At 39.7% G+C, this 144,179-nt stretch overlaps 5 protein-coding genes, 1 long non-coding RNA gene and 1 other non-coding gene across 8 annotated transcripts in view; 2 read left to right on the top strand and 5 right to left on the bottom strand.

Annotated features, from left to right (window-relative positions):
* adcy2a (adenylate cyclase 2a) overlaps positions 1–13,475 on the bottom strand; it is a 75,036-nt gene extending 61,561 nt beyond the window's left edge. Inside the window, exons 1-3 of the mRNA XM_056379908.1 lie at positions 13,265–13,475; positions 4,470–5,135; positions 124–321 (exon numbers count right to left, since the gene is read on the bottom strand). Of these exons, the coding sequence (XP_056235883.1) occupies positions 124–321; positions 4,470–5,009 (738 nt within the window). The 5' untranslated portion in view covers positions 5,010–5,135; positions 13,265–13,475. The remainder of the gene's footprint in view (positions 1–123; positions 322–4,469; positions 5,136–13,264) is intronic.
* Positions 13,476–27,262: 13,787 nt separating this feature from the next.
* Positions 27,263–32,121, bottom strand: LOC130172868 (uncharacterized). Its single transcript, XR_008828342.1, has 5 exons — positions 31,816–32,121; positions 30,465–30,597; positions 30,260–30,346; positions 29,749–29,945; positions 27,263–29,289 (listed from the first exon to the last, which is right to left on the bottom strand). It is a non-coding gene; the product is annotated as an uncharacterized LOC130172868 (long non-coding RNA).
* Positions 32,122–32,218: 97 nt separating this feature from the next.
* On the top strand, positions 32,219–35,498 carry LOC130172867 (integrin beta-1-like). Its single transcript, XM_056381817.1, has 7 exons — positions 32,219–32,358; positions 32,923–33,210; positions 33,439–33,649; positions 33,755–33,884; positions 34,078–34,384; positions 34,501–34,736; positions 35,153–35,498. The coding sequence occupies exons 2-6, from the start codon at positions 32,936–32,938 to the stop codon at positions 34,697–34,699; spliced, it is 1,122 nt and encodes a 373-aa protein (XP_056237792.1). The 5' UTR covers positions 32,219–32,358; positions 32,923–32,935; the 3' UTR covers positions 34,700–34,736; positions 35,153–35,498.
* A 3,656-nt stretch (positions 35,499–39,154) lies between these two features.
* On the bottom strand, positions 39,155–50,050 carry LOC130172407 (terminal nucleotidyltransferase 4A-like). 2 transcript variants are annotated; one of them, XM_056381132.1, is made up of 12 exons: positions 49,148–50,050; positions 48,575–48,698; positions 46,376–46,422; positions 45,430–45,550; positions 45,148–45,255; positions 44,933–45,061; positions 43,440–43,653; positions 42,754–42,880; positions 42,529–42,632; positions 42,141–42,325; positions 41,846–41,983; positions 39,155–41,535 (listed from the first exon to the last, which is right to left on the bottom strand). In XM_056381132.1, the coding sequence occupies exons 1-12, from the start codon at positions 49,843–49,845 to the stop codon at positions 41,143–41,145; spliced, it is 2,388 nt and encodes a 795-aa protein (XP_056237107.1). In that variant the 5' UTR covers positions 49,846–50,050; the 3' UTR covers positions 39,155–41,142. The 2 variants fall into 2 exon arrangements, with proteins under 2 accessions (XP_056237107.1, XP_056237106.1); XM_056381131.1 differs by having other exon boundaries at positions 39,155–41,589; positions 49,148–50,039.
* Positions 50,051–50,647: 597 nt separating this feature from the next.
* On the bottom strand, positions 50,648–60,605 carry ice1 (KIAA0947-like (H. sapiens)). The gene is made up of 20 exons (XM_056381130.1): positions 60,401–60,605; positions 60,152–60,210; positions 59,020–59,131; positions 58,851–58,927; positions 58,720–58,757; positions 58,474–58,556; positions 58,225–58,301; positions 57,963–58,000; positions 57,737–57,819; positions 57,606–57,642; positions 57,216–57,272; positions 56,947–57,045; positions 56,462–56,832; positions 53,572–56,088; positions 53,022–53,184; positions 52,712–52,872; positions 52,266–52,456; positions 51,993–52,093; positions 51,798–51,896; positions 50,648–51,467 (listed from the first exon to the last, which is right to left on the bottom strand). The coding sequence occupies exons 1-20, from the start codon at positions 60,488–60,490 to the stop codon at positions 51,286–51,288; spliced, it is 4,635 nt and encodes a 1,544-aa protein (XP_056237105.1). The 5' UTR covers positions 60,491–60,605; the 3' UTR covers positions 50,648–51,285.
* A 620-nt stretch (positions 60,606–61,225) lies between these two features.
* On the top strand, positions 61,226–61,297 carry trnae-cuc (transfer RNA glutamic acid (anticodon CUC)). The gene has a single exon. It is a non-coding gene; the product is annotated as a tRNA-Glu (tRNA).
* A 3,707-nt stretch (positions 61,298–65,004) lies between these two features.
* LOC130171659 (A disintegrin and metalloproteinase with thrombospondin motifs 16) lies at positions 65,005–120,589 on the bottom strand. The gene is made up of 24 exons (XM_056379732.1): positions 120,256–120,589; positions 120,005–120,095; positions 116,148–116,506; positions 104,186–104,642; positions 101,636–101,838; positions 99,541–99,624; positions 97,998–98,157; positions 96,033–96,138; positions 95,527–95,664; positions 91,890–92,043; positions 89,001–89,096; positions 85,756–85,904; positions 83,663–83,835; positions 83,370–83,500; positions 82,899–83,022; positions 82,447–82,691; positions 82,120–82,255; positions 80,215–80,341; positions 68,917–69,121; positions 67,667–67,861; positions 67,463–67,519; positions 66,966–67,181; positions 66,630–66,777; positions 65,005–66,489 (listed from the first exon to the last, which is right to left on the bottom strand). Exons 1-24 carry the CDS (start codon positions 120,337–120,339, stop codon positions 66,374–66,376), a joined length of 3,954 nt encoding a protein of 1,317 aa, XP_056235707.1. The 5' UTR covers positions 120,340–120,589; the 3' UTR covers positions 65,005–66,373.
* Between the last annotated feature and the right edge of the window lie 23,590 nt (positions 120,590–144,179).

The following is a 144,179-nucleotide window of genomic DNA, read 5'->3' as shown; positions in this document are numbered from 1 at the left end:
TAAGCCACTAAATTTCTCACAAAGCTATCCAATAAAACAGGGGAAGCCAATCAAATAAAACATAATGTGCCACATCTTTGTCTACAACAAATGAATTCACCACAGAGTACATCTGTCTCTTACCTGATCCCATGGACAGATGATCCCACCAGAAAACATAAAAAGGTAACCCATAGCAACCAAGCAGGCCCAGATGACCAGAGAGAAAATGCGTAGAAGCTTCTTGAAGATGGACTCAATGCAGACAAGTACAAACACAGCCAGGAAGATAGCCAGCGCCGTGGGCACAGTGATTACAAAGGCCACATGGTCCTCAACGTTCTGAAAAAGAACAGAATACAAAAAGTAGAGCATAAGAGAGAGACAGTGAAACACATGAACAATTTCAGAGAGAGGGAAAGAGATATGAAATTTATAAGAGAAAAGAGGAATAATTAGAGAGAAAACTAAGTTTGCCTGAAAGAGATAAAGAAAAGAATAACACATAGAAGACAGATTCTTCTCAAGGGGGCATGAAACAGCCTGTTATAAAAAAGCCACTCCCCTAGTTCTGTCTTTTCTCTTCAGTGTCGTGAAAATACAAACAAGCAAGGCAGACAGGTGACACACCCAGAGAACCTTTTTTAACACAACAAGGTGTCACTATAATAACCTTCTTTTGCTAGATGTAACCTGAGAGCGATAAGTTGAAACAAATGCCCTTTAGCTCTGTACGTCTTTCAGTGGCTTTAACTTTCTGGTTGAGCTACAAGAAAATGAATACAGACTATGAAATACCATATATAAAATACAAAATATAAAGGAGGGTCAAAAGGTAAAAGTCAACATGAGAATATTTCAGGTTTACGTACTAAAAATCAGGGTTTTTAATCAACTTAGGCCTGCCAGGAGTTTGGGGCAGCTCAGTTTGAAACCTAAATAGATTGGTTTAACCACCAGAGACATCTGGTTAAAATGCTCAACCACCCAGCCTCAGGTCGACAAAGCACAGCCGATGAGCACCTGTCCTTCCCGTCACAGAGCGTGCTGCGAGCATGCATGTTCTGGGAATGGACTTATTTCACCAACCTCAGTACAAGTAGTTAGTATAAAGCTGTGGGCAGCTTTTCCAGTCATCCTAGGAAAGAAAAAATACCACCCATCCTGTTGATGTCCATTATCTGTGAGTGAAGTATTCACTTGATCTGACAGTGCACGCTGTAGCACAGCTCCTAGACGACTGAATGCAACTGATTATCTCTAGAGAGTTAGTTTGGTGGGAATATGACTGAAAATACAGATAAATCAAAAGGGTGCGAAACTCAAAATACAGTAAAAAGGTAAGAATAGGATGATAGAATTAATGTAAATGAGGAATCATATTTAAATGATTTAAATTATGAATTCTTTATACCTTAGACTCAGATATCCTACTAAACAAATCTGTCACTTTGGAAGTCCATACACAGCATCGTTTTCTTTTTGTAGAATACTTTGTGGTATATTTTGAAATATTGATTTTCATGGCTCAGAAGAGGCACATTTTATATGCTTTCTCTATTCTTATGAATTGCACTCTCGTTTGTACCTTAGTTAGAATCATTTTTTAACAGGGTCTAAAATAAAAACATACAAATGATTGCGCACCACAACATGTAAAATCATCAAGTATAAACCAGGATATTATAGTCAAACAGTTAAAATTATTTAAATATGGTTTATGTACAAACCAAGGATCATATCCTCTCTTCAATAGACTGCTGTAAAAGTGAAAAAAACCTTTACACTGAACTGAGAACATTTTATGTAGTGAGGAAAAAAGCCTAAAAAGCCCCCAGTGTTAACCAGTAGCAAAGTTGAAGCCACATTCATAATGGATTTGTTGCTGCCTTTCTGAAACACACTTAGATCTGAAAGTTCTAATAAAAATTTCAGGAGTTTCTTAAAGGTGGATGTAGGAGGATAGCACATTGAAATGAGTCGTTTCTGCTGCTTGCCATTGCCAGGCATCATGCCATCAATGCTTTTCCAGGGGTGTGACAGGGGATGGAAAAGGGTCAGGATATAAACACGTAGTGCAGATGTGTCACATCCTCATTACCACATAAGAATGTGTAGTCAGGGAAATATGTAAAACACACTGACATCAACAATCAAACTTAGAATTCAACCCCAAATAGTCTTGTGTTTTATTGTTCAGAATGCCCATTCCAGCTTTAATTTACTTTATATCAGGGCTGGTAATTTGCTGACTCCCGCTCATTAAAAATGACCTTACTTCACAGGGATGCCATTTCCCTATCCATGGAGACAGAGCTTTGTCTGGTTTCCCCTTAATTTTTGATCTTTAAAAGCTCCAAATATCCACAGTGTAAATTATACCACATTAAAATGCATTATCATTCATGCTTTAAAATTTAATAATTTGTAAGTCTATTCATTGCAGGCAGTATTCACTAAAAACATTATTTATCAATTCCATCATTTGTTCAGACATGTCCAAACCAGCTACCTGGTCTTTGGCCAGCCTATCTCATAGTGCTTCTCTTTGCACTTCTCCCAATCTTCTCTATCTCTCCCTTTCTCTTTCTGTAGCCCCCCACCCCCACCCCCACCGTCCCTCAATCTCGTTCTCATGCACACAGTCAATGCACTGGGACAGGAGAGGATGTGTGTGCCTGCAGAGAGCCACAGAGAGTTTGTCTCGCCCAGAGCAGGGCTCCAAAACAGCACAGGATTTAGGTCAGCCAGCAAGCAGAATGAAGGGATGATAGGACACAAATAAAAGAGACAGACAGATATATTAGGAGGTGAGAGATGACACACGCATGAGAATGGAGTAAAATAGAGGATCATGGAGAAAAAAAACAAAACAAGGAAACTGGAAAGGTCATGCCTATACAGCACAGAGAGCAAATAGAGGATGTAGGACAGGCAGACTGAGCAGTGGCCGGGGAAAGACATTTACTGAAATGCTTTTTTATTGTGACCCCATTAAAATACTGCAACCAAAAAGTGTAAAATTATATTTTAGAACTGATTGTAGGGAAATACTTTCAAAACTTGAAATGTCAAAGTCTGTCTTTTTGGTTCAAGAGCATCTATGTCTCAAACACTACATAATGTTTTAGTTGCTGGTTAAATTATACCCTAACATCTTATCACAGCCTTAACGCAAATTCAGCCAGCTGGATCATATAGTAAATCCAAAATGAAATTATAATTGATGGGTACAAACACCAGCTGTGGCTAATGTAATGACTCAAAAGAATGATAAATAGAGAAAACGTTGCCAGATTTAATATGATTCTTCCAAAGCCTGTTGTCTCTTCTAATCTTTTTGATAAGGGATTTCATTTGTTGACTAATTAGGCATTTAGTGATTGTGTTTTGTCTTGAATGATTGTTTTGATTGCACGGAAATGGAATGGCTGGCTCTCCAATCACTGATGTTACTCATCATCTAAACAACTTTTCCATGCAAGATAACTTAAGTATTCTGTTTTCATTCAGTTTTGTAGGTTTTGCTGCAATACATAAATGTTCCTATTAATTAATCACATTCTGATGAGTATTGTGGGATGCAGTGTGATGATTTGTGCCCGTTAGTGTTCTCTCTGTCTCACTCCGTCTCTTTCAGTGGGTTTTAGACTAAACCCTTCTTAATAGCAGACTCAGCAGACACGGAATGGGAGAGGCATTCTCTTAATGCAAAAATGTAATTAAGTTCTTACAAGGCTATATTAGAACATCCTTTAAAAATCAACCATTAGATTGTGTTATTATATCATCAATGTTTAGATACATATAATCAGATAGGTTGTCGATAGTAAAATCCTTATCAGACAAAATGCTTATTTACAAAATTTTTAACTCAGAATGTCTTTTTATTTTACAGAGTACCTTGAATTCACTGCATTGAATTTTTCAGGCTTTTAAAGCAAAGATAATCCTGTCAAAATAGTGACAGAGGGAAACAGATCTCCTTTCTGTAGTTCAGTCAACCATGAGCTCAGACAATAACTAAGCCCCTTATTCCCCCCTCACTTTTATCTCACCCTTCTCTTCACATTAGTGCTGCGATGAGGACAGCATGCTGTGAGAGTGTGCATGCATATAGGTGTTGCACAAGCACGTTTTTATGTGTGAGTCTATGAGAGAGGGGAGCCCATGTATTGACAAGGCAGTGGCTTGAGTGTGTCTGTGTCTGAGCGTACATATATGTAGAATGTGTGAGAGCCTGCAGTGTGTGTGTTTGTGTGTGTGTGCGCGCACCCACGTGCCTACATATTCCTGTCCACGCTGTTTACAGAGCTTACATTTGATGTGAATTTTTCTACACATATCGTTGCAGACACACAACACGTGTCGGCATGCAATATATCTTGCTGGAGTATAATGCCATATGTTTGTATGGTCTTGGATGTTTTTTGTACTTCTTTAATTTGCATAATGCATGTGTGTGTGCATATTGTGAATGAGCAGCTTACCAGTCCTGAAGCAAAGAAGACAGTCAGCAGAGCCAGGCAGGCTCCCATCACTATGAGGAGCAGAAACACAATCAGTGGATGCTGCTGGCTCATACAATAGTAGGACTCATACAGCCAGTCCGGGGACCTGTTCCTCTTCTCTTGACCTCCTCCTCCTCCCTTATCCCCTTCACCAGACTCCCCTGCCCGGTCCAGGAGATAACGCTTCCTCCTTATTGCCTCTTGCCACATGGATCTTGGAGTCGAAAAGGAGGAAGAGGAGGGAGGGAAACCAGAGGAGGTGGTCACTGCTGAGGTATTAGTAGTTTCCACCACAGATGAGGAGCAGTTGCTCTGTTCCACTCTCCTGCTGTTGTTGTTCCTGTTGGGGACCCTAGTGTGAGAGCTCCTGATGTCCAGCGTATCCTTTGGTTCTTCCTCCACCTCCTCTCTGAAGTCCTTCAGGCGGAGACAACTGAAAGCTGAGGCTGAGTCTGAGTCAGAGGCAGCATGTGCTGGCCGGAGAGGTGGCAAGAACACACCAAGGGTAGAGCGCAGCATCCTCCTCTTTCTCCTCCTGCCAACATGTTGAAGCGGGAAATGAAGGGGAGTGCAGAGACTGAGTGCTCTTTAGAGTGAGAGAGAAAAGTGGGAGGGAAGTGAAGGGAAAAGGGGAGGGAGCGAGGGCTAAGGGGGAGGGGAGGAAGAAAAAGAAGGTGCAGCAGCAGGGAGAAGTCAGCGAGTATGAGAAAAAAATAAAAGTGGAGAAATTACTGGACTGACATTTAGGCAGTATGCATTATGTGATATTAATGCCATGTAATTATTTGACCTGAGAAACTGTAACACAGAGGTTAGGGAAAAAAACAGTGATTGAGCTTGAGCTCAATCACAGCACTCAAGTTTGCATCTCAATCTCAGAGAAGATGATTTTAAGAACTGAGAAACTACATCACACGTTTTTCAATCATCCGATTCCCTCCCTCCTGCTCTCTCCCCAACAGTTGGATTGTAATCTGCCTGAAGATTTGTCAAAATAGCTATGACAACTTGAAGGTGAACTGGTAGCAGATGTACAAAAAGAGAGCTACAGCACTGAACAATGGCCACAAGTTCTTTTGCAGAACATTATGTCACAGTGAAGTTGACCTTTGACCAACTGGATATAAAATGTTAACACTTAATTTTATTCTTATATATATTTGAGTTAAGTCATAATTAATCTATACATTTGTGAGTTATGGCCAAAACATTGCAACCTTGACCTTTGACCACCAAAATCTAAGCAGTTCATCCTTGAGTCAAAGTGGATATTTGCGCCAAATTTGACGAAGTTCCATCAAGACGTTACTGAGATATCACATCCACGAGAATGTGACTTACAGACGGACAACTAGACAACCCGAAGACAATATGGCTGCAACCGGCGCAGAGGCATAAAAAAGGGACACAGACATTGGATTTGCTCAAATATTGTATGCACACACCTGAAAACACAAACACACACACATACATGAACTACCTCATTTAGGTGCTGAGTTTATGTTGCTGAAAAATTACCGATAAGTCCACAAAGCAATATATTATAATTGTGCAAATTAATATCGATAAAGAATATTTAAAGGCTTGTTAGAGTTGTCACTTGTGTGTTTGAGCTCCTTCTAGGCCAGTACATTTATTTTGCAACCTTCATTAATGTAATTAAGTGGGTGGACAGTCACTTACATGCTGTCAACACAGATCCATTGTCTGTGTTTGTACCAGGATGAGGGGCAGAGCATGTGTTTGTTCTGTTATGCTATTGCAATGCCACCTTGGCATCAGCTGGCTCTCCTATCCTATTAAATATCCCATAAATTTTATCCCATAATTCTTTAAGGTCTGTGACTACTTCCAAAACATTATTCAAATAACTAAAATTTAGCCACTGTCTTCAAATTAGTATAGGTCAAAAGTACAAATCTTTGTTGTCAGATTCTACTAGGGATTAGTAACCTATAACTGGTTCCTCATGGGATCCAGTTCCAAGGAGGTAAAATAACCAGATTCCGTAGGAAATGAATCCTTTATTTTATCTTGTATTCACATTCTCTGTTCAGTTGGTCTATTTTGCCTCTTTAGGACACTGCGGGCACCAGCTTATATGTTCCACAGTCAATAAAACTGCAAAATGTAATATAACATGTTATGGTAAGAAAGGATTTTTGATAACTTCAGATTCTATGACCTGAAGCAGTGCAACAACAAGTTCCCCTTCAGGTAATGTTGAGTGCATTGTGCACAGAAAACATCAGTTTATTTATTGATATTCACTGGATGAAGTAGAATTAATATTATTTTGGCTGTGTTGTTTTTGGCTGGACCACAACAACCCTAAAAATGCAAATGTCTATCAGACTGAGTGATCAAGTTACACCATTGGTCGGCTGCTCGACTCTTGGAGTTTCCCCATTGGTCTGTAGTCTTTCAAAATGATTTGGCATGAAGGAGCAGTATTAAAAACATGGTACCTTTGTCACTAGATTAACCGAATTTGCAGTCCCCTTTAATTACTTAGCTGGACCACAGCAGCAGGGCAAGCCCTATAATAATGACTGTCCATGAATGACTGACAGACTCAGTCACTCACTGACTGAGTGATAGAGTTGACTGATCATAGTTCCACCATTGGTTAGCCAAATGCCTCGTGACTGAGTTGGAGTTTTTGCATTGGCCAATGCTCTTCCAAAATGAATTGGTGCAAACAGTTTCGATTAGCTCGTATAGCAACAAATCTAGCGACTTTTTGGCCACACCTAGGCTACTTAGAAGAGACTTGCCATTACTACCCTCTCTGTGTCTACTTTGTTCAGTGAGCAGCAGAAAGGCTGAGCAGCAGCTTCTTATCCATACAGAGGAAGTGCATTGTGTGAGAGAAAAAACAAGACTAGGTCAAAACCTAGTATATGGCTAGACCGTCTATGGTCAAATCCTGATTTTATAACTGCGACATCGTCTGGCAAAATCACCAAACACATAAATTAGAGAATGAGATGCAGCAAAGGGCCACAGGCCAGAGTCAAACGTGAGTCGCTGGGGCAAGGACTAAGCCCAAATGGCACGCATTCCACCAGTTGAACCATGGGGGCACCCACCCCAAGATAGACTATATTTCTTATTTTGTCTCTCACACAGCTCACAGCCTCCATCTGGGATCCACAATAGTTTAGCCTTTATTTACTTCCAGCTCATTGAAGCCTCATTACTGATGACTTCTCTCCCTTTCCCTCCCTCTCTCAGCTCTGTGTGTCTTATGTTTACATTTAGTTATTCCCCTGCCTCCTTTAGTAACAATGATAGTAGTTTAATTGAGATGAGGCTCAGTGTATTGGAACTTGTATTGGAAAATCACAGTCTTTGACTTTAATTTATGTGTATGGTGATTTTGTCAGACAATGTCATGGTTATAAAATCAGGATTTCAGCAGTAGAGCTGCAGCTTGGAAATGGGCTTGGAAGTTGACTTGCAGTCTTAATGGGCCACGTTTCAGTCACTATTTCAAGCTTGTTCTGTTGCCTGACAACATAAACAGAAAAACGTGTAAACAGGAACAACTTTAGTGGGATTTCGGCTGTATTAAAATACTTTATATGAGCACAGAGAGCAGGAGAGCAGCAAACAGAAGGGCTGAAACAGGCTGACACTAGGCAGAACGCAAATACGACACAGTCCAGCCATATACTGGTTTTTGACCTTGTCTCTTGTCTTGTTACTTAAGCTTCTAGGTCTTCGGTAGCTGCAGCATAGACCACAGTGAGGAGCAAATGCAGCAAAAGGTAACCTGAGTGAAGAAAGAGTTAATGAATGTCACAGAGCAGTGAGGAAATATGTGGTCAAAGCCCTACAACCCTTCAGCACAACAGAATGTCCGTGGTGTAGTTCCTATTAGTGTTTTTTAAGGTATAAAAAGAGGATAGATTCTTAAATATGAGGTGATATCTTTTGTAACATAAAACAATTTGTTTTGTTACTGCGCTGAGCAAAAACAGAATAGTATTTCTTTTACTACTTAAAAAAATATAAGGGATTTGAAAGGATGCACACTTGATAGAATGCCATCAACCCCCATCCTTAAATTCTACAATCCTTTGAAGGCTACCACCCTGATGAAAGCAAGACAGCTGAAAACAATTGAAACTGGAGAAAAATGAATGGATGCAAAATTAACTTCTTTCACCTACACTGAATTAAGATGGTGGCCGAAGTCCACCACACAAGCCTTTGAGTGGCAAAATCTCTTCTGTTCACTGCAGATCTGTAAAAACCTCCATCTCAATCAATTAACTATTTGTTATCTCAATGCATTCTGTTGTAATTATCTTGTTATCTTTCACAGTCTGTATTGGCCTTATCTGGACTTATCTATATCCTTTTCTCTATTCCTGCAAAGAACCAATTTCCCCAAAGGGATCATTAAAGCTTCATCTAATATGATTTAATTAGTATGAGCATTCATTTTGTAGATTTTATGACCAATTTAGAAATGAAGACAAATGTTTTCCAAAATCAAAGCTCTGTATTATGTGTCCATCAGAGTAGGAAGGTAAAGTGTAACACAGCAAATAGCTTTGAAAACAGCTATTCTTTCTGAGCAGGGTATGTTCAACATTATGTGAGTGGTAATGATGAAGTTAAAAGAAAAATCTACCCTATCTACCCTTTCCTGGACCATGTTGTTTCTCTCTTTCTCTCATCTTCATCACCCCTCGCACATCATTGTGCCCTCTCTTTCACCTACTTATCTTTCTCCCATGCCTTTACTTCCTATTTCACCCTCACATATTTCCCCACTCATTTTCCTGTGATTTTCCACCAATATCCTTCCTCTGCTCTTGAATTGCAGTCCTCAGGTTCCCACTCTGATCCTCACACCCTTCATCCTGTCCCCACCCTCTAAAATGTAACCTTTCACTTTCTCTCCTTCAAAAACCTTTTTGCTACACTCAGGCCTTCAACATCTGCCTCCATTTCCTGAACCTCAACGACTGGGTCCCTTACCTCATCCAGTATTTTCCCCTTACACCATTTTCCATTCCAGGCCCTCAGGTTTCTTTTCCCACATGTCTTTCATTTTCCCTCCCCCCTTCCACCCTCCCTCCCTACTGGCAAGCTCATTCCATCTCGACCTACTTCCTCCTCCTTTACTCCACCGTCGTGCACCCTTCTCTTCTTTTTCACATCTTCTCCCTGTGCCTAAACATTGTTGATAAGGTTTGATGCAGTCATGTGCTATAGGTGATGAGCTCAACTTAAATTGAAAAAAATGAGTTTCTCTAATTAGTTTTGTACCTTTGCAGAAAAACAGTGTTTCAGGACTAAGGTGCATAATTGCAGAATTGTCTTACAACCATTGCATAAATACACATAAATGTGTATACTGACTCAGCAAGAGCTCATTCCCTGTATTGCAAAACTAAAAATAATGACTACATTAAAAAAGTCTGACCAATATGGTTCATCCTGACATTGCTGGGAAACAATTCATCCAGTCTAATAATCCACCACAATACAGAGACAGTTACCATCTTAATTTAGCAGAGTTTTTATTTACCTTGTGAATCTGTGTGCATGTGTTTATCATTGCAGCATGGGGTGCTGGAGACATCTATGGTGGATGTCCACACACGTATGCATAAATGTGCATGCAAAAAAAAAAAAAAAAGCACCATAACCGTGGCTGTCTGCCTAATGACTTCTTGTGTGGGCCAGGGCCACTGCACTGAATGCACTGCATGACAGACAAAAGTCAAACGTCACTTACACTGATTGAAAATTAAATGTAAGTCAAGCTGTAAGTAAATAATTCAACAACAACCATGTGGTAATGACAGCAGAGAGTTTACAACTCAAATCAGCCACAGAGAAATGAAGAAAGATTGCACTAAAAAGCACTGTTATATTCTTCAGAATTTAGTCAGTAGATGGCAAAGCTGTAGAACCAAGATAAAGTTGTATGTAAGCTAATAAGCCTACCATTTCAGCCCTAGCAACCTGAGGGCACATCTTGAAAATATGCACCCCAATGAGCACCTATTCAAGTAGTTATGTCTTTATTGCCAAACAGCTTCCAGTTGTCAATACAACACCGAAAGCTGATCACTACCCCTTTGCTGTAAAGCAGGTAAGGTAAACTAATCAGAGAATAAAAGGATGCAGAAAATTCAGTTGCCACTGATTCACCTCATCCTCCTACATTGTGGGAAAGAAGAGGCTACAGAGGTACTTAAATTTCAGACAAATTTAGGATAGAAGCAGGATACTGTGCAAGGTCACTGTATTAGAGAGCAAATGATATATTGACAGGCAAATTTTATTGGATGGCTTAAGCTAATTGCAGATATGTCAGTATCTGCATTTATAACATCCATTGACTAACAAGAAATTAAAATAATGGGAAGTCAAAAATAAATGCTTGAACTATTAGTGTCACTATTGTGAAAATTGTGCACCAGAGAGCCATTGGCAACATACTAATCCCTGCAAGTTCAAACGCATCACAGCTCAGAATGGAGCTGGCATTCATGAATCTTTTTCTTCATTGTAAACGGCTCATTTTCTTGTGTAGTAAATGTGTTGCATTATGGGCTGTCGGTAGCTTTAACAGCACATTTTCATAATCAACAATAACCCCCTTAGCTAATGTCTTACCATCACACTTCAAAACAGCTCACTTACTGGTAATATTAGATGCATCATTAGATCAGCAGAGAAACACTAGAAATAGACATATGCACAGTGAGACATGTTAATGACAGCAGATGCTGATTCAGACATTCCCCATGCCCCCCTTCCCACTTTGTCTTGTTTCTGCTTGTTAAAGATGCCATATTTTTATACAGGAACATATATACTGTTCTTTTTTGTCCACAAAAACATAACACATACATATCTTGATCAGAATACAATAATTAAATATAAGTGAATCCAATCAAAAATCTTTGTTACGTTTTCCTGAGGAACTGATATATTGTTATCAGACTTTTTAAAACCCTCAAATACGTAAATCTGCATCTGCCATAAAAATGCTCCACACTGTATTTCTCTCTTTAGCAGTTGTTTTCGTCACTGTCAGGACAATTTGTCTGCATTCTCTGCAGGGGACTCTCCACTTCAAGGAACCCCTTTAGCACCAACATGTGATCCAGTTATAATAGTTCTCTCATCACCAAGCAGCTAAGGGGGACATTTCCTCTACCAAGGAAAACCTCTCAACCCAGCAATTGTTTATGGAGAGGGGGTACAGTCAGAATGATTGAAAAGTTTCCTACATGAATTAATTGCCCTGAACGTATCCAAGTGCTAATCCCAATAAGAGCTGCTAGTAGTGGTAGCCCTCGTTTTCTTACTTTACATAAGACACACATTTCCTTGCACTACTTTTATGGTTACAGTGACATATGCTGTTGCTGTTGAATAACCAGCTTTAAGGACTGTATTTCCTTGGTCTCATTGGACTCACTCAATATTAGCAAAAACTAGAACAGTAAGACCCAGGCTAGAAATTACTCTGATTTTCCAACTGATGCACAATTTAGATGTTATTTCTTTGATAGCCAGAGAAGTCTTGAGAATATTTATCATTTGTTTTTCTTTTCAGTCCCAGACAATACTTATTGATAAGTATCTATTGGACTCCATTGGATTCTATTGGATCCTACAGGAAAGGAATTATGGAACAGCAGGGATTTGTTTTAACTAACTACTAGTTCAAACATAAGTGTTGTGCTATCTGATGTCAGAAACATGCATCCTTTAAAATACTATTGGTGCCTTGAGAAGCCTTGCTTAAAAACAAAAGGTACTTTAAAAACAAAGTCTGTCACCAAATTAGTGAGGACCCGTTTCTGCTACCAACAGAGGCAGACCACCTCAAGCTATGACAGTTAGCATGGTGTTATCTGTGAATGCCAACTGAGCAGTAAAATTCTTTAAAAAAGAATTTAATTGTGCATCACAATTCTTGGAAACCTGCAACTGCATCAAAGTGCCTTATTGTCATGTGACCCTGACAGTGGTAATGGAAATTGTCAAAAATATGTAACACTAGAGAACTCCAGCATATCTCATTCACATCATATTTTTCATGTTGCAGTCTGCTGATAAATATACAAATTTAGCTGTTTCTAATGGCCCTGCCTTCTAAGAGCTAACATAGCGAGACACATAAATATAGATTTTATCTATGTTTAAAGGAATTAAAACATTAGAAAAATAAAATAAAACAACAAACTGAGGTCTATTATGAAGAAAGCTACAATTTTTTATGACTAAGTCTTATTTGGTCAACTTGCTTACTTGTCATGGAGTGCGCAGGGTTTCCAGTCAACGAAACCAAGCTACATTGTAAGAAAATTGAAACACACAACGTATGTCAAAGTATCTAGCTAGATATATTTTGGGGGCTGAGCCGCTTTTGAGGCCCCAAATTTAGAAGAAGAATACATGTCACTACATTTATTGCAGCATTCAAATAACCAACTCCCAAAAGTAACAGAACCCCATAGCACACGCATTTCTCCTTTCCTAAACAATAAAACCTGTCTGTCTGTTCAACTGCCTAAGTTCTGCACGCCCCAAGCCCGGAAGTAATTTTCAACATTGACAGGTGCTAACACTTAATTAAAAGGCTGTCCCATCACACAGTCCATCACAAAAATAACAAGAATACTCGTGGGTTTTTAGTCTGAACATAAAACATTTCCCTTCAAGTCAAAATAAAATCCCACATCGTAACATCATTCTTCTTAAGGTATTTCTAACGGAGTAAATCATCTTACCTCCACGAAGGTCGACTCCGTGTGGCTTTTTCCCTTTATCATGCAAAACCGGAAAGCATGAAGAGCTGCGCCGGAGCTAACAAACGTTAGCTTTCGGTCTAGTAAGTCTCTCACTGTGCTAACTTCACAACAATGGCTGACACAAACTTTTAAGAACAATGCACGTTTTTCCGGCAAATGCTTTTAGATTTAATACACCGACAATACCGTCTCCAAATTTAACTTTGAGTTTTTCTTAACTGATGGCAAATTTATACTTGAAAACCCGGATTTTAACCACAACTTATCTTCTCTGTCTTTTCTTGTCAGCGGACGTATTTAAAGAGCTGTCCAACAGAGTGCGCGTGCCCCAGACAAAAGGCAGTGATTGGCTGACCTCTGAACTATCTGAACAACTTAAAACGTTTTTTCACTTTTTCATGACATGATAATTTTATCACGTTTAGGCAAACATATAGAAAAATAACATTCGGGGGGTTAGTAATAGCCTATATTTGTATTTACCAATAATTGTAAAGCATGTGACAGGGCAGTAAATTAATTATTATATCCAGCATACAGGTTTTATTGAAATGAGGATTTACCAAATTGTGTGAATTGTTTGGACTATCAAGCACAATATGTTAGCCTATTACTGGTTAGACATAAAAATATCCATTATAATTGTTGTCCAATTCCCTGGATCTCAGACACATTTCCACAACTTATACAAGCATAAATTTCCAAAATGTTATTTTGGAGATTGGACTCACTTGTTCTCTGAAGTATTTAATCCTATTAATCTAATGCATCTCATTCATATTCCACAACATACTATGGTCTACAGAGCCTTATCTCATTCTCTTTCTGGCTGTCTCCAATTCTCATCTGGCATAACCTAGATCTGGAGATAGACTTGGATATTTTCAGTCACTACAATATATAATTTTAACCCTTCATTATCTGTGCATACCCACTGAAGTGTATTATTTTAACCTGTCTTTGTGTCTTTCTGAGAAAACTAACGGCATGGTTGTTTTAACCTCCATTGTCTCTGGGCAGAAATTTAATTGATTACTGTGTTTTAACCTATTATTTTTTATATATAATTAATTGTTTGAAAACATCATTACACATAACAGCAAGGATGAAATGAGGGGAGAGTTACAATGGATACTGCAATTATCTAAATTTTTATGTGTAATCAAAAAGCTCTTGTTTAATTGGGTCCTTTGGATTCAGGTCAACTGGAAACTGCAAAACGCCAGTATGTGACACTTGCACTTGCACATATATAGGAGCCATAAGCCTAACGATGGACTCATTGACATCCCTCTTTACACCACAGACAACAAAGCTGATTTCCTGAAAGATTCAAACCAACTAGGTGCTTTGTTTTGTCTCATTGGTAAAAGCTTCCTGAATGAGAGAAGAGAAGAAAAGAGAAGAGGGGACTTCTAATTTGCATGTAACATCTCAATTATATTTCATTTACTATGCAAATGATATGCAAGGTGCAAATATTTCAAGTCAGAGCAGAGGGAAGAAAGATTTTTTTCCTGCTGCCATAATTTTCACACTGCTTCTCTTTGAAAATGACTTAAATTATTCACAGCTTCTTCATGGCGTCACAGGGGTGAAAATAAGTTCTTCATTCCCAGTTCTGAGCATGTTACATATTCTGCCTCAACCTCGATCAACCTTTTATTCTCTAATTTACCCTTAACAATTAATCAGGGGCTCAATTTTCCTCAACTTCACTCCCCTTAGAATTTTGATTACAGAACCCTGTGGCAAGTTAAACCTTAGCATTGACATTAATCATAAAATACAACAATAATGAATATGAGAAAAAATGAAAGTAAATGCATTAAATTTAAAAGAAATGAGTAGGGGAATGCATGTGCTTTACTGCTTTTGTCATTCTTTGAATTGGGAGGACAGTAATGTGACAGTCTGAAATATCTGCTCCATTGTGTGTGTGTGTGTGTGTGTGTGTGTGTGTGTGTGTGTGTGTGTGTGTGTGTGTGTGTGTGTGTGTGTGTGTGTGTGTGTGACTTGACAGAATGAGAACAACTGGAGTGTGGTCATGGGACTTACCTTTTTCTTTCACTCCCATCATCTTCTTTTCTCTGCATTACATTGCCCAAAGGGAGAGGCAATCATCTGCTGACCTTTACAGTATTTTCCAGCTAACCCACTATTTTGTACTACTTCTCTCCCTCCTTTGTTGCAAACTCTTCTTTAACTTCTAGTATCTGTCCTCTTTCTCTTGACACCTTCTCACCTTCTCACCTTTCTCTCCCTGCCTCTTAATTTCATCACTCTCCCTGTCCATCTCCTTTTCTAATTTTCACTTATGTAACCCCCTTCGGTCACAGGCTGCATAGAAATGCAGGTGCATCGACCTTGTAGCCTGAAAATGAGTACCAGTGGGAGCAACTTTTGAGGTGGTGGTGTTTTATGAGTTTTGGTTGGCCCTAATGCCTATTTGTTATGGAACTGGAGTGTATTGTTTAACAAAAATGGCACTTTAAAAAAAAAAAACCATTTACTTATTTACTTACTTTTTACAAAGTTTTTAAATGGAGGACAAGTGTTTTATCAGTTACTGCAATAAGTCAGAAATGACACATTTTGGACGCAAGTTATGATATAGGTGTATCATAATGTGAAAAGGATAGCAAATACAGATAATGAAATTTTTAAATTAAAGTTTTATTTGAGTTTATTTGAGTTTAGTTGAGTTGAGGTATACCTAATGTGCAGATCCATCCAACTGTACCACTTAATTTCCACTGAGTGGTTTTAATATTGTACTGTCACTTGTTTCTACTTTTGGGTGCCAAGGCTCAGGGCAGTGGCTGCAGTAACACTGTACGCTTGTGTGAGTGTGGCTTCCAAAATTCGTGTAGCAATGGCAAAGCAATGACCCCAAACCTAATGGCACTGTGCTTGTGTGTGTGTGTGTGTGTGTGGTGTGTGTGTGTGTGCGGTGCCTTTCGTTTTTTTTAAAACTTACATGCATACACATATCCATGTACAGTATGTGTGTGCATATGTCTGCTGTGTATCTGTACATATGCCACCTACTGTATGTATTAAATGAAAAAGTGTTAGTGATTTCTCTTCAGTGTTATCTCCATTAAGTCGTTTCGCAGAATTCCTTTATAATTTGTATGAATATCTGTTTTTCTGCCCTGACAGTGATGGTTTTAGAAGACTGGATTATTTCTCTCTAACAGCATTGTCTAAGAGATGCTTATCAATGCACACATACAATATACCTCTCACCTCGTTACCTTGGCAACGTTTATTTATAGTATTTAATGTTGTTGCTTCATGACCGTCTTGGAAGGCAAGAAACATGTGCAGGAATAGGAAATCAAATGTCAGGTGTTCTTGTTTGGGTATACATAAAATCAATGAGCATGACTGAAGGACAGGAGGTATGGTGGGAAATGGACAAGACCTCATGAGAATCCCAGCAGTATAGAAATCACATCTATTTTTAAGGATAGGCCAGTAACACTCAGTAGGTCAAAAACATTGTGTCTTGTTGTCTTTGTGTCATTTAAAAAAAAATTACTATTCAACTTGAGATTCAAGTTTTATCCAAGTTACCAAAATATCCAGACAGTGCCTTCTGGCATGAAAGGAAAAAAAAATCCTCTCAAGTAGGCTTCTTCTCTCATAAATGCATCCTCTTGAGGATCTCACTTGTCAAGAATCCAGTACATCAATGTTAAATATGGAGATAAAAAAAAAAGACAGGCACTCCTCATTACAGAAACATTTCGTTATTTGCACAGACTAAATGTAAAAATGTAAAGTTTCCTACAGTGTAGGAAGTTTATAGATACAGGTGCATTCAACTGAGTAGCCAATTAGATAAAAAGAACATCTGACTTTTGGCCTGCTTATAGACTGGAGACAGAGGATGGACAATGTAAAGAAAAACAATTTCAATTTCTATCTAAAACTATATGTACTGTTCAAGGCTCCAGTGCAGTGTGGGCTTTTTAACAGGTTGTGTATCCCTGAACCGGCTGGGATAAAGAGTCTTTTGAAATGTGTGCCTGAACCCCATACCCTACAGACTATTCTGAAGCTGTGCAATCTCCCTTCACTGAGTTACATTATAGTCATGTTTGAATTGTAAAATAGTTTCAACATCAAAACCATTAGAGTGGTTAATAGGGAAATGTAAATCAAAAGTGTCTTCCATTAGCAGTATTTTCCACATTAAATCTACAATGGGGGTTGAAGAAAATGTCAACGCAGTGATAATGCCTTCAGCCTCATTTAATAGGCCCAATTTGAAAGTTGCAGAACAAATTGTATGTTAATTAATTCATACTTCAGGTCTACATTTTTTTTATCAGTATCCTGTCTACCTTTTCTTTTTCCATTGATTGATTTTGGGTAGAGCGGCTGCCCCTTTGCGTCAAAAAGAGCCAGTTGAGGTGATTCAGGCATCTGGTTAGGATACCTCCTGGGCCTTCCATAGGAAGTCTTCCTGGCACATCCAACTGGTAAGAGGCCTCAGGGTGGACCCAGAACACGCTGGAGAGATTATATATCTCATCTGGCCTGGGAACGCCTCGGGATCCCCCAGGAAGAGCTGGAAAACGTTGCTAGGGAGAGGGATGTCTTGACTACCTTGGCCATGGCGACCCAACCTCGGATAAGCTGAAGAAAATGGATGGATGGATGGATGGATGGATGGATGGATGGATTTCTTCTTCCACTTGGGGGAAATGCAGCATGGTGTAAATGCCACATTGACATGTCATACATACAGTCTGATACTCACTCTCCTTTTAGTTCTGTTTTTGTCTCCACCAACTCCTGAGAAAAATATCAGGCTGTGTAGCTTTTAAGTGTAGGTAGGTCCTTGAGAGTGAAATATACAACAACTTCTTTCACATTACACATACTCACTTGATAGATTGTTATTTTAAAGATATTAATTAGATAAGCCTTAGAGACTGTACCATTTCATTAAACATTACAATATGATGTTGTATGACATAATATGATGACGGTTGTGACCCAGTGACTCTGCAGCAAATCATTTTTTATTTGCTAACTTACAGTCAGGGATCAATTAATCAGCAAGACTGCAGTAGAAAAAGACCATTGAAAAGGGTCTTCATGAAACCTCTTTCATCATATTTCTACATTAGTAAAGAGTATAGAGTGAATGACCTTCAAAATGGCGCATTAACCAGATTCAAACCCACAGAGGAGCAAACACTTGGTACAATAATCTCGCTAAGCCTCTGAGCTTCATTGTCCAGATGTCCTCTTCATGGAGAATAAACTTGAATACTATAAATTAGCGGGTGTGCTCAGCTCAGTTCACTTGAAGGGCTCACATATCTTCGTCTCAGCCTTCATTCTTATCAACCTTCTGTAGGAGGACACTGCTCAGACAAGTACGATTAAACAAAAGACACCATTACTCTGCCAGTCCCAACTCCAACACATGAACTATTGCCATGCTGTGAGCTTTTCTTTGACTTTCATGGTTGAGTGATGTTCAGTGCCACAGATGAGCTGTAGAGTAGTATGTTGTGTTGCCCACTGCTGATTTCCAGAAAAGCGTACAGATATTAAATGCAGTTATTGTACATCCAGACACAAGAAAGTTTCATCAAAAAAGGAGTTCATCCTTTGTGAGTCATCATGTGGTATCTGGTGAAAGCAAATTGAAATACAAGCAAGGAGTTTATTGTATATCACATAGGATTGTTAAATTAGCAACATGTACGGCACTGGCATTTAGAAGTCAAGATTATTACCTTCCCCACATATAAATATTTTGCCAGTTGTCAAGCAACACAGAAATTATACATTATGTTTGGAGGACTTGAAATTCATACATGGCACATTTATTTCTTGTGCTGTCTTCATATCACAAGATTGACAGTAGCGGGCTTTGGCATATCAAGAAGAATACTGTAGGCAAAGCCAATTCATTTGTATTGTATATTTCAAACATAGCATTACAGTGTTTTTTTTACATTATATAAGTCTACAAAATCAAAATTGAATAAAATTAATTAAACCTCATAATGGTATCCAAAAGAATGATACAATAGAAAGATGCATGTTTTCAGTTTGGTTACAGTTCAGTAGCCCCAAATTTAATAAAAATACAAGAAAATACAAGGAAATACAAGTGCAGTAACTTCAACTTCTGTGTGTGTGTGTGTGTGTGTTTGTGTGTGTGTGTGTGTGTGTGTGTGTGTGTTTGTGTCGGCAACACTATGACTGCAGAGAGCATATACCTGCCCATGCCACGTGGATCACAGCAATGAAAAGAGTGTGACACAGCACTGGCACACGCACATGCAGTTTGACATATCCTAAAATACTGCACACAGCTGACTGGCTAGCATGTGAAGCAGGATGTGTTAATGAACAAGGTCTGTAATTAATGGCTTGTCGTCATTAAAGGGGCACAGCTGCTTGGGTTATGGTGATAGACATGACAGCCAGGCTGAGATCTTAGGCAGTGTTCAGAAAAAGCCTCCAGCCCTCATGACAGCTTTAAACAGGAAGTGAAATAGGCGAACAAGTTGAGTGTAGGCGAAGCCAGAGTTGTGTATTTGTCCCACCTCTCATGTGTCCATCCATCTAATTCTACTTTTCAATAGACTTATGACAAATTACACCATGAGAGAAGTCTGTTTACCTTTTGTCTCCTTTGAATTTTTAAAAAGCAGAAACTTAAGAAGCAGAATTTTGTTAAACTGATCATACTGGATCATTGGCAAATGTATGATACATTCATAAGAACCAATATCTTTCCAACTTGTCTACAGCCAGAAAATTATTACAATTATACAAGGAAAATACATATAATTTTGCCATTACCGTGGTCTTCATGACATATTCAATCTTCCGAAAGTTGCAGTTATTGTACCGTAATGTTGGCACATAAAAGTGAAGCTTTGTGACAACAAACGTAGGATGCACTAATGACTTTCCCCCCCGCTATCCTCCAGACATTAAAAGCTGCCCTCTCTTATCTTCCACAGTCAAAGGTTTGATGAGCATTTCCATATATTTATTCTATCTTTTAATCTGTTGCCCTGTAGTGAGCTAGGCGGAGATGAAAATTAGGCAAATAAAAGTCATCCACTGCTGTCATAAAAACATCTTTCCAGTGACACTTGAGGACGATCTGGATCTTTGCCTGGGAAAATTAATCATCCAACAGTCAATTTACCTGTCACTCTCTTCCAGTATTCCAACACTGCGGGCTATATTCAACCCAGTTGTCAAACTGAGCTTTCGTCTCAGCACTGCTTCTATTTCACACTGTGCTGCCTTTAATCTCATCCAAGACCTTGCATTTAGATGAGATCAAGGCTAGCTGCAATAAACAAAATCTGGGTGTAATGTTTACATAGTTTGCTTCTGGTGGACATTGGTATAGGCCCACAAGACCATTAAAGTTCAAATACATCCTGTTCTAATGGTAAATACTGAATATGACATCCACCTGCCCTCAGTATCAGAACCCTGATTGCTTCTGTGGTGGCACAGTTTCACATCATGGACTGCACTGTACAACAATGTTAATGTGAAACCCATCTACAAATCACTTGATTCAAATCTCCATTGATTTTTGGCCACTTGGGAGAACAACAATAAGCTTAAAACACAACACTGATGAAGTATCAACTTATGTTCATTTTGCAAAATTTGGCTTACATACACATCCAGCACATGCAGAACATTACCATTTATTTGGACTCGTGTCTGTGGCCACCTGACAAGGTTTTTTTTAGCCCTGTTTTGGTTTCCAATACCTCCTGAGGAACATATGCTGCGACACTTTAGCTGCTAAATGCTCATCTCGCCAGCTGGTAGCTAACTTTGTCTCACCACCATGTCTCATGTCACCACAATGCTCCATAGAGTAGTAGAGAGCTGCCAAGTTGAGGGACTCTACATACATGTAGTAATTTGATCCATGGTTAATATAATGTTAAGAGAAGCTTTAATAGTGCCAGTATATGTACATTCATAGACACAATTTAATAAAGTTATGGTGTTTCTTTTTTCTCTTACCCCCCCTCCCAACATCTGCATCATTATAATCATGAATACTAAGCAGCATTTTAATTCTCTCTAGAAGGGAGTGTCTGGCATTGATTGTCACTTGACAGATACGAGCCAATGTTAACATATGCCAGTTAAAAACAAATGTGCTCAATTTCATGGGTTTGTGAATCCTTGTACTTGCTTGGTTTCTACAGGCACATTTTTGTGATTACAGGACCTGTTTTCTCACTTCTGGCTTGTGAAAGCTTTATTTACATAGAACATTTTATCACACACACACACACACATACACACACACACACACACACACACACACACACACACACACACACACACACACACACACACACACACACACACACACTTTTATAGCATATTATGACATTTTGTTGCACTGTCTTCCTCTGCCATGGATTGCTCCCAACTGTTGATCTCAATGTGCCAACTCCTAATATTTGCAACATTAGAATGCTTTAGAATGAACGTACATTAAAATGTATAGGCTGTGTATGTTTTCTTCTGATTGACAATCATAGAAAAATAAATACATTTTCTTCCTTTAGTATTGAAATCAGCAGTTACAAAATGCCAATAAGGCAGACATATAAGAGAAGAATCATAAATTTTGGCTTAGCCTGCAACCGTCCTGAGGCATGGATGAATGCAACTCTTCATCCAATGGTACAGTAACTAACATCAAATCTGTATATCTGGGACAGCTGTGTAAGAAGAAATATCAAATGAAAGAAGTCCAGCACACTCGCATCTCAGCTTTTTCAGTAGGCTCACGTCTGAACAAACCATTGTATATTTAAGAAATGACAATTAAGTGTACACAAAAAGCAGGAGTTAACCTGCTAGTTAATCTTTATAATATGTATAATGTGTTGGTGTTTCTCATCGTTCTCTTAGATCTCAAGAGATTCTGGTGGGAGCTTCCTTCAACAAGGCTATTGACGTATGTATTCTCGGCTGCATTCATGCCAAAATGTTTATGGGCACCACGCTCTTCCCTGGCACTGATGAACATAATACGCTCAGTATTACAGGAGAAACACAACAGAAATCTCAATTCTAGTCAAAATGTGTGCGCTATTTTTTGAAAATAACAAATAAACTTAATAAAGTTGCCCTTCAGTATAATGTAACGTCTACATGATTGGAAAGCCAACAGCCCATCTTCTGGATCCTGGACTGTACACACAACAGTTCTTAGTTATAGTGACAATATCTGGTTGTTTATATCAAGTGGCAACACACCACCAATGGTCATATGAAACACTTATAAAATGACTGTTAAGCAAATGATTCATATGACAAGTTGGTTTAGGTTTGGTTAAATGATATACTGTGTAAGTGCAGTTTAGGATGCTACCAGCATTAAGGTGATCTCCTGTATTTACTGTATTCTCTGTCACTGACTTTCCATGTCTTATGTATTACTTAACACACACATAGGTACATACAAAGGATGCAACAAAGCTCCTCAGGGTCTTTTTGCTGTTGACACTTGTAACTCCCAGACTGTTGCGAGCTGTGGATTTTAGTGAAAGAGACAGCAGGATTGTAGCTATGAGAAATTATTAGCTTAATACACATGGATTTTCACATTTGTTGCACTTAAATTCAACCCTTCTGATCCTGAAAGGTCATGGGAAAAGTGAGGGATTGTTTATAGAGGACTGCAAATAAGAGAACCGTAAAGAGTAAGCACTGTAAAAACACAACCTCAAACCTAAGATTCACAAAATAATTTTACCTCTGGCACCAATTGCCAGACAAACAAAAGCACCACAATGAGTTATTTCATCGACCCTTTGGTGCACCCTTACTTTCTGAGACTGTTATCAAAGGCAAGAGTCACTGAGACTGCTGGACTCTCTCCTTTGACAAAATATAGTGTATGGGCGAATAGAATTATACTGTGTAAAAATGAATAGAAAAGCAACAAAGATATCTCCATTTGAAGAGATGAACAACACTAGTCCAATGCTAATCTCAGGCAGGGAGCAAGCCACAAAGAAAACATGCACAACCTCGAACTGAGGTAAACAGAATCACCAAAGATGAACTTACCATCAATGAATCTTGCCTGAGACATAACCTTGGTCTAAGTATTTTTCAGTGTGAACCTTCAAAGGACACCACTTTGGGAAAACATGTTTTTCTATGTGAAAAAAAAACTCAATACATTTAGAAGTTTATTCTGAACCTCCTGTTGTGTATTTGTTTTGTTAGGCATCGATGACTGTTGGTGAGATGTGAATTGTGTGTGTTTATGTATGAATAGCACATACACAAGTTATATTACAAATGCGTACCTGCATGTACTGTGCATATGAATGATAGAAACATATAATGCAGTAAGAAAAATACTTTTCAGAGAAAAATGAAGACAGCTGAAATAAAAAATTTTAAATACTTGTATAAGCTTCTGATGTTTACAAACCAACAAAAGCACACAAAACACAGAAAGCTAATATCAGTCCGTAAAGTAACAAACATAATAAGCCTCAACATATATTTTTCATTATTTGCACGGAAGAATAAAAAGACTTTATAATGTGTTTACAGCTTATTTCACTGCACCAAAGTGGCCAAACACTTCAACTGATGAAGATTTAGTTTCATGAAATGGGGCCAACATGCAGGAATCATGACTCATGACACAGATTAAAATGTTCCAGTGTGCATATGTAAATAACATCCATGGTATTTATGCATGGCTAAACTAACTGAATGTATAAAATACTACTGTTGCAGTGGTAGTTTCTGTGGAAAATTCATCCTATGTCTTACACTGTAGGGAGGAAGTGAGTCTTTCATTAACAGTTAAGCTGATATGTTTCTTGAAAATTAAATCGTACCAGCTCTTTGCTAGCCAAATAACATTTGAAATAGGAATGAGGTTGAAGGTAGCAATTAAATAAATGTAGCCTATTCTTATTACTAACAACCCAACTAACAAATTCTTGACCAGTAGCTGTCAAAAAGCAGCCTTAAGTTGTTGCTGGCTGACAAAAGCCATGACTTAGTGATATTACTGTTCATTCAATGTTTGTTGATGCTCATTTCATTCATTTTTTTGGAAAATGAACACTGCCTACCATCAAGCTACCTGAAGAAACATCAAAAATGCAAGTTAGAAGGTGCAAATACACATGTAACTATACCACTCTGGAGTAAGGGTCTGTAGAGGCAAAGTCTGTTCCTTAAAGCTGCAGAAAAACGAGGGTGCATTATTCACAGAAAAATAGGTTTTGTGTGAAGCACCTGATTACTGGTGTCTATGGGTCATTACTGATATTTATACTAGAGAGAGGCTGAATGGAGCTATTTTACTTGGCAGAATACAGAATACAGAGTCCATTAGGCCTCTTTGAATCAGAGAAGAAAGGATATCTCAAGTGAACACACTGTGGATCGAACTGAGAATGAGCATGAAATCAAGGTAAGTGAAGATATCTGGGACAAGAGAGGATATGGACATTGGCTAACAGAGTGATATGCTTTTAGTTTAGAAACAAATAAGGGGGATAAGCCTTATGATAAATGCAACTTCAATGAAGCATGAATGAACATCTTATACGAGGACACATAGGCATGTATTTAATGGGATCAGATTTTACGCACTTTTTGCTAGCCTAACCCTGTTGGCTATAGCTACATGCTTGGTGTTAGAGGGTAGGGCTATAGTTGGCTTATTCAGGGGCACGTCAATAATCTACTCTTTACTAACCTAAATTAAATGTGCAGGCGTACACTGATGATGCACAGGCAGCATGTTCACGCAAATCAGATGTAAGTATATTCAACTGGAACAAAATTGAGAAAATTTACATCTAATCATCTTTACATGTCACAGATTTTACTGATCAAAACACCACTAACAATTCTCCTAGTTATAAGTGAATTTTCCTTTATATCTGCGTTAGTAATGTGTGGGCATTACTGCATAATGTGTTGACATCCCCCTCCGAAGAGTAGACCCCTGCAGGTGTTACTGTTAAGAGTGATGGATGTGAAGTAAATCAGAAATATTGCTGATATCTCCGTTTGATTTTTATGTCTACATACTCAGCATGAGGTTAGATATTTACTTTGATCATTCAAAATAATAAGGGAATGTATGATATGCGACAAGTACCGTACACCGCTGGTGCGACACGCATGGTTATATGAAGGAAAGAAAGAAAATAAGTGAAGTGTGACAAATGTACAGATGTCAGATGTATTCTTTAATTTACAGGACCAGAAGTTACCAGTGATATTATATTAGTATCAGAGAATGGCGGTAAGACATGATTTCCTCAGTCAGCTAAGTTGAGGTGTTAGAATGATGAACATGTTTCATCACAATGTGTGAACATGCACAATGACGAAGAAGACTTGTTCTTCCATTTCTTTATTTTACTTTCATTTCTCTTACATCTCTGATTTTCCCCTTCCTCATTATATTGAAACAAAAGCATATATGACATTATCCCTTCCATTCTGCACGCTGTGATGTCATCATCCATTTCTAGGTGCCTCGATGCTGTAAATAGCATAATAGAAGAAATGTGTCTTCTATGCATCCAAGAGCACAACAAACAGGACCTGTCATTAGTTAAGGCAGAGCCTTTGATCACATTTCACTCTGTTTTTGAGGAAGATACAAAGGGAGAGACAGAGTAAGGAAGACCTGATGAATAATTGAAACAAAGATAGAATCTGCAGCTTACTGCACACCATTGGTAATTTCAAGTTCTGTGCCGTGAATCAAAAATTCAAACACATTTTTAATTGGGATGCAATGTGTGAAATCATTAGCTGTCCCACTATCCATATTTGTCGATCCAATAATAAAGGAATTTTGTCAGTCATGTGCACCTAAATGAGACAGACATTAACTATCTATTTGCAGATCGTCACCATGACCAAGGAGTCTTGATATTTTTGCAGCACGTACTTTGAAAAATACAAATTTATTTAAATTCTGCCATGTTCTGTGGAGGAAACTGAGGATATTGAGAAATGACATTTATTTACAAGTGTCTGTCAGTCTGAATATATTAATGGAGCCTCCAGACAACATAACACTTCAGACTTAACTGACATCTCCTTTCTACTGGCATTCACTGTCATCTGAACAATGTTGTTTGCAAACACCAATTACATCCACATACTGATTGGCATAACACTGTGGTGAGTTTGTTTGTGGGCCTTCAATAGGCAGAGATGCTGATTTTCTACTGCCATGACACTGACAGTCACAAACAGCCTGAAGGTAACTTCATTTTTTAGGTGAGTGGGATTTGGAAGGTCTTTCAAATAATTTTGTTTATTTCAGTATGCCTTATTTTCACACATTTATATTGTATTGATTTACATGGAAAAAAGTCATAAAAAGTTTATATTTGGTCCCAGATCTGACAGAAGAGTCAACTATACATTCTTGTTCAGGAGGACATAATTTAAAACACAATTTGTTCAAGCAGCAATTATTTTGTTGTGTTTCACACTCATATGTCATCCTTACTAACTGCAGATCTCAGCATGAAGACAGCTGAAGGTTGCTTCTCCCTTGGTGCTACATCCAGTAAACTTGCATGTTCTTGTAAATATTACACCCATGATGTTGCAACATGAAAGATTGTAAAGACAGCTGCTGTATGTAGTGGCAGATGCAACTTGATTTCTTACATGAACACATGCTCACATGAGCATTTGTGTCTGCAAATTTCCAATATAGGATCAATGTCTAATCTGGTTAATATATCCCTTGGGAACAAAGAGCCAGCTTTTAACAATATTATAAACTATAGCCTGTGCCAAAGTATGACTACTATTTAATCATCAGTGAAAACAGAGCCAAAAGTGGATAACGATATGGAGGCAGGATCTAATTTCCTAGAGCCTTAGTCAGCTAGTTTGAGTCAAGGAAGCTAAGAGGGGTCTCAGTGATGACACTTTCGTCTTGGTTTTAATTGGAACAAAATGACAACGGTTCCAGCCACTAACTCTCCAATGATTGCACCTTCAGAGGAGGGATTTTCTTCCAAGTCTTCTCCTCCGTCATGTTCTGCCTCCCTGCAGACAATCTGAAAGGTAATGGATTAGATACAGTTAAGCCAAGCAAAGATCCACCAGTGCCCCCATCAGAAACCATGAGGAATTACAACACAACAGATGAATAATGGCCTGTGCTCCACAGTGTCTGTGAATATGTTGAACATGACAGTATGTATGAGGTGCTCCGACAAAGCAGCTAGCCAACATGCTACTGCTGCAGGACTTATTGCTGCGCATAGCAGTAAGAGACAACCGACTGGAAACCCTATAATCAATAACCAAATAAAGTGTGTACCAATAGGATTACTTGTGCTTTGCATTGACATTCTGTATCTAAAGACCGTATCTAGCACTATACAAACAGATACAGACAGATGCTGTAGAAAGCTGATTAAAGAATATCCAGCAGTTAAATCTCATTAATCCATGCTGACCAGCACAAAAGCAAACATAACACATCACAAACACACTCAAATTTACACACTAAAATGAAAATGAGTTTTAAAATGTAAAAAAAAAAGAAGAAAAACTTGCATAAAAAACAACCATCTATATGTCAGTCATTTACATGTTACAACCCATCCACAGATATGAGCTGGGGATTTTATTTATGGCAAAATAGATGTAACAACCTCTTGAGTTTGGTACCCAGGATGTTACAATAATCTAAGACTAATGAAACACACACTTCACCAGAGTTTGGTTTTGTTATTGGCTGTACCAAAACTCCTGTAATGGTATTGCTTTAACAGAATCAAAGGAGATATAAGGCAGAAAACAAGCACTTTGCTGGTAATAAGTAGCACCAACTGTTATTGAAACCTAATTTTTGAAATGACACGAGTAAACACTGCTCAAGGTGCATTCCCCCAGTATAGCCTAAGATCTATCAAGAGGAAAACCACCCAAATAAAGGTCAAACCATTGTGAAGAGCGATATGTTTGAAATAAAAACTAGTGGTGGAAACACATTTGGACAGGCAGTTGGCAAAAGTTCAAGTGAACATAATTTGATGGTAAATTAAACATGGGTACAATGTTTTGGATTTTTGGCACATTTCTCATGTTTTTATACCATAGCTCCCCCTTGTGCTGGAAAGCTGTTCACACACAAACACATTCCTTCAAGGCCCTTAAATCCATCTATTGCACAGATCAATGTAGTCTAGAATCAAAAAAGCAAACCTTAAGTGGGGAGAACCCCTAAAATTAAACTAAAATGTGAAATAAATTAAATAAAAGCAAGTCATTATTGCATATAATGCAACAAACTTAAAATAAGGTGGCAATGTTTACAGTACAAAAATATAGTGGCAATGTGAACAAACAAATCTCTAAGTGACAAAAACAAGAGAACAAAAGATAATGACCAACACACAAAAAAGAAACACTTAGTACATTCAAACAAGTCATCACAGTTTAAGCACTTTAGACAAGGTCCGTTTTGTGCCGTCACACCAAAAACATCTAGTCAGTGTTGCGCTGCATAGGTAGGAGAGTAGTGCTTCGCTTCAGTCCAGAGTATTCAGTCGAATTCCAGCACGATGTAGATGCATTTTGAGAGAGAACAAAAACAAGGTATAATGAATAATTCACGGCTTCTCAACTCAAAGACTCGTGATGGGCTGAATGAGGCTTTTACTACTAATACAAGTAATATCAAATCTTGCACTTATCTACTCTGGTTGAGAGCTGGAAGATTGTCCCTCTTCCTGTGTCGCCAGGTGTTACGGTTGTACTGATGCTGGTTCCGGAAACCCGGTGCCTTGTTATGACCCTGGGGAGCAAACTGCCGCTGGGCACTGAAGTTACCTTTTGATGAACTGTGCTGCTTTCACAGCAGTTTCTACATTAAAGCTGATGTCCACATTCACCTTTGTTTCATGGTCAGTAAGCTTGATGATTGTCACCTGGGGACAGGTCAAACAGTCAATCCACGGGTAGGTATGCCACCAACATTTCATGATTTGTGCTGAGATGGCTGGCAACAGTTTTGTTAAGCCACTGTTCAGAACTTCAGTTAGCTGTAAACATTACACAAACAGTTTGGGCCAAAAATAAGAACAGTGCATGGTGATGTGCAGGTCACCAAAAACTCAACAGTAGGGCCTGGTTTTATGCTGTTTTTATGCTGTAGACATAATTTATCTTTGTACACTATCCCCTAAACCCCTCACATGCACATGAAAGCAATTAATATTCAAGAGATAGTCCTTAGGATTGAACCATCTACTGTATATTCAAAGTCCTAATTTTCCATCGATTGTATTGACTTTTCCTTAAGTCACTAAATCTCTCCTAAAACTACCCAATTAAACAGGTGAAACAAACACCAAATAAATTCACCACAGAATACATCTGTGTCTTACCAGATCCCACAGACAGATGACCCCACCAGGAAACATAAAAAGGAAACCCATGGCAACCAAGCAGGCCCAGATGACCAGAGGGAAATACGTAGAAGCTTCTTGAAGATGGACTCAGTGCAGACAAGTACAAACACAGCCTGGAAGATAGCCAGCGCTGTGGGCACAGTGATTACCAAGGCTACATGGTCGTCAGCGATCTGAAAAAGAACAGAATAAAACAAGACTAGGTATAAACCTCGTATATAGCTGGACTGTGTATGGGTATATCATACACAACACAGCAAAAGGTTAAATTAAAGCCGCCTTTTAGTACAATGGATAGTGGCACTTGGCCAAACGTGCCAAAACAATTATTTATTTCTAAACTACATTAACAAACTTCAATGTTTAATAGAAAATAACATCAAAATGCAACAGCACAGCTTGCTGTCAACACATAGGCTATTGTCACAGGAGCAGGAACACTGACAGTGAAAGTCCATTTCTGATATTATTGTCATTTACACTATACCGTTCCATTGTCCTCGCTGCATGGCTGTCAAGTGAGTGTCAGTGAGTCAAGGACATTCATAGATGTAGCGCTTGCATGTGGCGCGTCCTACCAAAAATAGAGCATAAGAGAGAGACAGAAAAAGAGGAATAATTAGTTAAAAGAGAAAACTAACTTTGCAAAGTTAGAAAAATTAATAAAAGAATAACATTTAGAAGACAGATACCTTCTCGTGGGGACATGAAACATCCTGACTGTGCTATAAAAAGCCATTCCCCAGCACCGGTTGGATACCCTGGTGTGAGAGCTCCTGATGTCTAGCTTATCCTTAGGTTGCTCCTCCACCTCCTCTCTTAAGTCTTAAGAAAAGGGGGAGGGGAGGAAGAAAAAAAAGATGCAGCAGCAGGGAGAAGTCAGCAAGTATGAGAAAAACATAAAAGAGTGGAGAAATTACTGGACTGACATAATGCCATGTAATTATTTTCACATGTATGTTTTGGAATCTTTAGTCATCTTAGACTGAAAAAGTCACCTAAGTCTCCTCAAAACTACTTGATGTAACTTCATTTTTCTGGCTCAATTGTGTGTCACAGACAATGGTTTCTAACAGATGACTCTTCAGTTCTTTTGCAACAGTAAGCAGCTCAGAGAGCAGAGTGAAAAAAGAAAAAAAGAGGACACACACAGGCACACATTTCATTTGCTAAAATATATTATGCACGCACCTGAAAACACACATCAACAGACCCTTTACACAAAACATGATCAAAGTGGTGGCGGCCAAAGTGCTGCTTTTGTAAAGATAAATAAATGATGACTTCCAGATTCCTCTAATCCCCTCTCAACATGAACTGCTTCATTTAAGTGCTGAGTTTATGTTGCTCAACAATTAAGTCAACGAAGCAATATATTATAATATTATGCATATTAATATTCATAAAGAATATTCAAAGGCTTGTTAGAGTTGCCACTTGTGTATGTGAGCTCATTTTAGGCCAGTACATTTATTTTGCAATCTTGCAGCCCTGACCTTTATATAGATATTTATTTTTATATGTTTATTTATCTCATTACCTATTTATTTAGCTAACATATTAAACTGAAATCCATCCAAGGATCCAAGAATGAAAAGCAGTGACCATGACTTCAAAATGAAATTGTAGGGTATTTTTGAGAGAAGCTAAATAAACTGAATTGTTACGCTGAATGTTATGGCTAAGAAGATAACTGACCGAGTTCCTCTGATCCATAATTCACACAAATTTTTCAATCTTATGCTTCACCTAGTCTAAACTTGTTGCATTCACAAGCTACATGTATGTCAGAGTGTGTGGTTGTGTGCTTGACCTCACTGCTTTACCAGCAATATATGGTGTTTCCACTATTACTGGTTCGACTACTTCTGCTGGGTTTGTAAAGTGTTCACCTATTGACACAGACACATGAAGACACTGCAGTACCAGTTCTCACCTTATCTTGAAAAAGAACCTCACGCATGTCCTCATTTGACACAGAGGTTTTTATCGGGGTGAGAACATGCTTAAACACAGACACAGCGTTTCTCTAATCTGTCTTACCTTGTGCTGCAGCATGGCCTCCAGTGCTCTGAACTCAAAGGGCAGAAAGTGTGTCTGCAATGCTAGCTGAGGGGCGAGCTCCAGTACCAACCAGCGTTCCAATCCCAGACCACAAAAATCCAACACCAAAAGGGACTGTGGAGAGATAAGGGGGAGGGTAGAAGCTGAGTTAGAAAGCAGTGGGAAGCACATGTAGCCTACTCTGATATGATACTCATATTAGTGTGAATGTGTCCGTTTATGAAGATCTGCATAAAACTACAGGCCTAATAGTCGACTCTGCCCTGTAAATGTTTTCAGTGGGACACCTGATTAATGAGAAACTCCTGTTGTGTAATCAAGCACACTGATCTGATCAATTCTGTTTGCTCTCTAAAGCCACAGCCGCACCAGTAAGGATCAACGATCAAATTCTAAATCCTGGGTCTCAGGCAGCATTCACAAACAGCCAATATAAAAGCGAGGCTTGTCAGCGTGCCACAGTCTGCGGAGGCAAACAGATCCGAGACGCAGCTACAGCACAGAAAGCTCACAATACTTCAGGTAATGCACCGGCACTGCTCTGTTTTTGTGTTTTAGTTTATGTAGCACATAATCGATAACAAATTAAAGCTAACAGTTACAATACTGTAGGATACTTTATCCATCAGTCACTTAGCCCTTTAATTTGTTCAGGCTACTTGGTTGTCCTTCTATTGGTTATTGTAGTTTTTATTTTTAGACAGACATATAGATTCTATGATTTCTGTCCTTGTCAGAAAGCAATGTATAGGTATGTAGTGTATTCAAAGGTTTCATCAATCAATTCCTAAATCTAATATTGCTTTAAAAATGTAATGAAATACAAACAGGCCAAATAATAAACTAAAAGCGTTTGTCTTATTTTGCTATTTCAATTCTTTATTTCAATTTTAAATGTGGCCCATTAAACAGGGAAGATGAGAGGATAAAGAAAGCACAAGCTTATAACATCAATGCAAGAGGAAAATAAGACAAAAGAGACAGATAGCTAGATAATTATCTAACTTACTATAGGTTTGCCTATTTATCATATATAACTGTATTCATTTTATTATAATTAAAAATTAATGACCAAATTGCTTTCAGGAACATCATCCTCATGTTGTGTTGTAACTGCGGGATGGCTGTGAAACTGCTCTGTCTCTTCCTGCTGCTGGCTGTGTTGTATCCCAGCTGGGCCAAAGAACAAACATGTCTCATATCTGCCTCCAGCTGCGACGAGTGCATCCAGTCTGGCCCGGAGTGTGCTTGGTGCACCACCCCTCATTCTCACATTCGCTGTAATACCGTGAAGGAGCTGCAGAGAGCAGGCTGTCATCAAAGTTATGCATATAACCCTCAGGGCACGGTGCAGGTTGTCAAGAATGACAGTAGGTAAGTTTACTAGTTTAAAGATTTACTGTAAAACTCTGGTAAGGCTGTCAGATACAACATACCTGTCTCATTGGCTTAAATCGCAGGGAGAAAAACAACACAGACATGCATCATATATATATAATATGACATAACACTGTTGCTAGATTACATTCTCATAATTTGTTCAAGGCCACAATGACTTCTAAGGTATTTATCTTCTTGCTATCGACTATTGAACTTCTAAAGCACTGAGCCAACAGATGCCAAGGCTCTGTTTCTCCAGCCCCAGGAGCTGTCCCTCCATCTGAGGCCGGGTGTGAGTCAGTCCTTCCCTCTAACTATCACCATGCCTACAGACCAGCCTGTCCCAGAACTCACTATGGACACTAGCAATGTGCCAGCTGGAGTCAACATCACATTCAGTGGCGTCACGACTGGAAATCCCCTACTTGTACAGGTCAGCAAAATTAGGAGAAACTTTCTTATTTGAAAAGAAAGTTTTGCTTGTCTTCTGCCCTCAGAAAACAGAAATTATTATAATAATAGATCCTGTATTGTCTAGGTGAATTTGGAGGTTGCCCAGTGTCCCAGCAATAGCGACGACTCAACCCAGAACAGGACTGGGCCCTGGTCTGTCCACGTCAAACCCAGAGGATTTTCATTGAGTGTGAAGTTAGAAATAACTTTAGAGTGTGAGTACAACCATAGAACCATGCTATAGTTAATATATGGTATTAGAAAAGCCCCAAAATGCAGACAATAAGATTAAGATGATAAGAATGTGTCAGAAAAAGGGAACAAAAAGCATGTGTCTCCTATAATGCTATAATATGACAAATGTGTGTAAAAAATAAATAAATACATAAATAAAATTTGTTTCTCCAGGTCAGTGTGACTGCACAAGAAACCGTGAGGAAAACAGCCCTCGGTGCAGTAGCCATGGAGCTCTGGTGTGTGGCCAATGTCAGTGCTACAATCCTCACATTGGAAAACTCTGCCAGTGGGACGTTGATTCATTTTTTTCATCCGATGAAGACTTCTGTCGCTGGGGCCCAAATGCCCCGGTGTGCAGCGGCAGGGGTCGGTGCGTGGTTGACTTCTGTGAGTGCGAGAAACGAGAAAACCCACAAGAAAGATACAGTGGCCAATTCTGCGAGTGCAGCAACTTTGACTGTCCTTACTCCAACAACCAGTATGATATGTGATAATTTGAACTCTGGATTTGCAATGTAGTATTGTCTTCACTTGTATCTCTACTGACTACAGGAATAGATTCATATCTAAAAGACTACAATTTATATCCAACAGAATATGTGGAGGCCATGGGCAGTGCGAGTGTGGACAGTGCATTTGTGATAACGACTGGATCGGTGAAGGCTGCAACTGCTCCTTGGATACCGCCTCTTGTATGGCAACAAACCAGCAGCTGTGTAATGGTAAAGGGATGTGTCAGTGTGGAAGATGTAAATGTGAGCCACCGTACAAAGGCCCAACCTGTGAGATGTAGAGTGTCAGGCGTTCGGGATAGGAGAGAAGGAGGACAGGTGAGAACTGGTTGCTTTTCATACAGGGTGTTATGATAAATGAAGTGCTCTCTTGTTATGTAAAATCATTCCCTGATGTCAAAAACTCAAACCATCAAGTCTTTAGTGCTTTCTCTGAAGACACTATAATCTTATCTTTCTGATTTTAGCATTATAGTGGCTAAAATGACTAATTCTGGGGTAATGGTTTCTTTTTGGGGACAAGTTCAGATATTTATCTTTTGACATGTGTTGTGAGCTGTATGTAGAAACACATTAAGATAATATAGCATTATTATTATTATTAGTCCATTTGTCTTGAAGAAATTCACTCACTGAACCAACACCATGGCATTTCAGCTACTACACTACAGCATACTCAGTTACTTATTCATTTACAATTCTTGAATTGATTGTGTTCTCTCACCGCGCATCAGGTGTGACAGAGAGTGTGGCTACTTCAATGTTATAATGGTGGAGACCAGAAATGATCTGCCTCAAAAAGGAGAAACGCTGTAAAATGATGAGCGGTGATGTCTCTTGCCTCTTCTACTACACTGTCTCCAACACGCACTCTGGAGGTCAACAGTCAACAATGACACGAGCTAGAGAATGTCCCAGTAAACTGCAGTGACCAGCTTCATGTCATATTTAGTTTTAAAAGTTTTTTTTTTCTGTTAACGCCCATTCATTTTAATTATTGTTAGAAATAGGCAAATAAAATAATTTACAACCTTGAAAACAATGTAATGATGCTATGTTGTCATAAAACTTTTGGCTTCACATGTTTTTCCAGTTTTCATTATTTTACTGCACTATGCCATCCACCTGATGGCATCATGTCTCATTTACAAACAGGCTAAATGCCTCTGATTTAAAATGGAGCTGTAATGAGCACTGCATAACCAGGACAACTTGATTGAAGTGTAATGCAGAAGAATTAGAATATTGGTGCACGTGAAAGCAAAACTGTTATTATTATCACCGGTTTGGCTTAACCAAAGTCAACTGGTGTGACCTAAGCTCACACAATCTTTCTTTATCAACAGCCAGATCAAATATCATGTCTATCATGTAGAGCAGTGGTCCCCAAACTAAGGCCCGCGGGCCGGATACGGCCCGCCCCCACATTTGGCCCGGCCCCCTGAACTATAATTATTTATTTCATTAATAGTGTTATTATTTATTTCCTGACTTTTTTTTCTGTGAAGAACCCGGAAAGGGTTATTTGGTTATGTGTGGCTTTCTAGAAAACAATACATTTTTACGTTTAGGCACCCCTGCGATCGTCACACTTTTTCTGTTACAAACTGAACCCGGCCCCCCATCAGAGAAGGGAAAAGTTATGTGGCCCTCACAGGAAAAAGTTTGGGGACCCCTGATGTAGAGCATACCTCTATTCATATGAGAATGAAGTTCTTTCTCGCAGTGAGGCTGGAACTGTGTTGAAGGCTCTGTTTGCTTCTTCTCTGTAAGACAAAAAATAAATTGCTCCAGTAAGAAGAGTGGAAACAGGGGGTAATTTTAGACACATATTTTTGACTTCATATAAGACAGGACACACCAAAAGCAGAGGTTATGACATCTTATTTACTGCTTTCAGCATTTTCTTTATAAAACAACAAAAATAAAAGAACAAAAATAACAGAGCAACGGAGCAAAAACCATTCATACCGCAGGTAACAGCAGAAGTAACACAGCGGTGGTGACAGTGCTGTGCCCAACTGTGCATGGCTAAGATTAATAGGTACACTGAAAATGATACCTGCCCTCTGGTGAGAGTGGTGGCATCACAGGATACAAGAGATAACCCATCATCACTCTCAATACATCAACCTATACTTTTCTCATCAAACAAAGGGTCAAATTTACATACACTACCAAATGATATTTCCCTCTTGGTCAAACTTCATCTCCAGACCCTCCAGACTCCAGACCCGCAGGTACAATAAGAAGGAAAAACCTTAATATGATAGTATACTAAGAGCAAATGTTGGTCAACATAGCCTCTTAGAATGCTAGCCATATGCTGCCCTAACTTTCTAACTGTTCTTGCGATGCTGTGCAGCTCTTTAATGTTATGCTAGTTACCTTAGCTGGCAGTAGCAGGAACACCTTGTGCTCTCAGCAATTATCCACTTGAAATTCGTACTGACAGTAAAGGAAGACACGAGTAACACATGTTAGTTATCTGCCGTTAACCAGAGACGGTCCTGAATCAACACGTGCGGCTGTTTTGGTCCGAAATCTCCGAATTAGCATGATGGGGGGGGGGGGGGGGGGGGGGGGGGGGGGGGCAGGTTACCAGGACCCACTACCAAAGATCGTCTATACAGAAGTCAATCACTCCGACTTGATGTTTGACACTGGCCGCATGGTCCAAGTAGTGCAGAGTTGTATAAACTATCATCTCCAGAGTTATCAAAGTATAAAATATAAAAGCTCTTTATTCTTGTATTTTCAAAAAAATGTACACAATGAGACACAAGATTAAACTCTTAGGAATCTCAAAGCAAGGACTGACATACCACTTAGTTATTGGAGTTTCTAATGACTCAGCCAAAGGAGCTACTGACACATATTGTACCTGGTCTGGTATGTATAAAACTTCAGAGATACTATTTCTTTACATTTCTGTTCACAGTAATAATTGATGCTCTACCGTGTATCTTATGATTTATGCTATTTGGAATATTATTCATATAAATCCTGAATGAGTTCAACGAGGATATTAATCATTTTACCTGAAACTCATTTACAGATCCTGTAAAAGTGTTTGCATGTTCCTTAAAAAAAGTATGCTTCTGTATTTCCCAGAGAACCAAGACACTGAATCCAAAATTGCTCTCTATGCTTGGGCCAGCGCCTTGCATGGTAGTTTACTGCCATCAGTGTGTGAGCGTTTGTGTGAATGGGTGTATAAGAGGCACATTGTAAAGTGCTTGAGATGAACGTTAAACATAAATCCATTTAGGTCTCTTATCCATTACTATTAAAGATTATGATTATTAAGAAGTAATCGCCAACCCTGCCAGACACAGAGGAAGGTTTCCTGTAGCTTTGCCAGCCTTCCAGATTACAAAGGGACAATCTTGTTAGATATGAACAATATGTACAAATAGGCCCTGGTGCAAGACGCTAAGGGCTTTGACAGCCTCGCCATACGCGAAGGCTACCTGGGGCTTTACCCAGCCAGACGCAAAGGCCAGCCCTCAAGATTTCAAGTGGGCCCTGGTGCAAGACGTTACCTGGGGCACTACCTACCTTGAGACCAAAGGCCACCTGGGGCATCGCCATCTCTGCCAAATGGAAAGTGCATGTGCGTAAACAAGACACAGAAAGATGTATTATATTTTTCTCATTTTTGAAATCCTGTTTTAATTTTATTTACACCCGTATTTTTTTTATTCTTCAATGATTTGTTTCCAAGTATATTTTGTGGTATTTTGGTAGAGTACCTATGTGGTAATGTTCAAAGCGTTAGTTTTTTTTCATACATCAGACATCTTTTACTTAAATTTAAACTTTTACTTTAAATTTAAATTTATTTATTTTATTTTCATCCTATTGACCGCTTACCTATAAAAAAAATCATTTCAGTTCCTTCTTCTTGTAGTAAATCCTGCCATATCACAACTTTTTTTCATAGCTTTCAGGTGTTTTTGTCTTTTCTTCGTGTAAAATTGACATCAGTACACAGAGGACAAATTTTTATAAAATTTTATTTTAACAATTCTGTGAGCCATTTTCTGCTAGTTTTATTTAAATAGTCCTAGACCAGTTATTTTAAGATTAATTGATTGCTGTAGTGACCTGTCTGGTACTGACACTCATAGTTGTTCCTGCCAAGTCTGTTTGAGTTTGAGTCAAGAAAGGGTAAAAGGGGTCTCAGTGATGACACTCTTTCCGTTTTAATTGGAATAAAATGACAGCAGTTCCAGCCACTAACTTTCCAATGATTGCACCTTCAGAGGAGTCATTTTCTTGAAGTCTTCTTCTCTGTCATGTTCTGCTTCCTTGCAGACAATCTGAAAGGTAATGGATTAGATACAGTTAAGCCAAGCAAAGATCCACCAGTGCCCCCATCAGAAACTATGAGGAATTACAACATAACAGATGAATGACGGTCTGTGCTATAGAACATGTTGAACATGATAGTATGTATGAGGTTCTACGCCAATGCAGGTAGCCAACATGCTACTACTGCAGGACTCATTGTTGAGCCTAACCATACGAGACAACCAACTGTAAACCCTATAATCAATAACCAAATAAACTGTGTAACAATGAAAGAGGCTATATCTAGTACTATACAAACCTCAGGCAGATGCTGAAACAGACATGAGGAATATCATTTTTCCAGTAGTTAAATCTTATTAATCCATGCTGGCCAGCACAAAAGCAAACATAACACACAAATTTACACACTAAACTGAAAATGGACTTTTAAAATGTTTATTAAAAAAATAGAAAAACTTACATAAAAAACAAGGTAAACATCTATATATCAGTCATTTACACGTTACAACCCATCCTCAATTACACAGATATGAGCTGGGGATTTGGGCACTGAAAACAAGGGAACAATGCTAGTAGTATCATGTTGAATCCATCAGTTTGGTACCCAGGGTGTTACAGTAATCAGACTCTTGAAACACATGACTTCACCAAAGTTTGGTTTTGTTATTGGCTCTACCAAAACCCAACCCATGCTCAACTCATGATATGGATTGCTGTGTAAATTGTGTAGCTTTGAAACCTTGTTTTAGAAATAATGACTTCAAATATGGAGAGGAAAACCTCTGAAATGCAGGGACCTCTTATACAACCGGTTTGTAACCATCACCTTTGAATTAAAAAATAAAAAAAAATAGATGTGACATGATGCTAATGCTAACAATCACTGACCGCAATAGGAGTCTGCTCCTGGAGTAAACACCTAGAAGCTGTATGTAAAAATAAAAGTAACCCTGACAGTGCTTATAGAAATAAAGATAGAAAGCCTCAGCTACATACAGGAAAAAGGGCAAATTTGGTCATTTACGAAGGCAGTTAACCTGTTGCTTTAACAGAATCAAAGGAGATATAAGGCAGAAAACAAGCACTTTGCTGGTAATAAGTAGCACCAACTGTTATTGAAACCTAATTTTTGAAATGACACAAGTAAACACTGCTCAAGGTGCATTCCCCCAGTATAGCCTAAGATCTATCAAGAGGAAAACCACCCAAATAAAGGTCAAACCACTGAGAAGAGCGATATGTTTGAAATAAAAACTAGTGGTGGAAAAACATTTGGACAGGCAGTTGGCAAAAGTTCAAGTGAACATAATGTGATAGTAAATTAAACATGAGTAAAATGTTGGCATCATGGGATTTTTGGCACATTTCTCATGTTTTTATACCATAGCTCCCCCTTGTGCTGGAAAGCTGTTCACACACAAACACATTCCTTCAAGGCCCTTAAATCCATCTATTGCACAGATCAATGTAGTCTAGAATCAAAAAAGCAAACCTTAAGTGGGGAGAACCCCTAAAATAAAACTAAAATGTGAAATAAATTAAATAAAAGCAAGTCATTATTGCATATAATGCAACAAACTTAAAATAAGGTGGCAATGTTTACAGTACAAAAACATAGTGCCAATGTGAACAAACAAATCCCTCAGTGACAAAAACAAGAGAACAAAAGATAATGACCAACACACAAAAAAGAAACACTTAGTACATTCAAACAAGTCATCACAGTTTAAGCACTTGAGACAAGGTCCGTTTTGTGCCGTCACACCAAAAACATCAAGTCAGCGTTGCGCTGCATAGGTAGGAGAGTAGTGCTTCGCTTCAGTCCAGAATACAATTCGCAGATGATAGTCAAAGCTGTAAGAGCTCTGAATCAAAAGCGTGCTAATAGGGAGTTGCATTCAGAAGACCAAATGAAAAAGGCCCACAACTTTGAGAGAGACCAGGTTTGACAAACCAGTTCAGTACTATGGCACGTGATGTTCTTAGATGTTCAAGGCCCACGGAACTCAATACTTGACCAAACTTTAGCTGCTGGGAAGTGAGACTGGTGAGAAGACTCAGTCTGGGAATCAGTAATTACTCATTCAACTCAAAGTCTGTGCTGGTGTACATCAAATTTAGAGGAAGGGCTCTGACTAGCATCAGACTGATGTAACAAAATGACCACAGTTAAGCATTTTACAGTCTTCCTTCTCCTGCAAGAGCCTTGTAGCATCACTTGGTGCTTGCACAATGCTAGCAGGAGTCGATCGTTCCAATTCCAGCATGATGTAGGTGCATGAGAGCCCCCTACAAAAAAACAGTTATAATGAATCATTCACGGCTTCTCAACTCAAAGACTCATGATGGGCTGAGCGAGGCTTTCATTTCTAATACAAGTAATATCAAATCTTGCGCCTTCAGTTTCTTATCTACTCTGGTTGAGAGCTGGAAGATTGTCCCTCTTCCTGCGTCGCCAGGTGTTACGGTTGTACTGCTGCTGGTTCCTGAAACCCGGTGCTGTGTTATGACCCTGTGGAACAAACCGCCGCTGGGGACTGAAGTTACCTTGAGAGTGGTTTTGACCTCGGACGCTGCCACCTTGGTTGTGCTTGAAGGTAAATTTGTGCGGTTCGATGGAGCCATGGGAATTGGATCTTATGGTGTAAGTGTGGCTCTGCTGTCCTCCTATCTGAGGGTGGTGGAGCCGGTGGAGGGGGCTGGGGAGAGGGCTTGTGGAGTTGGTGTGCCGGGAGATCTGTGCAGCTTGTGATGTGTGACTGTGCACAACACTGATTGAAGGTGGATTCTCATGATAGAACTGGCAATCAGAGAGGGAGGGAATGGTCAGGTTTTCTGGGAGGGACATCTGGACCTAGCAAAAAATGAGAATATGCATAATGTGTATGAATGTGTGAATTTTGCCCTAAGTAGGTTTTTTGATTATTGAAAGGCAAAGGGGAAATGATTTGTTTCCCCATATACCCACAATTAAACATATACATCATCTAAATGTGATTTTTTTGGGGTTGAAATTCCAAGGCAGTATTCTTTATGGTCATGTTTCTTCTGACACCTATGAGGTGAAAAAAAAACCCAAAACAACCAAAAAAAACCCCCAAAACACTAACCTGAGGTGTGGCGTGGATAAAGCCTGCTGGATGTGTGGCCCTCAGGTCTGTAGCCAACTGGATTACTGGATGGACTGAGGCCAGGGTGAGGGGGTGGAGTTGGATAGCAGCATTACTGCTCGGAGGAGAATCAGACTCCTGGAAAAAGACACACACAGATTAACAAAGTTAGTCAGTCAAGCACCTCAACTATGGACAACTTATGGAAATTGAAGTGCGTCACTGTGTTGCCACACTTGTCATGAACCACTGATTTAGTAAATGTTTGAATGGTCAAAACATCCTTTGGCCTTACTATGTCACTTCCAGAGGAGGAGGAGAGCGAGCATGCCGAGGATGACGACGAATGGTGTTGAGGACTGGGAAGGAAGACTGGGGAAGGTGAGGGGGAGTCAGCACTGAGGGGGGAGCAACTGTCTCTCTGATCCTCCACAGAAACCAGCATCAGCCTGGCAAGGTCCTGCTCACAGGTCTCTACATCTAGGACCAAACAGAAGACTATTGTTGAAAAAAAGTTTGAATTGATTTAACAGTTTGTCAGTACAGGATATTTACTACATATCTGACTCTTGAAGATGAAGATGAAAATCATTTTATTACTTTTTCTGGAAGCACCCCAAAATACAATTCCAGTCTAAATGTTACAGAAAATAGATTCAAACCCAAAGTTGCCACAAAGTTACCATGGTTCTCCAGCTTGGCATACTGCTTGGCTCCCCACTTTTTGATTGTCCAGTCCCTGTAGGCCAACACCTCTGGGCTGACTTTGATAATGCGCCCCAAAGTACTGCAACAGAGTAAGGTACAGTCCATAATGCTATCAAGATAAATGCAAAACTAAGAGTGCAAAACATTACAAAAGAAAAAAAAAAAAAAGAAAAAAGAAAAATGTTCATGAAGAATCCAACCTGTCATACTCTTTGTTGGGGTAAGCACGTGCAAGAGGAGAAACTCCATGACTCAGCACCATGTAGGCAAAGTCAAACACCTGCTTGACCTGCAGGACGCCATATGAACTCCTGCCCACGTCATTTCCTGTGAAGAATACAAGATTAATCATTTAAATCTGCAAATTTAATCAGGAATTAATCAGAAAACTAAAATCACATAGAAGGCAAACAATTTGAAAGCAGTTCAGATGAAGAGACTGGAAGGCCAAAGATAATCATTAGGTATAAGTTTACTCACATGTAACATACTCGACACATTGCATCTATCAACATCTGTTTATCTCATGTATAAGTTGAGGAGTATTACAGTCTCTTCATCACTCCACATATATCTGAGATTTTTGTCTGCTGCTATTTTTCACCTCTTCATTGGTGTTGAAGCATCAGTGGATGTAAAAGTCAAATGCATCATGATTTATAAACTAAATAAGTTTCCATTGCACTTTCACGCAAATGCTTCTCTTATTTTCCACCTTGTTTAGTCTTTTGGAATCTGTTTTTCCATTTGTTTGCACAACAGAGCTCTAATATTAATATCTTTTTTCATTCCCCCCCTTTTTTATATATATATATATATATATATATATATATATATATATATATATATATATATATATATATAAAATTTTATATCCCAGTCTGACCTGGCTGAATTGGATCTTCGATGCAGAGCATGGATGGCCTGTTTCCATTCCCCATGGCTTTCAGCATTTCTTCCTTGGACAGGTAGGCCCCTCCATTCTTCACCCGGATGCCAGTCTTCATGTAGTTGAAATCGCGGCCGTACAGTTCAAAAAACTCGATCAGCAGGATGCCCAGGTTGATGTTGGCACGTCGTGTGTCGATCCGAGGATGTAACTGATCAACAGGACAGGGAGAATTCATTGCCTTCACTTTATAACCACCTTTGTAACCAAACTCCAGTTTGGCTGAACTCACCGACCTCTTCATTGACATTAATCATCATTCAGACAGATACTGAGGAGTTGTGTGAACAATGACTTATACCACTTTATGTAACTTAAGTGAATTCCAAAAAAAAAAAAAAAAAAAAAAAGGGGGAATGTAATTATGCATTACGTTTACATATCAGGACGAGCACAAAATCCATTCTTTGCTTTTTTTTTTTTTAAATTTGCAATTATTTGAATACAACTTAGAATATTTCCCTCAAATAGTGACTGGGGCCTTTATTTACCTTAACCACAGAAGGTAACACACCTTCATTTGAAGTAGGTTTATATTACAGGCCAGCTTTTATTTCTAATTCCCTCTGTTTGATAAGTATAATTGGCCATACCACAATTTTAGTACCAAGCTTCATTTTGACCTGTTCCCATTTACCCTGTTAAACGATGCCGCATTACGATGTTAATACAAACTCAGAACTTCCTGTAAATGTTTCAGTTTCAAAGCCCTCTTGCATTTCTTAACAGGGCTTTTTTTGTGAAAAATTTACAGGCATGCCATATGCAACAACAGCCGAGCGAGATTAAAGGATGACAGAGCAAAGTGGATCAGAAGGAAAGAATCAATTTGAACCCTGTAAAATATATTGGGTACATTTAATTGAAATATTCTATTAAAACAAAGTGTATAACAATAGACGACAGGACTGCAAGGCCATCAAAACTTTGAAGAGCTGGCTAGCAGTACCAGTACTTGCCTTCTAAAATTAGATTCTAAAAGTTAACTTGTCATCATTTCCATGTAAATATACACATACAATACGATCATTTTAACTTGTGTGGTATTACCAGTCACGTACTGGCAGGAAAAATTATATAACAGGCACCATGAGTTTATCCACCCTTGTTTTTTTTCCTTGTATATGGGGGCTGGCTTTTATTGTTCATGTTGACCAAGCCCTCGGCCATTATTGGAGACCCGGCTTTAAATTGACTGCCAGCTTTTAGTTGAGGAAAGATAATAAAATATAAAACCTACATTACTTGTGTACACTGTTCTGTCTTGCGAATTCAACAATTTTGAAGTAGCAAATTGAGGACTTCTCAGCTTATTTGACTGGGATTTTTACGATAACTAAATCTGCAGTATTTTGAATAGACAGAAAAGAATTGAATTTATTACCAAGCCGAGTGTCACAACAATAAACATACATGAGTAGTATATGTACCTGCAAGAAGCTTATGGCCATTAGTATAAGGCTATAAGAGCTGATGCCTCCCGTGAAGACTTCATTCAGATCCCTCTGGAGCAGGAACTGCTTCAAGACGAAGATCAGAGGTGGCAGAACAGTGTACTTCTAAAAAACACAAGGACAAATGTAAGAAACAAACCAAAAGAAAAATGCTGCATTTGTGTTGAAAATGTCAAGAAAAAAGGGATTACCTTAAGGTAACTTTTAATGAACTGCGCAGCTTTCACTGCAGTTTCTACATTGAAGCTGATGTCCACTTTCACCTCTGTTTGATGGTCAGTAAGCTTGATGATTGGCACCTGGGAACAGGTCAAACAGTCAACTGTAATCAATCCACAGGTAAGTATCCCACCAATATTTCATGATTCATGTTGAGATTACTGACATTTTTTCTGTTCAGAACTTCAGTTAGCTTTAAACATTAAACAAACAGTTTGGGCCAAAAATTAGAAGCTACTCATGCTGGGACTTACTGTAGCTTTGTCGAGGACCTTGATGGGATACGGGCCAGCTACATTGTGTTTCTTCAGGGCTTGTTCCAGTTCCTGCAGTGGAGGATGGTCCCACTTTCCAAACACCACCAGGTCAATGTCACTAAGAACAAAAACACAAAGCACTTTGCACTCTAAGAAGTTTATTTCCCCAAGTATCCTGTCGACACACAGTGCGTAGTGATGTGCCTGTGACCAAAAACACAACATTAGGGCCTGGTTTTATGCTGTTAAACTACTTTGGAAATGTGTACAGTTCTGTTTTGTACACTCATGCCACTGAGCCAAATATGTGGGCGGAAAGGTTGTGCAAGCATAATGTGATGATTTGACAGATGAAGACTTTCAGAAGAAGAACAAGATACAAGGAAAGAAAGGGTACCTTTAACTGCAGTAAATGAACATTTATTTGTCTCTTTCACTGAACAAATTGTTCTTGACCAGCTATGACCTGTGAGCTCTTGACCTCTCTATGCACCATTTCTTTTGAAAGACTGTGAAATTATACAAAAGGACATTGATGAAATGATATAGAAAGAAGGGAAATTAGTTCATGATGTGGTCATCTTAAAGACACAGTACTAATTCATAATTAAATATGTTGTCGATCATGGAGTTTAGCCCAAATGAATGAGTGAGTAACAGTGGTGTGATGTTGAAACAACATGGCATTAAACAGCTGACTTAAAAGTATCTCCATACTATACTCCATAAAAATTGCTGTAATTACTGCTAGACCACTCCATTAGGAAATAATGAATCAGTTTCAGCTACTGAACAGCAACACTATGTTACTGAAGGTCTGACAAAACATACCCTACCAAACGTAGCACTCCCACTTCCTTAAAACTAACATGATGGGGAAACATTACAAAAGAAGCCCATGTAAGATTAGACTGTGCAAGAAAAGTACAAAAACAAATGTTACCTTGTGGGCAGATAAAGTCCTGTGCTGAAGCTGCCAAATATCTCCACCTGCAGAACAAGACAAATTAACACAGTCCTTATTTAAGTTGTGACATATCATTGTAACCATTACCAGCTTGATATATTTGCAGTTGACCTTTATGATTGTATGTGGTTTGAACATGTCAGAGGTTTAAAGTAGTGTTTAGCTTCACTATTCAGAATTTGTTTCGCACAAATAGCAAGATCAGTCTGCATGTGTACTGCCTGGTGTGTTTGCTGAATTCATCAGGTCAGGAAAAGAACACGAGTAGCTAACATTTTTGCTCATTCTTTCAAAATTGGGGTTTTTGTCAAGCTCTTGCACTAACCAAGCCTATGAGCTGTACAGAAACTTTACTTACATAATCAAATTCATACTTGTTCTGTGAAATTATATGTCAAAAAGACCTCACCTGTGAATGCTGCATGAAAGTAGGAATAGCTTTCTTGCTAGCAGCATGCCAATAATTGAGAAGGTGTTGCTATGCTAACTCAGGATTACCAATGTCATAAATGGTTCTCAAAATAATATAAAACTACAGATTAAATACTGCAGATGGATAGCAGCGGTATCACATAAGGGGAAAACATCAATTAAACATTTTCATGTCACACAAAACATTGACTTTGCCCAGGTCAGTTACAGCCAGATGGGTGTACATGAGTTTAATACTCTACATGTGAGTTTAAAGTCTCTGAAATACTATGAAATGCCTAACGTCAGGTCAAAACTTCACACAATGATCTCTGTAGAACAGCGCTGTGTTATATTCTGTATGGTGATATTAGAGATTATTGCTGACTGTATAGGTTTACCTTTCAGTTGGACAACCTTATTTTCTGGTCAGTGACCAAAGCCCACTACATACATTAAACATTTGTATTGCCACAGCTCGGAAGAGTGACACAAAATGGCCTTTAGAGAAATGAAAAAAAAAAAAAGCCAAACAAGATATGTAAAGTGCAGTAACCTTCAGACATACTGGCTGCTAGGCTAGCTTAACAAGACAATAACATTGATTTATACAGTATATAAACAGCTTTGCAAAGTAATTTACAAAGCAATAAGCAAGAGTCAGTGCAACACATAAAACAATGAATTAAGAGCCAATGTTACATAATTAAACCGAAAGACAATGACAAATCCCATTGAACAAATGTAATTTAAAATGTGTTTTAAAGTGTGGAAATATGAGTCCTGGATGGGGACCAACGCAGCAAAAGCTTGTTCTCTTGTGTACTGTCTTTGTACAATCCAGCTCATAAGGGGTTAAAACATTTGATATAGCACCAGTAAAATCTCAACTGTACCCCCCCTCTTCAAACCTGGTGCCTCTGCATATGTTTTGTTAAAAGCATTGTTTGTCTGAAATGGATTTATACACTATATTCTTTTGACAGTAAAGGCACCAATTTATCAGGTACACCTGTAAAATCTGAAGGAATCCAATACAGCAGCCCTGCAATGAGTCTCACGCTTTCTAAAGCTAGTAACACACCGTTTAAATACAGTCTATGGTTTAGACAGTGTGTCGTAGAAGAGGTAATCCATTGCATTGCTAATCTTTCTCATTCATGTAGGTAAATGGGAGAAAACGCCATATTAGACACATTATACATCTCAACATAAAGCAGTCCATTACAACACTCACTTATCTACTGTATCAGAGTTGAATCATCACTTCTCTGACATAGTATCAACAGAAACATATTATTCAAACTTATTCCCTGACAATATCATGGCTTCACAAAGATGAACTCAACCGATAAACTGTTAACTCTATATCAAGTATCAAATGCTAGAAACCGATGTTTGCAAAGTCTTATCTGTTCAAAAATATCTGAAACATATAGTTGATTATTGCTCAAACATAAAAGAGAGCTTGTGAAGTTAAGGACCATGACAAAGTCAACTCTGTCTGAAGAGGCAAACATTATACCCAGCCTTGTCCAACTTTGGCAAATGAGGGTTTGGGTTCAAAACAGGGCTGAGGGTACAGACCAGCATGGCCTCAAGAAATGAGCATTGTGGTACACCTAAATTTAAAAAAAATCTCAAGACAGGTCAGTGTCTTTATACACTATGTAGGCCACAGTGGAGTGCAGCTCCCATGCACAAGAATCACAGCCTGAGTTACCTTTCCAAGTATCTGCACAGGCACATGACTATCCTACTCACCCGTGCCGTGGGCCACAAGTCCTTGATGACACTTTCTATTCTGTTCACTACGTCTCTTCTCATGGCCTCCTCCTCTGGTCGTGGGGACATGAAGTTGAAAAAGTCCATTATCTCTTCATGCAGACTGTAAGAAAACATGGGAAAAACGACATGTTGGATCATGGATTCATACAGCTCGAGAGAAAACAAAGTGAGCACTGTATGACTAAGAACTGAGCTGCTGGATGTATATGAGAATTCATGTGGAAAATACAAGGACGTCTGATACAGGGTATGGAGTTAAGGCCTACTGAAGTCTATACTGCAGTTAATACACAAAACCATATGGAAAAAGACATATCAAAATGTATTCATGCATCACATACATTACTTAATATTAGCACAGGTATTTTTGTGAAATACTTAAATTGGATGCAAATTAAATAAATCAAAGAAACAAGCGGACATTTTCCACTGCTCATTTTGATGGTTGACCTGATGGAATTCTGTACAGAACCCCATGAGGTCCCCAGACCTCACTTTGAGAACCCTTCTTTGACTAGAAAAAAAAAAAACCTCTCCATATCTCCTTACCCATTAATGCCCGGGCTGTACCGCCTGGTTTTCCACAGGCTACAAGAAGAGTCTATATAGTGTCCATTGCAGCCGTAGGACAGGAGCGGGTTGATGCCGTGGAAAGTGTTGGCTCTGTTCAGATGCCTCCTGCGGCCGGATGAATGTGACTGATAGTGGTGGTGCTTGTTCCCATGCTGATTTTTCATCCCCGTGGGGGTGTGGCCGTGTGGTTGTTGCATGCTGCGACAGTGTTGCTGAACAGTGTGAAAAGGCGGAGGGGGATATTGCTGTCTGAGATTGTTCTCGTTTAACTCGTGCTCGCCGTAGTGTAAAAACCGGCTGGCTTCCTCTGCAACGTTCAAATTGTCGATCTGCAGAGAGGAGCCGGAGGGCGAGGAGCCCTCGGCCTCCGAGTCCAGCGAGGAGGAGGACGGCGACAACGAGCCCTTCCTCCTGACACTTCCCCTGTCTCCGCCGCCGTCTCGCTTCGGCAGTTTCCCAAACACAACCCCCGGCGGCGGTGCTACATTTTTGCAATACTCGCCGTTTGAGTCCGTGGAGTTTGAATTTTGCGCTGCAAAGTTGCGTTGGTGGTGAAGGTGGTTGTCGATGCCGGAGTTTGCTCCAAATCCCTGAGAGGTTTCCCAAATGTGCATCCACAGGGAATTGGCAGGTCCCTTCTGCTCCGGCTGGATCCAAGCGGTCCTGGGATCCATTGAACTCGAGTTCACCGAGAACCTCTTCACGGTAAAATGGCGAGCAATTTAGCAAATTAAACACGTTGCACCGAAGGAAACAAATAAATCCTACTGCGTTGATTTACTTGCTATCCTCGAAGTGCTTCATGTCCGGAAACTGGTTTGGTTTTTCAAGCGGCTAGTCCAACTCCACTCCCCATGTAAGTCAGCCAATATGGCGCACCCAGCAGCACGGATCAGCGTCTACGCATGTCTGAGGGATTTAAATCTTTGAACACACCCCTCAGGACCGAGAGATGCATCAAGTCAGCCACACACAGGGCGGAAAACCCGGAAATTAAAGTATTTAATTTTTGCTTTTGTGTAAGATCATATCAAACAACACACCGAAGACAAAATGCCAAAGAATTATGTATAATGTATATATTTATGTATGTATTATATAACTGTGCAATTCTCCCAATGCTTCAAATTAAATCTTTAAAACGTAGCTTGGGCTTTTATTTTGAAGGCAAGCCCCAGGAATGATGGTTTGACCCCTTTACAGAGATGAGACAGTAGTAGTAATTTGGCTGCATCATTAGTCGCTGTCTTTATCACATTTTTATGACTATTGATGCTGTGGTAAATGACTGAGAGCCAAAACATTTATCGAACAGCCAAAAATATGAACAGTCTGTTTTTTTCCAGCAGTTTTTAGGTATCACCAAGCTGATAGATGCATATTAGGCCATTATATGACATTATAGAGAGCTATTTACAGAGAGGCAGATGAAGAGAGACTGCACCAAAACAGTTTGTTTGTTTCAATATGTGAAAATTTTAATTTGAACAAAATTAAATAAACTCTGAAACTTTAAACTGTACAAAACATTTACTGTGGCAATCTTATTTTTCATTAATACAAACTTTAACACCTCAATATTTACAAACATTTGAATCAGAAAACATTTACAGCAGCACCCTGTTACATCAGAATATATATGTACATGCTTTACAATATTTTAGAGCATTACCTGAGTATAGTAGACAGGCAGGAAGTCATACCAGTACATTTAATACAGGGTGTGGACAGCTAAAAAACTTTACAAAACCACACTTTTGATGTCTTTTACATTAAAAATTGAGGAAACATTTGCTACACAATTGGAGAACAGATGCATTTACCTAACATGTTCATTTTATAGTAGAAGTGCACATAAAAAAACAAAAAAGCTAATGTTTAAGCTGTTTAAATGTTTAAACTTTGACCTTAAGATTTACTGCGAACCTTCAGACACCCTGTATGAGGAAGAGTCACTGTTCATCTGCACAAATGGTAAACAGCTCCATCGTGGGCTGCCAGTCAGCAAGTTAAATGAATATTGAGGTGCATGGTGGGATCTTCATTCTCCCTGTCTTTGACATAGGTACAGATTTGCATGTCCATGTGGATTTGTACAGCATGTGTGTCATCCCTCAGCTCTTGACCTGTCTACAGATAGAGGCTAACTGGTTCATGCAGCTATTAACAGCAGGAGGCACGCTCTGAGACGTTTCTTCTCGCCACGCTGCAAGGGCGTCCAGGGCTTGTTTGGGGTTGCAGGGAGACAGCTCGTAAATGCAGTAGACAGCTGCTAACTGGACCTGCCATGGCACACCTGGTGAGGCAAGACATGATAAGATTAGGGTGTGCAATGGAAATCATCTGCTGGATGGTCCTTTCTCTTTCACATCAGGACGTCAGAGAATTATTTATATTTTTAGTCTATTTGGCACAACTCTATGAATATGAAATGAATACCATTAAGCAAGTCTACTTTAACATGGCAGGGTGAGATAAAATTCTGGACTCTGCTTAAATACACATGGGCAAGTCTTTGTATGACGACATGTAAAAAAGATTAACTTTCTCAGCACACAATGGAGTTGTATTAGTTAGAGGCAAACTGAACCAGTATGTAGTCTCCAAGATTTCTCATGTTTCATACCTTCAGTCTGTCCATGCCTAACAAACGTGTTGATGACATTAGCAACAGTTGCCACAGAGGAAACACACCTCTCCTTGATTCCCAGATGACCGAGGTATCCTATTTAAAACAAAAAGACAATGAAGTTCCCCGCTGTCTTCTGGTGATTATTAAATTACACATCACTTCAGATTATTGTTAATAACCAGAACTGACCTATGAGTCGGAGCACAGAGGCGACAGCTACATTAGAAACAGGTGTTTGTTGATCTCTGGGCTGTGTCACCCATGTGTTCATTAATGGCCACAACTCCTTGCTGTCAAAGTAAAATGAACAGATCAGCACAGGTACACACTGCTTGCTTAAAAAATGGATCATTTCTACAATAAAGTTTAAAAAAAAAAATTTTATGTACAGTATTGGCAGACAACTTTGATTTAAATGACATCATTATGCACTGTAGGTTCATGTCAGAAAACATAACATACCCCAATAAATTGTCATAGGTCCACTTCCAATCCTTTTGTGCACAAAGGAGGTGCAGTGCGAAGACAAGTTCCCAAGCCTCAGCCCCCAGGTCAAACCCGTAACGACTGTGTTGTGTGAAAGACAGATTTGTCCCCGATTGAAGAGCAGACAGTGCTCTGGAGATCAGCTGGTCGATGTCACAGGGAGGACTCTGCAGAGAAACAGGGAGATTAGTCTTTGAGGGTCAACTGTATTTTATTTGAGAGGACACAGATGGGAAAGATGGGCAAGAAGAGATAATGTGATAAAGATAATGAACTAACTCCAAACTAAGGTCACACAGGTTTAAAAATGAACCAGTGCCCAAAGCAAACACGCCCATTAAGTGCCTAAAATTCCATGGACATTAATAAAAATGCAGAGTTAAAAACAATGTGATAAGTGTAGAACCTCATCTGTAAAATACCTTTTCCCAACCACACAATGGTGACAGGCAGCTGAGAATCTCTTCCTGTGCTGTCAGTTTGGTGACAGCATGTATAGCCTGGCACAGCAAACTACTGTGCGAGAGAACACTGGGCCATGTTGTCACCATAAACAAAATCAGCTTGGTAGAATCTGGGAAATCTACAGTGAGAAAGACAGAATGCAAAAACTGTCAGCAAAACCCATAATTTTTCTACTTTCAAGTGGAAAACATTTTGGAAACACTTACGTGCGTATAGCAAAAGTGAGTAAAGTCTTTTGAGGAATACAGCATGAAATAAATTGCTAACCTTCTGTGAGAATGCTGTACGCCAGTATGCGAGCCTTCTCCCAGTGGTTCCTCTGTCTACAGATGCCTGTGTAGACTCTACAGAGGGCCTGCATGTAGTTTCTACTGAGGTCCCTTTTCTCAGTTTTCAGTTTGATCAGAATGGCCATGATCATATCATCTGCCTTGAGTTGAAAAGAAGAGAAAAAAACGTTAATTTCACATGAAAACAACACACTTTTCTCGCTAATAAATGCTAATGGCAGTCATTTATCTTTACATATACCACCTGCTTGCTTTATTCAACCCATTGTGGTCGCATTAATCTATTACTTCCTTCATACAAAGACTGTGCCAACTGTGGTTCTCTCTCTATTTATCTCTTTGTTCACATTACGACAACATACAAATGGGAATGAGCTAATTCTGTCAACGAGAAAACAATCTTTAGCAAAAAAGAGTGTTGTAGCAATTATAATTACTCGATCGTCTTGTTCCATCTCTGTTATCGATAAGAATTGATTACACGAAACAGAGTTAATGACATGAGCACAATAAACCAGCATACTAACCAAGCTGCTCTGGCAAATCTCAGAGATGACCTCCTTCTCCTCATCTCTCAAGACTGGCTTTTTGGGGAGGGTGCCAACATACAGGTGGCTCTGGATCACAGGCAGTAGATCAAAGCACTTGTTTTCAATTTTCTTTAAAGCGCTGACTACAAGATTCTGCTCTGCAGGTTCTCCAACTTGCATGGGCCGAGCTGGACTTTTGAGCTGTTCGGGCCTCAGAGTTTGGGGTGAGGTGGCTTCCTCTCCACTGTTTGACGAGCAGGAAGGTACCTGCTCGTGACCGACGGTGGGAGAGCAGCTGTCAAGCCTGGGACATTTGTTGTTTTTAAGTTGAGGCAAACTGTTGGCCTGTCTTTTTCCTCCTCTTGTCTCAGTCTTGGTGAATGCTGTTGGAGTGGAGTTGATAGTTTTAAAGCCAGACATCTGACTCTCAGTTGTTGTGGGTAATGTTCCGCTCTCTGAAGAGCAAATGCTGAGACTAACGTTCCCCCTGAGGATGCTCAGAGTTCGGGCGCGTGCAGAGAGCTCTGGATACATGGTGTCAAGAATCCTCATAGAGTTTTCCTGAGAAGGACTGGAGGAAGAGGAAGGGGAGGAAGTCATTGCTGTTAGGGGCAGGCGACCTGGGACCGGCACAGCATGTTTTGGAGTAGCAGAGCCAAACTGAAGTGGCGATGAGGGGACTCCGTTTGAAGGGAGTGGACTGTTTAGGGATGAAGAATTCAGGTGCTGACTGTTGGGGGTCATATGGGTCAGGACAGGAGTGGTAGGAGAAGCCAATCTATCCATGGGAGAGGGAAAAGACAGTTTCCCAATAGCCTGCCTTGGATTGATTGATTTTCCCGTTTTTGTTGGGGTGCTCAGAGGGGTTAGGACAGGAGGGAGTGGAGGGCCCATTTCAGAGCGAACTTGACCTATGAACTGTGTTTTTTTATCTGTAGCTGAAGCTGCTGCTGGACTAGCTTCTTCCTCTCTGATCAGATGTGAGCTTTGTTTTTCAAGCACTCTTGTACCTGCCTCCAAACATTTATTTTGCCCATCTTTGGCCGCAGTAGACTGAATTAATGAGGTAGTACAACTTGTGTCTATTCTGTCCTGAGGGAAGTCTTTGTCAACAACCTTTTTAATTACACCATCTTCCTCTGGATTAGGCACAGTTTTTTTGTTTGTTGAAAAGCGTTCAATTTCATCACCAACATTCAATTCTCCTGGGTTTGGGCGAGTTTCCAATACCTGCAGTTTTACGGTGGGTAACAGACATGAAGGACTCAACCGCCTGCACATAGAGTGTGTATTTTCTTTCATAGATTCACAGTTAACAGTCGTCGTCTCTTGGATGTCAGAAAGGGAAGGCCCATGACCAGCCACTGTTTCACCGTTCAATGTCTCTGTGTCAACTTTCTTTTTTGAAGGAGTATTTTTAACGTTTGCTTGAGCAGATTCTTGCTCAGCATGGCCCTTGTCTGCATCTTCCATCTTTAACAGTGGAAATATTTGAGGTGAGGGAGGTCTAGTACCACTATGTGACTCCAGGGAAGAATGCGTTTTATCAGCTTTCGCAGTTCTTTCTTCTTCATTACTATTTTCCACCTCAAGAACTTTTAAGGATCCATCATTTTCGAACCTCTCTTTAACATTTTTATTTGACACGCTACTGAAGCTGTTACTGCTGCTTGATGAACAGAGGTTATCTTCCGGCACCTCTGTGTCCTTGTCAAGAGAAAATTTAATCTCTTGCGGCCTTACGACAGTGGCATCTTCACCGTCCTGTCTCAAACAACAAGGATCCTGCGCACTGTTTTCAACTTCTGAGCCATTTTCTGTATTTGAAACCTGAGTGTCTTTCACAGAGTCAGTGATTGTTGAGGATACGTCTCCTGCTTCTTCACAGACTAAAGTGTTGTCCCTTTCTCTGGGCGACTCTCCATCATCAGGAGGGACTGTTTTGGCATGTGTAACATCACTAGGGTCTGTGTCTACATCCATCTTTGTAACAGTCTGTGACTGATCATCATTTGCCTTTCCTATAACATTTTCAGTTTCTGGGATGCTGCTGGCAATGTTGCTACTGGGATTTGCAGTGCAGGATGGTTCTTGACTTTCATTAGTTAATGAGACAGCCTCAACCAAAATTGTATTGTCTGATGTGGAAGAAGATGCTGACAATGCTGATACTAATTGCTCAGTTCCTGTCTCCTGCTCAGTTTGCATGTCTTTTTGAAGATGCATTTCTTCACCATCTACAGTACTTTGGTCCTTCATCTCAGTAATGCCGATCAACTCATTTTGTCCTTTGGAGTTATTTTCATCAGAAATGTGTTCCACTTCTAGTGCTGTGACAACTGGCGAGTCCACATTCTCCTCTGCTGGAAGTGCAGAAGAGCTTGGGCCGTGACTTGACACTGATGTTTTGATGAGTAAGGACGCCTGTTGTTGAAGAGGAACAGAATCGTCAGAGGGTTTGGGATGATTTTCCTTTTTTCCATCATCTGTCTCCATAGTTTCCATCTCTGTATCCTGAAAGAAACAAGAAGAGAAGGATGTAATTTAGAAGAATTCCAATGACCACCACAGCATGTGAATGACAAAGCTAACTAGACCTGTGCTTTATTAAAATTACAAAAAGGCTAAATCTGTCATTTGTTACCATATAAATTTAAAGAATTATACAAATATAATTAAACAGTTAGTTATACAGCAGAAATTCTAAATTAATTGTAATTCTAACTCCAAGTTTTTGCCATACTGTGCAGTTGAAGTTTTTAAATCCTATAATCCTAGATTAAAAACAATAAAAAAAAAAAAAGTGACTGGCACAGGGTTAGTAGTAGTAGTTGACACGATTGAAAACATCAAGAACAACAAACATTAAATATAACCAAAATCTCACCAAGTCTGGTAGTGGTGATATGCAGGAAAGCATCGGTTTAAACATTTCCATGATCTCTTTAACAGATACTTTGGAGCTGCGCAAGTTAATAGATGATTCCTCAGTTTTGTGTTCCTTGGACAATTGTTTGCTCTCTTTGGGATTTTCTGGTTGCTTCTTGCCACTCGAGCACTGGAGAGGTGAATGGTGCTTGATGGTTTTCTGTGCATGAGGAAAAGGTTTTAACTGTGTGTAAGTGGCTTTTGCCTGCGTGAGGAAACTGTGAGAGTCACCGATGTCTTGAGAAGCACACTGGGACATGTTTCTCAGTTGAGAGCACAGTCTGTTTGATGGAGAGGAGGGTAGAACTTGCTTGGATTTGGAGTATGACTCTGAAAAAGAAGATTGCATACATTCAATGAGTAAAATTGTGAAAGAATGACAAACAAAATCAAAAAATAAGAAGTCACTGCTGCTAATTAATAACTGCAGCAGAGCTGACTCACTTGATGATACATCACCAGTGAAGTGCAAAAGGTTTGCTGAGTGCTGCTGCTGAGGTTCCACACATGCCCACAAATTCTCTAGCAGCATCCGGAATTTTTCTGGAAACACACACACACACACACACACACACACACACACACACACACACACACACAGACAGACATTCACACAATGCAATGGTAAGAATTACTACAAAATGATTTTAGTGTTAATTCATGTGATTTGCTTGTCAAACACATGTAATAAGTAAGTGAAGCCAACTGCTTACCTTTGTCAACTTTAGGCTCCTCGGGAGATGTTGCTTGAGTTGATATGCTCCTATAGTCTGTTGAGAAATAATTCAGTTATTAATTTTATTTATCTTTTAATACAATCAATATTTTAAAACTGAACTTAAATTTAATTTGATGTCAGAAAAAAGGCGCTGCAGTTATTGGAAATAAATATTTCATAGCTAAAATTAGATCAAATGAACTGGGATATACAGTAAACCATTTTTTCCTTTTTACTGGGGCCTTTGAAGCCCAATTAAAAAACATGTGAAGTTTGATCATTTGGAAGAATTTTAGCTATTTTCTTGTCTACTGAAAAGCTAATGTCCTGAAGAGAAAAAAAAGACATTAAACACTGTATTTGCACTGCTTTTTGTTTTTTTTACCTTTATTCCTTTCTCTTTCCAATTTCAACAGTCTCACCTGCAAATGAATTGAAATACATAAAGAAAGGTTAGTTCAATATTATAAAATAATATGTCCACCAATTTGTTGACCATAAAGGTCATTACTGCACCTGGAGATCATCAATATTCCTCTGTAGTAGGATCTTCTCTTTGGTCAATTGGGATATTTGATGATTCTGTTTGCAAACTGAGTCTGAAATCAGGACAAAAACATGCATAAATATGTATCATTCAACCAACAAACAAGCATTGTCATATAAACCAGTCCATTAAAGATATCTTTGTGTACCTAAAATCGTTGTTCATATTGTGTGAAATCTCATTTTTAATACCAACCTTTGAGCAATCTGACTTTATCTTCAAGGTTGTCCTTTCTGTTGATGATATATATATAAAAAAAAAAAACACATGGAAACATTTAGTATAGTTGAAATTATTTTCTAACAAACAAAACAAGTTAAACAACAAACCATAAATTTATCAAACAGAAAATTAATATTAATAACCCATAATATAAAAACACAGACAGACATGAAAATATTTGATCTTTAATTAAGATGTAAGAAACTACATCTCTAATGCAAGACTGAGTTCTTACATGCTTGTTGTCTTGGCATTTTCCTCTATCAGTTTTTCAACTTGATCTGCTTGTGCCTGAGATTGCTTCAGAGATGTCTGAAGAGGTGAAAAGACAAAGTCACAGAAATTATTAAGTTTTCTGAGCTACATTTTGGCAGTTGTACAAAAAGCTCATGACAGTCATGACAGTATCCAGGGTCAGTTATGAGATTAAAACAAATTCATATGACTCAAGCCTATCAAAGGAGACAACTTTTTAATTGCTCACCTGTGTTTTCAGCAAACCATTTTCTACTTCAGCCTTTTCCCTCTTCAGCTGTGCATTTTCAAGTGACTGCGTTTCCGTCAGTTCTACAAGTTTGAAAAACAAAATCAGGTGCGTATTCACACATGCATTTTATTAAAAAATATTATTATTATTAATAATAATAATAATAATAATAACAATAATAACATTTGCAATCTATGTTAAATCTTTACTGGATTAAAGTTACAGTGTGTGACTGCAAAGTACCTTTCAGATCCTTCAACTGCTGTGCAAGTTTCTTATTCCTGAAGGACACAAACATAATAGTTATCATTTTATCCATGCAGATACTACCTATGATCTGCACTATTATGATTATGACTGGCACCATCTCTTACTCTGCTAATGTCTTGCTGTTTTCCTGCTTCACTTTTTCCATCTCTTCAGACAACTGTCCATAGACCTTAAGAGCACACTATAATAAAATAAATAGTGTGAATATCAGCATGACAAAAGAAAAAAACACATCACATATTTTATATGGGATTCTACAGAGAAAGGGTATACCTTCTTTTCCTCCAGCTCTGCTTGCATAGATTCATAATCTAGGGTTTTTCTCTCCAGTGTAACCAATCTGATCTGCAGCTCTTCCTGCTGTTGTTGAAGCCTGACAGTGTCACTGCATAGAACATGTTAAGAACAGGAATGTGTTAATCAAGGTGCATGCAACATTGATGAACATATGACCATTTGTATTGTCTTTGTGTGGCCTTAAATAGCAACTATGTCTTCACAGGTACAGTAGCCTATATGTCACTGACTCACTGTTGGTTGATTCCTGGTTTTTAAAGATAGGTTACAGCTGTCTCTATCTACTGATCAATAGAAGCAGTACAGCTACATTATGTTTCAGGATAATACAATTAAGTTACATTCACGCAGAGTCCGTTATCAAAGTAATATTTGGATAATAAGATAATTATTGAAAGTCTTTAAGTAAGTTTTACGGAGTCTCTCTGTTTTTCTAAATCCAGAGTCAATGTCCTTTGTTAAACATTAAATTAATGCCATTATAAAAATTTATGTTGTGGGAAAAAAACAAAACATACAAACAAACAAAAAATACTTTATCTTATCTTTGTGACTTTCGAAAAATCAAAAACAAACAAGTCACAAACGCAAGTAGACAACAAATGTCTATAACTATACTGCTAGCCAACGGAAAAGACAACGGAAAAGGCATAACAACAGTTAACGTTAGGGGAATACAATATGGATGCATTCTTGATTATGATTACCACACAACAGTCTTCGAAGTGTAGCAGCATTTAGTAAACACTTCAAAATAATAGTTAAAATAGTTAAAAAGTTAAAGCTGCGTTTATCCCATTAAGTCACTTACTTAAGATTTTATTGTATTACAATGGAAATTTCTCATGGAAAAAAACAGACGTTGAACGTTAATGAACCACTTCATAATTCATACGCTAAATTACTTTAAATTTACACCCGCTACCTTCTCTGGGCTCCGTATAAATCTCAGTGCGAAAACAAAGATGCTGTCTGATTGGTGATGTGTAAAGGATGAATTAATCAAAGTGTCAAAGTTATGGTTAAGATAAAGATAAAGTAGTTTCACAAATGCAAAGTGTAAAAGTAAAGTGTCACTATGGCAACAACAACATTCGTTAATACTCACTCCGAAACCGTTATCTTCTGTTTCAGTGCCAGAAATGACGAAACATATTCGGTCAGGCTCTGAATGAAGAGATGGTACGAAACAAAACAAAAACAAACAGGGGAATTCATATTTACCACCATGTTCACTTTAGCTGATAACATAAAAATATATGATCATGTCACAACCGTCGGACACTGTTTATATTCCGCCTTCTGACACAAAACACGATGGTTAATTGCCTTTTCTGTCATAGAAAGATGATCTGACCTGATGCAAAACAGAACAGTTCTGACAGTTTCCAACCGTTGCGTCCGCGGCGATTGCCACTGTTTTAGACTGACTGTCCCCTGGCATCATGGTAAGACAATTTTCACTGTAACCCTCACAGCCGTTGCCTTTTCTCGTATAAATTGACGACTATGTCTCCATTACACAAATTTTACATCGGTCCAAAACAACTTCACATTTTCGCGTCTCCCACGTTGACCAAGGACCCAAGCCAGGACCCCACCGGGGCAGCTTCGTGAAATGCCGGTCAGGATAAAATTTCTAATTTCTTGCTAAATTGTTAACACATTCAAATTATGGCGTGTATTCGATCAAATATGAGTAATACAAGTGTAAAATTATGTGTTTGATTTTTTTGTCGGCCGAAATGGGATGTTTGCTGTCATTCGGGTTTTGCTTCAGGCACTGCATTATGGCATATGGGGGCGTTACCGCGAGAGCAGTTAGAAATACAAAAAGGCTACAGCATGTACCGGTCGGTCAGTAGGGGCATGTTCAGTTTCAGGTCGTGTACTCGCTGTTTAGTTTAGTTTAGTTTTTATTGTGTTTTCAAAAATGTTATACTTCTCACTTTCTTGTGCCACCCTGTGGTCCTCCCCAACTGTGTTCCCCTTTAGGTTGGAGGTTAAGGTTGGGGACAGGTTAAGGTGAAGAGAAACAGAACAACGGAAGTAGTTGGCATACCACACTTTTAATAAGTTAAACACGTTTCGTGTAAGTGTTGAATTAGCTACAGTTTGACCTTACATGTCACTGCCACAGAATAGATTTTAAAACTGTAAATTTTATCGGTAGAGGTATCTTTCCCTGGTGGTCTAGTGGTTAGGATTCGGCGCTCTCACCGCCGCGGCCCGGGTTCGATTCCCGGTCAGGGAACTACCTTTTGAGGCTTGAGAGAGACCTTACTGAAACTGGAGCATATACTTTGAAATCCCTAACCACTATTTCGCTCTCTTCTTGGAAGACTTGCTTGAAGTAATATTGGAACTGTTGCAGAAATCTGAAATGCATACAATTGTGTGAACCCTACATGTAGTTGAGTTGCGGCAAATGGTTCTCTTTTTTCCTTCAGTGTGTTCATTGTCTTTCATTTCTATATATGGTCAGTAGAGGGTACTGTTGTACAGATTAACGTGTTCCTCCTCGCTAGCTCGCTCTCTCTCTCTCTCTCTCTCTCTCTCTCTCTCTAACACACACATGTGCACTAACAGACAACTACGGTGCTGGAGTACAAGAATAAATTGCTTAAATAATGCTTCCTTCCTTGGTTTAACTTAAGACATACAAACATTTAAATTGGTGAGGTAAAGGTCAGACATAAATCATAAAGAGTTTCCAAAAAAGAACAAAACACAAATACATTAACTTTTAGGCAACAGTTGTAGTATACATGTCTGATTTCCACTGCAATTGTGCCATGCTCTGAGAGCTGTGTTTGTACACATTTACACTGAGCCATGCAAAGCCTCAATATTATGGCCCTGTCGCCTGTCTTTGAAAAGCTCAGGATCTAAACAGAGTGTTCCAGTTTGTTGTGCTCCACAATGGTCCTAATTACCGTGGCAGCAGGATGTCCAATAGCTGAGAGGAACCATCTAAAGGTGCTGGGATATGCTGTAGGTGCATCCTGATAGAAAGGTAATAACCCTGTAACTTCAGATGAACCTTAGGAATATAGCCTCAAGGCTGAAGAGCCAACTCTCTCCAAACAGATGCAGTCAAAGATAGCATAGTTTCTTTTAAGTGAAAAGAGGAGTGTTGCGCATGCTTTCCTCTCTTCCTGTCTCTTTCTGACAGATAATCTCTTCTGTTAACTGACATGGGTTAGGTAACACTTTGCATGTTGCCAGATTTGTCTTGATCACCTTTCTTATCTACAGGAAGCCTTTGTCTGAGCTCCATCTTTGTGTAAACAAAAATGCTTCATCTTCTTAATCCCTTTCTTATTGTGTAGCTGGATTTTCTCCTCTCCTCTTCGTTCCTTGTTAAACCACTGTAGCAAATTAAACAGAGTGAGGTGGAAATAAATTTGCTGTCTAATGAAAGTAAAAGCCACTGAAGTAATGCACTTTTGTTTATGCTAGCCTAATTACAGAAATAAATAGAGATAGTAACCTTTTAAGGTAATACAAAAACTGCTCACCAGTCAATCACAAAGCTAAGTCACAATAAAAGTGACAGTAAAACATGTGCACATTTAGATTCACACCTACAGCAGTTTAGGGTCTCTAATGCACCTGGACTGCATATCATTGCACTGTAGGAGGAAATGCAAGCAGACACCAGGAGAGGATGCAACATATGCCATATGCTAATGGACGATATTTTATGATTTCGCAGAGTAATATAATTTATTCATCATTGATATAGTTGCTTATTTCAACACAACTGTACCACTGTTAATAAGAGTAACATATTGTGAAAAAAGTTGGAGATTGTAAATTATTGTGTGTAATTTTTTCTGAATGTTTGATTTTTTGTCTTCTCTAGATTGAGTTTTGACTTGACTGGGGTGCGAAGTGGCTGATGATAGTACATTCCAGAAGGGTGGATGGGTGGGGGGGTAAGAGTAATCTGATGCTGTGTGTGTGTGTGTGGTGTGTGGTGTTGCTTTTGTCAGCAAACTGGCATTAATTAATAAAACTGTTTTGCATCTCTGAATGTCGTGCAGACATTCAGACCGTACATTAGCAAGTGAAAAAGATTTTTTTTAAAAAAGCAGTGTGATCTTGGTGGCCTACATTTATTCAGCAATACAGTGTCTTACACACAAGCACACAGAGAAATGCAGTGTGCCCACAGCTGACCAGCTATGAATCAACTACAGAGAAGTAGTTGACAAGGAGGAAAACCCCTTTTTCTCTCTATACCCACCTCTCCCTCTGGCTCACTCCTTGTCTCTCTCACAGCATTTTTCTATGACAGCACCAAATACATAGATGCCCTGCCTTCTCCCTTTTTTTTCTTTCTACTCTATTTCTCTCTGTCTTCTCACACTCTTCTTCTTCTGAGGCTGTACCTCAGGGATTATGACAATGGTGATTTTGTTTTGAGCATCTGTGTCTCCTTGACTTGTTGAGAAATGACTAAAGAGTAAAGCCCAGACTCAATATGTCATAGGTGTTGAAATGGCTAATACCACATTGGCATTACTGTTAGTCAGGGCTCTGGCTTATGTGCTACACTCCACTGCAGACTGAAAACTAGATCTTAGCATTAGCCCCCAGAAAGTTATTTTAGATGCCAGATCACGCATCCTTTCAGATTCATTATGTTTCATGATTTCAGTGTAAAATTGATGGTCAGTCCAGGGAACTAAACTTAGTAGCAATGGGAAAAAAAGTAAACAAGTCAAGTTTACTTGTAAACCTCAATATTACATAGGCTTCGATGCTTTAGGACCCTGATGCATATGAGGTAGGGTCTGGAGTATTGCAGGAGAAAGAGAAAACAGTGTTGTAAAGAATATCCATAGCAGGAAACTAAATTCGAAGACTGTCAGTGCTGGACACGTGCCCCATTCATCAAAGTTAAACCTGCTCTAATCAATATTTTTAGATTACAGTGAAAGGTGTCGCTGGTAGAGATGAACCCACACAGAATTTTACCACCCTCATTAACTTCATATCCAGTGACACCAGACAACTTTCTTCATCTAAATAACTAGCTCTGTGCTACCTTTCCACGACATATGGAATATTACGTTTTTGATAAAGATGAGCTTGAACACAGGGTTTTACTTGTAATCTTAGTTTTGTACGTTGTATTTCAACTCCATCCAGCTTGCATTCAGGTCTGTGCTTACAGGTTTTATTTGATAAATCTGTAGATTTAGGACTCTTGTTTTCCGTGCTTGCACATTCAGTTTCATGATTCAAGGATTACAGGTACAAAACACTGTTTCCAAGCCCACCTTTGTGAATGACATAATATACTGACTCAAATTCAAATGAGTGCTAAAGCTGGTCCTTGTCTCCTGGATGTGTAGGGAATGATCTAAGTCTATATTTTAAGGATAGCAAGTGAGATGGCTTCCCTAACAGTGTCTAGGCGTTTATTCCAATGAAAGGTTTTATGGTGGAAAAATGCTTTTGCCTGAGGATTTTGTGTTAGTTCATGGGGTAATGGTTTGTTAATAATGGCAGCGATAGACCGCGTAACATTTAATATGTTGGAAAGTAAAGGCAACGAATGGAAGAAAAGACTGAAGTTATATGTTTGAATTTACAAACATGCATCAAGCCTGAAAGTTACAAAGCTGTGTGTTAAAACCACAGTGTCAGATATGCAAAGGAACAGTCTACTCTCTGCTATCATGGAGGTGAAAACATGTAACAATGATGACAGTGATGTTAATAATATGTTTGTTGAAAGACAAATCCTTTGTCAGGGCATGATGACAACACCACGCCAGTTGAAGACTTCAGACAAAAAAGTATGATTGAAGAGATCAAGTTCCCCTCCTAAGCCTTTTTTCACATTGCAAGAATACATTTAGACGTTAAGAGTTTATACCCCCCCGAAAGAAGAAATTCAATCAGACTGACAACTGACAAAAATGAAATCACAACTCATGCTCCAGCTGAGATGCTGACATGACACACATTTGTTTATTGTTACATTGTAAAACTCATTGAAATAGCATTAGCCCTCACCTGCCAGTGCTTTTTAACCATAACCAATATGTACTAATGCATTATGTTTGTGCCATATCAATGCATGCGATACATGACTGCCTTGAGTAATAATGTAGCACAGTGTAATGTAAAAATGGAGCAGTGCCTCTTTAAACAGCATGCTCATACCTTTTGTTATTGATCAGCTCACCAGCTGTTGTAAATGATCACTAATCCATGTTGACCTTGCTAAATTGGGCTTTGACATCACAGATATTCTTTCTTCAAAAATAAAATAAATGTTATGAATAAAAAAAGGTGCAGTTTGTCAGCATGAAATCCTATGAAACATAATACAAAATATAAGGGTAATGGGCTTAGGGTAGAGTAATAAAAGAACATATTTATACTGCTTATTAATACAGTCTTCCAGCAACGCTGTATTGTAAAGCCAATAAATAAAACAAACAATACTGGTCACACAATTCAGTTGTTCTTTCCTGAAACTAGAGGATTTCACATTGATTTGGTGACAAAAGACAACATTGTAGCACCACTGAGTACGAAAGCCAGCTCACACAGCCTAGACCCATCTCTGAATAGTTCTCTCATGTATGATGCATTTCATTTTTTTTCTTTTTTTTTTTTAATATGACAACAGAGTATTCTGCTATTGTCCAGCTATTGAGGAAGGCCACTTTGATTATTCCCAGCCTGTTTTTTTATCAAGCCTTAGAGTACAATTATGTTTTCTTAGTTGTTTCTTTGAAACATCCCTTTTCATTATCAGACCCCAGATTTCCAATTCATCAAGAATTGCAGTGCACACTAGGGCGTATCACATGTTGTTGCGTGGCAGTGCTTGAAACCTCGTCAACCACTTTTCTCTGTTGGTCTGCCATCATTGGCCTTTGGTTTACTGGGAGATGTTGGGTGTCCTGGGTACAGATCTGTTCAATTACATACAGTATATAAACAAAGCTGGGATTTTTCAGGTTTTCAGTTTCTTTTGGACATGTCAGTCCTATTCGCTTTAATCAAGATTCCCATTTTGCTAGTTCCTCCTCATAATTCTCTCCTTTATTTGTACTGTCCTGATCACATTCCTGTGTAATGCTGTCAGAATCACGTTCTTGTATCCAGATGTCCGGCATCGCAGGGAGAAGAAAGGGCACTGTAACTCTCTTGCACTTCCATTGAAATGTCCTTTGTTTTTCAGTGCTCGCCACACGCTTAAAGCAAAAACACTGTCTTTTCAAGCATGGACGTCAAATATAGTCTTTTGTCTATCTAACTACCGATCTGTCTGTGACACAGACAGAGTCACTTCGTATGATTATAGGTTTGAATTTGAACAGGACTGGCAGCACTGCTTGCCATAGAACTTGTGGTTGCAGACTCCATGCTGAGGCACCAGATAACACCAGTTGAAGTAATCCCTACACGCAAGGTCTGTGGAAAAAAAGGAAAAAAAATGACGTGTCAAAGTTTGTTTCTACTCTGACAAAGTGTTTTCAGACTATAGATAACAAGAGCAGCAGTTTTAGTTTGTCCAAAAGCATAAAAAATGCATTATCTAAGAGCTTTAGTACCTTTCTTTTCAGGTTGTGGGCAGAAGTTGGTGTTGCAGGCCTGGGACATTGAGGGTTTAAGATGGAGCGCGCAGCCAGGAGAGGGCTTCCCCTGAGCCAGACATTGGACTGTCCTGGCCTGCACTCCGCCTCCACATGTCACTGTGCACTGTAGAGTACAAACAAACAAGGCCTTGCTGATGAATACTATGAATGCCAGGCACCACATATAACATATTTAATGACCCCTCTCTTGGCAATCATGAATCAATCATCAGGTGTTGATGACTTCAAAAAGTAACCATAAACAATCTCTGCAGAGACAAAATGCAATACAGTACATACAAGTTAACCTACCTGAGACCAAGGAGGTGAGTGCCATTCTGGTCGAGGTGGAGGTTGAGGGAGAGGCTGGGGTGGATAGGTGCGATGATGCGTGCTCCATCGGTGGATTGGTGGGGTAGTGCGGACAGGGCACTCAGCCAGGATACAGGGTCTCTGGAGCTCGACTGTGGGCTTAGGAACATGGTGACACTTCTTGGCAGCAAGCTCTCTGTATTTTCCTGCAGTGTCCTTTATTATGGAAACAGAGAATATTAATGTAAGCTACTCGATGCAATTGTATTTATAACATGACACCCTCAAGAAAACCATTCTTTACAATAAAATCTATAGCACTGTATCTATCTAATATATGCAAAAAAATTAAAACCTAAATTATAGAAAATTGAGATTTGAAGAAATTAAAATTTAAAGCTGTGAATTGTCACACTTAATTTTTAAGTTACTAATTAAACAATAAGGAACCACCATTCTGCTACATTTGAGTAAACACAGCAAATACAAATACAGACCTTCTCTGCACATTTGATGAAGCGTGCCTGATAGCCACGACCACATGTTACTGAACACTGAAAATGGAAGAAAGAAAAAATGGAGAGAGAAAACTTATTTACATTTGCAAAAAAAAAAAAAAAATTTACATACTGCAACTACTGCTTTATTCTTTTAATTTTCATATTTTCTCATCAGTCTTCATAACAGCTGTAAAGAATTACCTCTTGCCACGTGGAGACAAACCACTGGACTTTTCGTTGTTTCTGGCAGCGTTTAATGAAGCAGGCTTCTTGACTGGCAGGTTTTGGCAAGCCTGCACACACACTGTCTGGCAGAGTGTGTGTTTGGGCACCTGGGTTGGTGCTCGTACACACCACTGTCCTCTTCCTCAAGCCATTGCCACACTTACGAGAACACTGCCAAGTAAAGAGAGACATGGTAATGATGATACTTTATGTCTTTAAATTATTTAAGCTTTAACGTTCTCTCTCTGACTGGAAGATCTGATTATGGCAATATTATTAAAGATGTCAGGAAGGAACATGCCGACTGAGGCAGAAAGCTGAGATCAATTAAATCTCTACCGGAGCAGTGTATGACATTCACACATTTGTTTTCCTGAGAATCACATCCAGGTGTCATTACAGAGAACATTTTATTATTCAATAACAATACAGTATTGATAATGAATATTGGCTAAATGGGATCTGTTTATAAGTACATTTGTAGTACATGTAATTTTAGAGGTAGCCTTTCCACTTTCTCTTGACTCAAAGTGAGGATTTGTCTAAATGAATTCAAGATTTGACATAATGAAGCTATTACATGACTTGAACATAGAGAGACATGTCTCAGGCCAAAGATCTTAACAAGCCAGCTACGCACAGTCTACCATATATTCACATTCTCCACACAGTGACTTATTGTGCTTTACTTCCTTAATAATTCCTTTGAGGAAGGCCCATAATTCCCCCAATATTCATTCTGATCCCATGCACTTATGGCACAGTCTAAATCAGACTTCTGAAAGTGTTTCACTTCATCCAAGAAACGGGGGGCTGTGACGCACTGCCTGTGCCACAGAGGAAGTAAACTGGACACCACCTGTGGCAGGTAGCTAGGAACATTTGGGGTTAAATGGGAGTTTAACAGTGAACCGAGTCGCCACACATTATGTACAGGATCTGGACCGAGAACATGAGAGGTTTCAGTGGGCACATTCATAGTTTAAAGCCACTGAGATCACTGTCATAAAATGTAGTGGAGCCATCAAGGCTAGGTTTCACTTAGCAACAGAGTGTGTAGCGCAAGTGTGCAGCTTCCAACTCTTTTTTTCCTCCTGTGGATAAATGTTTTGGGTTGCATTTTATTTTGCAGTACTAAAACAGTATGTCATTCATACATCGATGTAAACACACTGAAAAATCCCATTCTTGTATGTCTGTGACAGATCACTTTCACACATGCTCACCTGTGACCATGGCCCAGTGGTCCACACTGGTGGACAGCTATGTGTGTTGCAGGCTTGCCTCCTTGCCGGGGTGGGCTGGGCACAGCGAGAGTCAGCCAGGGCGTCTACATTGGCCTGGCTGGTTCTCTGGACACACTGGACCTGCCGCGTCTGCTCTCCTCCTCCACAGCTCCGGCTGCACACCCCCCACTCTCCTACAGACCAGCTGGGACAACACAACACAAGCCTGCTGAGTCAACATGCACAGCTCCTCAATCACCTATTCAGACAGGCCTGCGGGAATTTGCCAGTGACACGATAATTAAGCCACTTCTCTTCTGCAGTGGCACTGCAGTCCAGTCTGCAGCTTATTCTTCTTCTGATCTTTCAAAATAGAAACGACTGTAAATCTCAAAACATACTGTATGTCTAACAATAGCCTATTAATAGACTTTAAACATCATCCTAAACACCTTCATACATCTTCTCATGTCTTCATATATTGCTGAAATCAGACATAGTGGAGTATTGCAGCCCTAACTATAGAGTTTAGAGGTTTGTTCATGGCTCACTGGCTTCAGAGCAAGTCAGAACAGCCGAAACACCAGGCTGTAATTTAAACCCCGCTGCACAATTTAACCCCCCCCTCCCCCGTCGCCTTGCCTAAACTTATCTCTTAGCTCTTATCACTGCTAAACCCAAACATCATCACATATTTTCTTCATAATTACCTGTTTGTACTGTATACTCCTGACAAACAGGTTGGCAACTACTAAACTTGGTTGCTTCAAGATAGTGTATATATTAAGCATCCTTCACATTAATTAATCTCAGACACATAATCCTCTGACCCAGATGAGTGCTCAGTTTAGGACAGTAGAGTTTACATTACTTTTAGTGCATTTTTTTTTTTCAACACTGCACCCCGGCAGATCTTATGTCTTAAGTCGCCTAATCCCCGAATCTCCTATCCCTTCTCTCTTCCTCAAAGCTTCATTGCATCCATCCCAAACGACCCCAAACTCAAGGTGCAGGCAGCTCAATCCCTCATCACACACTCTGTCATCCCCTCCCTAACTTCACCCCAATGCACCCACCCAGCCTCCAAAGATCTACCCCAAACAGCCCCGAAAATGTTGCTGTCAGCGCACAGAGTTGTATATATTAACACTCTAAACTTTATTTGTAGTAATTTGGTGCATCACTTGCTTGGAATGTTGTATAAGGAGGAAGAGAAGAGTATAGCTCTATGAATGCACCATTAAATCTAAATAGATATGGATGGAGAAATTACATCTGGTCACACATATGTCACGGCTTGTCAGGGGGAAGATACACACTTTAGGATCATCAAAGGATTATTTGAGGGAGGATGAGATGAATATACAGAAGAAAAATTTCTATGCAGCTGTTTACTTTAAACATGTAACCTAGTGATCAACACGTACATGTAACACATTTGACATGCTGACATGATATATTATTAGCCTTTGGCACAGAAATAGGAACTAAACCTTCATGGAGTCATTAAATATATAAAAATCAAGCAAACAGTAGATTAACTAAAGTCACAACAATTTTTAGCTGAGACATATTTGGACACATTATGCTTACAGTGTTGGCTGCAAGAAAGAAGAAATTCAATATATCTTGTTTTATATATATTGCATGTATTTCTTAATTTGTATATCACCAAAATTATTTGAGCACTAAAAACGAACAGGATTTTTATGATGTAACGTACAAGCTTGTAGTGGTTAGCTTATATCATGGATTTATTATGTAAGAACATTTAACAACTTGCCACAGTATGATATCATACTGGCACACTTTATCAAGTTTTATTCGGGCTCTCTTACACCACTTAGTTGCATCTCAGATATCAGTTTTTGCACAGAAAAGTAAAATATAGTCATCTGACCTACAGTGAGCAAAAGGTTGTAATGTAGTAGCTGATTAAAGTGACACATTAGAGCTTTGATAAATACTGAAAGGCATTCCCTTGTACCACAGATTTATCACCTTAGTTACCTCACTGGAATGGTCATTGGGATAATATACTGATTGATGCCATATCAAATTATAGACCACCTTGTGATCTTTGCCGTGGCTGCTATCAGTAAGTGTTGTTGGAGGATGAGTAAGCATCATACCCTTCGGACAGAAGCACACAGGATCAGATATCCTGTGGACAGAGTGTCAGATAGCCTCTGTGGTCTAAATGACGCTGTCTAGATGCTCACCAGGGGCATTAAATAACCTCTGACCGGTGTTTATGGCTGCGTGTGTTTGTACTTTCACGTGTATATGTCAGTGTGTGGGTGTTTCTCTGCTTATATTAGTGTACGTCCGCACTGCGAGACAGAATGATATCATGCTCTAAATGTGAGCGGGCATCGGAAACCTTTTTCCATGATGTAATGCCTGCTCAGTCCAACTCACTGGGTGCAGACACAGCAAAATTAAATAAATGCAGGCCCTCAGAATAGTGTGACCTGCAGAGATGGACTGATGACCACAGCCAGCCAGTCTGGTCTAGAATGCATGTTTTGGTCGCTTCAGCACATGTTTTGTCTCAGCTCACAGTTTACGCACAAAGGAGGGTCCACACACTGTAAGAAAGCAATGCACTGAAAAACTCATCCAGATGCTCGGTGAAAAAAAATAAAGAAACATATGTACATATAATAGGACAATATGTTTCAGTTTAGTTCAACAAAAAGGTTCTATAATATTCCAGGCATGCCAGTACTCTAATGAAGTAGGATTAAAAAAAAAATCCAAAACAATACAACACTATAACTGTATTATACGCATGTTATGAACCTTTCATATGAAATTTAACACATTGCTGCAAATGACTGTAATCAGAGTGTAAAAGCATGCGTCAGTGCAACCTAAATGTTTAGATTCTGACCAACAGGAAAAAGACGGATTACCTAATGTTATTACCGTATAGTTTTCTGCTGTAACACGAGAACTCTGCTGCTTTTAATATGCTTTTTATATTTGAATTTGTAGTATGATCATTTATGTAGTTAGTGAGTTTGATGGGATCTTGAATCTATTAAGAATTAATTGAGAGAAGATGATTGTAATACGGATGATAAAAGGCTCAGCTAACTGGTTTAAGACAGTAATGCATTAAATTCCTGGATACTTCAACAACATCACGTTATTTGACTGACTGGCAAGTATTACTTTAGAGGAGTTGTAATTTACTGGCAGGTGATGTCATAACTAAGCAATAAATCAAAGTTGTGCATTCATCAGCATTATTATTGCATAATGAATTCAAAATATGTTTTGTGAAAACACTAAAAATTTGTTGCACGTTACAGAATACAAAACATGTAAATAGCAAAGTAGCTTTGTAAGTGCCTTGCCAATACCTGTTTTGGCGTGCGCACACACACACACACACACACACACACACACACACACACACACACACACACACACACACACACACACACAGGCACGCTTAAGCAGCATCAGCTGTAGATAATGAAGGAGATAGGCCCAAGAGATGAGTGTAAACAGTTGTGAGATTACTTTACAGCCACTATTATCAGTGCTTCCTCAACTTAGTGTAAACACACATTAGTGAGTAAATGCTGATAGGGGTAGTGTGTGTAACTTTGTAAGTGGTAGAGTGTAAGAGAGAAGGGAATAGAGGAAAGAAAGCAAAGTGGAAAGAAATATCAGAGAGGTGCGTGAACATCTGTGATAAGCACGACAGAGCAGGGGAGTAGCTGTGTTGGTGTACATGAGAGAGGGAGAATGTGAATTTGAACATATTTATAAATGACTTTTAAAATATACAGACGGTGAGACAGACAGTGTGTATGTTTGTCATAAAGCCACAGCCTCACAAATCCCTGCTGAGAGATTGGAAGTGCTGCAACCAGAGCACAACTTAGATTGAATGACAGCTATCCTTGGCTGGCTGCTTGGTGGTATAAGTGTGTGTGCGTGTGTGTATGTGTGGCGGGACAGGGTTGGACAGGTCACAGAGAAAAAAAGACGTCACATCAAAGTGTCCAGGCCATTAGGGTTATGTTTACAGCTGAGCCTGAAGCCACCCAGGTAATGGACACTGCAGTGGAGGTCTGGCAACCAAGCCTGCTGTTCCTCTGTGCAGTGTGTGTGTATGTAGGGACAGAAAGGTCTCACAGACTGACCTCAAAGGTTTCACCTAGGCCTCTGTGTGTGAGAGGGAGACGTAGGGGAAACAGAGACAGACAGTGAGACAGACAGAAATTGACCTTATGGCTTTCACACAAAGGGCAAGAAAGAGGGGCCAAGGGGACAGAAAGTGGTCTTTCCCCTTGGGAAATTGAAGCATCTGTTGTACCTACAGTATCCTGGGAGATGAGTAAGCAGTTAAGTACTGACTGAAATCTGTGGAAATGAAAGAGTCACTGTCTCTGGCTACCGGATAATGACAGTGTGATCACACACTGTAAATGTCTAGATAAAGCTTGAATTGTTTGGCTTGTTGGCATAAACCCACAGTGAGCAAGAGTTTCCTGATGTCTTCCTTGATCTGCAGTATGCGCTCTTCTCTCCTGAAATGTTTACTTTCCTTTCTCCACTAGGATCCATTTACCAATAGGACCATAATTAAATTTTCCGCTGTAAGCGTGGCATAGAAACATAATACACTACATGAATTTGGTTCGCATACATAGACAAATACATTAATATGTCCATTTGTGTTATCTGATTTCTACGAAGGTATACATGACAAACATAGTTGAGACCATTCAGTGAGCCTTGTTTCAATGTAAAACTGAAATTTTCAGGGTGCATTATATGAGTTATTGAAGCTCTATAGGACATTTTTATGGTGAAATATTCATTTAGAATTTTTATCAGTGCTGTAATTGATTCTTACAGGAAGTCACAATGCTTTTTATTTAACTTACTGTAACCCAATGGTTCCCAAACTCTTTCTGTCATGACCCCTTTGGAGGCTCAATATATTTCATGCTCCCCCTCGTTGAGTTAATTGATTGCATATTTAGCAAACAGAAATACAGGGGAAACTCGCAACTAGCAAAAGACCCAAGTTACATTTTATTCAAGAACATGTTTCTTTTCATGCATGTTTCTCATTAGGTTCTGTTGAGTGAGTGAAAAATGCAAGTTAACCTCTTCCCAAACTGCCAAACTTTTTTACAACCAACTTTATTTGACAATGAACTCCAGAGTAAGATTTGCTTCTTCATATTTTTGATTTAATGCACGTGTTTGCTTGATGAAAATCATCAGTTTTTCTTTTATTCCATGCATGCTGTCATTTTGATTTCAGAAAGAAATCTTGCTAAACCAAATCTTGCAAACCTTGCTAGCATCAGAGCGCTCTTGTTTCTTTAATGGTCCAAATTAATCAGATTAACAGATCTTTTCAGCAGACGTGTGACTTACCGCAGCAGTAAAAGCACAGTTGGAACTAACGATGACTCCATTCTCGAAATTAATGCAATACACTACAGCAATTAAAAATCTTATTAGTTACATCTGTTTGTTTGACAGGTCAAAATCTGTGAAAAATGGCTATTCAATGCAAAGAAAATTAAGCATTTTAAAAAAACAAAGCAACTGAGCAATTCCATCTACAGAGTAGGGCCACAAGATGTGGTTGAAATCTTCAGCAATAACAAGTAAGCTGGAACTTGCATTCAGAATTTCTGATTACCATTCTGCATATGCAACAGACCATACATAAAGTAACAGCACTTAACAGCAGTTATGTCATTTGAAGTCAGTGACAAAGTTTCCTATTATTTAAAATGTTATCTTTACTGAGCTTTAATTCTAAATTAAGAAGTAACTAAAATGTTTGTGTAAAATCCTCAGTAATAGTAATTACCCCAATAGTCTACAGTTAATAATGTAGCCTTTAGGTAGAGTACAGCAGTAGCCATCCTAGCATAACATTTTGTGGACTCTTTTGTCCAGAGAGCCTCAGAACTCTCTGTGTGCAGACATTATTAGCCTGGGTGGGAATCATCTGTAATGCTGGCAGTGGTATGCTGTGCTCACAGTACCAGTTTTTCTTGAATGTGACAGTGAAAACAAAGCAGAAATGACTACATAACACAACAAATTACTACACAAGATGACACAATGAACCACAAACATGGCATTATTACTTTAAATGTCTGACCTAACAAAGCCCTGGAGGACATGGCCGCCTGTTCTGACACATTTATATATATATTTTCTGTCAACACGATCACTACTTTATGTCAGTGAATATGAGACAGCTCTGTGGTCATCATGCAGAATTTCCTAGGATACCTGTTCCAAAATGGAGACATACACAAGCTGAGCAAGAGGGAAATATTCATGCACTGACAATTCTATGAAGAGGAAAAATCCCCTTTTGAACAGCTGTTGGTTACTATAAAACATTAGATAAATGGTAACGTAACCGGGATCCCATGATTTCAGTGCTGATTACATAATATTGGTGCCCTGTAAATACTGGATCTCTGAGAAAATCTTTTTGCAGCAGCAGGTTTTTTAAGCAGGTGTTGGAACACCACCAGTGGAATGGAGATTAACAGAGGGATGACTTCATTAAGCAAGAGGGGAGATCCCAAAGAAAAGCACTGAGAAAAAGAGATTCTGGAGATTCTAGAGATTCTAGAGATCGAGAGAGAGAGAGAGAGAGAGAGAGAGAGAGAGTGAGAGAGAGAGAGAGAGAGAGAGAGAGCAGGAAGTTTGAATATGACCATACAAATGTCTGCATTAGAGCTAATAGATTATTGTGATCTTAGACTTTTGACTCCATTGATTTCAGGGTGGGGTGCAGTAGGGACACTTACTGTGAAACTGTCTTGATGAGAGGGTGAGAAAGTTTGGGTGGGAGTAAGCTTCAGAGTAACTAGACACCACCACTGTTCCTCTCCTGCCTTGCCATGTCTCTTTTCTGTGTGTTTGTGTGTGTGTGTGTGTGTGTGTGTGTGTGTGTGTGTGTGTTTGCGTGTGATGGTATGTGTTTGTGCCAGACAGCAGCTGATGGCCAGTCATTTCTGCTCTTGGCGACATTATGGCAACATCAGCATCATACATCATGACTTTCTGTACGCTGTAAATGTTAAATTAAGTATAACTGCATATGCATACGTGCACAGACAAAAACTCTGTAACTGATGTAACTGCACCACAGAATCTCATATTTCTGACACCACAGCTAACCACTGTTGAAAGTTATTTGCTTTGCTTTTGACTGTCTGTCTTGCTCTCCTGTTCCTCTCTATTTACTTTATTCCTAAACATTACAAATAACTGTCACATTATATTACATTTCAGGAGTTTAGCAAACATCCTCATTCTGTAGAAAGTGGCCAACATTAGAGGCACTAATTTCCAGAAACAAAGATGAAACAAGGCTTTTATTGTGCCTGTCTCTGGCATGGCCTTCTAATATCGAATAGCACGAGTTCTTTAAGCATTTTAAGTGGCTTGGCTTGGCCACAACATAACAAAACTGTTTTACACGCGAGGGACAAAGTCACATTTGGACTTTCAACACATGCAGCACTGACCGAGATGAGGTCAGTGTCTCAGCGAAACCCTCCTCTACTCAAAAATCAAGACACAACTTGTCAGCAGTGTCCACTTCATTTGCAAGAATTTGGCTGATATTTCAGACCATTACTAATAGTGTACAAGGGAATACTCAGAATAGACACACAGAGGAATTGACGCTTCAACAGCAGCTGTCAAAGGCCTCCAGATAAATGCTCTTGTTATTCCTTGAGAGACAGGCATCTGCTATACTCTGTAAAGGTGGTGCTTCATCTGTGCAGTGCTTGCCCTGCTGTAGGCTCCCAGCTGCACACGTACTGTGCATTTCTCCAAACTTTCAAACGTCTGCGTGGTACTTGTCATTTTTGCATGTTGTGATGCAGTTAAGAATTCCCTCCATTTGGTTTGTTGTTGTGGACGCTGTTTTTGTGTGGTGTTTTTTTTTGTGCTATTTTGACAATGTTTTATGTCTGGCTAACAGTTGCAGCCAGTGAACTACAAAAGCAGAGAGGAAGCGATAAACAATTAACAGGAGTCATTTATTTTATTATTTCAAACAAAGTGTAGGATAATTGAGCGTTTGCTAAACCCTTATACCGGACTTTGATTGTCCATTTATAGCTTAGCAACTGTAACTAGGCACAACAGGCCTGTAGAACTTTTGATGTCTCCACACGATGAAACCACATGGAGCTGTAAAGATTTCAGACGTTGGTGTCTTTTTCTTGGTTTTGCAAAACCAACCCAAGAAAGGAAAAGTGCAAAGAATCAATGATACCGTGTTTTTATCTACTCTAAGGTAAGCTGCAAGTATTAGCATGTCTGGCTAACTCACTGACATTAGTAACCTTAGACAGCAATATATCCAAGGCAAAGGAGGATTTCATACTACATTATTTTGCGGGGTTACAGTTTGTTATAAAGCCCTGTTCAATGTAGTGCATCCCGTGTGTAGTATTTACCAACTATATCAAAGCAAGTGGATGCTACTATCAGCATACAGGATAACATAAGCCACTCTGCCTTGCTCTTGATTAGGTTTGCAGACATACTGATGCAACATCAGTCAAACTCATTATCAAAGATTGTATGTTTTCTACATAGATTATCAAATAATGAGGATGCAGAATTTTTGCCTGGGGCATACAGCTTTAGCCTTAGTCTTTATCACAATATGATGTATGTAGCCTTCAAGCTCATATTTGAGAACCATTTACAGGGTTCTTGCTTTAAAATGGGTCAGGTCAAAATATTAAAAAAGTGAGCAAAAGTCAATTGTTAGGCCGATTCGTGTCCACCTCTGTCTGAAATCAATATCCCATTGTTTCAAAAATTACAAAGAATTTTGAGTAGCAAATCTGCCAAAGTTATCGTTGTAAACTGCAAATGGGCTGCGCCAGAAAGCCTGACAGGCGTAGCGACAGTAACTAAAGGGGGGCAAGGGTTAGTTTTTTCCTATCCATGTATTCCACAGGAATTTTGGACAATACCAAACTGTGGGAAGGCCTCTCACAACATCAGACTTAGCTTGTCTGTTACAATCGGCGGCCAAAGAAGTAACCCATTACATTGGTGACCTCCTCTTTTGCAGGAGGTATGTCGGCCCAAGAGATCCTGTTTGCGTGATATCTTAGAAATTATTACTCCAACTGCACTTGCAGAAAATGCACTCAGGGGAAGTAATACCTCAGCAACAGCTGTTGTAGGAATGACACACAGCATTTCCATTGGTCACCGTACTGATATATGACGGGTATTTAAAATGTTCTGTGGCTAATAACCTGTTGAAAATGTCATACAACATTTTACACATTCTGTATATCCCCAAAAATGGTCAACCAACAATTCATGTCTTTTATACTGTTGTGTGAATATTGTTCCGTGCCCTATACATGCACATCTGGCTTGATAAATTTTCATGAAACCTTATCATCATCAACTAAATCTCAAATTACCCCCTCATTAAAAAAAAATGTTATCCCAAGAGCGTCTTTCACTGATTTTTTTTCTGGCCAGCATTTTACCATTCATGATAATGTCCAGAGTAGCACAGACAAGGGAGGGACATTCCCCTGTGTGTGTCTTTATGTAGTGTGTTCATACATGTCCTGACTGTCAGTGGGTGCACCACTCCCTATGATGTCCGCAGCATCGGACCATGTTGACTGATCTTTGATCCTCTGCCCTGGCCTTGTGTGTCAGGGGTATAGACACTGACCGAACCAACTGAACTCAGCCAAGATCCCATGGAACCACACCCTGAAACCACAGAATCATTAGTGGGCCTCGCTCCCACTCTCGCTCTGTCTGGTATTGTCATTCATCATAGGAAATGTGTTAGTGCCACTCTAAGTGACGGCAGTGGCATTATACAACATTGAGAAAAGCCCTCTTGGCCACAGCAACCTGGAAGGGAAACTCAACCTTTAACATTTCCTACTTTGGTTCCCAACTGCAAATTATTCTTGAGCTTGTTTGTGGTGCAACCTTGTGGGACAATGTTTTCTGATAATTACCAGAGTTTGGAAATGAACCAACATGTCCTACCAAATAAACTTGCAGTGCATTGTACACAGCAGTGTTTCTTAAACTACACATCTAGAACTAAAAGGTCCTTGGTGGGTTTTGATAGGGCCAGGGAACTAACATTTTGTTATGAGCTTGGGTCCCACAGTGATGCTACATGTGAAAAGATTTACAAGTCCTTGGCCTGCTGTATTGAACAAACACAGAAGCTAACTCTTCCTGACATTTGGTGAGGTATCATTCTGAAGTGGATGAAGACACGAACAGAATATCCAGTGGAACTTCCCTTGTCTTCCCTGTGTCTCACACGCATGTTTTGGCCAAAAGTTATTTTTCATTACAAGAGAGGAAAATGTCGTCATGGTGGAACAGGTGCTTTACTGGGCTGGGAAAGGGTGGAGAATATAGTCAGTGGTTCCTGACACCCTTCATTCACTTTATTATGAGGAGATAGTGTGGGAAGTTTGGAAGAGTTGACTCAACCAATAAACAGCTCTTTTTGACACTGCATGCAGAACAGATGTGTAGGTGTTGTAGACCAATAACACATGGCAGTCAAGAGGAGTGAGGGTAAAGGAAGGTGAAAGGGACAGAAGTCAGGAAGACAAAAACTACACCCGAAGTGGTGATGTACAAGAAAAAGAAAAAAAAAGAGACAGGGACAAAGATATTAGGACAAAATAGGGAGAGTACTAAAAATGTTATCCACAATATAATCTCTTCACTAGCATGTTGAGCTTGTGTAACTACATCAACCGATTTGGCTGATGGCCCCTAAACCTGATCATCTGTCTCCTCAAGTTCCCAACATGAACATGCATGTACAGAATGTTGAGCTGTGACAGCCAACAATGTTTTTGGCTATCACATAGCCTACAGGACACTTTATGGCCCTTCCAGGGAAAGTCAATTGAACAACTGAATAACTGACATATCCTGAAGTCTAGAAGTCTAGATGGACCAAATATTCTTTTTCCATCCAAAAGTATGTATCAGGAAAATATGAGGAAATGTCTGCACACTTCAAATAGTTTTTAATGATGTCCAGATTGAGAGCCAGCTAAAAAGAGTGTAGATATATTTATGAGGTCATTCATAAACGTTTGAAGCCACAAATAATCATTGTGATTTGTGATTCTATGAAAAAAACAAATAACTATAGTTATGTGAACTGCATTCACAGCACCAATCGTAACTACTACTACTAGCATACACGACAATGATATATGAAAGAGCATTGGTTCTGACCTGGCAGGACATGGTTGGGTGTTGCAGGGCATCAATCCAGTAGCTGGTCTTGATCTGGGATTGCAGTAGGATGTGTTCACCTGCACTCTCAAGTCTTTGTAGCATGCTGACTTTGTATTCATCTGGCCTGTGTGGGATAAATATCAATACGTTCAGGCACATTATCATAAATGGAGAATATCATTTTTATATTGAGTTACAGTCTATTCCTAACTGCCAATTGACTACTATAAAATATCAGTAATAAAACAAAACTACAGGCTCACATTTACTGTGCTGGATTAAATAGTTATGAAGAGACATTATAGATTTATTGGCATAAATGTAGAAAAACAGCAGTTTTACTGATCTTGAAGGTTCATTCTTGACTTTGGAAACAGCAGCTTCACAAAACATAATTTGGAAATTGTCCAACTACAACAAACCAGCATTGTTGTGTGTTAGTGTGTCAAGCTGCTTGTCAAGATGCTATCAAAAGGTTTGCACATAATATTCCTACATTGTGTGAACATGTGACACCTGTTTATAACGTGAAAGCAATATGATACTGGTTTCACACTGACATACCTTCTAGGTGGTAGTATGCATTGTATGTTGATGAATATTTAACTGTGCATGCTTTTTCACTGTACTTTCACTTTACCCTTTGTACATGTGATGTGCAGAGAATATATTTTGTCTCTGTAAGCCATAAAAACATTTGTTGAAAAGTTTTAGGTTCCTCTATTTAAGTTATTATTTACTTTGTAAGAGGCTACCAATCCTGTTTGAATTCTGACTTTTGTGTTTGTGAATTCTGACACAAAAGCAGATCTGACTGTTTTTAATTTATTTGAAACATGAATCCCACAGATCTCCTGGTTGGTATTTGGCTTAAGGCAAGGTCAATCTGCACATCTCAGCTCATACAGGTCAGTTAGTCAGTCACACTCTTTAATAAAGCAAACGACCTCCAACCCATCACGACCTACAATCAAGGCACAAAGAGGTAGAGGTGGTTAGGGTGGACCGCAACAGACCAGGGTGGGGAACTTTAACCTGGGGGGGTCAATCAACAGGAACTCTACACTGGGGGCTTTGTTCACATTCATGAAGCCAAGCAAGTGCACACACACAAACACACACACACAAGCACTCACAAAGGGAAGTGTGTATGAGTAAACACTCATGAGCACTCACACGGAAACACACACACACACCTTTATCTCCTGACCTCTGCCCGCAAATCACCCTGCCAAGGACTGCTCATGTCATTACAGCAGTCTTTGCATGCGTTTCTGTGCGTGTGTGTGTCTGCGTGTGCGCTAGTTTAATACTAGGCCTCTGGTGGGACAAATGCCATCGGTCAAAGTCGTGCATGTGTGTGCTTGCTTGCTTTAAGGCTATCTATGTGGTGTGGTTGTGTGTGTGTGTGTATGTGCATGTAATAGCAGGTCTCCAGTAGAACAAGAAGAGGTCCCACCAGTCCGAAACAAGAACTACTAATGTCCCCTCACTAATGATGGGATTACTCCCCTCTCCATTTAACCTGTAGCTAAAAGCCTTATTATAGATCAGAGAGGCCAGACTGAGCTGTGGATGCTTGTCCATTGATCTACAAACTGTCCTCTTAATCTGTGGGCTGCTCCAGATTACTTGAAAAGAGGTGATTTGTCCTTTTTCATCAATGCGATAGACTCAGACTAGGTTCAAAAACACAAACAAGTAGTACCTGTTTTGAACAAATACAGTAACATGTCACTGCACAAGATCTGCTTTGACAGAGAAGATGAAATGCACGATACTTCATTTAGAATCTATCTATCATTGTAGTTTGGAAAAGCACATTTTGATCTAATTTGCAGCACAAGTGTAATATGATAATGCTACTGAAAAATACCTTTTGGCAGTCATGTTTGTACATACCTCCGGCACAAGTTGCTGAGCACTGGGAGCGTATGATGGCCCATGTATAATTGTGTTTGATGTGATTCTTCTTCTCATCAGATTTCTTCAGAGTATATTCCCAACGTACTCCTGGGTTCCAGCCCTGCAACAATATCTACAGGACAAAGAATATGGTAAGAATGATGAAATGAAAGACTGCACAAAATAAGTAAAAATGTATGCAGGCCCATAACTAAGATGTAAAGAAGAAAGTCATAATCAAAAGAAGGGTGGGAGGTCTTATAGAGTATATTAAAAATTTACCGAATTGCACGTAATTAAGTGTGATGATTACTGATCCCTTACCTCTATGATCAGTGTGTCATTGGTGGGGCCAGTCGATAAGAGGCTCTCTGGTCTGTTATAGGGTCTCTTGTATTCAAAAATGGCTCCAGCGATGGGGTGTCGGCCTGGCCAGTCCACTGTCCAATGTCCGTTCAAGTAGTAGCGTCTCTGGGTGTCCCTGACAGCCAGGTATGAGCTTGATGTATTCAACTCCATCACACGGATACTCCGAGCCCCTGCTGGGATGGTTAACACCCCATAGTACTCTGAGAAAGACAAGAAAACATTTTAAACAAACACCAAAAGCTGTAAAAAACTAACACAAGTAAAAAAAAAAAAAACTGCATTTCAATTACATGGATTATGACAACAAAATAGTCTTGTGTATGAGCTACTGATAAAAGGTAAGAAAAACAGTTTCAGTATCTGGTATATGAAGCGTGAACTCAACAATTTAATTCATTATAACATACGGTTAGTATAATGCTGCTTGGTGTACTGTCCTTTGTAGATCTTGCAGGTGGAGTTGTTTCCTTTACACACCCCACAAGCATCAGGCACAGCTGTGGAGCCCAACACGCGGTCACAGCCCACTCTCTGTGGGAGAAAAACAATCATGGCTTTTGACAAAAAGTAGATTATGAATATAAAATGCAACTTTACATCATACAATGTAATAAATTACAACAGTTGAAAGCTACCATCACTCATCCCTTTTGTGATGACAGGTCGACATTTTCCTTTTCATTACATCTGAAGTACTTGTGAAATAGCACAACAAGGGTGTCTATTGATGTTCTCCACTGCCAAACCTGTTCTCAAAATTTATAGCTCAGCCTCAGAGATCCCACACATGATATCATCTTCAAAAAACTTTGCACGCTTCCTCACTCTTCAACACAACCATGTTTCTGTCTCACTGCTTGCCTGCTTTAAAGTATTACCTCACACAGTCCATCAATACAGACGTTGGAGCTGTCCTGTGAGCACAGAGTCCCATCCTTAACTTTACTGGCCAAGGCAAAGAAGAAATCATAACCTTCAGCAAAGCAGTACAGCTTACATACATCTTGATCTGGAAGAAAAGAAAATAACCAGAGGGGCCAGAGCCAACAAGCAAATTCTTTAGTACCATGACATACCATAGTTGGTGAAAACTCCCCACAAACTTTCTCTTTTGTCATTTCACATCTTTTTTCCTAAGTAATTTTGAAAATGAATTCAGCCATTGTCTCACCATCCACTCTAGTGTATGGTCTCCAGGTGTAGTACCATCCTCTGAACTGTTTGCTGTTGAATTCGGCACACTGTTGCGCTCTGTAGTCGATGGCGTTGGGGGGACAATCCTCAGTGTTACAAAGCTTGTACGACCTGGAGGAGCCCTCACAGAACTTCCCTCCATATGCAGGTCTGCAGAGAGGAACACACGTGTCATGAAAATAAAGCTTTTCATTTGTCCTTGTTTATTTCAATATTCAGTGTTTCACTGTAGAATTCTTTACTTTGTAATATTCTGATTTCCTCTCAGATGTATGTGATCTACAGAGTGAGCAAGTCAAACTGTCTTATATATGTGAATATCCTCCCGTCAATGTATGTGGCTGTGTGTGGGTGTGTCTTTTTGAAAGCTTCTCCAATCACAGGTGTATAACTCGAGGCTATGTTCCTTTAAATCCCCTTCCATGGGACAATTACACCCTCTATAAGCCCTCCAATCACATTGTCACTTATATCTCTCTCGCTCTCAGATTCTCTCCCTTTATATCTTTACATTTCATCTTTCGCTTTTTTTAATCCCTTCTCTGTCATCTCTTCTACCGTCTATCCCTCCCCCCTTTCTCTCTCTCCTCTGCCTCTTTCCTCTTGCCTGTCATTGTCTTCCTTTCCCTCCACCACTATCCTTCCTCCCCCATCTCTTGGTTTTTCTCCACATCACTCTCTGTTTAATTTAGTCCACCACTTGTCAGGATCTTGGCATGACATGATAAAGAGGAGGCCCCAGCATTTAGGACAGGGCCCCCCGACTGACTGGAAGTGCAAATAATCCTGAGTGACTGATTACGGACTAAGTGAGCAGATAAGTGATGAAGCGACAAACCCATGTGAGGGATCTTCACTATTTTAATCACGTGTCTTAATATACTCGTGGCCTTGAATCGAGCAATCACAAACGGTACAGACCATCTCTGTACCAAAACGTCTCTCCATTAATCCTCTGTGTGTACAGTTGTGAATGTGTATACAATTTTCCCTGTTCGCATACATGCTAGTTATGGTAATTCCTGCATATTTTAGTGTTTAGTATAACTGTGTGCTTACATTTACCTGGTAAACAAACACTTGTCATATTGCTACAGCTATTTTAACACAAGTTAAGAGAACCTAATAGAATGGATCTTGCAAACTAGGAAATGGTATATTTATAAAGATTATTTACTATGTGATTTTTGCTTGGGTAGGCAAAAACATAAACGGTCAGTTTTTTTGGGGTGGGTTTCACTGTTATATTTTGATGGCTTAATTTGAAAATGTTTTGATCGTTTAAAATGCTACCACCTCACAAGCTCACTAATTTACATGCTGCATCCAATCTATTTAACCCGTATACACAAACATAAATTTGATGAATTTTAATCGGAGCTCAACACTGTAACAATTTCTTAGCAAACAAGTGACAAGATTATAAGATGTTACTGTGCTAAGAAAAAGGCAGTGGTGGGGAAGCTACTTTGAAAACATAGCTTTGCAAGCTACCAATTACTTCACCCTGGAAGACATTAAACTACAGCAAAGGGGACAATCTAGTTTGGTCAACTAAATCAAACTGACAATGTATATGTGATACGGAGTTATAACAAAATATAACAAAAGAAGTTATTGCCAAAAGTGCCAACTTGTTCACAGGTTATACAACCACAAAATAAAATACCCCACTATTCATGTGAAAGTGTAATGAATGTCAGCTTTGGTTTTGTAAACAATAACTGCTTAAGTTTGGCCATGACGATTGTTCCTCAGGCTGAGATTCAGGAGGTTTATCCATGATGACCTTGTAGCTGTGTGAGGACTGAGCAGCGCCTGCCCGTGGCTTTTGCACATGCACTACACAAAGGTCAAGTGTGTGGTGGTGGCTGTCTGACAAATGCATTGCCTGAGCATGCCTCCTGGCTCCCTTTCCATACTTAACACACTGACATGACAGTGGTATTGATCTTCTTATGAAAGCAAAATGTTCCCCTAACTGTAGAACATTTTATGCTGTTCTCATCTTTGCTAAAAATGGACTGTTGTGCCAGTTTGTTAGGGCCTGTTTATTGAGTATTTCTCTACCTGGGGTTGTTGCATTGCCTCTCTCGATAGGTGACTCCGCTCTCGCAGCTTCGCGAGCAGGCAGACCAGGATGACCACTCTGACCATTGGCCATGCTGAGGCCTCGGGCCCTCATCACCCTGTTTTACACACTGGCCCCTACGACACCACTGGAGAAGACGAGAGAAAGAGAGAGGAATTATGAGTGGGTTAGAGGGAGGCTGAAGAAGGGAGGCATACACAAACAAAGAGCAAAATGTTTTAAATTGTCTATGACACACAGACTTTCCAATGGACCCTGCCCTTTATCTTCTTTATGATCACTGTCTGTCAAACCATAGCAGAGGCCTGTAAGAAGCAGCTTTCAGCTTTAACTGCTGTCAAAAAGGTCATGGTACAAACTTGGTTATGTACTCATAATCTCTCAGTGAAACTCCAGTTGTGCTGCTTTTTGGACAGTCCCCACCTTGAGCTGTCATCAGCTAGAATTAAAAGAGGTAAGTCAAACACAACTGAAATATGGAAAAAACTGTCTCATACCTGAGAAGGATATTCTCCTAAAATAATACACATATCATTGTCCTTCACCGTCATATTTGCATGTTGTGTTGTTTTCCCTACACTGTATTTAACTTTTGCTTTTCACCTCATTCCAATTTTTCTTCTTTTTAAAAGCAGTAAAAGCAAAAATGTAACTACAAAAACATGAAACAGGTTGAAATACAGTACTGTTGCCAACAATGCACAAATCAACATAGTAATGTTTCTTCACTGCTGAAAAACATTCTTTTCAACAATTTTAGTTTTGAAACAAAAGAATAAATATCTGCCAAGGGCCTGAGATAATTTAACTTCTTTCCAGTGCAAATCAACTATAAGGGTGTGGTATCTGCCTTTTTGTGACTTGTTTATTAGTATTTATATCTGGTTTCAACATAGTTTTTGAAAGAAGTGAACCAGGTCAGGGAGATTTTTAACGATGCATTTTTTGACATTTTAACCATGTTCTCCCAATTCGACAAAGACAATTTCTCTCATAATCTGGTCACTAGTAACTTGACCCTACTGGTGGCTTGGAGAAAACACAGGGGGCCACCCTGACCAAGCAGTGTTCCACCCATGAACACTGCCAAGTGTGTTCCATGAGGTAACCAGGCAAGGCAGAAGAGGAATATCAAACTATACGGAAAGTTATGTGAATAAAGATTGTCTGTACAGTACTGCATGAATAGTGGAGGAGGTACAGGAGATGCCTCATACTACTGACTCAAGTTATTTACTGTATGTACTTCAAAAAGGCTGAGTCATTAACCAACAACCTATCACGTGTTACAAAATGAGCAGAACTTTACTGAAAGTCCCTTAATGTAACATGAGAAGACTTTGCAAAATGTAAACTCTCTTAAAGCAACATTATGTCACAAGCTGTTTCCTGGCACACCACTGAACTGGATTTGTACATGTCAAGATGACATCAGTCACAATATCCTCAACTGCTCGCCCTGGAGTGATCTCAGGAAACTTCTCAAGCACGTGCGTGCGCACACACGCACGCACACACGTGCATGAGTAATGATAGCGGGCATATGTTCGGCTGTTCTTGATCTCACTGTGTGTTCATGCCTGCACACGAGCCCACCGACACATACACTAGCACACACACATGCACACACCCCTCCAACTAATCTCGTGGTCCTTGACTACGAGGTAGAACAGCTGATTTCCCCTCAGTTTTCCCCCTGCGGCTGAGTGCCACAGATTCCTAAGTGAGCCTGTCATTGTTTGTGTTCAGTTAATTGTCCCGTGGAGAGAGAGGGCGGGATTAAACCATCAAGTTCAATATATTGAGAACCAAATGTCGACGAGGGGCTGTCAGGGGAGAGAGGGTAAGAGAGAGTGCGAGCCTTGGGGGAGAATCATCTTGAAAGAAGGAAAAAAAACAAAGAATAAATAAAGAGCACAGATTGCTTTTTGGCCCCAACCCCAATGGCATATTTTTGCCACGTCAGCAACAAACCAATTGCAGCTGCTCCCTGAGGTAAAATAATGGAGGAAGACTGTGGTACCTCTATCAAGAAGAGAGATTTTATTGATGCTGCACTCAAATGAACTCAAATCAAAAACACAGTAAATCCGATTCAAACTCTTAACCTAGCTTACAAGTGCATTTATTAGTCTGCGCTGGCTGCTGGGACACAATGACATTGGCGCGTAAAACAACGCTGTTAAAAGACGTGCCGTGTAACACAGTTCAAGGCCTTTTGTCTTGAAATGGCAAAACTGAGTGGAGGTATCAGCACTTTATACCACTAAACCACTCAATAAATGTTACTTTCATAACAGTATCTCCATCAATTTAGCCGGTTCACCTTATAAAATACTATCATGCTTTGTAACATTTACTCACTCAGAGTAAATCCCTTGGCGGTTTCCCTTGGAAGAGGAATGTATGTGTGTGTCTGTGTGTGAAACATCTCTTTACAAGCTCTACCCCCTCTTATAATAAATGTCACACAGTTGATAATACTAAGCAGCACACTTAAAAAAAAAATCAAGTAGTCCAAGTGATGCAAAATCCATTCTGAAAACTGAATTCACATATTTCACTATTTCAGTCTGCACTTTCAAACTTTTTGTTAGAGTTGTGTGTAAGTGTTGAGGCCATTTTCTCACCAAAACTGCTGAGATATGTTTGTGACAGGGTCTTGTTTGGTACATTTCATTTGTGGATGTATTTGGTAAGATGTTGCCATGGAGCATGTATTAGCTACAGTCAAACTTAAAGAAAAAAACCCCCACGTCCTCTTTTGACAAAACAAGGCAAGGTTTTCAAGGCGTATCAAATGTAAGATCATTTTGCCTCCTTCGGCTAAAATGGAACAAAGGTTATCTTAGGGATGGTATGATCAAAGGGTAACTCTACCTCCTGAATAGGTGGTGAATTTAGAAAAAAAAAAAGATTAATGACATCCTGAAGTAAGAAGTACCTAGCTGCATGTACCTGCTAGTTGTTGGAAACATCATTGGTATTACCACTTGAATTGTCTCAAAGTTGATAAAAAAAAAAAAGTCTTATAGAAGTGAATGGAGTCTCATGCCAGTCATGTGGTGCCACTTTTGAGGTCACAAATCCTGTGAGTGTATCACCAACCCTCATTTAAACCACACACACACACACACACACACACACACACACACACACACACACACACACACACACACAAACAGAGACAAAGAACACAAAGAAAAAACCCGTGTTAAGTCACCATATCAGGGCCACAGGCAGAGCCTTCTGCAGCTGGCATGAATTTGGTCTCACACTTCCTCCCAACACGGTGGCACCACAGAGCCTTGCAGATATCCTGGAACGACATGAGAGAAAGGATAAGTCACATGGCACTGCTAACATGTTTTCTTGCTCCAAATTTCAGAAGTGGGATGATCAGTATCCTTCCCAAAACATCTGTAAACAAGACTAGCAATGGGAAGAACAATAAATTATGATAACATTGTTATTTTGCCTCTCGAGAGCTATTAAAACATGTTGATGGAAAGTTGGGGACTAGGGATTGTGTGAATAATGATCTTCTGGCAAGCCATCAGTGTGCAGCAACCTTGTATCTCCAAAATATTTATGCTTCAGTAGCTAGGATAACAACATTTTAGAAAAGAAAAGAAAGAAGAAAATATATGAAATTTGGTCCAACTGTTGCAAGGCATTATTCCACAGACAATGCATTGCATCAGTGATACAAAAACAATCACGTCCATCGTTTTCTGTTGCAGAATGACAAAACAATTGAATGAAAAAAGCTGCAATCAGTATTTTTATATTAAAACAAAGAAATAGTCCCATGCATTAACATGCAATAACAAAGAACAACTGCCTTACTAAACTTACATGATGTCATGGCTGTGTTTCTCAGCAGTAGTCTAAAAGATTCAGATGGGAATATCGGGTGGTTTCCCTGCTCTCATTGCCTGAGAAACATGGCCTGCTACATTTTAACATCAGTTCTATTACTATCTGAATGACTTTATCAGATTTTGACAACTCAGTGCAGATGCTGACAGGCACCTCGGCCTCAGCTTGTAGCTGCAAAGAGCCACCATGGAATTCATCCCATGGCCTATTTGTCCGGCTGTTTTGCTTGCTCAGGCCTTTTGTTGCAGTAAAAATGGTAGAGAGCGAGCAAACGATGGAAGGAGTAGACAGGGAGAGACAGGGAGAGGTGATGGACAGAGTGAGACAGAAACTGAGTTAAATGGAGAAAGAGGGAAAAACACACATACGTACATATTATTTTGCTTTTTGCTAGGGTAACCCAGCTCTATCTGACCACAAACACCATGGAGAGTATCTTTTGGCTACTCCAGTGGTACTTTATCTTGACAACGCCTGCCAAAAAGTTTCATGAAATATGATTTCATTACACAATGAATTGCACCGCAGAGGCTGATACTTGAGTGTTTTTTATGAGTAACAAGTGTCTGGAAAGACAGTGAGCATGAGGGCTGCTTGGGGATTTTTGGGTCCTGCGCACCTTGCTGCTACCAGGTGCATGAACAGAGACAGTTTAAGACCAAAAAAAAAAAAACCATGAGGGAGCCATTCTTAAATATCCTATAGCTGAAACAACGCATTAATGTTTCAATGTTTAGGTGGCTAGGTTAAGGAGGATAGCATGTGTCAGTATCATGGGTTCAAATCCAGTTGATAATCACTGTGACATTTTATACCCTCTTTCCCAACTAGAAACCAGGCTTATATGTTTCGCAACAATGTTATCATATTCCACCATGGTCTTCAATAGAATAGAAATCTCAAAAGTAAGCTCGTAAATATATATATATATATATATATATATATATATATATATAGTGTATATATAAAAATGTTCATTTCATACGAGTTACTGAAATTTTTATAATAACTGCCCACTTGCTAAAGTCTCATTTTCTATCTTCCTGGAGGTAAGGATATTGGCCAATTTTTTTTAGAGTTTACTGACATAATCCATGTGTGCACACTCCCTGCAGGGCCGCACTCACCCGAAAGGGGTCCTAATGCAAAAATGGGCTGTGGCCCCCTGTTAAACCCACCACACTCACCTTCGTACCACAACTTTGTTTGATTATAAGTTGATTAAATGACACATGTATTTGAGGATAAGCTATGTGAGTGCATAATAACTGAAACATTCAAGGCATTAAACATATACTTGGACATAGAACCCCTGGACCAACACAGCATTGCTAATTTTGTTTATATTAACCAATTATCTAAATCAAATTATGACAAATTATTTGCTGTGCAGTGAATTGGGTCTGTGGAGATGCCCACTTTATCCAGTTGGCAATCTAGCCAGTGATTTTCAGAATACGTTATATTTTTCATACATAAGAGCTCTTTGCCAGAATGGCCCCAGAAGAAATCAAATGTAATTGTCCCATATATATATGACCATATATCCATATCCGTATCATAGTATAAATATCCAATGACTCCTTTTTTTGGAGGGAAGGGTGCCTCTTTGATTCAGGTGAGATTTAGGTAGGGTACCATGTTTGGACCCACGACCTCTTATCCAAATGCTAGAACACCAGTAACTTAAAACACCTTAGGAGTGTTATAAAACAATGAAGTAAACTAAATCCTATCTGGACTGAGGCAGGGTATCTCAAACAGCAACATCAGCAGTAATGAGAAAATGAGAGAGTGACAAGGAGAGATTCCCATTGGCAACTCTCCAGTGTATATTTAGTCATCCATCCCTGTGAGTATTTCATGGGCAACATTATAACTCTCACAGTTTGTTTTATGTGCGTGCATGTGAGAGAGCAAGTATACATCCACGCGTGTGTGTGTGTGTGGGTGCGTGCACATGAGGGCATGCAACCCTAAGCTGTTTCTCTTTTCCTTCCTCTTTCCTTTACTCTTTTTTCCTCTACCTCATTCTCCCCATCCCTTTCTCGATTTCTTTCTCTGTTTTTCCTAGGAAATAATTGCCATCAGATTTTTTTTGTTAAACTAATTAAGCACTCAGGTTCCATTGGGTGTGCTGAGAAAACCCCTGAGAGAATCATGGCACAGGATTTTTAACTCATTTTTAAGTCTGCATGGGTTGGCATTATTGAGTCAAAATCAATTTTACCTTCTTAAAATCGAGGGTGCAGAGTTTGGCCTTCTCCCCAAACTGCCATTTGCACTGTGTATCTGCATCGTACAGCTCGCCAGGCAGCTTCTCAGGGTATGGATACTCCTTGACTGCTCTGGGTTCATCTGATAGGCACAGAGCCTGGGCAGAACTACAGGAGAAGAGGGGTAATAAAAAAGGGAAAAGGACCCAAGATGAGGAAGGATGAAGGAGTGAGGATGGCAACATAAAGAGGTGAATGGTGGTGAAAAGGTCAGGGAAGGAGAGGGGAAGAGTATAGGGGTAAGAATAATTATTAATATTAAAACAAGTTCGAACAAGCAGACATGAACAGTCAAACAGACGTGATAAAGTGTTATGCTTCATTAAGCTGGTAAATAAAGCTCCCTAATGTGCCCACAGAAAATCCACAACAGAGAGCATCAGTCCATGATATTCCATTGTTTCCAGTGTTGGAGAGTACCGTAAAGTGTTGCCATGGAGACATAACAAGTTGCCAAACTCAAACCCTGAGAGTAATGGCTTTAATGCATCAGACACTCAATTATGACAGACATAAAAAAATCCTTGCCCATATCACTCATATCGTAACACCAGTGGGGGGTTTCCAATGTTAACTGATATCACTGGTTACTATACAGAGATGTTTTACAGCTTAAACACTGCAGGCGGGGGAATATAATACAAAAATATGGTGGAAAGAGCATGAAAAGGCAAAATATGTTGGAATGATTCAACGTGCTAGTGAGTGGTCCTGATTGCTTTAGCAGAGTATGTGTGCCTGTGTGTGTGTGTGTGTGTGTGTCTGTGTGTGCGTGAGATCTTCCATTGGTTTATGGGTCATATGTGTCCACAGAGAACAATGGCTGTTCTGGAAGTGTAATTTTTCTGATATTCTACATTATTCACATAATAAAGTTTCTGGAAAATAAATTACATTTACAGTGTACACACATCAGCAGGTGAACAAGTAAGGTTCGTGGGCAAGCATGTATGCACGCAGGCACTCACTCACACATAGAATTACAAAAGACATAAAATTACAAGCCCAATGTAGCTAATTTGCAGGATCTCAGGACACATTCCCTGATGGCACTGCAAAAGCCTTGAAACTAAATGTTTTTTTTTTCCAGCTGTAAGCACAGTACACCACAAGATTATCATCAACTGGAGATTTAAAAAAAAAAAAGGGATGTGAAAAGCAACCATTCTTTTCTAGGATTCCCTGTAGATCTCCTGACTCATCTCTTCCAGACAAAAAAAAATTACGGGGCATTTTCAATTCCCCATGGTCTGTTGATACATTAAACACAAAATTATGTGGCAAATGGAAAAGTCTCAAAGGTCTTGATTACATAAGCCAATTACAGGACTGGCAAGAGGAGCAGTGGTCACAGGCAGATTGTCACTTGAAAGACTACTACTGTATGAGAGTATTCACTTAGCAAACTACAGCTTCAAAAGTCATCATTAATTTTTATCAACATCTCTGGCAGTTTCAATGAACACAAAATAATCTGAGCTTCACTAAAAAGGTATTTAAAAGACTAGTTTAAATATTTTGGGAAATACAGAGAGTGCTGAGAGTCAGACAAGAAAATTGATACAACTCCCAAGTCTACAGTGAACACGAACCTGGATAGCAGCTGGTTAGCTTAACTTAACAAACAGACAGGGACAAACAGCCTGGCTCAGTCTCGAGGTAAGTAAATTGACTCATGAGCACCTCTAAAGCTCACTGATTGAAGTGAAAATTTAAGTGTGAAAATGAAGTGAAGTTTTTTTTACAAGGGGTTATGTGCTGAACTATTTCTTGGAAGTTACTGCTTCAAGCCATGAAATAATGAACATAACCCCCACTGAAATGATAAAATTGTATTTTTTAAATTTTGGTATAAAAAGTTATGAGCTATATTTCTTCCATGTTACCTATCTTTATACTAAGCTAAGCTAAGCTGCTGCTGGCCTCAACTGCACACTTATCATTCAGATTTCAAAGTGTTATCAGGCCTCTCCATCAAACCTCTCAGCAGGAAAGCATATTTTTCCAAAATGTGACAAGACAAGCACTTTTTTAAGAAACACAGAGATGTTGGCTATAAGGTGTGCAGTAGGCCAAACTGTGTCCTTTGGGGCATGCTCAACTCTGGGAAAAGAAATGGGACCACAAGAGAATTTTGTAACTTTCATGTATCACTGACTTTTTAATAGCTTTCACCAGCCCTTATACAACAAAAACAACGCTAAGTGGCTTTTAAGGGGATTTTGCCTCTCCTGCCATGAAAGCTGTCAATCCATTTTAGGCACGACAAAAAGCTCAGATAAAGTATCTGACTATACATACAGTGTTGGCACAGACCTCTCTGTCATAGCTGACTGAGGAGAGGCAGATTTAGAGTGGGTGTGACGTAGAACTCTGTTGGCTGACACAGCGCTCCCCTCCATAGCAGATTAATGTAGAGACATTTAGGAGAGTCAGTTGACTCAGTGAGACACATTTAGCCAAAAACATTCATGTATGATAACATTCTGTTGATTGCAATTAGGAAAACGTACAGCACTTCAGCATTTTTATCATTCGGTGATTATACAGGAGGACGACCCTTGGTTGGTTCAGTGGTGCAGAGATCCCCTCCACATGGCCTCAGGGGGTGATGGGAGTTTAATATAAAGCTGACAGGCCTAACAAGGGTGAGGTCACTCCAGCTCTAATAACTCAGCGAGGAAATACACTGTCTGTCTCCACCACTTTGAGAGGGGAGACCTGACAGTTCAGTTAACACACTGGTAAATTTAGTGGAGGGCACTGGCTCTGGGCTATCTGGTTTCAAGTACACACATACACACACACATGCACAGACACATAGAAGCACAGCCAGACACATGGACGCTATGTCCGTGATGCTTGTTTTTCACTTGGGTGAGCAGGCTGCATGCATGAAAATGTAGTTATTGCATGAACACACACACACAACTTTCTCCCTGACACACATTCACTCACATGTACCTCGACACACAATGACGTATGCAGCCTGTAAAGCAACACTTGCACTTGCAGAAAAGCGGCAACACATATCACTTAACTTACTTGCTATGTTTTGTATATTTATATATTTCAGCCTCTCGCAGGCATACATTCTGTAGGTCGGTTTGTCTCTGCTTTTGTAAAATAAAGCAAGTCCTTTAATCGTTATAACATAAGTGCAGTTTTTCACTTGGCACTCTTTGGATCTGAGTAGAATTTGAAACTGACGTATCTGCTGTTGACATGTTTTTTCTGCAACACATGTTCATCTATCAGTAACACATGTTGAATGATATAAACACAATGCATTTTTAAAGTGGCTATTGCCAGGGGGACTTTGTTTGAATAATTCTCTTTTATAAACTGATATAGTGCTTTATGTTTTTGCTGCATGAGCACTTAACAAAAGTTGGAATGAGGATTTACTCATTACTCATCAACATGCCATATGGATATGATATAGTTTATGTTTTGAGAACTTAATAAGACTCTTCAAGCAGTGTTACCATAAATGTCATTATCAACAATAAGTACTTCTTAAATCAATTCCCTTAGCATTGTTTCACTACAATAAAGGCATAGCAGTAATGCTAAAATATGGCTGCTTACTTGAGGAAGCGGCTGAGGTATTGGCGGCTGCAGGCAGACCAGGAGAAGATGCCATTGTGACCGGCTAATGTGGGAGACATGATGTTGCCCTCTGACTTCTTACAAACGTTACCCTCTCCATCATGGACCATTCCAAAACTGGGGGATTAAAAAGAGAGTGAAAGATTTACCAATACAATACATACAAGTTATGGTGACAGAGCTCCATATTAATGGCACAGCGCAATATTATTTGATTAAACAGTAGAAGAAATGTGTTTGGAGAAAGGGTGAACAAGAATAAACCGAAACATTGCATTACTGTGGCTACCTGAAGGATTAAAACTTTGTCATTAGCCTGCAAATCTTTGCACATATAGATCTTCTGTTGTCTTCTTTTAAACCATATGCTGACACATGTTACATATTAAATGTACATAAGAAGTAGGTAGAAACACATTTTTAGAAATCTTTTTGAAAATATGCTGACATGATGCACAAACAAATAGAGGGATGGAAACCCTTACTTGTGTCCGGATTCATGAGCGATGGTGAATGCCAGACCAAGTCCTGTGTCTTCATTAATGGTACAACTCCGGTACTTGCTGCACATCCCACTAATTGGAGCAAAACCTGCAAATTTGGTGATACAATTTTACAAAGTGGACATCACGGTTCAATTATTTGATCGGTCAGGTCCAACATAACCTGTAATTTGTTGATTCCAATGACCACTGTCAATCTGTGTTTACTCCTACTTAACAAATATTCAACTTTTAAACGTGTAGTGCATTGTCAGTAAAAAACTAAGAGGATTCTCTAAGAGAGACACATTCTAGTCTGAGCTTGCTGTGGACTGTATTCAGAAGAAATATCAAACACACCATTACTGGATTCAAATCCCTCGATATGTTAAAATATGGGACTCTGTGGGAACATTCCCTGATCCCCTTGCTACCTTTCACTTCACTTTAAAAACATTCTTTCTCTGTCTTCACTTCTTTCTCATATCACTCCTTCTATATTAAACTCCCTTTTACTATTCAGCTCCCTTTTTGCCTCTCTCTGTCCACTCTCCTTCTGCCTCTCCTCACAAAGACACTCACACACGGCACCCCTGGCTCTGAATCAAAACGGATAATACTCACGGGGGCCTCCCTTAATGTTTTTGTCTCACTGCCTCAGGGAAAATTTAGCCTTGTGTTTTGTTATTTTACGGCTCTAAGTCATTCGCTATAGAGTGCAAAGCTCCGAAAGTAATGTTCTCATGTACATAGCTAATGTGAATAATGATCGTAAACATAAGCAGACAGACTGACTGTGAGAACTGCCATTTAGTTCCATTTTTGTGCCAGGAAAGAGGTAGATCATTGATTTTATATACTGGTTTTGAAATATGGAGGAAAACATTGAGGGACAGGGCTGTAACAGTTATGCACATAAACTGTGTTATATACAGACTGATAGTACTAATAGCCAATTTGCACGCACACACACACACACACACACACACACACACACACACACACACACACACACACACACACACACACACACACACACACACACCTTTGAACTGGGCTTTCATAGCAATGACTAGGGTAATGTTAGTCTCAACGCTTTGAAGTCAAAACATAAGTCTGGGGTTTGAAGGTAGTGCATGTATACATGCATTTGTGTGTATGTGTGTGTGTGTGTGTGTCTCTGGGACACAAAATGGAAGTTTTTTCTCACAGTGTGGAAGACAACAATGTGTTGGCATGGTCATTACCACAAACAAGCTGTTGTTAGTTTGTTAGATGGTGTACACTCACAGTCACTGCGTGTGTGTGTGTGTGTGTGTGTGTGTGTATGTGCATGTATGTGTGTGTGTTTAAAGTAGTAGTATAACTCTGTTCTGCCATGGAATTGACTGTATTATTTATGTTTTTCTGGTGTTGCATTTGCAATAAGCTGCATTATTTTCTACAGATTTGAATCTTATGAATAAACTACTGCATGTTCTTTTGAAGTTCAATAAGACGAGATCCAGATGAATCAATCAAATTGTCCTTCTGATCATATATCTCCTGCTCAAAACTGATGATATTTGTTTTTATCTGCTATTACACTCTATATTATTCTATATTACTACATACATATGTGATCCTGTGCGGCAGAAAAGATCTGAAAGCTGCTGATCTTTTTAACATCTGGTTTGGCTGGTGTGATCCTGAGTCACACCGTGTGACAGACAACAGGGGCATCTTCCCAGAGAGAGACAGACGGCAAGAGAGAATGACATATTTCTATGAGGGGCAACATACAAAGAATAAGGACGGTTGGCATACATGAGACTTTGTCAAAATTAGTGACTTTCATGAAAAACACTAAATGCATTTGCTGTCCTTTGTATTTTCTCAAATTACACTTTCATGCATTTTGTTACTGCAGAATCTACTCCTCAATGTTTTTTGAGCAGTACAGCGATAAACATTGGAGCAAAGTCGTACCAAGAGTGTCACAGGGTTCATTCTTCCAAGAGCAGATGTCGAGTCCTGTGAGCAGGATGGCGTGGTCGTGGTGGCGTCCCTCTCTGCCTCCAAGAGTAGACTGCCAGTGGCAGAAGCTGTTCAGTGTGTGGTCTGCATGGTGGTTGATCACCAAGCCATCCTTGTGAGATAAATCAGATAAAAGGAGGTAGAGGGAGACACAATGTGGTTTTTGTGGAAAGAAGCTGCGAGTGTTGTGGATTTCAATTAATGAAATGTATGTCAAATTAAGGAAGTCTGTAGGCTACATGCTTAATTGGTTATGAAATTAAGCATGGAACCACCGCTACAAACGTTAAACATTTCATGTCATATTATGTTCTGTTTTACCCGAGCAACGTAGCATTGGGTTTAATGTGATGCTAACAAAGATGCTAGCAAAATAAAAAGTGCCGTTAGCGAGTATTTAGCCGGTGTTTGACTAACATACAGTTTGGCTCCCATTCATTGTATAGACCCCGGCTTCCCATTTATTATTATCCACCTCTCTGCAATGAACCAACACACATGAAACATTTGCTTCAAGCCAGAGTTGAATCACAAACCTTAAACCTTCAGCTACAAGCAAAACAAGCTAGCAAGCACGTAAACTTCAGCAACTGAACCACATATGCTAACCCATTATTCAACAGTTAAAATCAATTTGGGAAGAATACGTTAATCTCTTAACCTAATCAATACCACCACAGTTAGCAGCCAACAGTGACGTACCTTAAAAGGATAATGTAACTTACATTTTTGAGCGTTCACCTCAGTTGTAAATCATCCAACCTGCACCATATGATGTGACCTCGGGGTGCGTTCATAGCATGGTCAAACAAAACGACAGCAGCTATTCAAAATACTGTCATCCATAAACTAGCCTACCATTTGAACGTCAACATGATACTGGTCATAATTTAAATTATTTTCCAGGACAACACAATATTTAACAGGACATTTGATAGGCATTATGATAACTGCCTCTCAAGGAAGATTGAACTTTATTAGCATCACAGGTGGATAGAAACCTTGAACTACATGACTCTGGACAGTACCCCATCTGTTTCTTCATCCCTCTCTTTCTCTTTTTCACATGCTGTCATCTCCTGCTCTGCACCAGAATTTCCCTCCTGAATCTGACAAACATCCAAGGAAATGTATACCTATAATTAACAACTGTAAAAGTCCTCAGTAGTTAGGACGACCCTGGAAACGCTCTGAGACTTAAGAAATTTGGACCTTGAGGCATAAAAACAAATAAACACACAGTGTTTTGCATTCACTTTATGTCTGAAGCTTCATGTCACTGCTAACAAAGGCCAGGGTGCTTAAGGTAAGAACATTCTGTTATTGATGTTGTTGGAGTCTCTTTACATGAATGGATTCAAAATTTTCAAACCTTTCAACCACACAAAATGTTGCATCAAAAATCTGTTGCCATCAATCAGTGCTGTTGGAGAGGCTGGATTTTTGGACATGTGAATATTTTACCTACACTACTGACTGGCTTTGAGATGCTCACCTGCTCTTCGTCCAGAAGCACAAGACCCACTATCACTATGTTGATGTTCCCCCCTATTGTACCATCTTTGAAGAGACTGGAGACCTAGAAGACACAAACAAACACATGTTATTACATATTTCTATCTCTTTCTTCTTTTTTTTTGCAAAATGCTTTCATTTTTTGCAATCCATTCATCAAAGTCCTGTCACAATGGCACATTTCTGTTTACAGTTAAATATCTCTTCAAAGTGACTCTGACAAGTTAAAGACTTGTAATAGTTGGCGACAAGACAGGCTTGGCTGTTTATTCCAAACCTGATTCCGTGTCATCCAGTCAAACCTAGTCAGCATAGAGATTTTCAGAGAGATTTGGATGGTGTGATGATGTCAGTAAAAAGTGTTATTCTGTCATCTGAAGTCTTCAAACACAGACTCACCTTTTAAAAAGAGCTTAAACTGTTAAAATTTTGCATACTGTGTCCCAAATTCTCTGTAGTATCTTTCACACATACAATCAGCTAACAAACTTATGTGAAGAACTTAGCACTAATTTAGTTTAATTATATTTTATGACATTATGAGATAAATGTGGTTGATATTTCACACTATATTAAGTATACTGTATGTGGACGATATTAAGAGAAAGTCTGAGTCAAGGAGACAACTGACCTTGTAATTTCTGCAGAAATAACATAAAAGCCTTTTTGATAGTATCACTGAGGTATGATATCCACAGCTGCTGTTTCCAGTTCAGCTTCTTGTACTCACACTGATATCTGACCATCAATCATAACAGTTTAGGCTTTGAAAGTGGTTTCCTGATCTTTCGCTCTTCCTCGCTCTCAGTCTTTCTCTTGAGCCTTGTGAATAACCCAGGTGCCACTCACTAAGCATTTTCTTTTTTTTTTTTCTTCCGGAACACTCTCATGCGTTCCTGATGTTCCTGATGTTCCTGATGTTTGGTCTTCCTCTGCTCTGACTCATGAGAAGACACACGGCTGTGATTTGTAACAGGATTCAAGCGAAGTTCTGAGGTCAAAAAGGCAATCAAAACCACTCACTTAAACTAAGATATCCTGGAACACAGGTTTTTGACAGAGTTTCAGACTTACAGACTTTAACAGATACAGTGAATCACTGTGTTTTCACTGCCTCATAAAAGAAACAATCACACCAGTTTCCATAGAGCTTCAGTGTTTTGTGGTACATAATCTACAGTGTGTTTTTTTTTTAATTTTTAATTACAAAATGTTTTTGAAGTCTTTCCACTCAGCCACGTAAAAAACATAAATCTACGCAAACGCTGGAGCTGCATATCAGATTTAATTTTCAACACACATTTAATAAGCTTTTCTGAGACCCATGGGAGTTGGCAGGTGGGGTAGGGGGTTGGGTGTTTTCTGTGAAACTCCATACTGTATTTAGGTGACTCCTCTCAGGCAGGCTGTGACTACTCCAGCTTGGTTTCTACTAGTGGGAACCATGTTTTCAAAATAGATGGATTATCTTTGGATTTGTCAGTCAGTCACTAAGTAGCAAAACCAGCGTGACAGAATTTGCTTGCAGATCAGCTGAGAGGGACGGGGGGGCACTGTGAGTGTTGCGGCAATGATCTCACCCAGATATCAGTTTCATGTTTTTAGATGTGCTCCTTCTGATAAGTGAGAATGGAAGACAGCAATGTCCAGTCACTAAATCTAATCTGTGACAAAAAAAATATAAAAACAAATGTGGATTCAGGCTGTGGTCTGGCAAGTGCCAAAACTTAATTTGATGAAAGGAAATATGCTAACATTTGCTGTACTGTTGCTAAATTCACTTGTCAAGATTTATATGTTAATTCTTACATAATGCTGAAAGACATGGTGTAGCAAGTAGACAAACACACCCTGCATCTACATGCTAACATGCTCACAATGACAATGTTAATATTTAGAAGGCATCATTACATTGTTCACCATCTTAGCATAGCGCGTTAGCATGCTAACATTTGATAATTAGTGCTAAACATAACGTACAATGGAGGCTAATTAAAGTATTGGAAAAAAATCATCACATCCCATTTTAACCTCTATTGTGTCTAACACTGTAGTTGTAATTAAGTTTCTCTCACCATATTAAGCACAGTGAGAACATATGTGGTTATGTTCTCATGTCCATGGTTGTCCATCATATTTCTGTCCACCACCACCAGCGTCTCCACGTTGAGAATCTGACTAGCCTTGTTCTTCATCAGCACTGCCCTTTTGTTCCTAGGGATAAACTTGTACTCATCCGGGAGGATAAAAACATCCTCTTCAGGAGCTTTGGGCATGTCTGGAAAAACAGATGGAGAGTGACAAAGGGAGTTAGAATGAATTAACTTATTAGCTGCTTTGAAGCAAATGTATGCGTTAACAATTGAACAAGTTGAATGTATGTAACACACTGTGGCTGCAGAGTCGGCATGATTAGGAACAAACTGTGGGATAGTGGATTGTAAGTGATTGATGAAAGAAAAAACAATAGTACATATAATAACAATTTAATAGCAGTTATAATGTCCATTACAAATATACAATCCTTCCGTCCCACAGCTGATTATACTGTATGTTGCACAAGATTCTAAATGAACCTGTAGCCACGAGGCAAATGGCCGCCTTTGTTTGTGAGTGTTAACCTGCGATTCTGGCAAGTAGCTGACAGCCATTCTGGATGATTAACTAGACTCTTACTTTCATGACCTGATGTCATGGATAAACTGCAAACTGAGCTTTCTTTCTGTTGTTGACTCTGGCAGTCTCAGTGTTATGCTACTATTAAGTAAAGTTTGAAACCACAGAATGTGATGTACTGTGCATCAGCAGCACCTACAGCGAGTCAAATGTTCATGATATGTAACCATTATATGAAAGCTTTACATGCTAAAAGCAAATATATTTTGCTGTCAGTGTAGTCTTCAAAGAGATCTCGAAGCAATTTTATATTCCGTAGTCATAATACAATGTTAGATAATGATGGACAAAGGCCATTTATTTATTAATTACAACAAGTAAAAGCAATTCAAGAATTAAACTCTCACTGTTTTAATCCACTTTTCAAACTTTGTTAATAAAGGTAATTTTGAATGGTACCCAAAATAAGTTTTTTGGAATTTGGAATTATACAAATGATGACGTAAATTGCAATGAATTCACAATACCAGCTTATTATGAAGATTTATCAGCACTTATTTGTTACGTGAACATGCAACTCAGATAAACATAAAAATTCAAACTTCATCTTATGCCCAGTTCTGCCCTGTTTTTAACTCTCCTTTTGAAGCTGGGCCAACTCTGGGAACAATCCAACTCAGTTCTACTCTATGACACGAGGTCAATAGTACACACCAGTCAAAGAAAAACACAGCCTAAAACCATTGTGGCTTTCAACATTATCACCTAAAATCTCCACTTCTATGTTTTCAAGTTATCAAAACTATCACCTATCACTGCCTGGCTGAACTATAAAGGTTCGAAAGGTTGCTTATATAGGCGGAAAGCAGGTGAGCGACCAAAGTGCCTTTTCTTGACTAAAACACGGCACAGGTGTTCAGTGATGTCACTCTGTGGGAATGTAAACATCAGTGTGTTTTCACAGGGGACAGACAGCTGGGGTTCTGCAGGGTAATGGTGGTGGTACCAGTCCAATCCCTGCCTGCTGGCTTTCATTTGACCCCTGTGACACCAGCAATGTTAACTGATCTTGTGGTAATTTCTTGAGAGCAAACATTTGTGATAATAAAACATTTCCCATAACCTTTCACAGGTTAAGTCACTAATGAATTCAACCAAACACGTCGATGTAGTGATAATATTGTTCAGAGGTAACACGTGCCATCATGTGAAATACAAATCAAAACCTCCTCTAGTTGCAAAATATTAGTGACATTTTGACTGACGAGTCAAATCGGCAATAATGAAATCATCTCTCTCTAATTTAAAAAAGATGCTTAACAGACTTTAGTCTGCCTTTTTGTGAGTGACAACACATGTTGCTTTTCTCTTAAACACACAAAAGAGCTAATGATGTGTTAACTGCCATACATATTAACAAAGACTCAGCTTCTTTCAGTGTGGTGTTGCACTGTCAAATGAGGCATCGCTCTTGTCCTAACTACACAACTGCAGTCTGTGTTGTGGATGTTTTCTGCACTCATATGATGAAATTAGCATTCACAGCAGTTAAAATGAACATGGGAACATATTCTGTTGGAGTCACATCTTCCTGTTCCCATTATTCTAACCAACCAAAACCCTGTGAGGCTGACTGCTAAGATAGTTAATCGAAAATGTCAACAATTAGATTTATTATCGTATGTCAGTCTTTTTCTTTTCTTTGTGAAACTGTAAGTGGTGTGACAATTCCTCAAACTGTGTCTTAACCCCTCAGTTCAAACCACTAATTTAGTTATATCTTGACATTTAACATTTTGTATTATGACAGTGCCTAAAATGTGTAATGTGAGAAATATGACTAGGTGGGAACATTCTTCTTTAAGTGTCAGAAAACTAATGAAATTTGTGTGAAGAAATTGAAAGAATATTTCATGCATCTCGACATGAAGAAGTGGTGTATGAGTGTGCAGTCTGTACTAATGCTGCATGTTACATGTGGACCAGAATGAGAAATTGCCCTTACATACATTTCTTCCGTCTCCCACAGAAGTGTTGCCTCTGCTTTTCCCCATGTCTGTAGTCGTTGTCATGGCGATGGCTGTTGTGGTGATGGCCACTGCCATGATGCTCCGTCGGGTCGCCATGACTGTGGTTGTTATTGTGATAATCATGGATGTGCCTTTGCTGTTTTTGCTGGCCCCTGCCGTGATCTTCATTAACTGTCTTGTAGGAGGGGTCTGTCTGTGAATTTGTGGATCTCTTGGTGACAAAATGTCGATGTGATTTGTGAGGAGTTGAATCTGTGGATCGCTTCTGATGCACCCGTGGCTGATGACCTCTTTGCTCCGTCTGGGAGTACCTCTCACTCTTGTAGAGGATGTGTGGCTGGTGACTGGAGGGTGCTGTGAAGTTCTCTCTCTGGGAGAGGCTGTGGGACACAGGTCTCAGGAAGTAGTCCGCATCCTGCGTTCTGATCAAACCTGACTAGAGGCAAAACAGACAGTCCCATTAGTTTTACAACAGTGGCTCTTAAACCTATTTAGCCTTGGCAGATCTCTTCTGTTAATTTGCATGCACTCAAGTCATATGAGACCCAAAATAAACATACATCAATTTTGGGTGAAACATTATACTGTATTTTACAAAATGTTTATTGTTTTTTACATCTACTTGCTGAGCCTTTATTCAAGTAGCCATGTGTGTCAAAAACTGTGAAAAGTGATTGTTGATGTCCAACACCTCAACAGCTGACACAGTCTCTTCCACTGAAAGTAGCCTAAAGGGCTACAGTCATATATCATGAGAGGACAAAACAATAACCATCTCCAGCTATTCGTTTAGCTACCCAATCTGTCTCTGTCAGCAATTAGTCAAGATTTGACTCATGGGTCACTGTGAACCTGACCCCCCTAAACCACTGTGAGGCTCAATTACTGGCCATGTTTCTTCATGTTCAACATCTGCTTTGCAGTTCAGGGTCAGACGTCATCTCAGCAAAATCTAAATAAGGCTCAGTCAGCTAGAAAGAGTTTCAAACAAAAGGGCTGGTGTGAGGATGAAAGGAGGTGGCATCTCTCTCATAAACAATGTATATGCTTGAGGCTCTCGAGGTTTAGACATTCCTCACTTTAATAGCATGTATTAGAAATCTAGCAAACAAAAATAGCTATTAGCCTAATGTGTTATCTGAGCATAATATGCAACAAACTCTTTCTAAAAAAAATTTTCTTAGATGTAATGAATATTTTTTCCACTTTGAAACTGCTGTTATTCAGGGCCATATTTAAGGGCCCACTTTAAAGGGGCTATTTGTATGTTTTCTCTGCAGCTCTGGCTTTTGGCCAGGAGCGGGTGGTGGTGATTGTGGCTTGACAGGAGCTTCAGCCATCGTTGTCTTTATAATACAAGAGGTTATCGGAGCAACGCTACATCTTGAGGACAGATTGGAGGCTGCAGTGAATTGCTATGGGAAGGTAATGAGATAGGCTGATAGAGGCCAGGGCTTGCTGGTTAGCATGCTAACTCAAGACGTGATAGAGACAAGTTAACAATGGCGTTTCTTTCCACCACAGGAGACACCTCTTGGTGAGTAAAGGAATGAAGTTTGATGCTGAACTTGCAACGTTTCCTCTACATTTGTAGGTAAACAGCTGTTAATGCAAATGTTGGCTGTGGTGCAATTGCAAAACTTACAAATAGCTCCCTTTAAGTACCAATGCCTTATGCTTTCAATTTCAGGGGATAAGTTGTGGGAAAGCCCATTATAAATCTGTAAAGATTCAGCAAAAGATTTCTAAAGTTGACCTTTTTCTCGCTCTCTATCTCAGTCTCAGTCTCTTTGGGAGAGACACACAGACATTTTCAACTTTCATATTCCATTTTCAATAAACTTCTATCAACACAGCCGACTCAGACACTTGGAGATTATTTTCTCTTGCTCTTTGCCTCTTTCTTTGTCTCTCCTAGTCTCTCCAAACACGCACCACATCTGTGTTGACAGTCAACTGGCACGTAGTGCTTGGACTGTAACTGCGCTTGGCAGTAATAGCAGTTTCCCTAAAATACGTTTAATTGACTACAGTCTCCTTTTGTTTTTTCACTGTGAGTTGTGAGTGGAGTGTGAGGTCCTTCATCACCGCAGCCTTTTCTGCTGGCTGACAGAAACAGCCTGACACAGTGGCAGTGGTGAGACTGTGGCTGTTGGAAAGACAGAGATTAAACATGCGCAACTAAATGTCTTTATGTGTGCATGTGTAGAGATTTGTGTCTATCTATCTGTTCATTAAACTGGGAGTGTCTCTAGTTGCAAGTTTGCAGAAGCAGACCTCTAGTTTTTGATGTTACTTTAATGATTTTCAGCACCGATTTCCTCCATTTCATCATCACTTACTAACCCAGGCCTCTACCTCCGCCAGCCTGTTAACCACAGATCAGGAAACTAGAAGAAGAAAGTCCTTGGAAAATACTGTGACTGAATTTGAAAACTGTGAACTCAGTATGGATGAATACAGGCCAATACAGATGTGTCAGCTGTGACCACAATGACTGTACAGTTTACAGCTTTCATCACGTACTGTGGCAAAGAAAGCTATCATGCATTTATGTTGTGTTTGTGCATTATTAGTTCCACAGCAGCTAAACTGGCGTAGTCTCTTGAAGATTGTAATAATATTATTCCTGACACTTTGCAGCAAAAAGAGAACAAAGAGATTTAAAATCCTTGCATGCATCTGTGTGACTCCTGACGTGTTGAGCTGTCACAGCAGTTCATGGTCAAATGTCGGGTATGCTCGTTCAAATCCCACTGTTAAGTTTTATGCCCTTACCACAAGCCACTGTAGAGCAGTTGCTGTTTACAGGTGGTTCTGTGGCAGATAATGATCATTTCCCACCATACAGTAACTGGTGTTTGACAGACAAAAGATAATCACAAACAGTGAAGCAGAAATATATTTGGAGAGATATTTACAGCCGGAAACACACTTTTTGGGCCAGTACTTATTGAGATGATTACAATCTTTTAAGCCCTTTAAAAATGCACACTCCCACAAAAAAACCAATGCATGCTTTATAATGAGGTCCTCAGACAGTGTGCACATTTTGCAACATCAGCAACTTACCAGCACTGTCATTTCTATGCTCTGTGTTAAAATCCCCCAAAAAACCACAAACGTGGTTGTTCTGAGAATCCCAGACAAATGCTGTATCTAATTCTGACTGTGGACGATTGACCTTGATGCAACACAGCAGTTTGCTTTGGGGAATGAGTGGGTGGGGAATCAATTATTGAGAAAAAGACAGAGAGAGAGAAAAGAGAGAGATGCTTGCTAATGCATTACCACCTTCCACTGTGGCCTGCCTGCCAGCGGTCAAGAAATAGCTCTTGCCAGGAACCCTAGCCAGAATCGTTGGTTGCAATCACATGTGACAACTTGTGCGTGATCCTGTCATCTGCATGGCACCCGCCCCAGCACTGTGTAATCACAGACGATTGTCATAATTTGGTTCCAAGTCACGGTGAGGCCTCTGACCTGAACTGCGCTGCTGTCAACCTTCAAAACTTCACGTTAAGAACTTACTCTGTCTGGGTGGGTGGTTTGGGGGTGGGGTCCCGAGCGGGGTGGGAGTGGGGTGGGCTGGGGGGCTGATTACTGGGGCATTAGTGTAGAGCTATAGTAAAGCAGCTCTCCAGGGAAATTGGGTGTCATATGATGCTGATTTGGTATATTGATCCTAATAGTATATAAAATAAAAGGAATAAAAGAAAACTTTCTTTTTTTGTTGTTTTTTTTCATGAGGGGTTATTTTTGGTCAGCTCCTAGCTATGGCAGTAGAAGGAGATGGGACAGATAAAGAAGAGAAAATCCATGATGGAAAGAGACAATCATAGGAATTACACCTGTGGCTTGTGAACTTAACTGTTTAGTGAGGAGTTGTTATAGAAACTGTCTTGTTCTGATATATATTAAACTGTGGTCTGGAGTTGACAGGGTAATCTGGCTGACATTTAGTCTTAAAAGGATTTTCAACTGCCAACTCATGTAGTTACAAATTTCCAGACATGGCTTTGCTTTAACAGTTTTTACCTGCATATGACAACACTTCACTATTCACACTATTCAAAGCAGCATGCAGATATGTATGCATCTATACAGCAAAAAAAAAAAAAAATCACAGTAGAATCATGCAGATGTATTTAAAAAATGGCGCAACCCAAGCCAAAGTTTTTTTAACGATTCCACTTGAGGCGTGTCAACAAGCATGAACAGCTATGATTGCATTTCATGGTGACAGTGTTCACTCTCTGACTGCCACTTGTGTCTCTTCCCTGTCACCACCACATGCATGTTATGTTCTATGGTTTCTATATACAGGCTGGTCTGTCTTTTCAGCATTGGTGCTGAGATTTTGGGATTTATGTTGTCATCACATTGGTGCAAATGTGATATATTGGTTCTATTATAATGTATGTCAAAATGTTCTGTGTGACATGTGACACAATTATTCCCAAACAAGGGTCTGGAGATCTCCAGGGGTCATTGATGAGGTTTCATTACCAGTGTCACTGAGTGACTATTATTGACTGTTTAAGCTTATTTTCTACTGCATACTGCCAACTCTCTTTAGGCATGTACTGTATGTAATGAAATCTGAGTACATTGTGATGATTGATTCCATTTTCCCTGCAGTATGACGACTGTCTATAGAACTTCAAATTTGTTTCTAACAACACTTATCTTTTCAAATTTAGTTTCTTTATTGAAGTTGTTAAAGTGAGTCTTTTCTGTAGCTTTTTGTGAGGTCTTCACATGAAAATCTTTTTAAAACCCCTTTCATTGCAAAGGTGAGTTAGAGATGAGCTACTGGTATGGCTTGTGTTTGCAGCGCCATCATAACAAGAACCACATGTGTGCTTCTCGTCAAGATAAATCAATGCCTCTTATTGTGTAATGAACTCTATCTTTATGTTTTTTGAGAATAAGACATTCAGTCAGATGTTGATGTTGTAATATTTAACTTGTGTTGGTAGATTCTGTAGTCTTAAGACAAATTTTGTATGTAGTGTGTATAACAAGCTTTTATTTGTAGACAGAAACTAGACAAGAAATTGTAAAGAAAACCATGTGTAAAAGCAGTGTACTGTATGTACAATGAATTCAAAATGTTTCTGCCTTAAACAAAGCAACATGCATCCTCTTTGTCTTCCTTAGCATACCAGTGAGCAAATCCCACAGATAATCTTTCTATAATGTCTTCAGTCTGTAAACTCTGCACAGCCTCACACAAAACAACATGTGTATGTATGCAAAGCCACTATGTTCGGAGATTAGGTCACACTAGTGCCTTTCCTAAATAGCCAAAGTCATCAGATTACACACTGTGCACTACGAGGTGCAAATAGCAGTCATAAAATGCTGAAACACTACTTGGGAGGGCGCAAACAGCTGGACTCTCTGTAGTCAGACGCATCCAGACAAGCAGCGACAGGAATGAGGTTGGGGGGGGGGGCGGGAAAAAATGGTAGGAAAACGGAACTGAGGGGGGAAGCATTCAGCGCATTACAAGGTGCACCTGACTGCGTGCAGTATATGGTTCTCCTTTTCTTTCTGCCAAGCTCTGTTTAACTTGCTCTTCATGATGGGATACAGACTACTATATTTACTTGGGGTTCACATTTATCACTTAGGTTTTTGGTCCGAGCATGTGTTTGAATTCAGTCCAAGCATGTGAGAAGTACAGTGTGTCTCAGAGTTTGTAAAATGATCAGATTTACTTATTAGCCCTGGTAGTTTTATATATTGTTACCAAAAACAAAAAAACAGCAACACATTATTTAATTTGTTTTAAAAATCTGTTTTTTCAATATAGGCAGTAGAACAAATAGATTATAATTTTCCAAACCTTCTTTTGATCGATGACCTTCTCTTTGACAGACCAAAGTGCAGCAATAATTCTGCCTGGTCTTTGGTGCATGCAAACTGCAAACTGGTTCAATGTTGGCTAAATTTCTAGCAGCTGAAGGCAGGGATTCAAACTTTTGGCTCAGTGTTGACAGGGTTATTGGAAAATGGGAATGATACTCTGACAACACACTTCAGCAATAGACACCATTTCTTAATCAATTAGCAATTTCACTTCAAGCTGTACCTTAGTCATGTGTTGGCTGTATCCAGAACACATTACACAAACTGGAGTTTTATCAATTTGGAAACTACAATCTCATTTAATTCCAGTCTCAAAGACACATGTCCATGACTCAGTAGCTAATCTACTTGGTATAACTGAAGACACCATGAGTAATGTTAAAACTAGTAACAATCCTTTAAGATCATTGGATGTATCTTCTGTTGAAAATTGATCATAGCAACCTGCGAAGACCACACTGCATGCTTTTCAAAGCTTCATCACATCAATAGACCATCCCTCATATATTCTTGGAAATCCCAGAGGTGGGACGAGTGTGCAGCATTCTATTATTACTACTACTACGAGCCCCGAGGCAAGAAACACACCCGTCCTTTTACAAGAGGAAAACACATGACCTCCAAGTGATTTGTGGTGGGAGGACATTTAGCTTTTCCCTTTGGTACAAAAGAAAGGTGTGCATTAGAAGTCGGGGTAAAATTAGACAAACCGATAGAGATAGATGTGAAGACCAGAGATAATGATGTATGTTTGGATGAGAAAATGAGCTAGAAACACAGCCAGATATGTGCCCAATTAATGTCTACTAGTTTACAGAGTGATTGATGGCTATGTCATTGTTATAGAGGCAAATTTATAAGACATTAATTGGAATCCACAAAAAAGTTCTAGATGTGGAAAAGGCATTTAAGACGCAATTGTTACTGCATTGGATGCTGTGCCACCATCAACTTTAACCATGTACATCTGTACAGAAGGTTCTGTGAAATGTCATTGATGCAAGCTGGTAACTGTTTCCAGTTTGTAGATTCAGGACGGATTACCCTCCAAGTCCCTGTATTAACAAGACTAAGGCTCAATCCCATTTCACCCCTTGCCCCCTACCACATTCACATTTAGGCGTAGGGTGTCCCGATTCTTGTTGAGATAAGAGGGGTGAAGTATAAGGGCTAACTGGCCCTTCAAACGAAGATTTTTCAGGCGCACACTTCAAATGGAGTGTTATGAGATATTTTCCAGAATGCCTTGCAAATCACTGGTAAGTTGGCTTCAGAACCGACCCAAGCAACCAAAGAAACTCACAAATGTATTTTCTCAGGTCACAAAGAAAATTACAACAAGCATTGTATTGTCTTAGTTTAATGTTTTTTCAATTAATTATGGTCCTCTTCTTCATAAAAGCCACAAAAGAAATCGCTATAATATGCTGATGTCTTGGTAGCTATCTAGCTAATTGAAAATTAAATCGCTTTTGTCCATGATTTTCATTGAATAAATGGTAATGTAAACGTGATTTACCGTTATGGAGGCAAAGCAGGAATACACTGCTTTTTATGATGTATCACGTTCTTAAAGGGGTGTCTCATTTCGTAGGGGTAGATTCAAACCACTACCCCTTGTAACTGAGTCCCAAGGGGCAAGGGGCAAAGGGTAGAGGAAGGGGTAGGGGGAAAACTGAGGAATGGGATTGGGCCTAACTATCCACAGCCATGCAAGCAGCTCTCAGAGGCTTTACTCTGTTTTTTGAGCTCAGTGCTAACTTCAGCGTGCTAACATGCTGATAATAACAATTCCAACAGGCTGAAGTTAAGGACATATAATGTTTATCATATTCACCATCTTAGTTTAATGTAACATTTTCTGATAAGCAGTAAACAACAAAGTACAGCTGAAATCGATGGTAATGTCTGCAAGTATTTAGTCACACCAAACTGAAATGTTGACCTGATGATTGTGCTAAATGAGAAGTTAAGGGATCATTAAAGTTAGTTATCTTCTTGTGACTATAAAAGTCTGTACTAAACTTTGCGCAAATCCGTCCAGTAGATTTTGACATATTTTAGACCAACCAAATGGCGTCTGTAAGCCACGTTGCTGGCATGGCTAAAAATCCCACAGGATATCACATACAGGGAAAAAAATAATGATTCATGGTATCAGAGTTAAACAATGCCTGCATGTCACTGTACTCACCGCTCAACTCCCTCACCCCCCATAAAAGCCAGACTAAATCGGATTACGCTGCAGCATAAAGTCGACACAGAGGAAGACCTGTTTTATGATCTCCCCCTCCACATGTGTGTAGTCCACTGTGCACAGTCTCAAACCATTTGGCAGGTGAATAGTGCAGTCAGTGGGACTGGCCTGCGGCTTTTATTCCACCAATTCCTTGCCTGTAAGTAAGAGATTTTTACGGTTGAACTCCCTACTGTCATCAAAGTGGGGCTAACCACTATATGGGCTGCCAGAAGAGAGGAGTTGAAAAGGCAACTTATAGACAGGCTTTACAACATCACACTCCTTACAAGGGGGTTTCAGCACTTCAAAATGCCATGGAGGAAACAATGACCCTTATTGCCTTCATCTCTACATCTCTCCCTCTTTCACTCTGATCTCTCTTTGCATCCATCAGCGAGTCTGAGAAGACACTAACATACAGGCCGTGTAAGTCACTCTCAATTCAGATTCAATGTTCAATCTTTTACTAAGGATGACTCCATCTTTACACCAAAAAATGCGAAAGACAAAAAAAAAAAAAGACTCAATAAAGTCATATAATGTTTACAGCAATTACAGTGCAATTACATTATACTTCCATGGTAAACATGGTAGTAAGCTTTAGTTTTGTTTTGCACCAAAAGGACTTGTCCACGGTAGATTCTGCTAATTGTGATGTCTAGGTCAGGTTCAATTCTGAAAACTGCCTTATTGCGTAAAATATCTCAAACAATGAAAGAGCAAACAAAGGAGATGAAATGGTTTCATCATGTTGCAGTTTGCTCAAACTGATACAGATATTGATCTGGGTTCCTCTGGTCAATGTTTACCTGTTGCCTGACCAAAAGCGCAAGGTCTCTTATGAGCTTTCGAATGGCCCAGTAAACTTTGTTACTTTGTTTTCATAGGCATCTATCTGGAGCAAAGGGTATGTGTACATGAGTGCGTGCCACACTGTTAAACACACACACACTATTTCAAAAGCGTAGTTGTTTAGGTACTACAGGTGGATGAGTATGTAACATTTAAAGATAAAAATTGAATTATAATTACCCATATGCATTTTCTAATCTATATAAATCATGGTTTTAAGTGAATGTAGGAATGAATGAAAACATTCATCTTGTATTCAGTAGCTGACTTGATATGTGATCATGTTGTAAATGTGATCATATTCCTATATTGATAAAATAAATATGCAGTTCAGAGACTGATAGATGAGAGATTTTGACATTTTTTGAAATATGGTATCTTTAGCTTTTCCCAGGAGTCTAAATACCTTTGTCTGCTGATATAGCTTCAAAGTTTCCCAATTCACATCAGAAAAAAATCCAATTCCCATTGATTCACTGACCCAGTCCATCTTAGTCGGCCTCAGTCGTGAGAACCACGTTTACAGTCTCTGCAACCCTGGACCTTTTGGCTGAATCTTTTATTGGGATCTGGTCTGAAATGCAGACATGCACACACATACACACATGCTCTCTATGTCTCTCTTTCTCTCTCTCTCTCTTTCTCTCTCTCACACACACACACACACACACACACACACACGCACGCACGCACAGAGGAAGAAGAAGCATCCCTGGAGATGTGCCATTCTCTGTCTGTTGTTTTAGAGGGCAATTCTCAGACACAGCAGTGGTCCTCCACAATGAAAATATAAACAGCAAAGTCAGGCCTGGAATTTATTACAATTAAAACAGAAAAAAAAAATTCCAAGTTCAAGTGAAATGTGGTCGTAGTGGTTTTTCAAGGAATTTGTTTGGTTAAAACTGTGAAAAGACAGTGAATTTCAATGACCATATTTAATTTTGGCTGTAATGAGGTCCTTCAGATGCAAAGCTTATATGACCACAATCTTGAATGCTCTCAGGACACAATTCCTTCTTTCAAACTGGCAACCTCAAGATTGCATTGATATTTCAGTGCATAAGTAACATTACAGATGTTTCTCTGCCTTCTGCCCAGTTGCCGCCTCCGTATCCAGTGATTGTTGAGTTCTAAAATAATATGTTTACGTGAGTTCAAGACTGAAGGAACTAGTGTGTATTCATTAAATCCTTTGTTCTCTAGTCCAGACGACTAAGAGGGTCTAGTATAACACTTGAGGTCTTAGGGTGGAGCTGCCTCACTTAAGCTTACTTAATGTCATTCTTACAGTACTGTTTCCTTTATTTTCATGCAGCAAAGGAGGACCACCAAGGCAAGAACTGAAATTAGGCCAACTTTCTCCACCGAACACAAACAAGTCCGAGGGTAACAATTGGAATCCGTCCATTCAGCAATGTTGAAATAACGTCTTTTATCCAGGACAAGTTGGATGTATTACATGAAAAGAGATAGAAAAGAAACCAAACTTGCCCCCAAACACCACCAGAACAATTACAGACTTTCACACACTTCAGGCCAACCTATCACAAACGCAAGCTGTACTGTTATTAATAACTGATCTGAATGTGACACCGATAAATCTGCTCCGTTTTGGATTGGATATCAGCTTGTGTAGCTTTTATTATGTGGTATATCACACTAATATTATATTACATACATTGCCAAGGTTAGCTTGCTATCCAGTTGCCTTCCATTCACATGCTAGCACCCCACCCTTCCTTCAAAGACAATTCTGTTCAATTATGTTTTCCGTATTTTGCAGTTTGCACACGGTCAGTTTGCTATTTATGGTTCCAGCTGTGGATCAGCAAAGATTAATGCTCTTGAGTTGAGAACCTACTACAAAAGGTGCCACTCATGCTTAAGAAATATGAAATAAAGATTTATATTTGTGACATGCACTTCATGTGTAGGCCATGAAAACTGGTCTAACAGTATACTGTATGCTAAATAAGAAGATGAAATACCACCAAAACATTGTTTTGGCATATTTGGCATGTGTGTGTTTTTCGGATTTTCCTGGCTTGTAGACCAAACATTCTGTGGTGTTTGCAGACTTGACTTTTCCATTCATTAGTTATTCATTAGCTGATTTAGGCAAATGTGCAATATACACGGAATGAGAAAGAACTAATGATGCAGGACAGACTGAAGGAAGAAACTTGTGTGCATGACTTGCCAACTTAGCCAGTGGGTTTTTAAGTCAACTGGAGTCAAGTACAAGCCAATGTTATGACCAGACCAGACAGACAATGCACCGACTCAAGTGCAGTGTGAAAGGCAGCCTCACAGTAGCACGCTGAAAGGACTGCTTGATGGCTGTGTATGTGTCAAAGAAAAAGACAGTGTCTTGCAATGAAAAAAATTGTGGTTTTATCTAGATTTACTGGCTGTCTGTAATCTGATTTTCTCCTCCTTTCATCCCTCTTTTCCTTCTCACTCTTTCCTTTAGCTCATTGTCTGATTGGCATCTTATGTCTAATATCTTCTAACCCAAAATTACAGTACATGTAGGCCATTTTTGCTTTTGGTCATTTACTTCTTCCTAGCCCTGCTCTATTTCAGTGTTTTCTAAACTGTGACTTGAAATCCAAAAAGGGTCATGGATGTCTGTCTCTCTCCCTCTCTGGGTTTCAGCATGACAAGAAAACTAATGCTGTGTTTATATTATCAGGGTCCCAGGATGAGCCAAATGTAAGAAATTTGGCTCGCAGGCTCACTATTTATTCTAGGTCAGTAAGTGCAATTACAGTATTCACTTGGTAGATCAATCTAAATGCTGCCAAAACTTAACTAAAATAAAAATGTCCAAGACACATACTTTCAAATTACCTGACCCTGAGGTCGTTTTCACTGATGCACACACACAAACCAACCCAGCTCCAGCTCATCTACTCCCACCTTCTCATCCAAACCCTCCTGCAACCCGACTCCGTGCACGTTCAGACTCACCATCCCCATGCATGTAGACAGTGCCACCGAGGAGTTGACCCTCGACCTCAGCGACCCCTGGTAAAAGCAGAGGTCGTCCTGGTGGTAGGCCCTCAGGCTCTTGGTGCCGTTCTTTCCCAGGACCTGGATGGTGAAGCCAGGTGCAATCAGGCTCTCTGAGGCCTCCCTCAGCTCCATGTGGAAGTCCTGCCCCAAGCCACTCAGCCGGAAATGGACCATTTCCCTACTGCTATCAGTGTTTGATGAGTCCGTATCTGGGGTCAGGGATCTGCGTCGCCTTCTGCGCTGATGGTGGACAACTTCATGAGAGATGTAAACACCTTGGTGGTTGACCTCATATGGAGATACAATCTCATATTCTGGAGAGAAAGGGGGAGATTATTTTGGTGTTTGCAAAATTTATGACAAGTGAAACAGTGATTTAAATGCAATGGCAGGGGATGGGGAGCAAAAATTAAAGTGGTAGTTTAGCTGGTGAAAAGCATCCAGTTTAATGACAAAAAATCTAATGTCGGCTATGGGAGCTTCATGGGATCAAAGAGTGGAGGATATTGCTGAGAGAAATCTATGGTGCTAGAAGTAATAGACTATATTTTGTAGATGCAACTTGGCAAAAATAAAACACATCGTCCTTGTTGTCATTGTGGTCAGTCCGTACTAATTTGATATGTCAACATTATTTACTGGGTAGGATGGAGCGGGAGATCGACAGGCGGATTGGGGCGGCGTCAGCAGTGATGCGGACGCTGAATCGGTCCGTTGTGGGGAAGAGGGAGCTAAGCCGGAAGGCGAAGCTCTCAATTTTCCGGTCGATCTACGTTCCGATCCTCACCTATGGTCATGAGCTTTGGGTAATGACCGAAAGAACGAGATCGCGAGTACAAGCGGCCGAAATGAGTTTCCTCCGCAGGGTGGCCGGGCTCAGCCTTAGAGATAGGGCGAGGAGCTCGGTCATCCGGGAGGGACTCGGAGTAGAGCCGCTGCTCCTCCATGTCGAGAGGAGCCAGTTGAGGTGGTTCGGGCATCTGGTGAGGATGCCTCCTGGACGCCTCCCTGGGGAGGTGTTTCGGGCATGTCCCACCGGGAGGAGACCTCGAGGTCGACCAAGGACACGCTGGAGGGATTATATCTCTCGGCTGGCCTTGGAACGCCTCGGGATTCTCCCGGAGGAACTGGTGGAAGTGGCTGGGGAGAGGGCCGTCTGGACCTCTTTGCTGAGGCTGCTGCCCCCGCGACCCGGATCAGGATAAGCGGGAGACGACGAGACGAAACACCATTTACTTTTATATACTGCATGCTGTGTCAGCTGCTACCTTGGCTGCATCACGGACTGAAGAAAACCTTTTCCGTTCCTTTATGAATTCTCCTTGACCTGCCTTATATACTTTTGCTGGAAGGGTCAAGAAAGAGTTACAAGAAAAGGAAGGGTTCTAGACAATTCCAGCACAGGCCCTTCAGTGGAGAGTGAATCGTGTTTGACCTAGTGTTTTACTACGGTTTTTACTACAAGCTCAGGCTGGATAACTGCAGGTCATAAAGAGAGCTGGTGGCAGGTCACAGGCCCGCTCTCTTATACCAGTTAAATGTCTAATAGTGCTGTGACCACAGAAACTAACCTGCTTTCCTCCAAAGGTCAAATCAAAAGAGTAGCTGACTGACTCCTTGAGCTGCACCAAAATTGGTTTTCCAGAGGATATCATGACAGTAGACACCGCTGATGTTCATCCTTTGAGTAAGAATGAGCTGACCTATTAAAGGAGGGCATCCTGTGTCAGGAATGAGGCATGTAATTGTTTCTAAGGCTGGGGGTTACATTGCAGGGTTTCTGGAGAAAATGCCTCTTGCAAACACACATAAATATATAAAATACAACAAAATGTGAGAATTGTTTCTCCTCTAACTGATGCTGGGAGAAACATTGTTTTCCATTTACGTTTGTTACTGTAGCGGGTCTTATTAGTAATAGAAAGTGTTGGATACTCTAAGCCATTACACGAGCAATGATGCTCTTGATACACTTTGGGTCTATGAGTAACCAGCAAGCACCATTGATTTTGTTACAGTGTTGTAATGGCCATTGCAAATGTGCTCTGTCCTGCCATGGGAAAATGATACACGGTCATTTTATCAGCTAAAAGTGCACAGAAATAACAGCAACCTTGGACCTACAGTCAACAAGGGCCAGAGTCAGTTACCGTACAGTATGACCTGCTTTAGCAAGTCTGAATAATGAGTAAATATAGCACAGAGACAGACATGTTTTGGCAGTCAGTGGGAGAAACACGCAGGGTGACAGACAGTGTGTCATCACTGGCAGTGTGAATGCCTGAGGTTTGAACCTGGCTATTTGGTGCATTTTAGATAGGCTGACTTAAAGCTCCTACACACAATATGACATATACTTATTAGTGGATGCATTTATTTAAAGCACCTTGCAGTGCCATGGCTGCATATGTTTTAGCATGGGTGGTCATAGTGGGAAGCAAACCTCCAATCCTTGTAATGTTACAACTGTGATCTACCCAGAGAGCTGCAGGACTGCAAAGAGCAAACACTTCAGGTGCCTCAGGTCTCAAGCCTCTTTCTGCACAGACACCAAAGCACTTAGGCTAAACCAGAAAACGGTCTTCTCTATATGTTGCTTTGTCCACCACCCCCCAACACACACACACACACGTATGCACGCACACACACACACACACACACACACACACACATTTACACTTACTCAACTGTGTTTGTACCGCCCTAACTCAAAAACCAGCTGCAGTGACCCATATCTGACAGTATACAAACAAAGAGTCTGCAGGGACAGGGACAGAATGCACACACACACACACACACACACACACACACACACACATACACACACACACACACACACACACACACACACACACACACACACAAGATCCTGCAGTAGTTAGTTTGTTGGTTTTGTAGCTCCTGAGTGCCATTAGTGCTGATAGGCACTCTGACCATTGGATACCTTGGCTTAAACTTAACAAAAGATTGAACACGTGAACTCTTACCTCACCCACTCTAACTATCTTTATGAACGTTAAACACATTAACAGTTGTCAGAGCGCTGTCTGTGAAATGATCTGAAACTGAAGTGAGGGCTTCCCATCACTTCTGCTCCAGATCATCTCCACATGTGCCCAGTGAAAGAAGTTTTGACATTTGTTTATTTGTTTGTGTCCCCGCTTTTCATGGTAACTGAAAAAAAAAAAAAAAAAAGATCTGAAGGAGAATGCACAGCCAAAGTAGTTGCTGACTCAGCACACCACATGGGGTTAGATCCACAAAACAAAAAACAGATGAAAGTCTCGCACTTCCTGCTTGCACTAATTACTGAACTGACGAAGCAGCCGTAGCAGGCATCAGTGCATCATATTTTATGACTGACTCCACAGTGCCTTGTAACAACCTAAGTGTATACATATGAGGGAGTCGCTTTCACTGTGTTATGGGTAGGTTTCTTCTAACTGCTTATTACCATATCACTCAAAAGTTCGTTTCACAGAAACAAGTGAAATGATCTATTACAAATTTGAACTACTCCTTATTTTGCCGTGGACCCCAGCTTGAGCTCCACTGGAGCCGCAGACTCTGATGGCTCCGTGTCAGGGTGCAGGTCGCCCCCCAGCGGTGAAGAGAGGCAGCACGTAGCGCAGGTGAGCGCTGTTTGATGCTGCTGGCTGTTAGAGGGATGCAGTGGATGGTTTTACTTTTAATCTAATTGCACCGTACGGTAAACCGGATCATAGTGCACACTTCCCGACGGTGAAAACTTTAAGTCGCAGAAACACTGCTGAAATCTGTGAGACTTTTTTTCCCCCCAACACTCAACATACCTGTGTGTGGAGGTAAATTGAGAAATCGGAGTAAATCCGATGCTTCCCGATGAGATTCTGCATTGTCAGCCCCAGTACCCGAAAGCAGGCTCTGCAAGAAAAGAAATGTAAATGAGACTGCGCAGCCTATTCTGCAAATTATCACGGAAAATGATCCTAACTCGGCACTTAGTCCAATGAAGTGTTGACAACTTTATGAGCTCTGCATGCATGTGCGTACAGGCGCAGCGGAGGCAATACAACTGACTTACTTTGCCCAATGTGAAGAAACAAAAGAGATGGAAAAAGAGCAACGTGCAGTTTTTCCAATCTGCACAAATCCGTAAGAAAGTCATGTCTGTGGATCACCTTTACCCCCCAAAAACTGAAGCCTATAGGTAGAACACTTCCCAACAGTCCAACGGTCCCAATAAGCGCTTCAATAAACCAGTCCAGAAGCAGCAGCAGCAGTTCTGCGGGACTTGTGATGAATGAGGCATCAACGACTTTCAGATGCAGGCTTCTTCAGTTGTGCCACTTTGGTCTCCATTCATTTCCCAGCGCAGTATCCCAAGGCGCCAAATCGCATGAACTCAACTTCTCTCTCCCGGCAAGTCATTTTCCTTTATTTCACTCAGACAGTGCGACCAGTAGGTCTCTCTCTCTCTCTCTCTCTCTCTCCCCCCACACACACACACACACACACACTCTCTCTTTCATACACGCTCACTCACTCTCATTTTGACTCCCAGTGAAATCATGTGATTGTCTTAAATAGGCTGCGTCTCGGCTTGGCAATAGCGGTCTATGAAAGTCGCACTGAGTCTGAATCTGTTTCTCCCGGGAGCACTGAACACAAGGGTGCTGACGACTGTCTCTCTCTCTCTCTCTCTCTCTCTCTCTCTCTCTCTCTAGTGTCTGTGTGTGTGTGTGTGTGTGTGTGTGTGTGTGTGTGTGTGTGCGTTTTCAGGGGTGGGTGAGGGGGGCTGTAGGTAGCCCACAGCCTATAGCCAATCACATTTGACACCTGTGCTGAGGGACAGGTTTTGTATCCATCTGTTGACTTTGCAGGAGATATGTGTGTGTGTGTGTGTGTGTGTGTGTGTGTGTGTGTGTGTGAGAGAGAGAGAGAGAGGAACGAGGAAAGTCAGTGTGTGATGAAAAGAAGAAAACAGGTTGCATGTCCTGTTTGCTTGCAGGATAATTAGGCAACAAATTACATCTCTTTACATGCTCTGTAATGTTGCGTTTGTTCCACATCAGTGCGTTTGAAAATGATGATGCATTTTCAGAGTATGTATACATACAGGAATGAAAATGTTTATTTGAATTCAGTAGTCTGGATCTTGTAACCCAAACGTGATCTGCAGATTACACCCTGCAGCAGGTAATCAGTAATTTGTGATGGATTACAGTCTGAAATTTGACCCTGTTTAATCCCATCTCTCCCGTATTCCGCAGCTGCACTGATAGGCAGCGTGCCAACATTTCTTAACTCCCCACAATCATTCATGGAAGTGCTTAAGAGTGTGGGAGCCAAAGGATTGGGAGCGCTTGTTTCATATTCTGGAGCATTTCATCCTCCCCAAAAGAAAACCAGATGAGATTTCTGCTGTGTGGCAGGAGAAATAAATGTGTGACGGTTTACGGTGTGATCTTTTTGGCACTATGTCAGAATATCTGTATGAGAGAGTATATTGAAATGAAGAAAGTGCAATGTATTTTTTGCATACTTTTCTTTCATTTGTAGATTTGGAGCATGAAGATGACATCTATGCTGATTGAATGAAAACGTATTTTTGTTGTTTGTTGTACTAGCCAGCACAGTAGATTGTCATGCAGTTCAGAAAGTGTAAAGAAAACTCCAGTGTCATGTTTCAGCATTTCAGAGAGAGTGATGAGAGACACCCTCTGTGACAAATTACACTGAGCAATTGATGCTAGAGGAACAGAGGCTGGACCTAAAAGTGGGACAGGACTTCAGCTCTCTGTGACACTCTATCCCGAGGGTTTGTTTCTCTCTGGAGTGCAAAGCATTTCATGCATCTGCCAAATGGTCTGTGTCATGTTAGATTAGCGACAGTGTCACACATGAAAGATTTATTTGTTTCGAATGACAGGAAGGGAATAAATGAGACAATACAGTGATAACAAAACCAAATGACCAACTTTCCCCTTAGTGCAACTCCCCACAGATAAGAAGTTTGATTTGCAAATCATAAATGTTTGAACATTGTCAACCTGAGGGTGATATGCCCTTAGCTTGTAAAACTGATACATATACAAAACTTACTTCCAGATTTCTGCCCAAGTTTGCCAATTCTGGATTTAATCAGTAAGAAAATGCCATCATGAGGAGAATTCTTACCATATGTTCTGAGGCTCAGGTAATCTTTATAGTGTCAGCTGCTGCTGAAGTTAAATCACCCCTCCTCCTTTAGCCCCCCCCCCCCCCCCCCCGCCCCTTTACTCGAACACATGTGCACACGCTGCAATGCAATACTCACTCTGCACCGTTGTGAATGGTATTGTGGATGTATGGGAAACAGGCTGCTCACTTATTACTGTATTGGCCTGTTCTATCTATTTGTTCAACAAATGCAAATGCACAGAGCTGATGGGAAAGCTGCCAACCCTTTGAACTTTGGAACAGTCTGACCGCATAGTGTTGTGATGTACAGTAGTATGCTTCATTTTGTCTATGGGGGGGGGTGCGGGTAGATCGAAAACAGCAGGCTGAGAAATAAAGAGAAGACGCAGTATTGTTTGAAGGAGCTGAACATAAAGAAACCCCCTGTAGTCCAAACTGAGCTGGCTGCCGTGAGTGATTTGACCTCTGAACCTCTGAGCTCCTGTATGCCTCACAGTCTGCCTGCTTGTCTGAATGCTTGTTTGTCTGCTTGCCTTTCTCTCTATCAGCTTGACTGTTTGCCTGATTGCCTTGCCTTCAATATCATCTGGGCATCTACAAAGGCAAAGAGCTGGCACATAAAGGGAGCTCATTCAATCACATGTATTTTCAAATACATGTGGCATGTAGTCCAACTTACATCAGACAAGCTGGAAACGTTCATATTATTTTGCTGTTCACGCCAGGAGGAGTTTAATCTGTACACTTGTCTGAAATAAGGAATGCAAATGTAATGATGTTTTTGTCACAGAGATACTTGCACATACATAAGAAAACGCTTATTTGCTTTCTTGTCGAGAATGAGATGAGAAGACTGACAGCATTCACATGACTATACACCGAGTACGAAACTATGACCAGCAGCTGACTAACTTAGCTTAACACAGAGACTGTAAAGCTCACTAGATATTTCTTGTTTGTTTAATCTGCACAAACACCTAAATGTAAAAATTACCATTCCTGAAGTTTCTGCTGGTTTCTTGGCAACTTATTGTAGCCAAAAAAATAGTTTGACACGACCCTGTAAAACGGTGAATTGTCATTTTTACACTTAAAAAATGAGTAAAAATCAAACAAGATACAATGTGTTAACTAGGGGGCTTTAGATGTGCTGGTAGATTTTGTTAGCTTTGACAAAGCGAGGCTAGCCGCTTCCCACTGTTTCTAGACTTAATGCTAAGCTAAGTTAGATGGCTGCTTGTTGTAGCTTCATGTTTGCTGTCCAGAGGTGGAGAGAATGATGTTGATCTTTCCATCTATCTCTCGTCAAGAAATAGAATAAGTGCATTTCCCAAAAATGTTGAACTATTCCATTGAGTCTCACAATGCAGGTCTAAATGTTTCTTTCTGCTTTACTCTCTCCAGGTAGTTTTCCCTCCATGGTCTCATGTAATTAGCTGTCTAAAACTGTCATCAAGGCAACATGTGCGCGAGTGTGCATGAGAGTGTATGCTTGTGGCGAGCATATGTGACTTTGTGTGCAAACTCTCTTATGTGATTTACGTCTTTGTGCTTTGTGAGTTTGAGTGTGAGCCCGTACATGCGTGTATTCGTGTGCCTGTGTGTTTTTGCTCCTTATGTGTATGTGTGCCTGAATAGTAAGCTGACAGCAGCTGTAAAATTCCTCTCTGAGCATCACAGAGGGGAGGCTGATGGGAGCTGACAGGGAGCAAGAGTGAAGGGAGGTGGGAGAGGAAGATGAAGGTGAGAGTGGAGCAGAGGGGGAGATGGTGGTTGCCAGCTAGCTTGATGATTGAAGGTTTAGTCAGGCTTTGCAGAAATTCTGTACTGCTGTTGAAGAATACTAACGCCTTACTGCTATTGTACTGACCCTCTCAAGTCTCACCCATACACCTTGGATGTATCAGCTCAGAGTAAAACAACTGTTTCCTCTAAATATTTGCAGATGGTGTAGAAGTCCAGCTGCTGGAAATATTCCCAGTTATCAATTTATGGATCTTACTTTGTATTTTAGAAGACTAATATTTATATTACTGTATTTTAAGTTACGACTAATGTAAACTCAGAATGCATTATGTAGCATGGAAAAACCTTCACCATCTTGGTGATGGTTAAATAGAAAATGCATAAGCAACACTGTAGCAGGAAAATTTAACAAATTATCAGTTTTTGTTGTTATTTAAGTTACTATTTGTTGGAGTTGGACAAGAGAAAATGAAATAATGATTTGGCATTTTTTTAACACACTATTAAGAGAGAAGATATATTTTCACATGCGTGTGTTCATTCTTGTGTATTTGAGAGTTACATATGCAAAGAGAAGCAGATGAACTCAACTGAGGGGGACGGGGGAAATGCCAGTTTTGCATGACTTGCAGAGGGTATAAATGTGTTCGATAAAAGATGAAAAAGTGAAGAGAGCAGTGGCAGACTTACTGTTACCTTTTATATCTCTCTTGGCAAACCAACAGTGTATTAAACAAGAAATCCCCTCTATATAAACACAGGGACTGATTGTATAGAGTTTACAGGTGTACGAGAGTAGATGTAGCTTGTTTGGATGCCGCAGGGGCTTTAGTGGTAAAGAGAAGACTTCCAAAACAGGTTATCTGTAAATGAGAAGCCCAATATTTTAAAGAAATGGCATCTTTATTAGACTACAGAAATAATTTATATAAAATAAACCAGATTTAAATTGTTGGATTTTCTAGGATGCAGTCCCCTTTGTTGTTTCAGTGCTGAATATGACAAGCAACTGAACAATCAAAAGAATGTAATATTCAGTGGTTCAGTGATATGCTAAGGTTGAAGAGGAGTATCGTGAGCCTTGCTTGTGAAAGTCTCATGATGCTTTAATTTGAGAAAATAATAAAAAAACTAGGACCTGTCATTAATCTAACATAACGTGGCTGCATTAAATTTAATTCTCTTCAATAACAATTCTCAAAATCTTAACATGATGAACAAAGTCTTTCTTCACTTCACCTACTGTATCAAACAAAAGCAAGGACACACAGCGCGTGCTACCATCTGCATTGTCCAGGAATGACTATGCTTTGCAACATATGCTTTGTCTTTAGCAGTGTGACTGCAGCTGAACTGGATAAGAGGTAACAACACAGAGTCAGATGTGTGAAGAAACAAAGGACGGGACAGTTGCTCTCTTCAAATGTTTTTGTGCATGGAATCTGTCTGTAAATTACAGTTTTCCTTTAAAAAGAAAATGACCAATAAAGATAATGTACATTACTCTACAACAAAATATTTTTCTGAATTATACCGGCTGACAAAAGGCTCCCACATTGTCTGCATCTTTTGAGTATTAAATAAGTTGTTTTTAAGTCTTCTCAAAAAGTCTTCCTGCAGATATGTTACTCTGATCTTCTTATAAATTAGTCCAGTTCTATTTGTGGGTTACTGCAGCAATCCGTAAAATTATGGAGGCGTGGTCGCTTCAGTTATTTAGCACCAAACATCAGATTGTTGGTACAGTTGGTTCGCCAGCGCTCGAGTGGAAAGTTGCACTTGGAACATGTTACTGTACTGCTTCACCCCTCCTTTTCAAATAGCCTCCACTGAACTAGATAATGTATTGGACATGGCTGAGTGACTCAAGCATTAGTCTTCATAATAACCACTGATTAGTGAAGTTATTGTGCTGATGTCAGTGCTCTACATCAGTTGGCCTGAGAAGTGTTGCAGTGTGGGAGGTCTTGTTCTGATGCTGTTTGATCATGTGAGCAGTGATAGTTCACATTGGGACACAATGCTGGATGAAGCTGACATATTCCTGATTAATCTGATTTATAGTGGCAATCATTGTGTTGATATATTGCTGTCCAAATAGTGGGTTAGGCTATTAATCCAATCAGCTGCGCATTATTTTCCGCAACAAGTGTCCTATCAAAACACTGGTTCCGCTTTGAGTGCGTGAAGTTCTTTAATTACAACACTAGTAGAGTTAATAGTTTGGGTCACAGATTCCAATTTGAGGTTGTCAGTAATTGAGGTAATTGCAGTATTTTGTATTTACTTTTATTTTAAGAGATAAGGCACTGGTTGTAGCTAACTTTCCTGGATGTTAACCTACATTTCTATATCTCCTCATGGTATTAGGGGACAGCTTTAACACAACACCACTCTCTCTGGGTTTGAGGAGCCTGAGATGAAAATGAAGGGCTGAAGAATTGCGCTAATTATTGGTAGTGAGCTGTATGTGATCGCTGGGGCAGAAAGAGCATCTCTGGAGGGGTGAAACCTAAAAACAAAGTGGCTAGTCTTATGACACTCTGCAGGGGTGAGAGCCTGCTAAAGTTCACCACCTCTGTATTGTGTAAGCAGCCCTGTTATAATAACTGCCTCCATCCTACCCTGGAAAAAGACTGTAAAACTTTTATCAGAGATGGCAGATTAAAACTAGCCTGTTTGTAGTTGGATATAATGAAAACATTACTTGCAGCATCTTTCCGTGAGTAATACATGTGTAAAATGTTCAATAACTTGGCCGTAACCATTTTGCATTAAAAGCCTTTGCAAAGGCCTCTATCTCCAGAAACTTTCCTTGAATCTTGCACAGATTTAGGCAAAATGAAACGCAGGGCAATTTCAGCAGCCCTGCCAGTCTAACCTTCTGCACTGTACAGTAGCTCTATTTTACAGTGCCAGACCCAAAGGAAAGAGTTTCTCGGCACTCAAACATTTGCATGTCTGCAAACTGTTGGTGGGGTTTCACCCTGTGGGAACCGATGTCTGGCCAAGAGTCTCTGACCCACAGAACCCATAGTGTCCATAGTGTGGTGTGGAACTGGACCTGCTGGCAGGAAGATGAGGAAAAGAACAAACCTCCTCATTTAGCCCAAAGCCCATGCGTGCAAAATACTTGCTGAGTGGAGCAGAATTCACAAACCTGTCAATATGCCAGTTTGTATATTGTAGATAATGCAGTGAAATGTCCTGCAGGGGTTTTTTCTATTTTGATAACATTAAACTTTAGCTTCCATACTTGGATTTACTCATTAATAGACTGATTGTAAGTATAACTAAACTTAACTTGACCTTTGTCCCGTGAATAGAGAATCTGCATTTTTAGATCAATAAAGTATTAAATCCGCTTCAGATAACCACCGTACATTCTTGGTGGACATCTGCTGCACAGTTTAAATGCTACATCACTGTTGATCTACCTCCCAGAGACAGTGTGTGCTGCATATCTACTGTAATGCAGAGATCTCGCAGGGTGTTTAGACTTATACAGAGGCTACTACAGTAACTTCCACAGAACCGCAGGAGTTTCCAGGAACCAATATTGGTCAGCTAAAGTATGAAAAGGGCCAATGACTACGTTTTAAGTGTTCAGTGAAGTAGCTTAGTCAGGATAGTGTGGTGAATGATGTTCTTTAATGAGTGAGACAGAGGATCACAGATCAAGTTCATTAGCAAGAGTTTGAAAAAAAGAAACTACTCAGCTCTTGCAGATGTTAGCTCCTCACTACTGGTGCCAACATTGATCATTAAATCACATTTCAGATGTTAACTGCATTGTGCTGTAATTCTTCACACTTGTTCCTCACCTGATGTCAATAACTGTTTGTGCACCGTGAATTATAGCAAGTGAGTTGCACCACAGTGCTATTCAAAGCTACATTGAGTGAACTTGCTGATATGGATTAAAATTTCCTTCATTGGCACATAATGCTGACAAACCTTAATTCACCAGTCACCAGACCAACAACCCGCCTCACCCCCCAGGGATAATCAAAGTACGCAAAGCTCACAGACCACCCAGGAATACACACACGCACATTAGCACTGCATGGTGCAGAAACAGATTGCCCTTCTGAAGGTGATGTATTTTTCCACAAGGTCCTGTGAAATTAGCAGAAGCTATAGACAGAAATATCAGAGTAATGGTGGAGATTATGGCAGCTTCACTGCACATTTACACATGCAGAGGGTTTGCTATGTGGCACAATGGCTTAATTGATAAAGAAATGATTGTCCACCTGGATGCCAAAGTGTGTATCTGAACTCTGGAGCCATGGCTCCCATCCATAACAAATTTTCAGCCATGATTGAAGGGAATGCCTTGTGTGGTTGCAGGAGCTCTCCACCTTCCCCTATGAAGGGCCTGCTTTGTTTTTTTAGTAATGCTTAATTTCTTCAAAGTGCAGACAAGCTGAACAGTATCATACTAATGGGCATTCAAGCTGTGGTTTACTCACAGCAATGAATTTGTGTCCATGAGTGACCCTGTAAGAGATACAGCAGGTGATGTATAAAGCCATGAAGGAGGATCATTAGGAGTTCAGAGGAGTTGGAATAAATAAAACATCAAGACAGGTGATGCAATTCTGTGCTACTGACCCACTGACAGTATTTAGTATCATTTAGATATGTCCCTAAATAATACAGTATATCCTCAGGGCTCAGTGTCATTCTTTTGATGTTTAGACTTTAAAATGAAGCTTATACTTAATTTGGTATTTAAGATACTGTAAGTGGCAAATATTTACTAAGTGTGTGTGTCACTAAAATACAACCTACACTGACAGAAACTTGCTTACATATGTATTCGCTAGTGTTGCAATGAAACATTTAGATGCAGAAAGGGGTCAGTAGCCTCATATAGGTTTTGCAATATGGCTGGAAGGTCACTGGTTTGAGTCTCAAATTGGCGGGATAACCCCAGCCAGGAAAAGTGAAAAAGCAGCACTGAGATGCCCTTGACCAAGGCACTTAATCCCCACCTGCTGTATCCACACCACCAGGTGTGAGTGTGTGTAAAAGAAAGCATACCCTGTTTTTTATAAAGGTTTCAAAAAGGTTTGTGTCTGTATGTGTATGTGCACATCACATTTTAGATAACACGAAGGAAGGAGTCATGAAGTTTGAAACGCCTTCTTCCCAGTGGATCGTCCAGTAGCTTACAACAACCTCGTTTGGGTCACTCACCACACACCACACAGAAACAGCAATAGTGACAACAATGACACTCTCCATCCAACAGACAATCATCACAGGTCACCACCTCCGTCAGTGTTTGTCGCCATCAGTGACAGAATAGGTGACCAGCCGTAGCAGGAGCAAAGCTTTAGTTTGGTTTTGAAGTTCAAAGGTCCTGACATGCAAGTTGACAGAAACCGTCAGGACTGCCTGAGTGGCTGTGTCAGCGAACCTGAAAATATTTGTTTGGAAGCATCAAACACTGAGAGAAACCCAAAGGTGAAAACTATGGCTGCAGAATGAAAGCAACTGAAAACATTTGCCCTTAGTCACTATTTACTTGGTGGGGTGGCTTTCCCCATTTGTTCTTCTCAGTGTATCAGTTTTTATCTAAACTGGCAGAACTGAAATTGATTTAGTTCACAGCTTTCACAGTTATTTTTTCCTTGCAAAATCATTTGGTTGCGCATCATACATCAAAACAAGGTACGTATCCACAAAACCCCATAAATACATAAAAATATAGAATTTGTTTTTGGTATTTACTCAAACCATTAAATCTTGGAAAGTCCCTCTTTTGGAATGTTTCATAAGTAGTTGATTTGTTCAGTGTAACAATAAGCAATAAAACAGTCCCCCATAAATTCTTTGTGAATATATTTCTGCTGTCACTATTATGACTTAAAAAAAGGGCCTCCTTTGGAATGTGGCATGCCCTCTGACCCCATGGTGCAGGGAGTTTACATATCCATGTCTCCACTAGTAAAAACCACATTCCTACCTTCGATCTGGGTCAAAGATAAAAGATGACAGAGATCTGATGCTGACATGCGAGGCAGATCTGACATTAAGAGAACATTTTTTTTTGGATGGTTGGGACGAAATATAAAAAAACGATACAATCAAATATAACCACACATTATAACACACAGATGTCAAGAAATTTATTGCGCCAACTTTTGATCTGTGCTTACTTGAACTAGTCTTTCCTACATAAAGATTTCCAACCCTCATTGCACACCCTTCTGCTGGATTGCATCTAACCTGCAATTTGTGTTGGCAACATTTAGACACATTGATAATGCTGGTTATTGCTCTTAGCACACAATCACACAGGATGTGCATTGGCTTGAACTGGCAGGTACACAGCCCTGCCTTTTTTTTTTTTTTTAGGGAAGCATGTACAAGCAGAACTGCTGTAGGCATCTTCCTGCTGTGGCTAAGCAGCCACAAAGTTGAATGCTGTCAATCACTTAGCTAGCGTAGCTAATGTAATGATCGGATAGAAATTTATATAGTCCTGCTCCCCTTTTAGGCAAGCTTGTGTTACACAGTTTACATAGAGGGTATCTTTTTTTAGTCTTTCTGAAAAGCTAGTACTGAGACTATCTAGGGTAACCTGATCACATTTCACCGCTAATGTGTATCTGTTACTGTAACTGCTTGTAAAATTTAAGATCCTTACTTTAACACATACTTGCCTGCATTAAACAACTCCAGCTTCCATTTCTCTTAGATGTAGGAGCAGTATCAAACGCCCATGAGAAGTGAAGCCTGAGAAGCGTGAGAAAAAAAAAACTCTCACCGATCATTTTTAGTTGCATTACAAACTTGACAAACGTTTATTAGAATTATATATTATATTTCCTCAATTTTTCTTGTTTACCTAACATAACAAAAGCCTGTTCTCTGTTATTTTTCTGACTGGACAACAGAGAACAGAATTGGGGATGTAGGCTGTTTGCTCATAATCATAATGCTCATAATCATTCAATCATAATCAGGGCGCTTTTTACAATGCTGAGGCATTTAAACTGACTTAATGTATTAAACAATATTTCACCAGGCAAATTGTCAAGACCATTTATTCATGGCAATGGCCTGTGAAAGTTGCACATAATCACATATTGACCTTCTTCACTTGGTGGACATTTGAAGCAGTGAGTAAGACAATTCTCTGGAGACTGGAGGAGACGGCAAACAGACGGGTCACTTTCTATCACCAGCTGTGGAAAATTACACAGAGCTCAGAAATCAGAAATAAATGCTGTGGGATGTAAAAATTGCTTACGATGGTAGAAACATATTAAACTAATTTGCTTGAGCAACATGATTGGATTGTATGTGCTCCAATTCTGCTCATGATTGTATTTGAATCAGATGTTCTGTGTTGGGCTTTTATATTATTATATTCTTATTATATCCTTTGTGGTTTATATCCTCTCATTATATGCTTTGTCTAAATATAAGTTGTGAGTAATATCACAACCAGTAGAAAACAGACAAATGTAAGACAAACCTAAAAATATAAGACAAACTACAAGATGGCAAATTACAATAAGTTAAGGGAATGACAAGCAACTGGACTTGACGCAGTGACCTTGCAGTTTATAGTCACCATCTTAAATCGCCCAGTCCATCCAAATAGGCAATCTTCAAACCTCTGATAAAAAATGGTATCTTTACCTACTTACTTACTTCCTCCACCTCCTCTTCCTTCACCTTCTTCTTCTTCTTCTTTTGGTTTGATTGGTAATTGGCAACCAGCTTGTAGGTGCATTACTGCCACCTACTGGACTGGAGTGTGGAACGTTTTATTTACTTCCTGTGAAGTACTTCCTGTTGAAACAGGATTTGAAAACAAGGCCTGTAAGTAAACCAGTGGGAGAGTAGTGTGATGTTGTTCAAAATGTTTGTGATGGTTTTGTTGGCTGGAGCATTTAGCCTTGCATAATTATGCAGCATTTCACCAATGCACAGTTTTCCATGAAGTTAAATCCCACATGCCAAACAATTCATGGCAAAGCAGGTTCACTGTCTCTATAGTTTGATCCTGAATGAGCTAGGTATAGCCACCATCCCAAAAATGTACGCACTAAAAACTTTTCCTCACTGGAGATTGAAGGGAATGAAAACATTTTGTGAATGGTGGGACTCACACACTTGTTACTAAATTTGCAGCAGCAAAGAAATGAGGGCAGCGTGTCTGTGTTTTCAATCAGCAACAGAACAAACAGCTTAATGAAAAAAGGTGCAAAGACATTTTTTTTCAACTGACTACAAAGAGTAAGTACAAGTCGTTGTAGTTTGTATGGTGTGTTGAGTTGGCTGCCTGTGCTTGGTGTGATGTTGTAACCTCTTAAATAAGTAACTCATAAACCTACATATCATGTTTGTTTTTTTTTATATAATTTTAAAATGTTTGCATTTTGTTGACCACCTTGCCATTGTTATCATGACTGAACCATAAGTGTCGTGGCTGCCATGATATGTAACGGCAGAAGTTTGTTTTGAGTTCTTATACTTGAGTCAAGGCACTTGTACATTTAACCTTTTGAACCCAAGGATGTTCTACTCGGTTTGCACTCCTTGTTACATCCTATTCTGTTTTTAATCATAATTAACATATGATCTAGAACATAAAAAACATGGCTATTAATCTATCTGGAGTCTTTATTATCTATGAAGGACTTCATCAAAAGTTTCTGTCATATCTGTCATATACATCTCTTTAATCTCCTTCATTTAATAATTATTGAAAATATTTAAAGAATTGGAAGAGATGAAGAAGAAGAAGATCCTGTGTTGTAATTTCTGGAGCAAGTATTCCCATAATGCCCACATTACTTAAAATCTTAACGATACCCATCCCTAATCAAGATGCCGAAAGTCAGACCAACAGTATGTTGTTTGCCTTGAGTAATGTTTGTGGTAATACTGCTGTATATCCAATCCTATAATGTATTCACTAAAGATGACACAATGAATGCATTACACCGAAGAGTCAAAGCAGGCAAGACCCAGACAACCAGTCGGTCAACAAAGCCAGTCTACAATCAATTTGCTGTCTCACAAGCCTGCCCTTGTGTGAAAGGCAAAGTATTTTTGTGTGGGAAGTCCGCAAGAAGTGTCACTCTGTCCATATAGCTGAGACAACTAAAAGCCCATTATCTGAAAATGGCACACCATTAGTTTCCTGGCATGAAGAGCCTTTCACTACAAATCTCACATAAAGGAAGTCTGAAGATTCGGCAATGGCAGAAAGGGGAGAAAAATAAGACCTTTAACATGGCTGGAAAAAAAGAAGGAAGGTGGTGGGTGGATTTGGAGGGAGGGGGTTGGGGCACTGTGAATAAATCTGTCTAGTGTGTAGTGTCTCGTGGCACGGTAACATAATTGAGATTATTTGCTCTTTGACAAAAGCCCAGCAAAAGTCGTGTTTGATGATTCCAGTCACAGACATTGCCCTGAGATTTTCCGTGGGATTCCCGCACACATGTGAACCCCCTAACAATCCATAAGGAGAAATTAGGGCAGTGTTCTACACTGGGAAAAAAAACCTCACTCTCTTTTATGTGCTTTGTCTACACGAAGTTGTATGTGCTCTCATGTAAAAGTGTGTGCTTCTGTTTCATGGTGCCAGCACGTGCTTATATAAATTGTATGCTTTTGTGAAGATGTGTACAGTGTGTGAGTGTGTGTGCGCTTTTGTGTTTCAGGGAGACCCTCTTGCTCCCGTGGCTCTCGTTTATCCACTGACAACTGGTTTTCACTAACTCACTAATTGGAACACATTGGAAACAGCCTCCCTTGGTAGCAGCTGCATCAGAGGTACGTTAATCCTTGTCCACTCCAGTTTGGAGTCAGATAATAATTTGTCATGAGCATGAATGTACCTATGTAGAATGCAGACCCACTATACTGATACAGATTACACAATTATTTTCCTTTATTTAATTACTGATTTCTTCCCTATGTGAACGAAGGCTTAGATTTGTCATTACTGAGCAGATCATGGACGGCACAACCTGTCACCATACGAGTACCTTTAGAGGGTTTCATGGATTTCAAGCCTTCAAGGTGTTTGTATACAGATGATATTCAGAAGTGGTTGTTGTTGACTGGCACCATTTAGTTCCACTGCAGGAAGCACTGTCACATTCTTTGGCAGATATTTGGGATATTATGTGTGTGTAAGCAGAGTCCTTTTTGTCCAGGGATGACAAAAGCCAAATGGGTAAAAGGTATTTATGATTATTCTGTCCAACATGTTCTTATGACCATGATTTAAAATAATGAGAGAAACTCTAACCTCTAGTGATCTTGAGATGATGAATTTTAAAAATAATGAGCCAACCTCCAGCAATTTGAAAAAGAATTTACTTGTGGGCCAAAAAATTATCTATTTTGCACAATTTCTGTCAGACTTCCATTATTCCCCCAATGTTTTTATTTTAAACATTTTCTTTAGAGATCTATTGATGTACCTGTGTTATTTGTCCCTTTCTTGAAGCACCCTGTATTACATCAGTCTTTTTTCTAAAGAGAGCGATTGTCACTACAAAGAGTTTTTTTTTTTTTTTTTTGTCCTGGATCGTGGATTGTAAATTTGACGCAGCCACCAGTTTGACTGATGTGATGAGGAAGGAATGGGTTTCCTTGTAATGTAATGTATTGCACACTTAATTGAGCTTCACTTACTAAATGAATTTTTAGTTTTTAGCCGATATATATTCCCCATTACTTTTCTCTGCTATCTGGCGGACGAACAGAACCAAGTGAAAAGGTTTGGACAAAGACACCTGTTTGGTTGACTAAAGCCACTTGACACTTATCTAAAAGAATACTTTGTCTTAACAGGTGTTTTCTCAAGTTCTCCTTGCTCCACCGGATGTTGATTTGTCAGGCATGGGGTTACTCTTTGAGATGTGTCAGATGTCGATTTTGCTACAGACAGAGATGATCATTTCAGATGTTGTTAAAGATGATTGGTGGATGCTGAACAGTGGGTGACTTGAACATAAGCCAGACCCGTGTATTTGAACCCACATCACTTTAAGCAATGTCCCTGGGGGGTAAAGCTGCAGTCACCTATTATTCATTCATCAGATAGCATGAACAGACATTTTAAATCTCTGTTTTTTTTCCCCACAGTGCATAATCCAAATGCTGTCATCTCTACAAACTCCCTAACCTTATTTTACTGTATTCACTCTGCCATTGCCTCAGAACTATAAGTTATGTCCCTTTTTATATTTTTCCCTTCAGTCCCCTTTGAGCCTTCTTACCACATGCTCACATTCACAGCAACAAGATAGAAAGTGACAGATATTTATTTAAAACAAGTGTCAGGACTGTCCAGTGGCCTAATGGTTGAGGTGCATACTACAAAACTGCAACGTCCATGGTTTGATTCCCAATAGGGGAAATTTGTTGTATGTCACATCCCCCTCTCTCCCTGCCCTTATTTCCTGTCTCCTGTAGGCTGTCAACCTCACAGAGGCAAAATGCTAAGGAATAAGCTGTAAGATGAGTGTTAGGAGACAAGAAATGACAGAGTAACTCAGTAAAGGCCAGTGATTTGGTGTAGTGGTGCACAGTGGAGCTGTGCTCACTTTGTTGTAGTGCTGTAAAATTTCATTTCCTCAGTGTTTTCTTATCAACTACAAAATGTAAGAAAGACTGACTGTATATGTTGGATGGAAGGAATACAAGATAGATCATATATGATTTATCTTATATAACATTGAGTTTTTCATCTTGTCATCTCAGAACCTTAATGACCAAATTGCTAGCTAATGTTTATGACCTTTTTATTTGATCTGAACATCAGATTTGTGGTGTTACAGCTAATATTATTGAAATTACTATATTTTGTATAGATATTATAATTGATAGCCAATTTAGCAACTAGGGTTACTGACATTATTTCACATTGCATTGATCTCAGATACATTATGCTTTCATTTTTTAAATTAAATTTCCTTACTATCAACTTTGTAGTGAGCAACGCTGGCAGGTAAAGTAACTGTCACTGTTTAATTTTACATGAATATTAAATTTGTGATGATTATTATGTGATAATTAATGGTCTATGTACATCAGTTCACTGCTATTTTATCATGTAACATCCACTCTAGAATCATATTGTCATTTTTATTTTTACCTTACGCTGACAGGTAATGTAACTTTCCCTGTTTAATTTCCAAACAACATTAGATTTGTCTTGGCCAAAATTAGCAGATAAAGTTATTGTCATTTAATATTAATCTACCATAAAATCCTGCCTGCCATGTGTCTTGCAAATCCCTGAACAGAAGATGGATCCATACAGTTCGTCAATGGCCAAGCGGTAATAATTAATGAACAAGCAGCTGGGTCAAAGTAATCCAACCAGCTGGTCAGCTGTGAATAAAACCCTTAAAACACCTTTGACTAAGCATGAGCAAACCAAAGGTGTGTTCAAAGTACCTCAAACAACCCAGAATTATGAACCAGCATAATCAGTCCAGCAATTTGTTCACAGAAACAACCTTGAGCACTTTCTTGAGTGTGCAGTGGTTGACCACTGTTGAATTGTTTTATTTATATTTTTGATAAGCAAGACACTTGGGCACCCAGAGAATGCCTCTTTTTTTTTTTTTTTTTTTTTTTTTTAGTGAACATTGTTAGTTTGTCCATGAAAAGCATTTGTTTCACTGTTGGATTTATCATCATCATCACAAATATATACAAGAGAAATCCTCTCCATGCTCTGACAATTTGTCTGAGTAAGTGTTTCCTCAGATTGATGTTTTTCTCAAAAACTCTTATAACTGTTGGACCCACACAGGCTCACACTACCATGCATTCCAGTCTAGTCCTATAGGCGCCCACTCCAAGTGCTTACCTGTGCCAGGTTTAGTGAATACCCCCAAACCTCATCTATCAGACAAAGGCTGGCATTGTTAGGGCAAAGGCTCCTCTATGACTGACAGGCACTGTGGGAAGGGAAGCTATGAGAAAGGGGTGTTTGTGTGTGTGTGTGTGTGTGTGTTTGTGTGTGTGTGTGTGTGTGTGTGTGTGTTGTGTGTGTGTGTGTTGTGTGTGTGTGTGTGTGTGTGTGTGTGTGTGTGTGTGTGTGTGTGTGTGTGTGTGTGTGTGTGTGTGTGTGTGTGTGTGTGTGTGTGTGTGTGTGTGTGTGTGTGTGTACTGGAGGTGGCATGCTATTGTGCTGCTGGACGGTGCATTGCGGAGCACCCATGGAAAGTTATTTAATGACCTAGAAAGAAGTAAAGAGAGCAGAGAGTGTGAAACACAGACACAGAGAGACGCTGAGACCCAACTAGACTCAGATGGTATTCCAAACATCTCGTCAATCACTCTTACATTGTTTAGGTACCCACCCTTCATCCCTCACGATATGAAGCTGCTCACTTAGACACATCAATCAGTGACTTGCAGAGCTCTTACAGTTAGTTTGTCATTACATTGAAAACATTATTTTAAGCCGATCAGGGGCAGAAGCACAAATTGGGGAATGGTGTCTGACGTATAGGCTTTTACTGGGTTAGATTCAGTAATTTCATTAAGCCGTTGCCATTCAGAATTTTAAAATACAGTGGGATAGAATACAGCTCTTCAATTCAAATGAAAATAACCGTACTGAAACTCAGTAGTTAGTGAGGATCTCCTTAGCTGCATTTATTTGAATTGCTTATAATTTTTTTGGATGGTGTAACAGAAAAGGCCAAACAGGCTCTGAGAAAATACTGCTGCTAGCAAGCTTAGCCTTAATGGTGAACGCCAACAGAAAGTCGTTTCATTGCTTTTACATGACATATTGTTTTTCGCACATTAGACAGGCAAGTAAAAATGCTTGCTCCAGTAATCAGGTTGTTGACTTCCATTTCCTTGTTGACAAGCGGGTCTGAGCAGGTAGTCTTCTCTTTTCAGCTGATGATGAGCAAACCACATCGCCTTTACATTTAAATGAAACAATAAGAAATATGAAATTAATATTTAATCATCTTGTATAATGGGCTATTATTGTCATGGGGAATTAGGTTTGTGTGTCTTCAGACACTTTTAAGATCTGTGAGCAGAGTATCAAATTACTAGTTGAATTTTCCACTCGGAATGAATGATAATTGCTACTCTGAAGTTGGAAATTATGGTAACTTCCACATGATGTGAATGTGGTATTTGAATGTAGTATCAAAATTGGTGCTGTATTAAAAGAAACGAGTCAGAACTAGAATGTAAAAAAGTAGATTGTAGGCAGATACGTGGTATTTATTTTTTGGGTCGATATTAGCAGCTATGAATGCAGCTCACTAAGGCAATTTATTTTACTTAAACAGAGTTGAATCATGTAGTGCTGCATTATATTGTATACTGTGTATGGTTGTTTTCCCTGCAGTTGGCTTTGTCATTGCTTTTATTTATGAAAAATGGGCAAACGAGTGAAAGAACTTTGCAATTCCTCTACCTCCTGTGCTGTAGACGGACTGACTGGAAACTAAAATTTCATGCTTTGAATTCTGCAACAAACCTCTGTCTAACGAGTGGAAACCTTTACGTGATAATCCAAGAGTGCATTTCAATCAGCCTAATTAGGATGGTAAAAAATCTAAGGTCTGCGCCAAATGTTTGAAGACTGACAGCTTCTCTTTCTGTGTTTGGTGCTACAGTATACGACATAGAGGCAATAACACACACACACACACACACACACACACACACACACACACACACACACACACACACACACACAGGTTGCATTCCATAATGGCTGAAAAAGCTTGCTTTGCTTTCAAAGGAGAAATTATTATTCTGTGATTGTAGGATAATTAGAACTGCTGTACTTAAAAACAGACTGACAAGATGAATGACCGGCACCTGCTTAGATGTTATGCATGCGTGCACAGTGTCTGCATGTGCAATTTGGAGATTAGTGATAATGCGTGATACATGCCCTTGGTGTAAACTTATCAGTTAAAACATTTCCACCTTGGCATTTAAATGTAATTTAGGTCATGTGGTATTGATGAGGTTTTGATATTTGAGCCAAACTGGGGGCACGTCAGCACCTGCCACCAACTGCAGACCATCAGTCACATATTAGCAGTTTGTGTGCACTTACTGTCCAGCATTTTTGCATATGTTTCTGTGTGTTTATTTGTGATAAGAGTCCAGCCTTGTAGCTGTACATCGTCTGTCCACTAGAGGGAGTAAACAGTTAAATGTTGAGAATGGATAATACCTGAATTATCAGGTTCACAGCTGTTACTGCCTTTTCAACAACAAGGATACAAAGCACTCATTGTCTTACCCTGATTAAAATATTAAAATTCACTTGGTTTAAGATTACTTAAGCCCCATTTCTTCAGAAAACTGTCAGTCCAAAATGTCAGGGTGCTGAAATTTTGCCCTGCAGCACAGATCACCAAAACCATATTCACTGTTCACATGGGGTAAAGGAAGTTAATATGTGTTGGAAATATTAAACCCTCCAAAGGAAGCAGAAGAAATCCAGAAAAGGATTTGAGCTGAATGGGGGGGAAATCCCTGCACCATTCTCCCTGTGTCACACATGCTCGGTCCATGAAGCAAAAACTGCAGGGGAAGATGCCTTCCATTTCTGCTATATATCCTGTGAACAGCTGGTCAGGGGCTGCTCTTACATTGAGAGCCGCCGCAAGCCACATAAGGCTCCCTGTGGATTCACATTAAGCTGCACCCACCGAAATATAAGCCATAGAACGGATATCAGCGCAATCTTTCGCAGGTCATTAAAGTGTGTAATATGTATACAATTGCACTGCCATATTTGTGCACTAATCATCACATGCCAGGAAAACTCTTTCCTGAGACGCATACACAAAGACAAAAAAAAATATGATGAGAGCAAATCATTTTTTACCCTATAGTATCTAGCCACATATTTCTCCTGGATTGGGCAAACTGGTAGTAGGAGTTGTACCTATGGCTGTGCATACAATACAACAGCCTGACGCAATGTCTGAACTCTCACTGAACTCTGCTTGACCCTGAATCTTATGAGACCAATGGTCAATCCAAGAGGAAGGTAAGTTGCTTTGTTTCTCCTCCTTTCTCTGTCTCGAGCTTTTCTCTGTCTCTCTATCGCTGTAACTTCTGTTGTTCAAATGACAGAACACCTGCAGCTGAACAGATCACTGTGTCTTCAAATAAACATTGTGCCCCACAAAAAGTGAAGGGTTTGCCACCTTATTAAGCGTGATAGTTCAGAGAATGTCTGTAATTCAGTTTTTCCTGGAAGTGTTTATGAATCGTGCCAGGCTATGCTCTGGCTAAGTAATCACCCAGCGGGGGACCATATTATAGAGCTCATTCTTTCAATTAACACCGATAACAACAAAGGGGATTAACACTCTGAGGAGAGGCTTCCCTTTTTTTTTTTTCTTTTTTTTTTTTCTCTCGAAAGGTATTCCTCTACTGATTTAGTGAGTATCCCTTTTTCTCTCTCTCTCTCTCTCTCTCTCTCTCTGTTCGTGCATTTGTATACAAATGTGTGTGGTCTAAACAGCTCTGTGTGTGTCAGTGCCCATTTGAGCTTGTGCACAATATGAGCATGTGTTGGTGGAGCTTGTGCGTATCTTTGTCCATGTCCATCCCTATTGTCTTGGTGCATGTGTGCAACTTTACAAATTGCAAATTTACAGTATGGATGTACTTGTGTATACATACGCAGACTCTAAACATGTAGTCTCTTTGTGTGTGTGTGTGTGTGTGTGTGTGTGTTCCAGAACAGTCTGGGGCAGGTGGGTGCCAGCTTTGATCAAGACAAGTGTTGCCTGAATGTGACACTTTGACAGAAGTTCACTTTCCCCCTCGGAGGGAACAACGCCAAAACTAACACAAAACATGAATCTGACCTGCCACACTACAGTGAGCTTACAGTACTTGCCGTCAGTGGTGGGCAGAAAGATTTTTTTCTAACTTACTTGATACCTTCAGGCTCTCTGACAGTGAACAATTGATCTACCTTTTGTTAAACTGGAAAAAAAAAAACGAACCTAAAAAAAACATGAAGGAAAAGTTAAAGCTCCATGATTGACAAGGAAGAGTTATTGCATCACGATATATGATAAAAACCATCTGAGAATAAGTAAAAATACTTTATATTTAGCAGAGATTGTAGCAGAGTTTACTATCATGTGTTCTACTTTACATTCCTTTGTGTAAAAAGATAAAACTGGATTAAACTCTAGAAAACAGATACAACAAACTGGAGTGATGATACAGGGAGCAGGATGTGTGCCACTGTAACTCAGAATATATGAGTTTAGATTTGGTGCAATGTGATCTCTGGCCCTTTTTTATTAATACATTAATACATATTAATACATACATTTATTAATACAGGCTGAGGAGTTGTACAATAAGATATCATGTTTGAGTGGTTTTTTTTTTTTTCCTCTGGTAAAGTTTCTCTAGTGAATGTTTGCTTTACAAAGCATATCAAACTGATGCACCTTTTCAGACTAATATTTGTATGAAAAAAAGCATTGCACAAAGAATGTGAGATTTATTTTGGAATAAACAGTCCAGTCTCTCCCTCTAGTGGACATTTTCTGACTTTTCAGCAGCATCCTCAACACATGAGAGACTTGTCTTTCACTTTTTACACTCACAATTGCATGAATGTAATTATTTAATAATTAGATATAGATTCTTATTACACATTTAAAAAAAAAAAAATTCTATCGCAATGCATTACTGTCATTATTTACTGTCTGGAAATGTTGATCCAAAATCAAATAATGTATTTCAAATTAAAATTCTTGTGGTCATTTCACTGTGCACACTGTCTTATTTTTACCATCAACTTCATGTGATAATATACAAGCATTTCCTATTAAAAACAAAAGCTTTTATCTCCTTGGATAAATTTAACACAGTTCACTCTTTAATAATTACTCCATCAGTCGCCCCCGCCTCCCTTTAGAAAAAGGGAAAAAGAGCATCTGCATGTCTACAATATAATGTTTGACAGCGGTGGTGAGATGGTAAGTGGCCCCTGATGGAGAGACAGATCCATATGAAGTATACAACACCAGTCAGAAGGTCTAGTGGGAATCCTTCCTCTTTGACCATGCTAGAGTTTCTCAATCAATTTCCCTCTGCTCCCTTTGACCGAGATCAATAGCCATCATTGGAGAGGAAGAGATAAAAGAGAACAGTGAGATCATCTCCCATAAACTCACAGGGGGAAATGGAGAAATTGTGTCTTTTTGGTAGTCTGCCCTTTTCACACAAGAAAGTCAATTTATGTGAAAACTGAAAAATGAAGGAACTGACTGTTAAGAAATTAATTCTGTACATGAAGAGGTGCTTTAACCCCGCATTTTACAAACATACACACCAATACAATACCAATACAGTATGAAAATGCATGGACACGCAGACAAGGACACACTTTCGTCCTCCTTCACTGCTCCATCTCACCCCTTTCAAAACAAGAACAAATCTATCTCTCTGTGTTGTAATATATGTGCCTCTTTCAATAACAAACAGATGATCATTACTTTACCTCAAGATGAATATTTAATGACACACACACCCTCAAAAATATGAAAAATGAAAACTGCTAGACAGGCAGAGACAGAGCAGGGTAAAAGGGAGGATACAAAGCGCTTAAGCCTCCTCATCATTACGATGGCCCCTGGTACTCAGGGCCACCAAGGAATCCCTTAATTCCTCCAGCATTATGCGCTTCAGACTCTTTCATGTCCTCCGTATGGGAGACGGCGAATGGAGATGGGGGGGGTCGTCGCTGGAAAAATTCTAATATGTCTCTTGCTATGAAAAAATATGCACATACATTTAGCATTTAGATTCTCCAAGGGCAGAACAGAGGAGATGGGCACATGTCAGCTACCATATTGTGTGTGTGTGTGTGTGTGTGTGTGTGTGTGTGTGTGTGTGTGTGTGTGTGTGTGTGTGTGTGTGTGTGTGTGTGTGTGTGTGTGTGTGTGTGTGTGTGTGTGTGTTTGTATGTGGATGCACGTCCTTGTGTGTATGCACATATGTTTGTGTGAGGAGGCCATTCTTAAATGGTTCAGTCTTTATTTATCTCCAGTTTGTGTCTGTGCCCTGCGGTTACCATAGTAATATTAATGATTCGGCTCTTCCGCACTGGAAGTGAGAAAGGTCATGTGTTTCTATCCGGCCCTTCTTAATATATGCTGTGCTAAACTGACGGGTTGGGTATTGGTTAAACTGACGGAGTGGTTGACTCATTGGCAGAGGTTAACTGGTTTCCTGTCTGGCTGACTGTGTGACTGACTGGTTATTTGAAGTTTAGACTGGCTGCTGGTTCGGCGGCTGTGAGGGAGCAAATTAAATGACTGGTAGACATGTTGGCATGTTGACTGGCTAACCCGATGAATGGCAGGCTGGCTGGATAGCTGACTGGCTTGTTGACTGACTGAAGGATTAGCTGAGTGTCTGATTGACTTGTTGGTGGAATGACTGTCACTCTGACTGACTGCTGAGAGGCCTGTCTGGGTGGCTTGTTGGCCCACTGTCTGACTGACTGGATTGGTGGTTGTTTGACTCATAGATTTTAAAACCGACTTGGTTGGGGCCTATTGTTTTGCCAGCTTGCAGACCCCAATACACCAGCTAAACGAGGAAGATAAAACTAACTTATCCAAATATACACTATATAACATCTACTTAAATACTTTTAATGATCTGTGAGCTGCTTTGTTATTATTTCCTCTTGGGTTAGCTTTAACAAGGGCTAAATGGATAGCCATTTCTTAACCGTTTTTCTTATTCAACAATCCTCAGGGGACATTTTCTGCCTAATAGTTGCTGTATTAATACTTTTTATTGTAAGATTAATTGTTTGCTGGAATTTCAAGAATACAAATTATTTTTCAGTATAAAACAAATTAGTTTCTATGAATCTATCCTTAGTTTGTCTGTATCTCATTGTTTAAAAACTTGTTTGTCGTTGTACTGTGAATGTTAAATGTAATCTTTTTTTTTTCCCAGTCCACCTTTTGTGCTTTTTCTTCCAAACTGTTGTTATAACCACCCTCTCACCGACATAACTCCATGATGCACTCC

Source organism: Seriola aureovittata, chromosome 7 (genome assembly GCF_021018895.1).
Source record: "Seriola aureovittata isolate HTS-2021-v1 ecotype China chromosome 7, ASM2101889v1, whole genome shotgun sequence".
NCBI lineage: Eukaryota > Metazoa > Chordata > Actinopteri > Carangiformes > Carangidae > Seriola > Seriola aureovittata.
Note: the sequence above shows the minus strand (reverse complement) of the source record. Positions and strands in the feature narration are given on the sequence as shown.

Coding starts and splice junctions, on each gene's coding strand:
- ice1 (XM_056381130.1), bottom strand. CDS start 60,490: ATGATGCCAGGGGACAGTCAGTCTAAAACAGTGGCAATCGCCGCGGAC. Junction 57,643..57,736: donor GGAATATTGATGATCTCCAG/GTGCAGTAATGA, acceptor ATTCATTTGCAG/GTGAGACTGTTGAAATTGGA. Junction 52,094..52,265: donor ACCTATGACAATTTATTGGG/GTATGTTATGTT, acceptor TTACTTTGACAG/CAAGGAGTTGTGGCCATTAA.
- LOC130172407 (XM_056381131.1), bottom strand. CDS start 49,845: ATGGATCCCAGGACCGCTTGGATCCAGCCGGAGCAGAAGGGACCTGCC. Junction 48,699..49,147: donor TACAGCCCGGGCATTAATGG/GTAAGGAGATAT, acceptor GTTTTCTTACAG/TCTGCATGAAGAGATAATGG. Junction 46,423..48,574: donor ACTTGTGGCCCACGGCACGG/GTGAGTAGGATA, acceptor CTTGTTCTGCAG/GTGGAGATATTTGGCAGCTT.
- LOC130171659 (XM_056379732.1), bottom strand. CDS start 120,339: ATGACTTTCTTACGGATTTGTGCAGATTGGAAAAACTGCACGTTGCTC. Junction 99,625..101,635: donor TTCTCACTGTGCTTAATATG/GTGAGAGAAACT, acceptor TGTGTCTTCTAG/GTCTCCAGTCTCTTCAAAGA. Junction 82,256..82,446: donor ATGACACACTGATCATAGAG/GTAAGGGATCAG, acceptor TTTGTCCTGTAG/ATATTGTTGCAGGGCTGGAA.
- LOC130172867 (XM_056381817.1), top strand. CDS start 32,936: ATGTTGTGTTGTAACTGCGGGATGGCTGTGAAACTGCTCTGTCTCTTC. Junction 33,650..33,754: donor GAAATCCCCTACTTGTACAG/GTCAGCAAAATT, acceptor TGTATTGTCTAG/GTGAATTTGGAGGTTGCCCA. Junction 34,385..34,500: donor TGTCCTTACTCCAACAACCA/GTATGATATGTG, acceptor TATATCCAACAG/AATATGTGGAGGCCATGGGC.